Source organism: Cavia porcellus, unplaced genomic scaffold (genome assembly GCF_034190915.1).
Source record: "Cavia porcellus strain 051 isolate PalLab524CR breed Dunkin Hartley unplaced genomic scaffold, mCavPor4.1 scaffold_25, whole genome shotgun sequence".
Lineage (NCBI taxonomy): Eukaryota > Metazoa > Chordata > Mammalia > Rodentia > Caviidae > Cavia > Cavia porcellus.
The window spans coordinates 37,688,736-37,826,690 of NW_026947508.1; the positions used below are offsets into that span (position 1 = coordinate 37,688,736).

A 137,955-nucleotide genomic window follows, 5' to 3' on the forward strand; every position below is an offset into this window, starting at 1 on the left:
CAAGACTGAACATATTTGCTATGTTGCATGCTGGTATCTTCCTAATAGATGCTCAGACTACCAGCCTGCAAAGTCAATCAAACAATAGGAGCATTTAGTTGTTTTTGTACCTCGCTATCAACTCAGCCTGTCCTCTGAACCAGTCAGTTGCTTACCAGGGGTGGGGGGTGTCTTGATTCTCAGCCTGTGCACTGGTTGGCTCATGAGTTGTGGGGGAAAACTGGCTTTTCTTTTCCTGGCCCCTGCATGGTTTGCCCGGCTTAACAGAAGGGCATACTGGCTTCTGGAAGCGCTCCTCCCAGACCTAGCATGGCTTCTGCTGATTTAAGGGGTGAACTGGCTTCTCTTTTCCAGTATATATATATCCTAGAAGAGCAAATTGGCTTCTTGATACACTCCCAGACCCAGACCCAGCATGGCTTCTGCCCCGATATCTGTATTTTAATAAGCTCTTCGGGTGAATCTGATTCATATTAAATTTTGGGAACCACAAACATAATAGATCTGTTATTTTCTCAGTGTTAGACATCACCAATAACATCCCTACTGATAGCATGGTCCACCTATCAGCTGTGGATTAGGAGCATGGGCATCACCCAAGAGCTTTTAAAAATGCAGAAACTCAGGCCCTGCTCCAGACTTACCAAACCAGATTCTGCATTTAAGATCCTCAGGAACTTTACATGCACATTGAAGTTGGAGAATCCCTGTCCTACCACAATGGTTCTCAAACTTCAGCATGCGTCAGAATGCATCAGTTGAGAAAGCTGTACTTTGGCAGTCCTCCCATTTCTCCCTAACTACAGCCCTCAGGAAGGCCTGGAGGACATTCTTCATTGAGAAATCCCTGAAGAGATCTGGGGTAAGTGTTATCCACAGTCTACAGATGACGAGTGGGGATAACGCAAAGGGATTAGGTTCCTTGATCTCAAAAGGAGTAATGGGAAGAAGAGACAAAGTGGCTGTGCTTGTCAGTAGAGGTGAGGTAGGCCCTGAGACAGCCAGCCACAGGTATAAAGCAGCAACCAGAGTGTTCCAATCTATAGGGAATTGTGGCAAAGATTCCTCAAAATGAGATGGTTGGGCTACCTGTGAAGTACTGCTTGACAAATACAAATGAAAAATTCTAGGCTTCTGAATAGAAACTGGAGGGGAATTCAGGCCTTTTAATCTAATTCTCAGGCCTAAATCCTTTCATAGGCTCAGAGACCCTCAACCAGGGAAGGTCCCTGCCAGGCAGTCACAAACACATGCTGGTATCTTCCCTAGAATGATCTGTAGCCATTTTCTAGAGTAATTGTGCAGAGCACAAGGAAAACAGTAGACTTCCTGAGGTTAATAGACTCCCAACTCACCCTCCCATCAGGATAAATAGGCATGGTTATAATGGGCAGACACACAGTGAGCTCTCTTTTTTGCTGGGGTGATAGATGCCTATCACCAGAGCATCATGTCACCGCTACACAGTGAGGGCAAGGAGGACTAGCTGTAGGGCACCTTTTGGTTCTCTCTTGTTCTGAAGTCTTGGTCAGTGAAAAACCAACAGCCCTATAACGTGAAGAAACCAACAGATGCTGTAAAAGTGAAACTCTGGATCATTCTACCAGGCAAAGAAACTCATCTAACCGATGTGCTGCACTATGGTTTGGACCTGAAATGTTTCCCAAAGGCATGTGTGAAAGGCTTGGTAGCCAGCTAATGGGCTTTCAGGAAGTGTTGGATCATGTGTGTGCTAACCTTGTGAGTTCATAGCTGAACAGACTATCAGGATGTGGGACCTGGCTCAAGGGAGTAATTAGGGAGGAATGGTGTTTGCAACGTATCTTATTCATGGACCCTTCATTCTGGCTCTTTCCTTCTCTCTCTGTTTCCTGGCTACCATGAGGTAAGCTGTTTTCTCCTGCCACACTCTTCCACTGTGATGTTCTGTCTCCTCAGATGCAGAAACAATGGGGGTCTGCTAAAAATGGACTGAAACTGTGAGCTAAAATAAATCTTTTAAGGTGTTTCCCTCAGTTATCCTGTCACTGTGACAGGAAGCTGACTTTAACCTGCCAGATAAAGACAAATGGAACCTGGACTGAGTGAAAGAAGGTAATGATGCTCATTAATTTATAGTTACAGAAATGGGGGACACAAAAGCAGTGTTTTATGTTATACTATGGTTTGTGTCCTCTATTGATTTCTAGTATTAGGTAGTAAGGTACCATAAATGTAGCAGCTTAAAGTAAAGATCATTTATTAGCTCACAGTTTTGTAGGTTAGTCATCCAGGCACAGCATGCAGGTCTGGATTCTCTGCTCAAGGTCTCAAAAGGGTAAAATCAAGATGTTGAGTGAGCTACGTGGGGAGCTTACAATCTTCTTCCAACATCACATGGTTGAGGCAGAATTCTGTTCGTTATGGTTAGGGGACCGAGGCTCCCATTTCTTTGCTGGTTATGTGCTGGGGATTGCTCTCAGCTCATAGATGCCACCCACATCCCCTGCTACGTGCCCTCTCTGTCTTCAAAACCACCAATGGAGAGTTCCTCTTGTATAACACTTCAAATCTCATTCACCAGGAAGAGCCCTGTAGGAAAGACTTACCCAGGATACTCTTCTCTTTATACGGTCCTGACTTGGGACCTTACTTACACCAGCAAAATCCCGTCACAGAAGCCCCTTGATTAGTGTTTGATGGATAGTGTTTGCCCAATTCCTTATTTAAGGAGTAGGTGGTTTTACTTGGCTTTGGGTTTCTGGAGAGGTGATGCCAGATTAAGATTTCCCAATAAAATAGTTGCCTGTAGGACCTTGTGTGTTCCCTTTGATGAGGACACGAACTTTCCACCCAGCCAAAGGTTAAGAGGAGGAAGGAGAGGACTCTGCCAAATGCATTGTTCAGATCTCTTTTGTTCCCTTCTACACCAGCAGACAGATCCAGGTTGATTACGTCAATGGGTTTCCTCGACCTTTGGCTCTGTTGGGTTTATCTAGCATGGAGGGCCAGCAGGGGACAAGAGGACGGGGGAGAACAAGGTGTAAGGGGTCCTCCCTGCAGTTTTGCCTCAAGCTTCCTGTCTGTCACCTCAGGGCTTCCGGTTCTCCTAGGGAAGCTGTCTCTGTGTGGCCCTCTCCTTCCAGATTTCAATTCCCCCCTTCACCTTTTCCAGCCCCAGAGTCCTCGGCTGCAGCAGTGCCCTGTGTAAATCCTCTCACTGCTGCCCACATGGTCACGCACAGTCCCATTATTAAATCTCCTGAATTATCCTAATTTGAATGTGCCATCTGTTTTCTGTTTGGGCTCTGACTGATACAAGAACATATTAAGAGACAGACTTAGGAGTGTGACAGATGGAGACACAAATATTACTTTTATTGCCATCAAAATGGATACTGGACAATATGGCTTGGGTTTGCTAGATGAGCATGTTTGCTGCTACATGACCCCTGAGGTGAGGCCCCTAAAAACCTGTCCCTGTGAAGCCTGCCACAGCAGGGAGCAGAGCAAGGGAAGACATCACAGAGTCCAGCACCTTGGCTCCGTTTGGCTGGAGTCACCAGCAGCTGAGTCAGTTCCCAGGCTTCCCAGGCTCAGGGAAAGACTTAAGTCCTGGGGCAAGTAATCAGGACACTTATCCTGTCAAGGCTTCTTGCACAAGGGTACTTGAAGCCTGATACTGCCAACATTTTGAACACTGAAGACATTTTATGAAAGTCAAGAAATAGTCATGTATGGTGGTATGTATCTGTAATCCTGGCATTTGGGAGGCTGATGCAGGAGGATCACTTGAGCTTAGGCGTTAGGTCACTCTGGGCAATAGAAATTTTTTTTAAAAGACAGAGAAAAAAATAAAAAACAAGAAGTTAACATTCAAAAATCTTATAAAGAACACCCACAGGGCCGAAGATATTGCTCATTGGCACAGCACCTGCCTGGCAAGTGCAAGGTCCTTGATTCCCAGTCCCCAAAAAAACAAAAACACCCAAATAAACACACAACAAAACACCTAAAAATTAATTAAAACACTACAAACCTTACTGGAAAATGTACAAATGTGAGTATTTCACATAAAAGGATTTTTTTGTTGTGGTGCTGGGCCTCGCACATGCAAGGGCAAGAACTCTACACTGAGCTGTATTACTATGCTGAAAAGAAAATGTTCATAGCTAGTAGACACCTGGGAAAGTGGTAGTTAACTTCAGCAATAATCAAAGTTTTGATTTTTAAATGTTTCTTTCTTTAGCCCGGAACTTTTTAAAATACAGATACTATCTAATGATGAAGAAACAGGCACTCTGATAGGTGGTTCATGGCAATGTAATTTGGAAAGTTGAAGAACTGATTTAGCAATGACTTATAACTTTAAATATGCCTATCATTTGACCTAGCAAGTCCACATCTGGGGATCTATACTAGAGAAACATTCACGTTTGTACAGAACAAAGCATATATGGGGATGTTTATTATTTTGGAAGTAGTCTTATCCATCAATAGGAGAATTAGAAAATCTTCATATTTGGAATAAAACACAATGAAAAAGTGGAGAGGTAGATTGAGTTTATATATTTTGCACAACAAAAGACTATATATATATATATGATGGAAAAACATGTTGCAAAAGTATATATATAACATCATGTATAGTATACAAAGATGTAAAAGTAAATAAGTGAAAGATAGGATTCTATAGCCAGGGTTACTTGGAGTTTCAAAATTATAAACTTTACAAGCCTAAAAAAATTTTAGATCTGTACCCTTTAAACCACAAATACCCATGTTGTTTTACTAAATTTAAAGTGTACATGTGGATGGGTTTGCAATTGGTTAATATTCCATTAGAGTGCCCAAAGGCTTTGTTACTAAACATGCATATGTAAAAGAAAGGCGTGAGAGGGTTTCTAAGTGTGAGCCCAGTAATAGACTAGAAATTAAGGATAAAGTGCCAGTTATAGGAACCTCCTTTTAAAGAAAAAGGTGGATAAGATGGAATAGCAAATGTTATAATATTCTTCCAAGAATACAGAAGATTGCTCATGCAAGCATAAATTTTGTAAAGTGATTCAATGCCACTTGTATAATGATGTTATTATTCAGGGTACTGTATGTGAGATTATTCTATTTAAACGTGCTGACATTTTAGTCTAGCGTCCCAATGTAGATGAACCATGATACTCTCGTTTGAATGCCTGGATACCACGGCAATCCATGAAAGAAAAAATTAACCCAAGATTTAGTTTTCTTTCTGGCACTGTTACAAGCTGTCATGAATCCATGTGGTATGGGCTCTTACTGGCAAAAGAGTAAAATAGGAAAGTTAAATTCCGAAGATTTAGGCTCAATGGCTCAAAAACTACTAGCAATGGAATGACACTTGAATGTTGATATTCTTAAATCTGGGCAGCTGTAAATGAACACATGGTTGAAAGCAAACTGGTTGGGTCCCTTATAGAAGCACCAAATGCTGTATACAGTGCTCTCTGTGTTTCTTTGCCATGTCTGTCTGTGGATTAGCTTCATTTTCCTGGAAGACTGGTCCATGAGGATGGGTCCATTAGAGGGGAAAGAGGGGGACAGATGTTGTATAGGCAGCTAATAGCTTCTGTGCAGCTATTACGGTTGGTCCGTCCTGGGTCAGATGCCCACTTTCTAATCACTCACCATTGGCTTCAAAACAAGAATCATCTAAGAAGAAGGCAAAAAAGTGATGAAAACAGTCCCCTCAAACAAGTAAGTGTTTGTAGAAAAAGAAAGCGATCCAATCTATTGCTGCTAATATTCTCAACACTTAATGGCGTAAAAATAACAAATATTAGCTGGGCACGGTAGCGTAACGCCTATGAGCCCAGCACTCAGGAGGCAAGAGAATCACTGCAAGTTCAGGGTCAGTCTGCGCTGCATAGTAAGTTCAAGGCCAGCCTAAATTACTTAGCAAGACCCTGTCTCATATAACCAAGTCAAATCCCAAACAAAATAAAAAGTTCTCGAATATTTAAAAAATAACAAGTAGTTATTACCTAGGAATTTCTGTAGATCAAGAATTTCTAGCCATGCATGGTAGCACGTGCCTGTAATCCCAGCACTCAGGAGGCTGAGGCAGGTGTATTGTTGTGAGTTTGAGACCAACCTAGGCTACAAAATGAGCTCAAGGCCAGTCTGAACTGCATAGAAAGACCCTGTCTCCAAAAGACCAGAAACAAATGAATGAACAAAAAAAAACAACAAAGAATTTCTGTGGTTTAGTAGTGTGTCTTTCCTGCAAGGCTCTAACTCAGGTGTTGATTGAGGTGCAGGGGAAGAGTCATGTGTGTGTGTGTGTGTGTGTGTGTGTATACTGGGGCTTGAACCCAGAGCCATTACACTGAGCTACACCCCTACCCTGTTTTATTTTTTATTTTGAGAGACAGGATCTAAGTCACTAAGTTGTCCAGGATGGGCTTCAACTAGCAGTTCTCCTGTCTCAGCCTCCTAGTGTGCTGGGATTACAGGCATGTGTCACTATGCCTGGTTTGGGGCACAGTCATTGAAGGCTCACTTGGGGGATGATCTGCTCCTAAACTCACTTGTGACTGTGGCAGGCCTCTGGTCCTTGCCTGCTGTTGGCCAGTGTATTAGTCATCTTGACTCTTAAGTGTCTGCCAAAGGTCCATGTGCTAAAAGTTTCTCCTCAGCTCGGCAATATCGGGAAATGGCAAAACCTTTAAGAGGTGAGGCCTAGTGGGAGGTTATCATATTATTGTGGGTGTGTGATTTTAAAGGGATTTGCTGGATCTCAGTGCCTTTCTCTCCCTCTGTTTCACTCCCTGCCTACCATGGTGAGCAGTTTTGAGCCATTACGTGCTCCTGCCATGATGTGCTGCTCTGCCAAAGGCCCAAGGCAACAAGGCTGATGAATCATGGACCTAATTCAACCTCTGAAACCATGAACCGAAATAAACGTTTTCTCTTTATAAACTAGGCATCTCAGGCATTTGTTAAGAGTAATGGAATGCTGACTAAGAAGGGTTGTCATAACGAAATTCCATAGCCTGGCTGACGTTTATTTCTTACAGTTCTGGAGGCTGGGAACTCAGAGGTGTGTCAGCAGATCTGTCCCGGTGAAGATTCTCTTTCTGCTTTCAGACAGCTGCCTCCTTGCAGTGTTGCTCCACGGAGGAAACAGAGAGGAAGAGGAAGACCGGGTATCATCATCTCCTCCTCCTCCTCCACCTCCCCCTCCCCTCCCCCTCCCTCCCCTTTCCCTCCTCCCCCTCCCTCCCCTTTCCCTCCTCCCCCTCCCTCCTCCTTCCCTCCTCCTCCTCCTTCCCCTCCCCGCCTCCCCCTCCCTCCCCCTCCCCTCCTCCTCCCCTCCTCCTCCCCCTCTTCTTCTTTTTCTTCTCCTTCTCCTCCCCCCCACTGCTCCTTCCCCCTCCCCCTCCCCTCCCCCTCCTCTTCTTCTTGCACTAATTCCATAATGGGCCTGACTCTTACGGATTTCATCTAAAGTTAACTATGTCTTAAAGGCCGACATTCTAACCCTTGGAGATTAGAATTTCACCATATGAATGGCGGCGCACATTTAGTCCGTGATTACTAAAAACGTCAATTCCCCAACATGTATATTTTCTATAGGACGGTTTATAAACCAGCTCTGGTTTCCCTCAGAGCGAGCGGGTAAGAGACACAGCACTCAAGACAGAAGCCAGTCTTTTTGTAAACTAATCTCTGAGGTTCCGTTATAGCACTTTTACCCCATTTTATTTGTTCAAAGTGAGTTGCACATGCCAGGGGAGAGGAGTACTCGGCTGGAAGCATAAGTACCAAGAGGCAGAGACCACTGGGGACCATTTCTACAGGCTGCCTACTACAGATAATACAATAAAAGACCTCTATATTGAGCAGTGATAATTTAAAAATCAGTAGTTATAATCCAACTATAATGAGAATGTTAATATAAAAGGTGCTCATAGGTGGTGGTACTACATACCGAAGCTCTAAAATTTTTGTTTTTATTAAATATGAAACTGATATACACAATTGAGATCTATAAAACATACATAAACTATAAATAAGAGTGATACATACATGGCTGCACTGTCCAGTAGAAAAGAGGGGGTGCAATGACTCTCCAGGTCTCCAGTGCCACCCATTGTCTCCTTCTCAGGCGGTTACCATCATGCTGAATTTTGTGATCACTGTTCACTTTGTCTTACTGTTTTACCACAGATGCTTGTATCCCTACACAAATATTCTTTTTCCTGCCTCTGAATTCATATAAATGGAGTCACATATATATGTATGTCTCTCAGGATAATGGTCTGGCAGAGTGTGATGGTGCGTGCCTGTAATCTTAGCACGTGGGAGGCTGAGGCAGGAGGATCACCATAAATTGGAGGCTAGCCTGGGCTCCACAGTGAGTTTAAAGTCACTGGACTACATAGTTAGACACTGTCTCAAAATGAAAAACAAAACAAAACAAAAGGATTATGCTCTGAAGTTTATCCATCTGATGACTTTATACTGATGTTTTCAGTTTGAACCAAAACTCACTAAGCTCTTCATACGTTGTCCCAACATAAGAACAAACTCAAAGTTATTATTTGACACCAGCTTCCCCTTCACTTTCCTGTACAACATCGTATGACTATATGACAACTCATCTAAATGTCTTGATGAGCATCCGGGGTAGTTCTATCTTTTTGCCTCATCAATAGAGCTTCTATGACTATCACTCAGCTTGTTCCTGGCACAGTTGTGCAAAATCTTCCCAGAGTACACCTGGAAATGGAAGTGTTGGGTCAAAGTCATATCAGCCAATTTGTTTTCCAAGGTGTATGTAGCAATTTACTTTCCTACCAATACTGAGTAAAGGTTCCAGTTGTTCTAATATTCAATATTCAATATTTGATGTGAGCTGATTTTTTCATTTTTGCTAATCTGGAAGGGATTAAATGGCATTTGGAGGTTTTGATTTGTATTTTAAACATGAATTGTAATGTTTTACTATATTGGCAAGTGCTACCCAGTGATCAAGTGAGATTCTGAACTCTATATTTAAATTTTAGCTGTTGGGGTTTAGCTCAGCGGCACAAGTGCCTGCCTGGCAAGTGAAAGGTCCTGAGTTCAACCCCTGGTATCAAAAAAGAGTTTTAGCTTACATCCATGCAACTACTTACAGATTGTTGGTACCTTAACTAAACATCAAACCTGTCTGAATTTTTTGGACAAAAGTGAACTGCAAAGAATCAACATTTGCAATAATAACTTACTGCCATCTCTATATTGCAAAATGGCAGGGGTATAGACAACAAAATGACACAGAAAATAATTTTCAGGCTGCGGGTGTAGCACAGTGGTAGAGTATATGGTTTGGCATGCATAATGCCCTGGGTTCAATTCCTAGCATGGTTACACACCTACACACACACACACACACACACACACACGACTCAAGGGAAAAATAATTTTATTTTTTATAACTATCTTAACTATTTTATTATATACATATACATACACATATACATATTATTTCAGCTTCTCACACTGATACATAAGATGTGTACATATGTGTCTTATTTATTTTGCTAATGAAGATCGTCTCAAGTTGTATTTATTTGCCCATAAAAGTCTCCTTTTAAAATAATTTTAGGGCTGGGGGTTTAGCTCAGCGGCGTAAGTGCCTGCTTGGCAAATGCGAGGTTGTGAGTTCAATCCCTGGCACCAAAAAAATAAATAAAATAAAATAAAATAACTTTAATGGACACTGTACTCCTTATGTATTTAATTTAGTATATTATATAAAGGTATTATACAGGAATTAAGAGAAAAGGTTGTGCTCACATAGTTTGTATACCATCTCTGCTGCCTTAAAGGATATATTATACAAGAAAAAAGGGAGACCACTGTGGACACTTTTTGTTCCACAAGATATGGTGTTACTAATGCCCTAAAAGAGTTTGCATAGTCAGGGACTTAGATGTCACTCTGGGTTGTCAATTTTGGATTATAAACCTGCTGAAGTAGGGATTGACTAAATGCTAAACTTAGTGAGGTCACATCCTGATTGGACTTGATTCAAGAAACATTTCCAGGACAAGGCAAAGGTCCTAGTGTAAGGCCAAATGGGCAAGAAATCAGCTGATCACTATTAGTTGTTGGAAGTCTGTCCTTGGAAATAGAGCTCAAGAAATGGAACCTGCCAACCACTTGGATTAACTGCAGGATGAGGTTGGAGTAGGTATTTGAGTGGACCTGGCTTCGTTTTGTTTTGAGACAGGGTGATGCTATGTAGTTCAGGCTGGCCTTGACCTTACTGTGTAGTACAGGCTTGGCCTCGAATTTGTGGCAATCCTCCTGCCTCGGTTTGCTAAGCGATGGGATTACAGGTGTGGCCCACCATGCCAAAGTAGCTCTGATTGGGGAAGGTGAACAGTGACAGAACAAATGGTGGAAGAGAAATGCTGGGTGCATCTTGATCTTCTGTCAACATTAACTCAGAAAATAAATCAGTTTTCAACTCATGGGTCTGAGTATAAATTTACATTTTTGAAAAGCAAGTTAGCATATCCACGAAGAATTTAACACATTATTTTTCAGCCATGTAATTCTACCTGTAAAAATCTGCCTAGTTGAATTACTGTAGGTGAAATTCAAATTATCACAAGAAACATCACGAAGCTGTGTGTACAGATGTGGAAACCCAGGAAAGTGGAAACATTCCAGCCTTGGGAGGTGCACAAACCTGCCAGCAGCTGTGGGCTTGGGCAGTCCCTCAGACAGCATGTGTCATCAGCTACTGCCTCTACCCACAGCACTGTCACACTGTCCTCAGCCCTAGGTTTCCCTTACTAGCTAATCCCTGCCTATTGAGTCTACAGTCCCAGTCATCTCCTGAGAAGCCCACCTTTCAATTTCACTCTCAGCATTTCCTTGTCAGAGCTCTTGACAGGAGAATCTGATCGGTCAGGTTATTTTTCCAAACCATGCAAGTAAAAGGTCTTTGGCAAATCTATGGGTTGGCTATTCTGGATCAGATGTCCTTCCGTGGGTCAGTGAGCTAAGACTAAGAAAGGACAGCAGCCCATAGCATCTCAGTGCAGAAACCAGTGATGGGGCAGTTTCCCCTGCAAAGGGCAAACATTGTAGCCACGGAGCAGGTTGATGCACATAATGGGCTGTCCAGGTGTCTGACAAGGTGCAACACAATGACGTGGAAGACGTGAAGAACACTGGGAAGTGCCCACAAAATATTACTTAGGGAAAATGTCTATAAAACTAAACATAATATTGATGAGAATTTTCAAAAACTTTGCACGTTTATTTTATAATCTGTACGGAAAGGTTAACGGGCTAGTTGGTGGTATACAAGCTCTTTGATCAGTTTCCAATTGTTGCGTAAATATGCGATCTTTTTATGATCCCTGCCACTGCAGCGCTGGGACCTGAGCCCCAGATTCTGCATCTGCTAGGCAGACACTGCCACTGACTTACATCCACTGCGTCTTTACAACTCAGGGAAATGCTAAGTACAGCAGCCCACTTTCTTTCACTCCAACCGGCTATCCCGCTCCCCGCCAGGGCGCGCGCTGCTCCCCTCCTCCCCAGTCTTCGACCTGCCCGCCCTTTCTCCAGGGGGCGGGGGGGGGAGACGGCGGAGAAAGGCCCGTTTCAGTCACGCGCTGCTTCCCGACCCCGGAACCGGCCCCCTTTATCTGGAGGGCGGCCACGCGGTCCTGCCCCTTCCGCCACCCTGCGCTCGTGAACTCTGCCCACCTCCCGCCCGCGCCATGGCTCCGCTGCGCTTCTCGGCCAATGTGTCCTGGCTGTTCCCCGAGCTCCCGGGTCTTCCCGAGCGGCTGCGGGCTGCAGGCCGCGCGGGCTTCGAGGCCGCGGAGGTGGCCTGGCCGTACGCAGAGCCGCCCGAGGCGCTGGCGCAGGCGGCGAGGGACGCGAGGCTGCGGGTGGTGCTGATCAACACGCCGCCGGGTGCGCCAGGCCGGGCATGAGCGTGGGGGTGAGGGCGCGGGAACTGGAGCCGGGAGTGAGGCCTGTTCTCTCCGCAGGAGACCAGGAGAAGGGGGAGATGGGGCTGGGGGCCGTGCCCGGGAGACAGGCGGCCTTCCGAGAGGGGCTGGAGAAGGCGGTGCTGTACGCCAAGACTCTGGGCTGCCCCAGGTATCCTACTGCTCCCCCACAATGAACACAGTGTCCAAAGGGGGCGCCAGCCCGCTCGGAGGCGCAGGAGCCTGAGCAAACTTGCCGTCAGCCTCGCCTGTGGCTCCGGTCCTTTGGAAACTGCCTTTTGTGTTAGACCTGTTCGTATCGTTGTTTGCCCAGGATTTCATGCTGACCCCATGGAGATCAGTTTGACCAGGGCCACACTAACAAAAGCAGTCTGCGATCTACTTGCGACTAGGGAGCTGCAGGGGTGGGGCTGCGGCTTTGGGTGGCGCAGGCCCCGACCCGGATAAGAGAAAGCTGCTATAGACGCTTGGAGGAAGTAGAGTGGGTATCGGGCTGGGTGTGTGCGTGTGCAGATGCAGGGACAGCTTGGGGTATTTAGCCAAATTTCTGGATTCCTGGAAAGTCTGCTTGAGCTTGGGATGTGGCCGTGTGAGGTCAAGTGATAGGCGGACATATAAGTTTCAAAGCAAGACTGGGCAAATAAATGTCAAATCCTGCAGAGGGCAAATAGATTTGCTGAGAAGAAACTGTGACAAGGGGCTCATTACTTGCATGGTGAGTTGATGGGGGAGAAAACACAAGGGAAGAGGCCAGGAAACAGATAAAAGGTGAACGGAATGAATGCCCAAGGACAAGGGTCAAAATATGTTTAAAATGCAAGACTTAGGCATGCTTATATGCTGCGAAGGACCAAGGGAAAGGGCAGTTTATGAGTAACGGACTGAGGTCCCTGAACCAGGAGGATGGGCCAGGTCAGAAGCACATGGTGAGCCAAGGGTGAGGCCTCCAGCCTCTTCTCCCCCATAGCATTCACCTGATGGCTGGCCGTGCACCCCAGGGAGCTGATGGAGCAGCAGTCAGGGGTGAGATGGAGACAGTTTTTCTGGAAAACCTGAAGCATGCAGCTGAGGTTCTGGCTCAGGTGAGAGGTGGGCACATATGTGTGTGTGGGTGTGTACAGTGGGAAGAGATGAAGCAAAAGGCTGGGCAGGACAGGCGAGGGTGCTGGACAGTGACTAAGGAGGGACAAGCTTGGGGAGGAGCTTTACTCACAGTGTTCCACATGGGGCCAGGAGAACCTCGTGGGACTGTTGGAGCCCATTAACACTCGAATCACTGACCCCCGGTACTTCCTGGACACGCCCCAGCACGGTAGGCTCCCAGCCGCCTCCTGCCCTGTTAGTTTTTGTGTTCTTGTCTCACAACCCCTCTGGGCTTCTCCCCAGCTGCAGCCATCTTACAGAAGGTTGGAAGACCCAACCTCCAATTACAGATGGTGAGTGCAACAGAGGGGCACTTCTTAGCCCATTTTCTCCAGATCTGTGAAGAGTGGTGGGGGGCCCTGCGGGGTCTGATGTAGTATTCTCTTCCCTAGGACATATTCCACTGGCAGATCATGGATGGAAACCTGACAGGAAACATCCGGGAATTCTTGCCCATTGTTGGTGAGGGGCTCCCTTTTTTCTCTGGCCTGCTGCCCACCCTTTAAGCCTCTACTGTCCCTCGGGCCTCAGGAGCCCGGTCCCATGTCTCCCCACATCTGTCCCCAGGGCATGTGCAGATAGCTCAGGTCCCAGGCCGAGGGGAACCAGACAGCCCTGGGGAGCTGAACTTCCCCTACCTATTCCAGCTGCTGGAAGATGAAGGCTACCAAGGCTTTGTGGGCTGTGAGTATCGGCCTCAAGGTGAGCGCCAGGCATGGCCCTGGGAAAGGGTTCTAGAGGGAAAAGCATGAGGCAGGGCTATTTTTCTCCATGTGAGAGGAGATGCCACTGCTTCCCTCTCCCTGTAGGAGACACAGTGGATGGTCTGAGTTGGCTCCGCTCATACTGGGATAGTCGGGGCCACCCATGGGCCGGCCAGTGAGGTCCTGCACATCACACACCTGCCTTTCTGGGATAGTGACTGAGCACCTGCATCTCTTTTGAATTAAAGACTTGCTAAAGACTTTCATATGTGTATGTTGTAGGGTGGGGGACACACAGTGTCTAATGCTTCAGTGTCTCTGGACTGCTTTCCTGCCATTGAGAAGGAATACATAGCTCATGCTCAGTCTTCTGGTTGGTGCCAGGGTTGCTATGGAGATGGAAAATATTTGAACCTTCTTATTTACAGAGAGGAACCAAGGGTCCAGGAGTAAAAGGGCTCGACGCTGGTCACACATGCTGGGATTGGAATCAAAGTTCTTATCTCAATGGGAATGTCCAGCAGTGATGTCCAAGAGGGAACGAAAGCTGGAAGGATGAGGGGGCATGTGGCTGACAGTGACCAAACACTGGAAGTCAGAATTCAGGTTGCGCTTAAGGGGTGAGTTCCTGCCACTGGGTATAAACTCCCAGGATGTCACCAGGTAAACAGGAAGGAGTCATCCCTTTCAGGAAGGGCTGAGGAGCCTGAGCAGGGATGGGCCTCTCAGAGTTGACCCAAACCTCTGGAGCTCTGGGCTGGTCAGTGTTTGGAGGGCTGGTCAGTTCTGGCCAGGCTGTGGCAGCACATCCCCAGGCACAGTCACACTGCCTTTGGTATCAGCCACTGTTGAAGCTCACCGGGAACTACGTCAGTTCTGCCACAAGTGGACAGTTACAGATCCATGATTCAACACACCATGACAGTCAGTGGTTCTCTTCCTCAGAGGAGGCGGGTCCAGAGGGTGAAACAAGCTGTGTTGATTACGGACTCCAGGTGGTGGTAGGTGGAGACCAGCTGTGCAGGAGGGCTCTCACTATCCTGAGGCTGCACAGGAAAGGGCTCTCGGAAAACCACTGTCAGCGACTATGGGAACATGGTGAGGTACAGTAGTCAGAGAAGGCCAGGGCTGGGGACAGAGCAGGGCTCAAGAAGAGTGGGCACCCTAACCCAGTAGGCTCTCAAGTGGAGATGTGGATTACAGCCTCCCACTAACCTCACACAAAGGTTTCTATTCTTACCGTTTTTCCCAAATGAGAGTCCAAAAACACTAGCACAAAACAGTCTGTGAATTTCTGATTCAGCACCACCTGCAGTGACAAGGGAAATGGGGTGGAGAATGAGGTCTGCCCTACCGGAGGTGGCACAGACCTTCCTGCAGGGCAACTGGTAGACATGGGAGGACAAGCAAAGGCTTCTTTCCAATGAACACCCAGGTCACTGAAGGCTGTCTCCAAATCGAGCCTTAGTCTGTGTTTTTATTGGCTTGCTAGTCAGCCTGCCCAGAGCCAAGCACTGATACCAGTCAACAAAGGGAGATTCTCCACCACTGGCACAGCCCCACTCTGAGCTCCCTGAACTGGTCCCTGATTCTCCCAAAGCTTCAGTGCCTGTTCACATGGCTGTTGCCTCTCTCCTGAGCTCCCGTCCTTGACACTCCTGTATCTGAACAGTGAAGATGCCCATGGGCCTTAGAATCAATTTGTCCCAAACTGAACTCACCATTCTTCCAAACTCACCCCTGCTAGCATTCTCATAGTTCAGGAGCATCCTAACTGCCCAGGCCACTGCCACCTTGTCCTAACAGACCTCGGTTCTCTAGATGATCCTTTATATACTGGAAACAAATCTTCCCCACAAGCGCTGTGTTGCCCGGCCCCTCATCAGGCTCCAACTCTTACCTGTAGTCTTTTCTTGTGTGCCAACTCTCCTGAACAATAGCTTTCTCTGGGCCTGTCTCATCACTAATTCTCTCACACCACTGTAACTCTTTTCCTTCTGTCTATCCCTTATGGCTGTTTTTCCAACTTTACTGTGCACATGGATCACCCAAGGATACTGCCAACCTGTAGATCTATTAGTGTAGGGCAGGGCCTGAGTATCTGCATCTTAGCAAGCTCCCAAGTAATACTGCTGGTCTAAGAATCACACTTTGAATAACCACGCATAAAGCCCAGAGCTCCCTTCTGGGACTCTAACCTCTGAGACCACCCACAGATGAAGTTCCAGAGCTCAGCCCCCAGGATCTTAAGCCAAAGTATGTGTTCTCGGTGAGCCTGAGTGCAACATTCTCATGCATTCTCAGCAAATCATATGCTGGGGTGTGGTGCTTAGTGCTCTAAGGTTTCCCATGTGTCCGTACAGCTCCATTCTATTCAGGCTACACTCTAAGGCAAAGCTTGTTTGGTCAAGCTGGGGCCCTTAGAGGGGGACATCTGTCATTGCTGATGAAGATTTCTGCTTTTGCCTTTCTAGAAGAGGTTCAGGGAACTTACCAAGTATTGAGTTCCCAGGTCTGGGCTCTGGAAATGGCGGCAGCTCTGGGGAAAGCGGCTTAGGAGAACCTTGATTAGGCTCTGGTACCAGGAAACAGTCATTGACAGGAAGCAGTCCTGGGAGAAGACCACAGGGCTGAATCTGTCATGCCAGAGTTAGCTGAGACTGTCACCCAGCCCCCCGCTCCCCCCACACTGGTTATCTACGGAATTTCAGCATCTGGGCCCATACTGGAGCCCAGAGTCCCTTACCAGCTGGGGGTCAATGTCCCCAATGGATTTGGCGTGGACTGCCTCGAGGAGCTCCTCTAGCTCTGCCAGGGCCAGGCGGCCCCCTAGCCTCAATCGGTCAGGCCCCGGTGGCTCCAGCAAGAAGAGGCGTTTCCAGAGAGTGTCCCGACGGCAGTGCCCACCAGCCAGCCGGACCAGCTGAGCCAGCCGTGCCCGTGCCATGCCCACCTCTGCTGCCAGTGGTGGGAACAAGGGAGCTGGGCCAGGGGTTAGCGCAAGGCTTGAGGCCTCCCCAGGACTACCAGCCAAGCTCCCAGAAGCCTCTGGTTCAGGGGGCAGTCTGGGTGGCTTCCGGAACCTGCGCATGTCAGCAGTGAGTCTGGGGAAGAGTTCTCGTTGGCTAGTGAGCACCACGAAGAACTGCAGCCTGTGTGAGGAGTCAAGGTGTGGGGGTCACAACAGCAGACATGCAAGGTGAGGGTAGAAGGCTGAGAAATGGGTATGTTCAGGGTAGAGAATCTGCTAACCGCAGAACATGCCGCTCAGCTTCTCCTTGCTCCTCAAAGGGTGCAGCACAGTGACAGACAAGCAGAGACACATCGAAATCATCCTGATGGCGAAGTCCCTCGGAGTCCAGATAGGAACCAGAGCTGTGCAGCAGGGGTTGGGAAAATGTTAGTTCTGAGGTTCTAATGACATCAACCCCATACCTTCTGCTCAAGAAAACACGAGTCTCTGTATTGCAAGTGTGACCCCCATCTCAGCCTCACCAGTGTGTGCTGGACCCCTTCCCCACCTTACCTGTGCCATGCTGAGACCAGAGCATATTCATTGTGTTCTGGGCCCCCAGGGCGGGCCATGCGCAGTGGTTTCATGTGGTAAGAGCTGGCATGGTCGGCCACATAGTTGTATAGCTGGTGGGCAGCAATGAGTGGCGTAGGGAGCTCCAACGTCCCTAAGGGGCAAGGTAAAGGAAACAGTAGGTACTAAGTATGGAACAGTCACCATCCTGGGGGCTGGGAGTCACTAAGGTGCTGACTAATAGAGCAGCTCGGCCTTCTTGGGGAGCTCCTCAGAAGGGTACTGAGATGGGGACTCAGAGCAGAGGGCAGGGTACACATGACATAAGGCCCTAACTATATATGAAACTGACCGTGAAGAACTTAACACAGAGACAGTCACAGTAAAGAAGCACTGAAACAAGGCATGAGAGATATGAATGCTGAACAATACAAGACGACTTGCCCGGGAGATGCTCCCACCAGTCCTGGCCTGGGCACACCCTGTGGCCTGTGCTTTTCTGGTGTCATTAATTTACCCTTCAGCACCGACCTTGGTAAATGTGATTGCGGCCAAAGTGAGGTCCATCAGGGTGGTGGGCCAGGAAGTGCCGTAGGAAGGTAGTCAGGTGGTAGCCATGCCGCAGGACCAGGTGGGAGCCCAGCACGTGCTGGTGCACGAGGCGCAGATGGAAGTCGTAGCTGAAGGAGTGCACGTGCATCAGATCCCGAACCTTGTCGCACTCCTCTGTGAACAGCATGGACAGCTGGGGAGGGGCAGCAGGGGGTAGGTTCAGGTGCTGCAGCACTGGCTGCCCAGTCTACGTTTCCTTCCTTTTAGGGAAAGAAGAAACCCCATGGTTCCTCCCTGTGGCTGTGGGCCCAGTGGAAGCCTTCTGTCAGCACAACCTCTATGCAAAACACTCCTCTTACTCTACTTTTTAATGTGCTGCATGCTTGGTTTCTATGAAAAGTGGATCATTTTGAGAGACTGAGCCTTTTTTTTTGTATCCCAGACTCCACGAGAGTCTGGCCCACATTTGCCAGTGTAACAAATGTCTGCTGAATGAGTGTCTACCATGTGCTTCTAGTGACTGTTCTAGGTACTGGGGATGCAGTGGAGCAACAGAAATGAACTCGAACAAAGCTCCCCTTAGGAGCTTCCAGTTTACTCATGGAAGTTTTTGGGATAAATGAGAAAGTATAAAGTACACTAGAAGACGGTGTTGTGGTAAATCAGGCGGTGGTCAGGGGAGGTGTGCATTTACCATTAGAAACCTTCTCCTGTCTCTTGCCCTCTCTCCAGCTTTTTTCTGCCCATCAATTTACCTGCTCTTCCCAGACATGTCATCTCTTCTCTACACATTGTGCTCTGCCCCCTTGCCCGCCCCAGACCCAGCAGCTCCCACTCCTTCCTACAGTGCCTCTGGAATGCCCGGTCGGGGAGAGGTTGGTGGGTCTCCTCTGACTGACAAGCTTGCCTGAGTGAACCACTGACTGAAGAAGAAAGCAGGTGGAGACCTGCAGTGAGTGTTTCTCTTGCTGGAAATCACTATTACTGCCAATGTTAACAACTGAATGAGTGGTGTTAAAAAGGCAGAATCTATCTGGCCACCCTTGGGGTCACAGAGCTTAGGAGTCAGTAGGACAGGGAACAAATGACTGAGTCAGACTAGCTGTACAATCTTGGATTAGGTCATAATGTCTCTGTGCTTCAGTTTCCTCACCTATCATGGAGATAATGTAAAGTTCCACAGTTAAAGGCGGTGTGATGAACTACTTATTACAAGGAGGATGAGCCTTGGTGTCACAGAAACCTAGAATTCAATCCTGAGACTTCCAATAACCAGCTGTGCGTCCTGAGACAGATGACTTAAGCCTATATACATCTCATCTGTAGAGAAGTAAACTTTTCCTTGTCACTTAGTAAACCTACTAAATGCTTAATGAACAACGACAATCGTTGTACAATTTAGTAATCTGAGCTGGGTTAGATTAGATAAGCAGGGTCATGGAGGGCCCAGCTACACTGAGGTCAGGGACAAGGAGGACAGTAAGTTCAGGGGAGTAATGGGTAGGTCCCCCTTTCCAACCCTACAGGAGTGTGAAGGGCACCTGCCCACCCCTTCTCCAAGTACTCTGATCCAGGTAGTTTCCTGCACATAAAGTCACCATGCCTTTCTACGTCATCTTATCTTGTTCGTATCTCTGGTGACCAAGTGAAAGGTAACCATCTAGGCCTGGGTGTGAACTGTCTCAACAGGAAAGCTCCACACAAAGGAGTCTGCTGACTCTACTGGAGCTAAGCACAGCCTAACCTCTGAGAAAGTACCCGTGAGATAATGAGAAGGCCAGGGCATCCCTGGAAACCAGAGGAGATGAACTGGCGGAGTACAGTAAGGACCTCAGGTCCCTGACCTCCCTTAAACCTCAGTTCACTCTAAGCACTCCTGAGTGCTTGGGCTTCTTGGGGAGAGTCCCTCCCTTGAGACAGACTGACAGAAACATAAATAACAGATCAGTGCCAGGGGCACTTTGTGGATTAGAACATTGGTCTTTATTTAAGTGTTAGTGACTGTACTGACAATGCCAGGGTATCCCTTACTCTGGGTTAAGCCAGTACTGTGTGTGGCATAGATCTAAACAAATGTCACATTATCACTGTGCTCCAGTGTTCTCACTGTCCAGCTATGGATGACCATTGCATCAGCTACTGTCAGTGCCAGAAGGACCATAACGCTGGACCAGCTACTGTGTCACATTGCCTTCTGCTAGGTGCCATGGAGAATGCAGTGTTGGGAGTACCCAGGGTCAGGCAGGCAGGTGGTCCAGTCACAGCACCAGCATACAGAATGACCACTGACTTAGCCAAGCACAGTACTGGACCAACCCTGGGGCCACACTGCTCAATGCATTCTTTTTTTGCTCACTAGACAAGTCATGGAACCATGCTGTCCACAGCAGGCTGGAGCTGTGCTATATCTAAGCCCTGTGCACCTGATGTTACTCTGTCCCCACACATACCTGAGAGTTGACAGCCTGCCCCATTGGGATTCGAGAACATTCTAAGGCAAACTGTTTGACACAGAAGTAACAGCCCTGAAGGGAAAGTGAGATGAGGTCAGGAGGGCGGGAGACAGGTGGCTCTGGCTCTTCCCACTCAGCACCCGCCCCGCTCACCTGGAAAGTCAGCTCCATGAGGATGATGCCTCCAGGCAGTGCCCGCTGCAGGTGGTACGTGGTGACCAGAGAGCCAGTGCTCTGCAGAAAGCACAAAGCGGGCAGCACTGAATTAGAGGACAGAAGTCACTGGTGCCTCTGACTCTACTGGTGTTAGTTTGGGGTCAGTGACATTGGGGCTTGCAGAAACAGTTGAGTGTCCTGGGCACAGGTGACTTCACCATTACATGACAGCTAGTTACCTTGGGGCTCCCTTCAGGTTTGGCTTTAGGGCAGGAAAAGGAACCTCGACCCTCTGTTCCAAGCATCGCCATGGCCCGCAGCCGGCTGGAGCTGCAGGAAAGAGAGAGGCAAGCTAGTGATGCAGGGTTATGGTGATTTCACACAGAGTAATTTTGCAGGAGAGGAACACAGGTATGTAAGAAGGACTTGCTCGGGGGCCCACAGACAGCAAGTGGCAAGGCCAGGCCCAAAGTCTACTTCCAGACTCTAGGGCAGGGCTGTGTCCACAGTAGCTGCTATGGTATGGGCAAGGCCAATGTGCTTGGCAGGGAGGCGGAAATCAAGCTACTTTCTCCACTGTTGGGCACGGAGGGCTGGGGGGTAAGGAGTCAAGGGAGGGGAAAGGGTGGCATGTCTAAAATTTCATTACAAGCACCAGGCATGCTGGCACACATTTGTAATCTCAGCACTCTGGAGGTGAGGCAGGAGGACTGCTGTGAGTTTGAGGCCAGCCTAAGTGATAGAGTGGGTTCAAAGTTAGCCTGAACTGCATAGCAAGACCCTGTCTCCAAAAACAAACAAACAAATAAATAAAATTCATTAGGAAAATTCAAGGAGATATTTGATGTCCTGGTTAGGAACTGTCTTCTGAAATAAAGTTGCTGGTTCCCTTTTGATTGGGAAATGATAGTTTTATTGCTTCACAGGCCTACTATTCTTTATTTCTTTTTCTTTTTTTTGGTATTGGAAATTGAATTCAGGACCTTGCAGTTGCCAGGCAGGTGCTGCACAACTCCGCTATATGCCCAGCCTCTATTCTTCATTTCTTAACTCAGAGACAAGGATAGATGAGAAGACAAAGGCCGTGACCAAGAACAAAACAGAAAAGATGAGTGGGTTCCACACCAAGAAGCTATAAACTGGTGGAATGTTTGCTAGGGGTTAAAATCCCTGGCAGAAGAAATGCCCCCATTTCATTCTCAAGAAAATCTGGACAGAACTTAAGTAGTGATGGCTGACCATTAAAAACTGGTGATAAAGGAAAGCCTGACTTAAATTTTGTTCTAGAAATAGTTTTCTTATCTAGCTTATTTATTTATTTATTTATTTAACTCTAGTGTCTAAGAAATCTAAATTTTGAGGAAGAACATAACTGAATAGAAGATACAAACTATAGTCTTCCTAACTCCTACAGCTGGGCACTGGCTGTTGAGGGCAGCAATCTCATGAGGACTGTAGAGGGGCCACTTGGCCACTGAGAAATGGGGGCTGGGTGGGGAATCCCAGGAGGTGCAGGCCTGCTTCCTTTTCAGAATGTCCTGAGAAAAGGAGGAAATCTGGGAAGTAGAGAGCTGATTACTGAAGAGTACCAAGGAGTCAGAATTGGCTCCCTGGAGCGGGGTGGTATCTTGAGTAATAAAGTACATTTTACACTAAAAAAGCATCTACTTGAAAAATAGAGTTGAGAAAATGCCTTGATAAACTCACAGACCTGAAGACATGAAAGTAACTGAAATGTGAGCAGATCATTATTTCCACATAGCCACAGGGAAGCGGGTAGAAGCACTGAGGTTGGAAGACCAGATGCCAAGAGAAATATAGAGTAGGCACCTCAAAAGTGAGACTCAGATCTGACCTAGACCAGGAAAGGTGGCTGCAGAATTCCCATGGAGCACTGGGAAGATGGAAGGTGGTGAGAGAGCTGCCTTCTTTCCAAGGCTCAGAACTGGCCAGGGAGTGAGCAATCCCAAGAATAGGCCCTGGTGGCTGGGTGCAATGGTACACTTGTAATCCCAGCTCCTCAAGGCTAAGGCAGGAAAATGCCAAGTTCAAGGACAGCATAGTCCAATGACAGTGAACCTTTTAGAGCTTTTAATGATACAAACAGCCCACTGTGGCATTCATTCTGTAGCTTTACCACCACTAGGCCTTATCTTTTTTTTTTTTTTTTTTTTTTTTTTGGCTTTTTCATTTTTGTCGGTACCAGGGATTGAACTCACGACCGCCTGCTTGCAAGGCAGGTGCTTATGCCGCTGAGCTAAATCCCCAGCCCCACTAGGCCTTATCTTAAAAAGACCTTATCTTAAAAAAAAAAGCTGAGGATGTGTCTCAGCATTCCCTAGGTCTAGTCCCCAGTACTGCTAAAACAAAACAAAACTGAACACAACAGAACAGACCATGGACAGCAGGATAAGCAGGCCCAGTGAAGAGGTCCTTGGAGAGAAATGGACTGTCTGCCTATCTTGAGCCATACTAAATCTCAGGAGAAGCCAGAGGGATGCACAGAACACGAATCAGTACACGATGCACGTGTGTGGGTATATACAAGCACATAAACACATAAGCTGTGGCTGGGTGCAAGCTCTATGAGATGCACACGGTTCTGTGGAGGAACTGCCTGAGGTTTACAGAATCTGAATGAAAGTGTCCAAGTCCTCACATATGTATACTGGCCCAGTGAGATGAACATGTATAAGGCCCAGGCTGCCCAAGTGGGAGCGAAGGGAGGCCTCACCTGCAGCAGAGAAGAGGAGAGCTCACCTGCGGGCAGGCGAAGGGGGCCGCAGTGGTACAAGCACAAAGCCTATGCTCTGGAGATACTGCATGTACTGCTGTAGGAAGGCCACGCTCAACTCCTTCAGCCAAGGCTCCTCACGGGCTGCTGCAGGAGGCACATCCAAAGACTCGCAGCTTCCAGGAGTCTCTCGGCTCCCAGGCCCCGACTCAGGGCGATGGCGCCGCTGTGGGAATGGAAGTTAAGGCTGACCCACTGTCATGCACATCCCTGGCAGTGGAGAAACAGAGGCCACTGCAGTGGGGGTGGGGGTGTTAATGGAGATCTCAGAGGAGAATCTGGGAATCTTTAGCCTCACCTGTCCCTCAGGGGGCCCAGAGGTCTCTGGAGGTCCATGCAGCCAGGCAGCTGGGTCAAAGAGCAAGGCTGTGGCACAATAATGTACCAGGCGTGATGACTGTTTTAGGGTCTCCAGCTCCCCGGCCTGGGGACATGGGGTAGTAAGCACTGGAACAATGGCCAGGGAAGGGTCATAGGACCCCCTTGGAAAAGGCAGGGTTGAGTAACTCACGCTGATGGGCATGCTGGCTGGGGCAGAACGCTGCTGCCAGGTAACAAACAGGTTCTCCATTTTCATCTGGCGCTCCAGCTCTTGGGGAGGGAAGCATCAGTTGTCACTGTCTCCCTCCAGGCTGCACAGATCTCCCCTCCCATTGCCCAGCCCGGTCTTCACCTCTGCGTTCCGCCATCTTGATCTCCAGGAACTGTTGTCCGTGGTAAGTGACAGGATCGGGAGGTCTGGGCACAGGACCAAGGGTAGAGCTTGGGCGGGCAGCTGTGATGTCCCTCAGGGCCTCATCAAAGGGGAATGTATCTAGAGGATGTGGAGCCCCACTCCGAGAGGACCCACTCAGCCTGCCCTGCTCTCGGCTCAGTGGGGGGCTTGCACTCCTGATGAGAGTTTCCACTTCCATGGCCGGCAGCAGGAATGGGTTTGGCTCCTGAGAGTGACACAGTAGCAAATGAGCTCACAGTTTTTGCCCCCAGGCCCTCTCTCATACCCCAAGACACTCTTTGACTTCTCTACCACTTCTGGCCTCTGTCTCCTCTCCCTTGCTTTCTTTAACTGGTCTCTCCCACAGGGTTCTCTTTAACTGATCTTTCAGTGGGTAGAACTAGAGGGAAGCAGGCAGGAGGCACCTTTTCATCTCGAACAGGGAAGTCCAACTGGCCGTAATGATGGAAGAGCCCGAGCTTCTGGCTGAGCAGGCAGAAGATGAGATGGGCCCGTGCATTCTGCCACTGCACAAGGCGAACCAGTGCTCTGCCCAATGCTGCCCCCAAGTCTGGAGCCCAGTTATAGGTCAGCAGCTGTAGCTGGAGGTCAGGGTCAGGATCAGCGTCAGTGCGGTGACAGGACTCCCTCCGCCCACCCAGGGCCTGATCCCACATTTACCTTCTTGTCCACAACCTCTAGCAGCAACAGCCTCTGCCGAGGAGCATTTCGCCCTAAGCTCCCATCGCCTCCTGGTTCAAAGCGCTGCAAAGCTTTGGCAGCTATGGGACAGGTGAGGGCACAATAGGGGTCTGTGGGTCCTTTGATCCTACCCTGCCCCCCACGTCAGAGATCAACCATGTCTCTGGAACTTGCCCTCCCCTCAGCCAGGCCCTCACCCTGCTGGGTTGGTCTCCTCCACTGCATGAAGTTCCTTCCCAGAACCAGCAGATGACGCTCAGTTGCTGGACGGGAAGCTGGGCCCAGCTGCCCAGGGGAACAGGGACTGAAGATCTCTGGCTCTGAACCCCTCCTGGGAGGAAGGATCAGAAGAGAAAACATCTATGGGCGCATTCCCTGACTGGTTTCCCACCTCTCCCAGCTCAGCCTCCATGTGTTTGGCTTCTTATAGGTCCAGCTTTTAGGTGCCAGAGAAAAGTTCTTTTAATTCCATGAGATCTTAAACTCACAAATGCTGCTCAAAGACACGAACACTGGTGTCTCCAGCCATTGAGGTGACCAGAGTGGTGAACTCAGATAGGATGGAAGGAAGGAGGAATCGGGATACCATGTGGGTGGAGTTTCTGGACACTGAGGCACAACCTGCAAGGCAGAGATGTCACTGTGGGGCTGCAGGGTAGAGACTTGGTCAGAGGTTGAGGGATGGGGCCTTACCAATCTGAACCATAAACTCCATCCAGCGCTGAATGGTATGAGCAAACACAGGGTTCAGGGTCCCTGCCTCGCCCTCCTCTAGCTGTGTTGTACGGCGTCTAAGGGTAGAGCAAGATCAAGAATGTCACATCCATATAAGACACACGTATGTTTACATAAACCAAACAACTATCTGTGACTTGCTGTAACTCCTGACTCTAACCTCCCGGTGTGTGGCGCACATGCACACACCCCTACCTGTGCCTCTGGGCTCCAGAATCTGGGGCTGGTGCTCTTTCAGTTCCACCTGGAGTCCGAACACTTTCAGTTTTATGACGTCTCCGACTTCGATTATCTTCTGGCCGATCCAGGACAATGTCATCAGTTGTTTTGGGGGAACCCAAATCTCCTCCTTCTGCTTTACTCTGGGGGCAATGCAGCAATTAAGGAAGGGCTATTAGAAGGGGGCAGGACAGAACGGAATTCCTGGGAACAACAGGCCTGGAGGGCTTGGAGGCCTGGATCAAGCCCTGGCTTCCCTGCAGGCTGACTGAACTGCCCTGGGCAGGCTCAGCACTGTCCTGAGCCTCATTTTCTTCATGGATAAAACCTGTAGTTATTATCTTGCAGGTTGTTGTAGGGATCTAATAGGAAAAATGAAAGTGAAAGCATTTAGTAAGTTGGGGGCTTTCAATGTCAATGAGCTTCTCATGTTTTGCAAACTCCCACTAAAAGTACAGAGCAGTTTTGTCTCAAAGGAGACCTGTGGGGACTGGTATGGAATGTAGAAGAAAACATGAGACAGTAAGAAGATAGAGGTCAGCTTTACCACCTCCTTCCATTACCAGCATATCCCAGAAGCTACGCCGGCCTGCTTTGCTGGGTGGAGTCACAGGTTCCCCAGGGACAGGGGTAGGAGGAAAGATGCTAGCTTGGCCTGCAGGGCTCTTGGCTTCCAAGGACATGCTCCTGAGACCTCCTGTGGACACCAGACATTACTTAATGACTCCCACCACTGATCATTAATCCTCACTCTGGACAAGGTAGCCCCAAGATCCCTAAGAGTACCTTGTCCCTAGTCTGCCTGTGAGTGTGGGTATGCAACTGATAGTGGGCATAGTGGGCAGCAGCATGTGTCTGTGATGTGAGCCCCTGAAAGTTAAATCTCTCCCTATGTAGGAAACCATGTACCTGTGTTCATTTCTGCTAGTACTGTATTTCATTTTGATGCACAAAGCGGTAGTCAGCTATGAATGTGTACTCCTGATAGGGCCTCTGCACTTTCTTGGAACCCCACTTTTGCACCCTCAGCTGCCACACTGCCCTGCTTGGATTTGCAATGTTCTCTGAAGCTCGGTAAAATGTTGTGATCTGTATACCTGGGGGTGTGTCTTCTGTACACAGTGAAGCCGGCAGCAGCCGCAGCTCTATGATGGCATCAGCCAGGGCCTGACGAGCTGCTCCCCGGAGCTTTTCCTCCAGCTGCACAATGCTGATGTTTCCCTTTTCCCACACATCCAGTCGAAGTCGTGGAGCCCCACTCTCAGCTAGAGTGAAGAATGAAGTCACTTGAGATGCCCCTAGGTCCCACCCTACTCATACCCTTGCCTCCCAAAGTCCTGACTGGATGCCCCATCTTCTGACTAAGCTGCCCCACCTGAAGAATTATCCGGCAAAACTGGGCAGCGAATGACCTGAGTGAGTTGTTCAAATTCTTCCTCTTGTAGTAGGACTGGGGGCCCCGGAGAAGAGGGAGGCCACAAAGCGAGTGAAATTGGGGCCCCTCCTTCATCCACAAAGGCTAGAGTGATGCAGGCAACCCCTACATGGAAATGCACAAGCAAGCTCAGCTCTGGTAACTGCAGACCGTCTCCTCCAGGTCCCCCTCAGGTACATGGCTGGGAGAGGCCCTCTCAGGCACAAAATGAGAAAGGCTTCCCCATACCTCGTAGTGCCATAGGCCGTGCCCCGCACTGTACCTTTGCCTCCAGTGCCCTGTCCACCAGGCTTGTTATACAAATAGATGTCCAAGTCAGGGAAGCCACCCTGTGGAGGCAGTGGGTGCTGGCGAGAGAAGAGCCATAGAGCAGGAAGATTAAGATGGAGGCCCGCTGTGGGGAATGGGGTGTAGGTACACAAGAGCACCTGAAGACACAAGCCAGTAAGGAAGGCGTGCCGAGGCAGATTATACACAGGTCTGTGGGCAAAGGGGCATAGTGGATATGGAAAGTTACTGTCAGGGACACAGGGACAGTCTCACCTGGAAGTGGTTCCGGCTGTTGCTATCTGTGTACTTGGGAGAGTGAAGGAAGATAAGCAGGTTCTGTCGCAGGTACCAGGCCAGGGCAGGGAGCCAGGGCCTGCAGGAGGCGGGTAGGGCCAGATGCAGCACCTCTGAGGGGAGACTTCCAGGGGGCTGGATGAACTGCAGAGTGGAAAGAGAAGGTCAAAGCTGAGCCTAGAGGTTCCAGCCCAGATTGCCCCAGCACCTAAGGCTAAGTCTGGGAAGGAGGCTGGAGTGTAAGAGGAAGCCAACCTCCACATCAGCTGGTGTCAGCTTGCAGTTCCGGACCAGCATGACTGTGATGACATCTAGTGTGGCCTCATCCAAGCGTCGACGCAGGACCCGTACTAGCTCATCCGTGATCTCAGGACCTTGACAAAGCCATGGTGAGAGGTGAAGACACTGGTAGAGGACTTAATGTCTCCACACCAGCCTTTAACCCCAACTCCAACCATCCCCTGTATACTGGAGTCAGTTAGGTATGCTGTTCTGGAGGGAACAGACACCAGCTTGTTTTTCTACCAGTCTATCCACTGTGACTCTGGAAACCTGAGCACCCTTGTCTGTAAGACTGGAGTTATAACAACACCCTCATAGATATATTAAGGATTAAAAAAGAATGTAATGGCCTTAGCCTTAAATGTGGTATAAATCACTTACGACACTTCAGGCTCAACACATCCCAAAACAAACCCATCTTCACCTCAGCCAGCCCCTGTTCTCAAGCCTATGGAGCCACCGATATTCTAGTCACTCAGCTCCACTTCCCGAGTTGGGTCTCGATCAGTTGAGACTTCAGTCCCTTCACCACCACTGGAATTTGTCCTCTCCTATGTAGCTCCTGCTTGTGCAAAACCCAGAACACAGCAGGACTTGGAGGAGGGAACCAGAGCAGAGCGGGAGGGAAGCTCAGAGAGAAGTCCTAGAGAACTCTGGGACATAGCTCACCCTTCAACCCCTCGAGTCCTTACCTGCCTGCCCTACACCATGCACTAGCAGTTGGATATGTCTGTCTACTTGGCCCACTGGGCGAGCGGCATCTGAACCACGGTTGGAAGCCATGTCCAGTGGGGAACGGGGACCCTGCAGCAACAACTATAGTCAGAGCTCAGTTCTAGGGAGCAAAGCACGAGGGCAGAAAGCATATGCTGGGCAGGTGTATTTGTGTGTATGATACATGCCGAAGTCTCTTCAGAGTAGATGGGCTCTTGGCTTCGGGACAGAGCTAGAGATGGGGGCAGAGCATCCCCTTCCCATGGCCGGTCACTGCAGGATGTCTCCAGGAGCCTGGGAAAGAGTGGCACAATGTTTCAACCTGTCTGCTTTCATGCTATCCCTGATTTAAGCTTTGACACATCTCCCCAGGCTCACATACCGAAGATAGTACACAGCCTTTGTTGCTCGCTCCTGATAAACAAACATATTCTTCCTGTTCACTACAGAAAAGGCATTGAGCACAGAGCGCAGGGCCTGGATAGCTGTGGGAGCAACACAGGCTGAGGAAACTCCTGTCCCCAGATCCTCCAACTCTACCTGCCCTCCCATGCCTAAGTCACATACCCCGAGAGACCCCCATGCTGGGCCCCATTTTGAGGCGCGAGTGTACTCGGATCACAGTTCCCCATACAACATCACATGAAAAATGGCCAGGAACAAACTGCATCGTGGCTGCTAGGTATCCTCGGGGTGCACAGCTCTCATCAGCAGCATAATCTGGATGGAGCAGAGATTAGAAATGAGCTATTCAGTTCTGCTGTCTCTAGACTGTTCACCTGGGAACAACTGGCTGCCTTGCCCTTAGGAAGACAGTCAGAGCACAGAGACTTTAAGAACTATCTCATGCATGCTCAGGGATGAAGCAAAGAAGTGTGGAGAAAGATAAAACATGAGGCAATCCTGAAAACAGTGACAAAGGTTCTGGTTCTGTCACAACACATGTCAGTAACACTATAAGCCACTGTACTCTCAGGGAGTTGCAACAGTGACCTTATTTAGACAAAAAGGCTATGGTTGCTTATGTACATCAACTGCCAAGTGGGAAAGATAGCCCAGTAGTGATATGGTAGTAGCCAACGGACGGTGGCCATAGTCTAATGTCTTGTTTGATCTTTTTCAGGTTTCTAGGTTGATGAGGAACCTTCCAGTAGGCAGGTGACAGCTTGGTTTCCCAGATACACTGCTGTCAATTGTCAGTGGCACACAGGGTACCCAGGAGGCTAGAGCTCCTGTGTAGAAACTGGCACAGAATATTGGTTGCTAAGGATTTCAGTGAAAAGCACGAAGACACAAATGAGGAAAGGATATGTCTGGATTCTCACTGGTCTTATATCCCAGGCTGCTGGCAGTCATCTTCAAGTGAAAGTGCTTCTATGTCCTGGCTCTTTCTCAATTTGCAAAAACTGCCTTCAAAACTATGGGAGTTGACTAATTATGGGAATTCAACTTCAATATAGAGACCATCTCACCACGTACCCACAGACACACTCTCCTGGTGGTTAGAAAGGTCTGGCTGACAGTGTTAAAAATAGGAGTGGTCTGATTCTACTTTTAAAGCAAAAGGGAGACATGTGAAAGGAGGATAAATTTGGGTTCTTTCTCTATGGCTGAGATGAGAGAGCGTGAGAAGCCAAAGAAAGAGAGTGCTAAGACTTTAGCCACCACCTCCAGGAGATCAGCATGTCTGCTTACCAAGACCATAAATCCCAAAAGGGCCCTGTGTCAGCCTGTCTGGAAGGCCAGCCAATCAGAAAGCTGGTTCTTCTATGGGCTCTCAGTCTCCTCCCCTCTGGTTTTCTCTCACTTTGGAAGTGACATACCCTAGACTCCTCATCCCTGTCTATTCCCTTCCAGGGAAAGATGAGTATTCTGGGTAGTAAGATCTGGCGGCAGCATACTGTTACAGACAGGTCGTGGCTTGGTATCCCTTCAATGATCTCTTCTCATCTTTAAACTCTCCCTACTTTACAAGCTCTTTTCCTGTAGCACATAAACATGTTCAAGTCTCTATCTTATTTATTAATTAATTATTATTTATCTGGAGACAGGGTCTTGTCTTATAGTTCAAGCTGGCCTTGAGCTCACTACATAGCCCAGGCTGGCCTTAAACTTGCAGTGATCTTCTTGCCTCAGCCTTCCACGTGCTGGGATTACAGGTATGCACCGCCACGCCCGGTTCTACCTTATTTTAAAGTTCCTTCTTTGCCCCATCCTTGCCAGTTTCGGCCGTGTCTATTTTCTCTTCTCCCTCACTGCCAAAGCACTTCAATGAGTAGTTACTCTCTCCTCTACCTATCTTCACTTTGTTATTTCACCTGGTTTCTATTCCATCTCTCAACAGAAACTACTTTCAAAAGGATTACTGATGAATTAGCAGCAACATCCAAATCTATGGATTTTTGCTGGATTTGGCAGCACACGCTCGTAATCCCAGCAGTTGGGAAGTTGAGGCAGGAGGACTGCTTTGAGTTCAGGGCCACCCTGAACTGCATAGTGAAACCTTATCTCAAAAAACTCAAACCAAAACAAAATAAACAACAAACAAAAACCCTCAACAAATCCATGGATTCTTTTCTACACAACCTTTGCTTTTTTTCCTCTATTACGTGGCACCAGTGACAAAATATTGAGAGCCTGCTCTCAGGTTCTCACCACAATACTGTGTAAAAGCAAGGGCAGCACAACCACCTTGTGAGGGAGGCAGGGGGTGAGGCCCTACCATCGCTGGGCAGAGGTGCCCGCTGGCGGGAGTGGAAGGGTGTCTCGCTTCGCCACAGATCTTCTTCACTTTCGGCCACCAGAAGAGAGTTACAACTATGACTGTCGTGAAGGTCCTGAAGGAGCAGTCGCTGGGAGAAGGAGCAAGGTGTCAGTAAACCAAAATGTATTCTTGTCGGTGGGTGGTGGTTAGGGGTGATCAAGGCCAGAGAGAACACCCACTGTTACACCCACAGTGAGAGCTCAGGGATCGACTAGCAAACCCACTGGGGAGTACTTTTCCCTTCTTTCTTGCAGAATCTGGTCATTATTCTTCAGGCCTCGTGTTTTTAGAAGCCTTTCTCGGAATGTTAGATGGTCAGATCCCTATGATATGATTTCACAGTCTCTGCTTCTCCTTCGTAGAATTCTTCACAATTCTCATTGAAATAACTCAGGACTTTAGTTGTTCAAGGTTTACCTTCCTTGCTCTATGTAAGTTCCAACAAATACAAAATTTGCCTCTGATTTACACTAAATCCCTAATGCTAGCACACTACAAGGAAAGGGAATACTTCAGTTACTGGGAGAGAGAGAGAGACAGAGTGACCCACCACTAGCTGGGGTGGGCTGATAAGCTTGCCAGTTTGTAATAAATTGGAGGAGTAACAGTATCCCTGTAACTGGGAGGAGGGAAGGAACAAAGCATCCCATAGTTATGGTTGAGACTTAGATGGACCAACAGCCTCTAAAAGTCAAGTTCCAAAGAATGCTCTCCTTAGCCGGCCTGTGCCTCAGTGCCTGGAGGGCCCTGCCCCGGCTGTGCTCACCTGGTTGACCTCCCTGCAGATCTCCGCAACTCGCCTCACCAAAAGCTGTTGCAGGTGGCGACACTCAGTGCCGGGTCCCCCGTCCTCCCGGGCCAGGCTCCTAGGAAGGAAGAACTGCAACACAGAGCACAGAACTGACACAGAACTATAATGGGGGCAGGGATTAAATGCGGGAGGCTAGGTCATGAGGCTGAGGCCAAAGGAAATCATAAAAAGGAAGACTAGACAAAGGGACGACCTGACAGGAAATGGGGAAAGTGGAATTCTCAAAGAGCACTTCTGCTCGAGACGCTTAGGTTCTGTGTTTGCCTTACCAGCTTCCACGGGCACCACAATGAAACTTCTACCACATAGCACACCTCCTCTTTATTCTCAGATCTTGGTCAGAATGGTGGTCTTCCCTTCTCTCAAGGTGGTCTACCTCCTCCCAAGGACAGCAGTATGCCTAGCTATGAATCCCAGCTACACCAGTTACCGTGACTCTGGGCAAGATTTTCCTGTGACTCAGTGCTTCATCGATACAAGGATACTACTACACACAGCTGCTGTACACATTAAATGAGCAGATCCACATAATATGCTAGACTAGTGTCTACACACTACACTTGTTAAATTGTAGCTATTCCTTTTGTTTTTGAGACAGAGTTTCTCTATGTAATTCAGACTAGCCTTGACTCACTAGGTTGGCCTTGAACTCTCAGGGCTCTGCCTGCTTCAGCCTCCCAAGTGCTGAAATTACAGGCAGGTACCACTATGCCTGACTATTTTGTTTTTATATTTCAACTTGTAAAACTTCTCTGAACAGTAAATTTTCTTAATGCTCAGCTGGAAGCCAAAATCTCCACTGGCTTTTCAACTCCATTAAGAAAGTCAAGAGTGACATGTTTTGCTAAAAGATAGGGGAAGAGATTGGAAGTCCTAATCTTAGAGTACAAATCAGGTCCCTATCTAAGCTCAGTGCCAACTCTTATCAATGTTGGTGAATAATATGCAAACAAGGCTCCCACTTACTGCGCATGTGCATATACTTCCACACGATCCTGCAGCACACGGACAATGAGCCAAAAGTCAGGTAGGCAGGGTCCAGGGAAGCCAGAGAGTGAAGGCTTCGGAGGTGCCTGGCCAGGTGGAGTCCTCAGTGTGAAGGTGGCCTTCTCGCCAAGGGTCTCATTGGGACCCTCACTGTCTGAGCCACTGCTGCCACCATCGTAACCTGTGCCAAATGTTCTGAAGTTCAACCCCATCCTTAGCTGAGCCTGATTCATCTGAGTCTTCAAGTGCAACAGCCCTGAGAGTACCTTTCAAATGAATCCCTTTTGAAGCCCCCACTTAGACCTTTCCCTTGTACAACCCTAAGCCCAATCACCATTTCACAGTTTTCTATCCCCGTCCCCAGCTTACCCAGGTGGTCTGAGTCCACACTGCCTTGGCTGGATAGGAGGCTTAGTCCCCAGCTGGGTGGAGGCTGGCTCCCTGGGTAGAGAAGGGAGAGGCCTGGAGCTACCCTGATTCTCACTAGGGTTTCCCTCCAACAATGGAAGTGGGGTCAGAAAGCTCCAAATCCACCAGACTTTACTGTCGAAGTCCCCTCTTACCTCCCTGTGGCAGGCTGTTGAGAGGAGTGCCCTCAGAATCTTCTGGGGAACCGAGGGCTTGGGGGTTGGCTATCAGGGCCTGATGGGCAGGAAGTCAGGACTGAGTTACAGCCCTATACACCCACACCTCCCCTTCATCACCGCGTCAGACTTACCTCCCCTTCAACACCTTCAGTTTTATCCTCATGGCTGTGCCAAGCCCAGGTTGCTGAAGGGGGCTCCGCTTGGGACCCACCTAGCTGTTGGCCAACTGCCACAAAGAAGAAGCCACTGTCAGGGTCCTCAAGCAGAACATGACCAGGCAGGTGGAGGCGGCGGAACTCCTGGGGAGCAGGAGCAAGGCTGTGGTTTAGGCAGGAGCAGTCCTCCCTACACTTCCTTGTTAGATACTCCAGCTATCTGGTAAGGCAACCACCTTGCCCACCGCTGAGGTAAGAAAAGCTGCAGTGACTTGTCTGGATCCAACAGGCCTAGTGACAAAGTTGGAAGCTGGGTTTCTTTCCAATGAATTGGGCTGTTAGGCACAGGGGTGTGGAGCCAACAATACGGTAAGGAAGCAGACAGGAATTCTATGGATTCCAACTAAGACAGGGTCTTCCAATCCTGGGCCTGGGGTCCAGAAAGGGATGGGCCTAAAGAACTGAGGGCAAAAAAACAAAACTAAAAAAACTGAGGGCAGCTTACGTCCTTGAACTGTGTGAGGGAACGCTCAGGCCCAAACACAAAACTCAATGGCAGAGTCTGGCGAAGGCAGGTGGATCGTCCAGGAGAGCTATGGATGTGGGCAGCTACTCGGTGCAGGGCAGGGCTCTGGGGGATGCCCCCTCTTCGGAGTGCCCCCACCATCTCATCTTCTAACAACCAGAGGATCTACAGTTAGAGAGCACAGGAGGTGGTAAAGGAAACTTCTTTTGCCTAGTGAGGCAGCACCACACTTCCAGAGTAGAAGATAACAGAGAGAGAGGCAATCTCACTCACGTGATGGGAAAGGTATCACTTACAGCACTGGGAGCTATCACACTGGGGAGAGATGGCCCTCACCTCACTCATAGTTGTCTCAATAGCCAGTCTGTGGGGCATGGCCAAATTAGACAGTCCTGGGTGCCTAAATGAAAGGTTTAGGTATTGGTTTCCAGAAAATGAAACTGAGAAAAACAATGAGGAACTGTGAATAGGCGATAAAAATGTGCCTTTCAGCCAGGGATTTAGCTCAGTGGCATAAGCGCCTGCCTTGCAAGCACACAGTCATGAGTTCAATCCCCAGTACCAAAACAAAACAAAACCAAACCAAAAAAAACAAAAAAGTACCTTTCTTCCTCTGGGGGTGGCAGTGGGGGCCCCAGGCCATCATCTGACCTTAAAGATGATGGCTGCCCTGGGGAGCGTGGGAATGAAGCACTGCTCTCAGATGTAGACCTGAACAGGATGGGAACAAAAATCAAAGGTCAGTATTGGGCATGGTGGTGCATACTTGTAATCCCAGCACTTGAGAGACTGAGGCAGGAGGATTCAAGGCCAGCCTGGGCTACAAAGTGAGTTCAAGGCCAGCCTCAAAATACATAGTGAGACACTGTCTAAAAAACACAAATAAACAAAGGTTAGGAGAAAATTCCTAGCCCTCCTCAAGGTCTCCATAGTTTCCAGGTCCTTTAGTTCTTTTAATGGTCCTTCTGTTCCCATAAGCCTTCAAGCCTGCCACGTACCGATAGTGCTGAGGGTCTGAGGATGGAGGAAGCTCCACTTCCAAGGGCAAGGTCAGCACGAAGATGTCTAGAGTGACACTGAGGTCCCTCAGAGGAACTCGGCCTCCAATCAGAGGGCCCTCTACACTGGAAAGCACCTGGCCTGCAAAAGGTAGAAATTAACAATTCCCTGGCAAAAAAACGATGCCAAATTTTAAGTGCTAACAGGTCATACTAGTGATGCTGAATCTTTTGTAGCTTTTAATGATATCGAACAGCCAGGTGCAGCATACGTGCCATAGGTTCACCACCATTGTGCTGGGTTCTCCTCCACTCCTAGACATGCAGACAAAAGTATACTGGGACATTCTCCTGGGCCCCCGAAACTCACCCAGGCAGGTGGGCAGGCTGCACACAGGTACTGAGCTGTGTTGGCCACGGAGCCTCACCGAACACGTGAGGTGCAGGAAGAGTGGTGGCAGGTCATGCATGAGGCTCTCAGGCCCAAAGGGAGAGTCACCTCCCAAGATACTAAAGGAATCTTCATCCGGGTTAACAGTGTCTGCATCTGACAGCGAGGTAGAGTCTAGCCCAGTAGGTGCCAGGTCTGGTTCACGGCTCTCACGGTATTCCACTTCCAGCTCTGGGTCACTCTCAGTGACCACACAGCAGGCAGACGTGTCTCCTAGTGGTGTAGGCACATGGCCAATAGGCAAGGCTAGGAGCAGAAGCCCCGAAACCCTGGCTGGTAGTAGCCTCTCCCACCCCCACCCACTTGCCCACACACCTTCTTCTCCTATGAGCTCAGCCTCAGAAAACTCCAGGTCACTGACTTTTCTGTCTACTGGATCCCGGGGACCCTCATCCTGGATAAAAGCAGAGATAGCTTGGCCCTAGCAGGACAGAAGCCACATCCAGGCCTCAGGGAACTAAGATTCAGGAGCATCCAGGAAGGCCAAACAGGTCCTCTGGGACTCTGGGTTGGATGTGTGAGAGGGAGGAAGAAGGGCACTTACCTCTCGCCTGCTGGATGGAGGGCAATAGAAGAAGTAGTGGGGATTGGAGGGCACTGTGCGAAAATGGAGGCGAGTGATCTCTAGGAATTTCTCCTGTTGTGGGGTTGAAAAGGGAGCCGTGATGTCAGCCACGCCTTGAAAGGCACCATCCTCTCCACTAGCCCAGGACACATGCATTCCCTCCACCCCGGGAAAAGTACTGCCCCCTGCATAAGGAGCACTCTGCCCTTCTCTGCCCTCACGCAAGCTGCACACCTGGATGAGGCCATGAAGGGCGCTGTGTGCCTCTCCTCTGAGCTGGCAGACATCTGTCAGCGAGATCTCTGGGCCAGGGTCTGGATTGCCAGGAACACGAGTGCTCTGCAACTCAGGCTCGCTTAGGTCCTCAGTCTCTATGCTGAGTGGTCGGGTGGGAGTAGGAGATGCACCAGTATTAAGAACCACCAACTAGGGGCCAACACATACCTGTCTCTGTTTACAGGATGTCAGCACAATAGCCCAAGCAATGAAAGACACTAAAAGAACCAACCCACCGTTTTGGCTCTAACCTCTACATTTCTTAAGGGCCGGAAAGAGAGTTAAAAGTAATCCTCGTTTTCTGATTTTCATCCCTGGTGGAGGGTGGAATTGTTCACCATGAATGGGAAATACAGGTGGTGGAGCAAGAACTAGTGGGAGAAAAACACACTTGGGCTGGCACGACAAATGGGATCTAGAGCTCTAGAGAGGGTGCTCAGCGGGAGTTCTGAGCTAAGCATCCTCAGTGTTTTGCCACTCTTTAGTGACTTGTTTCCCCAGTGGCCAATACACTGCAGAAGATCTGCCTGCTTCTCTTTCCCTCCAGCACTTCTTTTAGCAGGAATCTGTCAAGTCCTAAGGTGAGCCAGGGACTCAGGAGAAAGTAAAATACAGAGTTTGGGGCTCTATGACATACAGATTACTATTGCTTAAAGGTCATGAAAACAAGTTTCTGTCTTCCCTTGCAACTGGGCAACCCCTAGCCCTAACTAACTCATCAGACCACCCCAAGGCTAGAGATGGGGTAGCACTGGGAAGACTACTTTTAGAGGCAAACAAGAGAAAGCAGATTGCATAGGAAACAGGAAGCCAAAGTTCTGCTGCTTCTGTGGAGCACAGACCGACACTGAAAGGTCCTTGTTTATGAAGACTTAATCTCTGATGTTCCCCATCTTCCTTGGTGACTCCTCTCTGATATCATTAAAGAACAATCCTAACCTGGACTCAGAAGCCAGGATAGCTCGTTCCCGAGGCTCTAGGCCCTCCTCTATGCTGCTGCTGAAGAGCCCAGGGCTGAGAGGACCAGGGCTTGGGGGTGCATGTGGCAAACCCCAAGTGTAGCCACACAGTGCAAGCAAAAAAGAGGTGATGTCTACTTCTTGTAGTAGCTCCTCACAGGCATCTACTGCTGTCAGTAAATCCTGGCAGGTCACACTCTGAGCTTGCTGCAAGGTCCGGAACAGTCCTAGCAGAACAGTTCATAAGCATCAGGTTTGAGACAGTCACTCTAGTTGTACCTCCACCGTCACGTGGCCTCCCTGCTCACCACGAACGTAGCACCGCTGCGCATGTTCCTGCAGCAAGGCACAATGGGTGCCTGCCTCTTTGTGCCTTGGCTCCATCCAGGCTGAGGATGTGGAGGGATGGTCGAGGAACGGAGTCCTAGGGGTGAGAGGGAAAACACAGCTTGGCCAATGTCCCTGTGCGAGATCTTGGACTCACTGGCCACCCAGACTCCAATGAAACGTTCCTAGATTCTGCCAAAAGTATTTATGACCTAGCAAGTTTGGATGATTTGCTGAGGGAAACCAACCAAGCAGCTGGCAGGACAAGGCCAAGAAGCCAAGGACATGGCTTAGAAGCTGAGCTTCTGCCACTGACCATAACCCTATCTGTCCATTCCCATGACTGTGCACCTGAGCCTTGGCTGGAGAGAATACAGGTCAACATTGAGGGCACTCACCGGAAGATGAGGTCTCGAGGTGCTTGAGGGGGCTGCATGCCAACCATTTGTTCCTTCAGTGCTTCTAGGGAACAGCTATACACGTAGACAGGACACCGCGTCCGGGCCCCATCTGCATTGTCTGTCTGGGGAGCCTGATGCCCAGTGTAGGGCTGTAAGTCCTGGCAGAAGGATGGGCTCGACTCTCCTTGATCCTGGATAATACCTGTGGGAAAGGTGCCCCATGGTCTGTAAGCCCTCTATTTGCTTTCTCTCCTCCTCCTGCCTACATAGCTCAGAGTCAGAAGCCTTACCATCGGCAGGAGTTACACTAAGGAGAGGGACCAAGGACTTTGGAATCTTGACCCCAGTTACTCCCACATCTTTCACGTTAGGCGTCCCACTCCAATCCCCAAACTTAGGTTTTGTTTCATCTTGAGAGGGTCCCTCCAGGTCATAGGTAGCCAGACGCTGGACATCTGAAGAGAAGACAGACATAAATCAAAGCTGTCTGGTGGCCATTTCCAGGGGTTTGTATGCAAAAGGAGGATGTCAGTGGGGTTTGTATCCTGGTGGTGGTAGTGGTTGTGGGGAATGTCAAAAGGTGATACCTGTGAAGGTAGCTGGGAGAAAAGTCAGAAACACATGCTGGGGGTTCACAAGTCTTGCATAGCAGCGCCACTGAGGGGACTGGGCAGAGATGAGAGATCTGAGGGCTTCAGGACCTACACTCTGTAAAAGAGAAAACAGGGAATCACAGGACTATTCAAGCTTTGTTCCCTTCTTCCACCTAAGCTGATTCATCTTAGATATAGTGTGAAAGGTCCAGAACAAAGAGGAAAAAGAACATGTGTCATTCGTAGAAGGCGCTCAGTGTCAGGGAAAAAGCAAGTTGGGCATGGATGTATGGTGATGGGAGGGTTCAGCCCAGCATGACAAACGTAGGGAGAAGAACCAGTGCTGACCGAGGCAGAAAGAGTTGCGTCTCCAGTGGCCTGGGTACTCCTGACTGCTTGATCTTTCAAGGTCCTATGACTTCCCACTGGTGGCACCTCTGTACCTACAGTGAAGATAGAAGAGATGGTGGAGGTGGCTGGGCCAGCAGAGGCAAGGCTCTGAGTTGAAGAGATGGGGAGGAGAGGCCAGAGCTCAAAGACAGAAATTACCCTGTTGGAATAGGGGAAAGAGCAGGGCTGGGCTGGACTGTGGCTTGGAAAAAAGCTGGGGAGCTCACCTGCATCACAGCAACTCCGCCGTAGCACCTCACTCAAGAAGGCAGCCTGGTCAGCAGCGGTCAGCGGGATCTCCCGGTCACTCAGCTCCTGCCCCAGGCAGCTGTGCAGCAGGCACAGCACCATGTCGTTGGCGGGACAGGGCCCCTCGGCGAGAGGGACACTCTCTGGCTCTGCCCGACACACACTCTGCTCAGCACCGAGAGCCTCCTGCTGCCCAGTGCCCCTGGCTTCGCCCTGACCATCACAGCCCTTCCTTCAGCCTCAAGTCTCCTCTTGCCCCAACCCTTACTTCTCCTTCACTGACTCACCGGCTCTCAATGTTCTAATATGCCCAGGTATGGTGGCCCCTCAGGTACATGGTTAGTGGGTACTGAGTTCACCCACCTCTGGAAAGCAAGAGGAAGAACATCTGCAGCTGCTGGCACTGGGGCAGCAATCCCATCAGGTCAAAATGGAAAGGGATCTCATGAACACAGGAGTCTCCTCCCTGGTCTAGTCCTAGGAGGGAGGATGACAGGATATCTAAACCATGAATTACCTGTCTGAGGCTGCCTTCTCTTGTGTGGCTCCCTGACTCCAACCAGGGGGATCCCTTCCCCACTGACCGCCTGAAACTCGAGGTTCTGAGGGCAGAGGACCCCATTCCTTGCTCTGGCACAGCTGAATAAGATATTCAAAGCTCAGCATGGAGCATATGCAGGCAGCATCCCGAGGGTGGAGCTAGGGAAGAAACATTAGAAGACAGGAGTTTACCTCTCCTAGGTCCAACCTCCAGGTCTCAAGGAAGCCCAGAGGCTATGGCTTCCAAAGGAGCTGCAATGTGGCAAGAGGCAGGGGTATAGTTTTGAGGTCACGTACTGCCTGAGGGATCTCTGAGTATGTCAAGTCCTGCAGGTGCTTCCAGCTTTCAGGGCCAGGTCCCACTCGCCCATACTGTGGCTCTACCCACACTTCAGTGACCAGGTTGAGCTCTGAGTCACCCTCCAGGGCCTCTACCTCCACATCATTGTCATCATCTGTTGAGAAGCTACAAAGAGGAAGGGTTCTGAGTCTGGGGGAGAGAATTCCAATGCACAGCCTCGTGGAAGGGAAGTGACCTTGATGGCGAACCTGGAGGCAGGCCTAAAAGACAGCCACAAGTTACACACAGCCTCCTTTTGGATTTGGGTCTGCCTGATGGCACATGGATGGATGGCACATGGATGGAGCTCGGCTCAGGCTATGGGGGCCAGACATTTAGGCAACTACAGGGAGAGGCAAGGCTCTGCAAGCAGCAGCTTCCAGAGAGGGCAGACTCACCTATCTTTGGTGGAGGTAGAGTGTGGGGGGAAGAGGATATACTGGACCACACATGTGTGCTTCTCTTCAGCTCCAGCCTTCCCTAGAGGCTCATTCTGTGGGTAAATGGGAGATACTGGCCAATTGATGGCTAGTGCAGAAATCTGGCCTGCCTTAACTCTGGCCTTAGTTCCCTCACTTTACAGTCAATGACTTTGGCCTCAGGCCTTGTTCTCTGGTCACATAACTCTTGTGAGGCAAAGTTTATAACACCTAGCTCAGAATGTCCTTGCGATTAGGACTGCTCTTGGGGAAAGGTATCATGAGGGGTGGCACACACCTGAATTGGAAGCTCCAGGACCATATTGATGATTCCTTCCCCACTGCAGGCAAAGTGGAACCCTTCAGAGAGTCGGACTCTGAAGCCCCCAAAGGCAGGGCAGGGCCAGGCCAGGATTAATGGAGGAAAGAAAAGATACTCAGTACAGTTGCCCCAATATACCCATCTCCAGATGCCAACTTGGCAGCCTTGTCCACGAGAAGCCCTGCTCAGAATGGTGGCCTTTCCAGGTTAAAGGTTCAAGTAGGTCCAGAGGCCGAAAGAAGTGAGGGTGAGGGGTAGGCACAGCACAGCTGCCTGTACTAGACACAGGCACTCGGATAAGGGAAGTGTCTAGTGTAGGCTTCCTGTAAGTATCCAAACCAAAAGCTCACATTCATTGTATCCCCACCCCAGTGGCCAGGCAGGTTCGGGTGACATACTCAGTGAGGACGGAGAGGAGCTGGGCAATGGCACTGAGAGGCAATGCAGGGGCCAGGCCTGATGGAACACTCCAGAGCCAGCGCTGATGGTAGAGGTAACGTGACAGTGATGCTAGGCTAGATGAAGCTGAGCGGCCCGACACCAAGGGCAGTGGCCCTGGGGGGTCCAGAGTCAGCAAGAAGGGTGCCCGGTAGTCCAGGGGTAGCTTCTCATACCTGGAAAATTGGGTAAATTCTAGTCAGTCTCCACTCATATTCTTCCATCATGTTCCTGGACTCCTTCCCAGCTTCTACACAAACCTGATGAGGAGCTTGTCCAGTGGCTTATGGAGCACTACAAGGCAGGGCCGGTCAGACATGACCTGCTGCGGCCCCAGCATGGGGGGTGACTTGGAGGGAGAACTGCTCCCACCAATGCCCCCTAGCCCTTTTCGTTTCACCTTGGGTGTTGGCTCCTTGCTTTGTACCCGGTGGGGGAAACGAAGGCGCAGGATTTCCTCTTGCAAGTCTGATACAATCTGTGGGAAAACCAGTCAGATCCCCTTAGCGTCATCTCCTACAGGTCCAGAAGGGGCCCACAGACAAGATGAGAGAACCCTTTACTCTAAGCCTTACTTGGCTGAGGACACCTCTCCCTACTAGATGTAGCCCTTCAGGGATTAGAGAAATGGAGCTTGTCTGCATTCAAGGTCTCCTCAGTCTGGGAGTCGCAGCCCAGCTCACCTTGTGTCGGGCCTGTGCTGGTGTGCCAATGGGAAAACCAAGGCGAAGAACCATGCACGGTGCCTTCGAAATGATGCGGACCATGTAGAAGGAGGAGGGGGGCTGGTCTGGGGCACTGGGGAGAAACAGAAGCAGTAAACAGCCTTAGGCTGAAAGTAACGAGGGTTACGAGGAAGTAAGGATGAGACCTGTGGGTAGAGGAGACGTGGAATAAGGTGACAGGGGAAGAGAGAGGCGGAGACATCACTCTGCCCACCTGGAGAGCAGCTTGACGTATGAATAGCCCTCGACCAGCACAAAGCTGCTCCAATCCCGAAGCAGAGAAGTCAGTGAAGAGTGTGAGATCCTGCACTGGATAGTGCTATAGCGTCCATTGCTGCCTGGGGTGTGCAAGTGCTTGGGGATTGGTCTAGAAAGAGGGGTGTTAAATGGGATCAGATCTCCCAGCCCCAACCCTAGGGACAGTACAGACTGCCACTATTTTTTTCTAGGTCTGCCTAAAGTTACAAAGACTGATAAACAGGAAGACTTGACAACAGTTGGTACCATTCCCATATTCCTTAATCTGACTTCCACACTTCTCCCCACTTCTGGCCCTGAGGGTACCCACGTGTCATGCTCCAAGATTAGCACCAGGCGATGCATGTGTAGCCAGCGCTGCCATGAATTGGCATCCATGGACAGCACTGGCTTCCAGTAGGCAGCAAACTGGGCATGGGATGAGTCAGAACCACTGTGCTGAAGAGAGAGTACCTGGGAACAGAAAGGACAATATTAGGATATACAATAGGCTTTCATGGAAAACCAGGGTACAGCCTATGAACAGCGAGCAGAGCTACAGCAGACTCAGTTCAGGGGGTCAGAAAAAGCAATATTTAATGCTAAAGAGTACTGCTCAGTCTAGGACACAGGCAAAAAAATGACTTCTGACATCAAGGATGTATTAAAATGACTCAGCCAGCGACAAAATGTAGTCCTTTAAAGCTGAATCAAGTATCAGTGTAGAACCTATTATCTAGATTATGGTACTGATTTAGAGGAACGTTGCTGAGGGAGGAGGGTACTTCACAAAGAGACCAGTGCACATCTGTGTAGCCATACGCCCCACAGGGCTGGACTGTCAGCGGGGAACTGAGTATGAAGATCACACAGGACAAAGGAAGCTATGGAACACAGTTCTTGGTGACCGGTGACATGTGGAAACAGATGAAGACAGTTGGGGGAGGCCGAGTGTACCACATGGAGAGAAGGTGAAGGGCCTTCAGCCTGCTAGGATATCACCACCTAGCCACCCTGTAATATGTCAGATGCCTGTGGTTGGTTAAAGACAGCCTTTCTCTTCAATCCTTCTCTTCTCCAGGGTCTTAGGAGGAGGAGGAGAGATGCTTTCAAAGATGAAGCTGAGGCTTCTGGCTTAGGTGCCTCAGACTTGGAAAAGAAACTAAGTGGGGTTCTGGGATCCAGGTACTGTGTGAATTGAGCTCAGTCTGGGGAGGCAGAAGCGGCAATGGACTACCAGTACCACTTACCGGGGTGGTGGAGCCAGGTGGGATGTAGAAGAGCGGCACACCACTCTTGGTGCTGTCCGGGAGCGTGAAATGCTCTGGCACTGAGGAGAACGACTGAAGGTGGGCTAACATCTGGTCTGTCTGGTTAATGCTGTAGAATGAAGGCCAAACCTGAACCACAACTTGGGTACAGTTGAGGGGAACCTCAGGGGACCATGGAACAGTGAACACAAGCTTGGTGCTTTTTCCAGCTTCACAAAGCTGTCCCTTCACAAACAAAAGGGACATCACTCATTGGGTGGTGACCTTACATACCTCTGCAGTGTGTTCCAAAAACGGCGGATAACATGGGTACGATATAAGGAGCGAATGGGTTGCCTCAGTGCACAAGACACATCATGCAAAATGTCATAGCCGCCTTCCATTGTAACTTCCACTCGTGTCCCTCGAGGGCCCTCAGGCTCCATGGGCCAGGGTGCCACAGCGACATATTCAATGCGCATGTTATGTTTCCACAGCAGCACCAACTTCACCTCCAGCTGGGACCCTCCTTAAGGGAAGCAGAAGGCCAGTGAGAAAAGGCAGAGGACTCCAGGCCTACGACTGCGTCTTAGCTATCCTCCATGCCCCAGCATAGAAGCTTAGGCTGTTCAGAGGCTCCAGGCATGGTTCCAGAGGTTTCAGTCCCAGAGCCTCACAACTACCTTAAACAGAAGTTGGTGGAATACTTGGAAAACCAAACCAAGTCAAGGACATCACTCCCCTCAGCAACTTCACTTAGGTAAAAGGAAATGAAAGTGGAAAACTACACTATAGAACTGAGCCCTGGAGGCAACCAAAAGCCATCAAGCTAACTCTCTTGTGATGACGCCCTTGTGCAATACACAACTGTCCTCTGTGTTCTTTATCAGGCATTCACCCACATATCTACCACTTCTCAGATATCTTTGACATGTGAGTGGGGCCTAAAGACAGTTACCTTTGGCCAATGTGACCTCTCGGATACTGTAGCCCTCTCTCAGCCGAACAGACACGGTGCTGACTAAGTCGGCTGGCACCTCCTTCTCCGTGTGCTTCTTTCGACGCAAGGCTAAGGCAGGGTTGCTGCTTGCAGAAACTAGGTGCTCATTAAACAGGCGGTGCTGAGAGCCTGGAGGACACATTTGTTTATTTATTTATTTTTTGTGTTTTGAGGCAGACTCTTGCTATGTAGTACATGCTTGAACTTGTAGTGATCCTCCTGTCTCACACTCCCAAATGCTGGAATTACAAGTGTGTACCACCATGTCTGGCAAAAGGACACATTTATAGAGGGAAAAGCCTATACTGAAATCACTGTGAGAGAACAATGCCCATGCAGTCAACCTCAGTCAGTTTTCAGTCCTTTAAGAGAGCCCAGGCTGTGTAATCTCTGGGCCCATTCTGTAAGCCCCTCCCCACACTCCCCAACCTCTCCACCCTCCCCGCTTCTCACCACAGTAATACTCAGGGTTCAGTGCTTCCCCGCTGCGCAGGAAGGAGTAGAGCAGAAAGGCCCGGTGGTAGACAGTCAAACCCACGCTGCCTGGCTCAGGCTCAGGACACGTGGACAGATAAGAGCCAAATGTCGCCATTGCGATGAACTTCATCAGTTCCACATTGGGCACGTGGCCGAAACTGCAGTCGTAAGAGTAAACTCCTCCCACCTGGAGAAATTGAGTGAGTGGAGACCCTGCTCCACCAGAGGCACAGGAGAGGAAGAACAGCAAGGAGACAGCCGGGGTGGCTGCACCCACTCCCTGAACACCATTCTCCAGGAAGAGGCCACTGCTGGGCACCTGTCCCTCCTTAAGCCTGTCTACCTGAGGTCCATCATCTTCTGCCCTTCCTCCCCAATACTGTGTATGCTTCTCTATATAAATATGTGTGGCAACAGAAGCAGCGGCTTCTTGTCATCCTAGAGACTTCAGTTTGTCTTTAACAAGGTGCTTTTCAAACTTGAGGATGCATCTATAGCCCCTGGAGTTTTGTTAAATTGTAGAGGTCTGGGGTGGAGATTGAGTCTGTATTGCAAGTGAGCTTTCTGGTGATTTCAATACTAAGACTATAGATCAGCAACTGGCAAATTACATATAACCTGGAGACCAAATCTAGCACATTGCCTAATTTTATCAATAAATTTCACTGGAACACAGCAACATCCATTCACCTTACACTGGTCTAGGGCTGCTTTTATGCTACCACACCACAGAAGAGCCAAGTGGTTGTAACAGATGAGGCCATAAAGCTTCAATACTTGCTAGCTGGCTTCTGTAGAAAATATCTATAGATGTGTTCTAGATGACTTATTTCCTAGCCACTCATTTATTTATTTGTTTTTGAGACAAGGTCTATTTAGTTCACATTGCTCTTCAATTCACAAAGATCCTCCTGCCTCAGCCTCTCAAATACTGGTATCATGGGCGTGTACCACCATGCCCAGCCCACCCAGCTCTTAACCTTTATCTCTATTCACACTAACCTACATGGTGGCCACACACTGGCTCTTAGCCTCACTTGGAAAGAATTCACTTTTGCAATCTCAAATTGCCACATTCCACAATACAGCATTAGCCCTATAGCTTCTTTCCATCTATTCTTTTATTTTTATTTATTTATTTATTTTTGCAGTAGTGGGGATTGAACTCACGACTTCGCACTTGCCAGGCAGGCACTTATGCCACTGAGCTAAATCCCCGGCCCACTCCACCTATTCTTAATGCTCCCTGTCAGGGTAGGTCTGCAAGGCCTTCAGGCTCTGCTCTCCATGTCTATCAGTACCTTTGTAACCCTTCTGAACTCAGCCTGGACCCTATACTCAAGCAACTTCACAAGCCCCACTCTTAACTTCCTGGCCTTCTTTACTTTTTCCACTCCTACTTCAAAAGCCCAACTAGAACCACAATCTCTATATATGTTCAACCAACCATAGCCAAATTGAGAAAAATATGTAGTTTGTAGGCTGATACCACATCAAAACAGGACAGCCCATCTAGCTGCTCCTCTGGCTGTCCTTTTTCCCAATGAGGACCTCCTTTCCTGATGGCATGTGCCATATGTTACTTGACAGAGGAATCAGAGCCCTTGGCACAATTTATTTACATCTTCACTTCTCCCCTCTAGGCTCAAAGAAACAACACTTAGCTGTTCTCAGAGAATCCCTCAATCTGTTTCTAGAGCTGGTGCCCTCCTGTCAATTTAGGGGCTTTTACTGCATCATACTTCTTTTCCATTCTCTTACTTTCAAACCCTTCTTCAGCATGGGCTCTCAGTATCATGCTTAAGCCTCTAGCTTGAACAACAAAACCAAACCAAACAGAACGAACACCCCTCCTTCCACACTCTACTTCCCTTTGGCCATAATTCTCCCTCTCATTCCCCACTTAACCCGAACCGCCAAATTTTTTGTGTCAACACTTATTTCTACTTCCTTCTCTTTTACCCGCTCTTCAATCCACATCAATCATTCCTTTCATCACCTAGTCATTGAAATGGCTCTGAGAGAACCTTGTGACCTCATAATCACAAAAGGCACTTTTCATTCCTTATTCTATTTGATCTTTTTGCTGTATCTGGCAATGTTAACTACTTTTTCCAAACCCTGACTTCTGACATTAAAATTTCTTAGTTTTTATGTGATTATTTCCCTTCTTGCCTTGTAGGGCCCTCTTTCGATGAAAGACCTTTAAACATTGGACCTCTGCAAGGTTCTTCAGGGACCTTTTTTCAATTACCATCTGCAGCCTGACAAACCTTAAATCTCTATCTCTCAACTACTGTTGTCTCCTGAGTATCAGGAACTGCAGATGCAAATAAAACTGCTATAAACAAGCAGACATTTATTACATAATTATACACTATGCCCTGTGCTTTAAATGTATCATCTGTATCCAGTAAGGTAGGTACTCTTATAATCTCCATTTACAATGAATCCAACCTATAGATAAAAATGTGCCCAAAATCACAGAGGCAGGATTCACCCTAGACATGATTAATCCACAGGCCTGAAGATCTTAACTGCTCTATTATGTCAAACCACAGGTACTTCAAACATAATGTGCACAAACCTGAATTCATCATCCTGTCATCCCTCTACTCCAACTGCTTCTCCTTCTGTTTGCTTAAGCCTGCCACCCACTTATCACTGATCATCCTTAACTTCTTTTTCCTTCTCATATGCTCACATGCCCTTCTGTCTTGCTGATCACAAGCCACACTTTATTTTCTTTCTCCTTCCCTATTTTTCCAGCATTTTGAAGATGGTGTATCACTATTTAGTCCTTTACCTCACTATAATAGCCTAAGTCTGCCTCAAACTCGCAGTGATTTTCCTGTCTCAGTCTCCGAAGTATTGATGCACCAACACATGAGGACATTTTCTTAATGTTTCTATGCCTAACTCCTCTGATCCTCTCATCAGGACAACTGCAATAGTTTCCGTGCCTCCACTCAGCAGTGAGAGCCATTTCTGTAACATAAACTTGAGACTTGCATCATCCATGGAATTCTGCTGAAACTCCTTAACACAGTAAAACTAGATTTTCACACTTTAGTATGGCTACCCTTCCAGGGTTGCTTCCATAGCTCTTGCCTCCTGTCCTATAGTTTATGAGTCAATTTAGCTGTAGGTCTCTAAATATGTTTTTTCTTCTCTTTGCTAATTGGAGCTGGGTTTTCTGACCCTTTCATCCAAAATGGCAACTTAAATAATGGTGTATATGAGACCAGACCTGACTCAGATTTCGAATTCCTCTGCTTCCTGTAACATATCTCTAATCCTAAGGAAAGGGAACAAAGATAAGAGGCCTCTCCCACCACTACCTGCTCTAAGCAGGACATTTTTCCTCCAGGTAATGATGTCACCAGCTTCACTTGAGATCTTGCCCACAAGAAAGTAACTGGCCATATCTGACTTTGTGAAACACTTCACTTCCTTCTTCCTGTAGAGTCCTCACCTGAACAAAGGAACAAGCTACAGTGCCACTGCGAAGCTGGTTCAGCAGTGTCTCACAGACAGCAACATCAGGAACACTGGTCACTCCATCTGTGATCACAATGACACCTGAAGTAGGAAACAAAAGACTCTGACTGAAGACACTGGCCCGGCCAAGGTTACAGGGAGAAACCAACTGAAAAGGCCTTGAACATTACAGTGCCCACCCACCAATGTGTTCTATAAGCCTCAAAACTTTTTCCTTTGCCCTCACCTTCCTATTTATTCCTTTTTATGGTACTGGGGGCTGAACCCAGAGGCTGCCACATTTCTAGTCAAACACTTTTATCGCACTATATCCCCAACATTTTTTGTTTAGCTTTTATTTTTTAAACACTTTGAGACAAGGTTTCACTAAGCTGTCTAGGCTGGCCTTGAACTTGTGATCCTCTTGCTTCAGCCTCCCAAGTAGCTGGGAGGCATGTGCCATCATGTCCAGGTTGCTTCTTCATCTTGATGCAAGATCACAGTCTCCCGAGGTGATGTCCTTGGAGCCTTACTTTTCCCCTATGGTTCCTAATGGTTAGCACAGCTGAAGGCACTTAAGATATATACTAGCCTACGGTCACATTTTGGGAAAGACTCCTTTCTCTGGGGCCCACTGTTCCCGGGGAACCTCTACTTTTGCCAATATTACGCCTTCCTGGATCTATTTCCCCATTCCCCAAAATATTTTTTCTACTGACCTGCACTAGAGTTTGAGGGCAATAACTGGAGCGCCAAGATGCCCTGACGAATCATACTGACCAGCCCAAGATCAGCTGTCACCATGGAGACTCCCACCTTCCGGCCCAGGGGCTCTCCCTCTGGGGACTGGTCTTCTGCCTGGTCCCAAATTACAGAAAACAGAATAGGAGAGATGGCATTGTTGCCCTGTCCATAGCAAAATTAGAATTTATTTTTTCTTCTCCTTGCACATGCTAGGCACATGCTCTACCTTTAAGCTATACCCCGTCCCCAAAACCAGAACATACAGCCCAGTACTGCCCAGGCCAGGTGCGCCAAGCCCTGCGAGGACCTCAACCCTCTTACTCTGTAACTAGGTTATGCTGTGCTCCAGTGAACCTTGGATGAGTAAGAAGCCAGCACCAGACAGGCATCAGGCTTTGCAAAGCCTTGAATTCCCCACTTTTTGCCAAGAAGGTCCCTTTCCCATATTTCCCATCACTGACCACAGGTCTGTAAGGAAAAGTGTACAGCAGTCCCCAGCCATTATGAAATAATTTATAATCAATCAAACTGTATACCAGTCATCAGGCACACAGAATTGTCATTTGTCTAGCCAAAATATTGGGACAGAGTATTCCAGTAGCTCTAAATGACTTTATTCCTGACTCACTACTAACTAGAGGTCAAAGCCACCCATGATCACTTTCTCAGACCCATGGGGGAAGAAGATTCAGGAGTGAAAACGAGCAAACAGCCTTCATATTTTCTCTCAGCAGGAATCTTTGGGGAAAGCATCTGAGTCACTGTACTTGGGTGGCGGGGCTGATCACGAGCATCCCCAGCATACCTGTTCTTGGCTCACTTTGTCCTGGCTCCTAGGCTTTTTCTGCCCTCCTTTTCCTCTCTAGTTGCCTATTCCTCTCTCTGTTCTCCATTCTCAGCTACTCTCTTTCTAAGTGGCTTCCATCTACTTTCTCTCTCACATACCTGGTTCTGGGGATCATACTGCTGCTGCAGCATGGTGGCCACCTTATCCTCAAAGAGGCAGAGCTGCTCGTACACCTGCTGCAGAAACACTTCCCGCTGGGAGGGGTCCAAAAGGCAGCCTTGTACCAGCACCTGAGAAAAGGAACGGAAAGGCTGCAACAGGGCGGTACCTGTCACTGCATCTCTGCTTTCTCCATGTATTTCCAGTTTCCATAGCTCCCTGTAGGTGATCCTGACTTCTGGGACTCCACAGCCAGTGCCTCCTTGATCTACTCTAATGGTCCTCAGCCCAGGTACACTGTGGTCCAGCTCAGGACCCTGGCCATTAGTCACTTTAATCCAGGGTCATAGTTTTCCTTTGCCTCTGGCCTCTGCCTTGGGCTTCCCCATCCTCCCACATGGGGGTGCTGTAAGACTTTTCAGGACCTCACCTATAAATAATTCTAACTCAGCTGACAAATCTTTGTTTTTATAACTTTTTTTTTTTGGTACTGAGGATCAAATTCATGACCTTGTGCTTACCAGTAACTCACATTTTAAAAATTATTTTTGATTTCTAAGTGTACTGCATACAGAAGCTATTGTAGATCTTTTCTATTTTTTTAAAGTTCAACAGCCTCCTCTTATTCCCCCAGTGAATGATCCCTGCTTTTCTTTACTCTTAGCAGACAAAAGTCAGGTCATTAAGAACTCCCAGTTGGCTGGGCATGGTGGCAAAAGCCTGTAATCCCAGCAGTTAGGAGGCTGAGCCAGGAGATCACTTGAGTTCAGGGCTACACAGCAGGTTCAAGCCCAGCCTGAACTATATTGTGAGGTCCCGTCTTCAAAACAAACAGACAGACTCTCAGCTTACCCTAACTGGAGGGTAGGGTATACCGGTCTCTCCACCTCTCTGAAAATCACCCTCCAGGCTCTGAAGAAAGGGTTTTCTTCTGGTATGACCATCTTTCCACCTTATCTTGAACCTTTTGTCCCTGTATCAGCATTCCCTTTCTCTCTGCACAGGCTCCTGTTCCATGCATACAGGCTTAATAATCTTATGGTAGCACTCAGAGTTTCACCCTTCTTTCTCTCTCAACATGTCCACTTTTCTCCCTGACCCCTGCCCTCCCACAGAATAATTTCTTTATTCTCTGCTGAGATACTATCCACTCTACAAGCATGAGAGAATACAAATGGAAACAGAGAAGTAGCAGAACTAGAGCCAGAATAAGATGAGAAAAATATTCATCTTATATTATTTAAAAGAATAAAATGTGGTACAACCCAACTGGCTAGAGAGTTGGCTAAATATAGCAAGATGAAATAGGATAGAATAGTACGTTGTCATTAAAAATTATGTTTTCAAAGACTATTTTGTGACATGTAATAATGCCTAATTTATTAAAAAGGATTTGAAGCCATGCAAAACTGTAATGTACTTGATGGTTCTCCTCTCTGAATGAAGGGAAAACGAGGAGGGAGAGCAACATACATTCACTAGACCACAAGGAAATTCCATGAAATGTTAACACTAGTTATTCCAGAGTATTAAATTATGCGTGTTTTGTGTTTTCTTTATTTTCTTTCTTTCTCTATTTTCTTTCTTTATTTAATTTTCATTACTAAGGGTTGAACACAAGGCCTTCACACTGGCCTACATCCCCAGACCTTTTTATTTTTATTTCAAGACAGAGTCTCATTAAGTCCCTAAATTATCTAATGGGGCTTACACTTGTGACCCTCCTGCATCAGCCTCTCAAATAACTGTGCAACAACACACCAGGCTTTTTCTCTACATTTCAATGGAGGTTTTAAGTAATACGTATTACAAATGAAATTTAATTTCTTCTTTTTTAGAGCAGTACGATACATCTTTTTTATTTTCTTAAATTTTACTAGTAATGTTTGCAGTACATATGATTACATTCCTCCTAGGGGAGTTGGCAGGACGTATTTTGAAGGAATTACAAGAAAACGTGGGGGTCAGAGCTGACAAATCACCCTGGGGGGTTAATGTAAGGAAATCTGTTCTTTCCTTACAGTTGCTGTCCTAGTTTGGGCCTCATCTATCTCCGCGGTACAATACTCGGCTTGCTCTTCCCACATCGAGACTTTGTTTTCCAACCCATCTTCCACTCTGGCCACAAATAAGTGTGATCTGCCTTGTGTACAAATCTCATCCTGTTACTGTCCACTCAAAACTTTCAGTGCTGTCCTACTACCTATGGCACACAGTTTTGTTTTGTTTTTTGTCTTTTTGAGACAGTCTCACTGTGTACTTCAGGCTGGCCTTGAGCTCATTTTGTAGCCCTAACTAGTCCTGAATTTGCAACAGTGCTCCTGTCTCAGCCTCCTGAGTGCAGGGATCATAGGCGTGTACCACCATATCCAGCTTGGCACAGAGTTTTAAAAACTAACATTTTGCATGTTTTCTAAGTGCCAGGCACTCTTCTAAGTGTTTGACAGGTATTAATTCAATCACCATTTAATACAGGTACTGTTAATAGCCAATTAAAAACAAAACAAAACAAAACAAGATCCAGGTACACAGAGTGAGGTTCAAGTAACTTGCATAAGGGCACACAGCCAGCATGCAGCATACCTGCCTAAGGGCATGCTGCCAGGAGGCAAACACAGGCAAAGATCCAGGGCTATTAACTATCATACTGAACTCCTCTATAAAATATAGGACAAACTTCTAGCATGACATTTAGCCTTTTGAAACTGCCTCCCACTTATGTCTCCAGTCTTCTGTTTACTACAGTCTTCTATATTCACACTTGACTCTTGACAAAATTGAATAGTATGCACCAGCCTAAAACACCTGTAATTAAGGCACAGGCTTTTTGCTGGTGCCTGTTTGGAGAGGTCATTTATTCATCAACGGATGGTTAACCTCAATTCTTTCTTCGTGACTCAGTTCAAATGCTGCTTCCCCTAAAAGACTACCCTGTTGCTGTCCCAGGTTTGGTTGGATGTTTCCTCTTGGTGGTCCCACAGTGTCCAAGTCAAACTCATCGGTGCTCTTGTCACATTCTACAGAAATTACCTCCTTTAATATCAGTCTTCTGCTCTAAACTCTCAACTCCTCCCATCAGGATGGGCCAACGTCTGATTCATCTGTGTCTCTGGGACCTAGCTTTGCCCTGGCACAGATCAGGCTTCAGTCAGTGTCTGTGAAGTGGGACCAAGTTTTGAGTGATTACCTAACACTCAGGCTCTCCCCAAGTTCCTCCTCAGGACCTGCAGAACCTGGCCTCTGTCTGGGGATGTGGCCCACAACCACCAGGTTAACGGCTGCATGTAGAAAAGCACATTAAACTCAGGCAGAAGGCTGGCAGGCCCTGCCCTGGCACCTGGCATGCACCAACTGTAGTGCATGTGTTTTAGACCTTCAGCTGCTATTCCTGACATCCATCTCTTGAGAAAATGGGATGGCTAAAGTGACAGTACAGCCATCCAGGACAGTTTCAGGGCAAGCCCCTACCAATGAGTAGAAGGTATTTACAAGTAAATGAGGGGAAATTGGGCCAAGGTTTATCTAAACCCAAAACAGATATTCCAGTCAGACTTGGCCATTATTCAAAAGGAGTGTCTTGTGAGAGGCCACCTGGCTGGTAGATAAGCCCTGTGATTATCTATGTAGTCAACATTCCACTCAACAGTTCATAGGACCCTCAGAGGAAAAGATCTTCCTCTGTCCTATAAAGAAATGTTTAAAAAAAAAAAAAAGAAATTATGTTTAGGTATTTGTAATATTTCAAAGTCACAAAACCATTCCAAAGGATGTGCCCCTGAGAGTTGTGCAGGAGTCAACACATCGGAGACCATCTGCTAGAACTAAAGGAGGTGGGTAGGGAAAGGAGGAAACAGATGTCTAGGAATCAGAACCAAAGAGATCCACAGGAGGGGTGGAAGGGCATTTGTTCAGTCAGAGTCGACTGACCTAGAGTGTATAGGGAGGTTCCTTAGAACTGAGGAACGGGGTCTTTCCAAGGGGAGAGTGGCTCGTGGGAACGACTAGGAAACAAATCCAAGAAGCTAGCACATCTGGGAACTCAGGTACAGAAAGAAGTGACAGGCACAGGACTGGAAGGTAGACTGTCAGAAATTTCCAGGTAGGCCCAACCTTTTGGTTGGCCTCAGCCATATAAATTTTTTTTTCGTCTGAGGCAGGGTCTCACTATACAGCCCAGACTGGACTTAAAAGGCACAGCAATCATCCTGCCTCAGCCTCCTGAGTGCTGGGATTACAGGTGTGCACCACCATGTCCAGCTGCCTCAGTCATACTGACTGAAGAGGAATTATTTTGGGCTGCATATAAAATGCATAATATAGTTACTGCAGACAAGTTAACAAAACTTCTCTATTTTTTATATTTGTTATTATAACATTAAAAAAAGAAAAAGAGGGCAAGCAGCCTGTGGGCTGTAGGCTGAACACACCTGAAAGGATACAACCTTGGAGAGAGACACTACCTGGTGGGACTGGAGGCCAATAATCGAGGAGTAGGCCTGGATAGTCACATAGATCTCAGGCTGGAAGTCGATGCAAGATCCAGGCACTCGGAAGGGCCGAAGCAGCCCACCTAGGCAGCGGGACAGCGCATGGAATACTTCATCAAACAAGATCTCCCCGGTGGAATCATCCTGAAGGCAATGTGGATAAAGAGGTTTCAAAGGTGTCTAAAGACAGTCCCCAAGCAAAGTGCCCAAACAAGCAACTTCCATGGGTCAGCATAAGTCTTGTCTTATGACTGATTACATGATCAAATACACTGCCACAAATGGAATGGGATTCTCTCTGCAAGCGCGCCATTCCTTTGAAAGCCTGTCTTCTTCCCACAGTGGGGGCTGGGATCCATTTCTACCTTCCCCAGGCCTTGCTCTTTTCTCTCTCCCCACCCCATCCTGCTACCCACAGTCACCCTCTAATCACTTACCACAATGCTAGTAGATGGACTAAGGTCTAGCTCAATGACAAATCGATACTGCCAAGCCAGGAAGGTGACCCGTGTGGAAGGTACGAGGAGGAATGGCCTTGGGACCACTGGCTCATCTGGCTGCCACCCAGGAGGCAAGACACTGAGGACTTCCAACTCTTGCTCAGACTGAAGCTGACAATTAAGACGGAGCAAAAAAGGAAAGGGTCAAGAATGAGCCATCACTTTCTTTCCTGAGTTCTCATTTGGCCACTTATTAGCTGGGAGGTTGTATAAAAGGCACTTACCTCTTTAAGCCTCAGTGCCCTCATTTGTAAAATGGAACTACTCCTAACACCAATCTAAAGTGCTGTTGCATAGATTGAGAGAAGTCATGCAGATGAAGTGCTCCCTGGCCCTGCATTCTACATCCAAAGTAACCAACCACAGGCTCCACTTCCCATAAAACTACCACACACTCTTTGTTTGCCCCATTATCTGGGAAAAGAACGAAACTAATTTCCTTGGCAAAGCATTCTGTAGGCAAAGCTGCTTGTCCTTTGGGACTTAGAGCCCATCTCTGCTCTTCCTAGGCCTCACCAGCAATTCCTGAGGTGTGGCCTGCACAGTGTGATGCAGGTGATTGAGGAACCAGGCCAGGCGAACATTTCGGGAGATTCGATAGTCCTTTTTCATCAAGAGGAACACCTGCCCAGCTTCTTCCACCTGCGTCAGAGACATTTGTACAGTACCGAGAAAAGAAAAAAAAAAGAAAAAAGGTACTGAGTTTCCAGGAGATGCAGCTCCTATGCAAGTGAGAGGCAAGCAGCAGAAGTGAAGTCTATTCTGACCACCATGCAAAGCACTCCTAGCCAGTCATTCTTAGCTTTCTGTTCTCATTCCCTTTACCCAGACTTCAACAGATACATGACCTTCCCTCATTGTTTCCACAAATGTTTATGTGAGCTTTTGCTATCAACTATCAACTTTTGTTTTTGAGACAGGGACTCCCTATGTAGTTTAGGTTAGTTTTGAACTTACTATGTAGCCCAAACTGGCCTTGAACTCCTGCTCTGGCCTCAGCATCTTAAGTACTAGGATTACAGGCATGTACAATCACACCCAGCTCAACTAGCAACTCTTCTCTTTTTTTTGTGTACCAGGGATCAAACTCGTTCGTGACCTTGTGTTTGCCAGGCAGGCACTTTATGCCATTGAGCTAAATTCTTGACCTTCAATTAGCAACTCTTAAAGGTAGGTGCTATGTTTGCTTTATTTTTGGTGCCCTTGTACTTGGCAAATGGATTCAAATATGATATCCATTATGTGATGCCCTAATACGTCACCCTGTATGCCAGACAGTAGCTTTAAAATTTTTTTTAATTTTCTATTTTTAATTAGGGACTGAACTCAGGGCCTTCACTTAGAGCTACATTCCCAGCCTGCTTCTGAGATGGAATCTCACTAAATTCTCCATGCTGGGCTCAAACTTGGAATCCTCTTGCCTCAGCCTCTCAGACTGCTGGGATTACAGGCACATGCCACCATGATTGGCTCTCCTAAGTCTTGACTATGGCAGGCACTAAAAAAACTGTCAGAGTGAATAGAAAGCCTCCTAAGTAAACACTCCAAAACCAAACCTCTGTGGGTCAGTCTCTACTCGCTAACCTCTCAGTTGTCACCACCCTAATTTCTGTCCTGTATCGCCTCATACGTTGTCCCTGCAACAATGTTCTAACAAGCATTAATCCCTTGTCTTTCCACTACACAAACTTACCAAAGCTTGACTTGGGACGAATGTGACAGGCTCTTTTGTTTATACATATAAAATATGGCAGGTATGCTCTGATAGGAAAAAACCTGACATACTGCCAGCAGTGCCAATTCTCGCAGTCCTTTACCAGTCCACTGACTTCTACCTGATCAGCAGTCTTTTCAGATCCCCACCAGAGGTTTTCCTGTCTTCCAACTCCTGTACACCCCCCGGCCCCGCAGATAAATTTGCCATTGTTCCCAGAAGAAATCATCAACTAGCCTGAGCCTCCCAATGTCTTGCTTCCTTTACTCTTGTTATTCCAGACAAATTACACATTTCTCCTACGTCCCTGACTGGTGGTGTGGAGGGGAAGGATACCAGCTAAAAGAACTGAAGAGAGAGGGTAGTAGAAGAGAAATGAATAGAAGTTAATAATTGTTGAGAAATATGATGTTGAAAAGAAGTAGAAAAAAACCTGTTTTTCTAAAGCAGGGAAATATACAGAGAAGATATTGAAAAAGGTCCCAAGAAGCAGTAAGAAAGGGTACCCGAAGAAGAGTGTGGACAGCAGAAAGGCAATGGCCCAGGATGCAGAAAAATTTTTCTTCTCCAAGATAAAAGGCAAGCATAAAATAAAACCAGAAACAGATACTAGAAAAAGACAAAGATGGCAAAAAAGAGAAACTCACATCAATAGACCATTTAAGATATATTCAACAGTACTCTGTGGAGGTGAAGTGCAAAAATATCAGACTCATAGCCTGGACTTGAATCTCAATTCCACCGCTTACTAGCTGTGAGACTGTGGAAAAGGCATATTCTTTATAAGCCGCAGTATCTTCATTTGTAAAATGGAAATGATCCAAATACCAATGTAAAGTGCTGTTACGTGGATTCAGGGAAATCATGCAGATGAAGTGCTCAGTGCAGTGCCTGGTACTTAGTAAAAGCAAATAAAAGCTAATTACTATAGACTATCATCAGGTGCTATACTAGGTCTTTAAATAGGCAAGTTTGTTCAGTCTTCATGGGAAAACATGTAGCAGAAAATTCAAGTCCAAAAAAGGCAACTAAGTACTAAGTAGTAGGTATAGGGATCAGAAATCAAACCAAAGCCTGATGAGCCTATCAAATGACAAGAAAAACTCATCTACTGCAAGTGACAAAGGGCTAAAAGTTGGAGCTTTTTTTATCCATTTCTCTTTTTTAAAAAAAAATTTTTTTTTTTTGTCTTTTTCCTTTTTATTGGTACCGGGGATCGAACTCACTACTGCCTGCTTGCAAGGCAGGTGCTTACGCCACTGAGCTAAACCTCCAGCCCCTATCCATTTCTCTCTTAAGAGCAGGAAAAAATAAAACAAGACTTGAAACAGTGACAAAAAGGTACATGGTAGGGTAAGAAGCAGAAAGGGTGCTTTGACAAAATTAGGGAGCTAAAAAAACAACTTAAATATTGGTACGATATGACTCTACACATTATTTTCTGTGGTCTCTATAATATCTAAAACCACACTTTGGGAATACTATTCTACTATCCTGTTTTATACTGTGCTAAAGTAGGCTCTGGCTAAGACTTTAGGTTTTATTTTAAGAGTAAGGTCAAAATACTGCAGGGTTTCAGCAAGACAGTAATAGTATGGTCTGCATTCTTAAAAAAAAATTATTTTTCTTTTCTGGCTAAGTGATTAGAACGGCCCTCTGAGGAGCTGGGGATTTAGCTCAGTGGCGTAAGTGCCTGCTGGCAAGTGTAAGGTCATGAATTCAACCCCAGTAAAAAGAAAGGCCCCCTGAGAACCAGAAGGGATAACAATGGTCTAGGTCAGAACTACTCAACATTGCCATTCTGTGAACTTTTTGAAACTGGTTCCCAGTTAAATGAGCAGTTGTGCTAATAGACAAAGCCACCATTGCCTTTCATTGAGAAAGTCTTCTTAGGGGGAAAAATAAAAGTGAGCTGAATTAAACAGTGAGTTTAGCTGGATTTTAAGAGGTCATCAGGATAGAAGAGACCAGAACTAGGCAAGCTCTCAAGGTTACAATGGAAAGCAAAAATACTCATTCCTAGTTCATAAAATTTACCTTATAATGGAGGACAAGTGAAATAATCACTCTAATTGGTGAATTACTACAAAATGGGTAACACTCCAAAGGATAAGAATATGTCTCTATGACAGCAAGTAACAAAGTCTGACCGAGCTTAGGAATACTGAAGACTAAGCAGGATTATTACTAAGTGAGCAAGGAAAAGCGGTAGCCCCAGGGGAAGGAGGGCAGAGACAAGCACTATGCTTTCTTCAGATAATTAGTTAGCAGGGGCTGAATTTCACTACTGTTAGAGCTTCCTTTTCAGTACCATACCTTGGTATTGTGAATGACAGACTGACTGATTTGTCCAAGGCTAAACTGATGTCCAGAACATTGTTCAGTTCTTACAGAATCTACATTTTTTTTTTTTTTTTTTTGTCTTTTTCCTTTTTATCGGTACCGGGGATCGAACTCACGACTGCCTGCTTCCAAGGCAGGCGCTTATGCCGCTGAGCTAAATCCTCAGCCCCAGAATCTACATTTTTGAATCAAGGAACATCTGCCTACCTTCCTTATAACATTTTCCCTGATATGTGATCCTTCAAAGTTGACAACTACATTTCCAAAGCCTCCTAAGTTCTCTTCGCATTCAAGATGCACTTGATGAAAGCCAGAAAACTTAATGATTTAAGTGGCTAGAATAGTGTTTTTCGAAGTAGGATAAAAAAAAAAAATAGTTGCATCAGTCACATCAGAATTACTTGGGATGTTAGTTAAAACGTGCTCTGGATTTTCTGGCACCACCACAGTCCAAATAAACGAGAGCGACAGAGCTCAGTGATCTACATTTAAACAAGCTCAAGGGATTCCTCCATATTACTGTTTAAGAACTACTGTTGAATTTGTTGTTTTCTCAGTATCCACATTCATACAGAGCTTTAAACCCCTCGAGTCTAAAATAAGTTATTCTTGGAGTACTTGAACAAAAGAAAAAGTCTGCTTTGAATCCAGAGATTCAAATCTTGCCTATTACTTTTTATCTAGATGCTTGACATTAGGTTGCTTAAATTTTCCAGGCCTCAATTTCTTCCTCGATAATATGGATAAGAGTATCTTCCAATGGATGCTACTGCAGTTAAACAGTCAAGTAGCAACAATACTACAGGAAGGCTATCATTCTTTAGAATGTTTATTGAGGCCTACCTACCATTTATACCAAGACAAATAAATCATTACCAGGCACTGTGTTGCACACCAGCAGAATCCAATAATTTGTTTTCTGGGTTTTGGATCTGCCCCTTTAAGGTCAACATTATGTTTTGAGCTTTCTCTAACCTATGTGGTTTTCTGTTAACCTATCCCCACTAAATAACAGACCCCTGCCATCTTCCTGAACTATCCTAAGTCTCCTTACCACTATACTTACACCAAAGTCCTAATCCTCTAGCCTGGCCTCAAGCTGAATCTTCTCCAGCTTTAATTTTTGCCAATCCCCTGTCACCAGTCAGGTAAGAGCATACACTCTGGTGTTAGGGCACCTAGGACCAAATGATGGTTCTGCTGCTTATTAGGTACATGACTTTGGTGCAGACTTAACCTGTGCCTTGGTTCTAACTGGTGAATAGGGATAATAGCAGTGCTTGTTTCATGAAGATTTTAAATGTCATTTCAGAGACTTCCTGAATCACACCAGCCCTCAGGCTCTGAATGAAGTAGGATAAATACCATGATTAAACACTCTTAAATATCCTATTCATTTCTTTGCAGCACTATCATAATTCAATGTTTATCACAAAGATGAGGATCATGTCTGTCTTAACACTGGTTTGTCATGGTGTTTATAGTTAGCACAGTTCTGGGTCCACAGTAGCATTCATAAAATTTCTTAAGTAACTGATGTCTACTAATTTTGTAAATCTAAGTCTACCCAACTTTTTTCTCAAGGATTTTTGGGAAGTGGTACTGGAGATTGAACCCAGGGGATCCCTATCACTAAACTACATCCCAAATCTTTTTACTTTTTATTTTGGGACAAGTCTTGCTGAGTTGCCCAGCCTGGATCTGAACTTGTAATCCGCCTGCCTCAGCCTCCTAAATAGCTGAGACTATAACAAGCATGTGCTACTACTCTCTCTTAGGATCATAACATCTGAAAGCTACTTTTCTATGTCCAGGGACAGAACTATGCTCACTTTTGTTGAGATAAAATTTTTAGAAATACAAGTCAAGAACAAGTATAGGTTACAGATGTAACTCAGTGGTAGACTGCCTGCCTAGCATGGGAAAGACCCTGGGTTTGATCCCTGGCACTGACAGAAAAAAACAAAACAGGCAAATGTTTAACTTCCAGTTGTCATTTTTTACCTTTTTTTTTGAGACAGAGTCTTGCTATGCAGCTTAGACTGGCCTTGAACTCATTTTGTAGCCCAGGCTAGTCTCAAACTCACAGCAATCCTCCTGCTTCAGCCTCCCAAATGCTGGGACTACAGGTGTGCACTGCCACACCCGGCCATTTTTCATTTCTTTACATGACCATTAAAAATGAAAATTAGCTATGTATATAACTTATGGAAGATTCATATAGGATAATATTTTATTCATTTTTGGGGGGGAATATGGAATGTTTCACAAATTTATGTGTCATCCTTGCACGGGGGCCATGCTAATCTTCTCTGAAGTGTTCCAATTTTAGTATACGTGCTGCCAAAGTACTTCATTCACTTTTTGAGACAAGGTCTCACTATGTAGTTCAGGTTGGCCTTGAACTATGTAGCCCAAGATGGCTTTAAACTGTGAATGATCTTCCTGCCTAACCTCTCAAGTGCTGGGATGACAGATACGTGCCACCATGCCCACTACAGTATTTTTTTTTTCTTTTGTACCGGGAATCAAACTCTTGACCTTGCACTTGCCAGGCAGACGCTTATGCCAGTGAGCTAAGTCCCTGGCTCTACCCACTACAGTATTATTAAGATCATTTGCCTAAAAGGTATATTGTATTTCCCCAAAATACCCTCAATGTCTTCTCATTTTAATCCATACAGAAACATAACCCAAATTGTTCATAGTTTTTCTCAATATTGATTTTTCTGAAGCACTGGCTATTCCATAATCCTTGTGAACATGTCTAATGCTTTTAAATAGGGTAGTTTTCTAAAAATGACCATATTCTATGTTGGGTGTCATTATACCAAATCCTAATGAAGTGGACATTTGTTATCTTGTGGCTACCTTATTTATATTATAAACATTATGGTTAAGAAAGTGAATTTGTCGGAGCTGGGGCAGGAGGACTGAAAGTTTGAGGCCAGCCTGGGTTACCTTATATAGTGAGTTTAAGGCCAGTCTGGGGTATATAGTGAGACTCTGGCACAAAGGACAAACAAACAAACAAACAAACAGAGCCAGACCATTTGTTTTGGATTCCTAGTCCTAACAGTTAGTATCTGTAACTTTTTGTGTGTGTGATACTAGACGGCATTCACATTGAGTTACCTTTTAAAAAAATAATTGTTATGGTGAGACAGGAGTACCATAAGTTTAAGGTCAGCCCACATTTAGTGGAACTCTTGTCTCAAAAGACCGAAAAAAAAAAAAATTCTTTTTTTTTTTTTTTTGGCAAATGGGAAGGACAACAAAAGATGGAGGGAAGCAGGAAGGAGCAAAGTAGAAGAGAACATAAAGAGAATTAAAATTTACTATGTACAGTATCAATTTTTCAAGATGAATATAATTTGAGTTGAATCCTTGGTACAAAAAAAAAAAAAGATGAATGTAATTATCCTGGCTGGATACATGTACCAATAAAGTAAAAATTTAGGGCCAGGAATATAGCTCAGTATTGCACCTGCCTGGCAAGCACAAGGTCCTGAGTTTGATTTCTGGTTCAAAAAAAAAAAATTAAAAATAAATAAATGAAACAGCTGGGCATGGTGGCTCACCCCTATTATCCTAGCACTCAGGAGGCTGAGACATGATTGTTGCAAGTTTGAGACCAATTTAGGCTCCAAAGTGAACTCAAGACCAGCCTGAACTCATAGAAAGACCCTGTCTCAAAAAAAGACAAAACAAAAGAAAAAAAATTAAAGAAAAGATATGAATTCAGGGGGCTGGGGATTTAGCTCAGTGGCATAAGCACCTGCCCTGCAAGCAGGTGGTCATGAGTTCGATCCCTGGTGCCAATAAAAAAAAAAAAAAAAAAAATATGAATTCAAAGGTTTAGTAAATGTTTCAATAAATTATAGGAATGGCTCATTTGAAGTGCTAAAATAGATAAGACACTGATCAAATCCTATTACGTGGATATTCCTTTCCCATAAAGGAAATGCTACATGAACATGGAATTTCTGGAATTATCCTTTTTCCTTTACTCTGAGATATTCACTTGCCAGGGATATAGTATACACTTAACAAACATTAGCTTTTACTATCATTATTATTCCTGAGACTGGCAGTTATTTTTAACCAAGAATTGACAGTTTGGTTGATTGATGTAGGTCTTAGTATAATTCAGATTTCTTGAGTTTAAACCTATTTCATCCATTGTTACCCATTAAGTCCTTTACTCCAAAAATCACTACTTTATTTTATTTTATTTTTTGGTACCAGGGATCAAACTCATGACCTCGCGCAGGCCCTTGTGCCGTTAAACTTAATCCCTGAACTGAAATCAGTATTTTAAATACTTATATTCCAAATAGTATACACTTGCCATTGTTGCTAATAAAATTTATTATTCTAAAATAAATAATTTCTAAAAAAATTTTTGAGATAGCTATATAATTTTCTTAAAAGCTCTCTGTGCCTGAGTGTTCTTGATTGAAAATTAGGGATAGCAACGTGTTTATCTCATAGGTTGAGAGGACTGCTATCAGTATAGTATTTAGCATGCTTTCTCGCACGCAGCAAATAGCAAACAGTAATGACCACTATTTGGATTGATTTGCATATCCCTCACCCTTTCCAACTACCGGTACTTTCACTTATAATACTGGGCATCTCTATTCAAATCTGAGTTTTTGCTCAGATCTTCTAATTCCAAAATCCTACCATTTCCCAACTCAACAGTTCATAGGTAAAAGACTTCCTTGACTTCTCAATTTTCTTCTCTGTAACTGAGAATAAATATCATCCCCTCCCTTCCACAAGTCTAAATGACACAATCTATATAACGTCCCTTGCATGGTCCTTAGCGTTTAACAGAGACTTCATATCCCTTTCTAGGTTTAACACAGGTGATCTTCACAAGATAGTATATATAGCAAGTATTTAATAAAAAAGGAAATAGGATCTGGGAAGTTAAAACATGCCCATGGTTGCACAGATAGATAAAAAATGTTAGCGCCAATGTCGGAACGAGGTCTCCCTCCGATTCAAATACTTTTTTTCATGAAACCCAAGCTACTTTTCTAAAAGCATGAGCGCCGGAACTATATTAACGCACAATTTTTATTGCATTTCAGTGTTTGAAAAAAACACAGAAACCGGCAAGGTTAGTACCCTGTCGTGCTGTGCAATGAAACTGCAACAAGTAATCAAAACACAGGTTTGTTACTACCGCTATTATTCTATTAGTAAGTCAAAGGGTCGGCGACAAAGATGAAATTTCAGTAAACACGGCGAAGAATTTCTTCTCTAGGCTCTCAATGAATTTGCGGACCGTGAGGAAATCATTTCCACGGTCTGGCCTTCGGAGTCTGCCGGTCCCTGCAAAAGCTACGCGGGAGGACGCCACACCTGCCCTTCGGATCCTCCCCCTCGTGTGTCGGGGCCCAGCACTGCGCCCGCCAGCCCCTCACCTCCGGCTCCGGGCGCTCCGAGGCCATCATACAGCCCTCCCGCGCCGGCCGAGGCCAGAAACGGGACTTGCCACTCCTGACCTCTGACCTGGTTATCTCCGCGTCCGGCAGGAAACGGAAATACGTAGGAAGTCCGAGTTCTAAGCATTCTGATTGGCGGACGAAGCCTCCTCCGCGGCGCCAGGTGACTGAGAAACCGGAAGAGGAATTTGTGGTGGTACCCTAGGTCGCTGTAATGCAGGTGAGAACTCGCATGGGCCTATTGGCAGCTAGTAGGCTTGGGTGTCGGGGCTGAGAGTGGGCTTGCTAAGACGGAGGGGTTGTGGAGCCCACAGTTGTTAAAAGGAAGGAAAATGAGAAGGAAAAGGCGAGGTAGCTAGACTGAGAGCGGTGGCGATGAGAGATAGTTGAGTCAGGCTGATGGGAAAGGAACAGACTTGGCTAAGTCGAGATGATGAAGACAGCTGACTTGCTTGAGTGTGGTAAAGGATCCGGTTGTCATCTGAGAAAGCTGAGATGCAGGCGAAGAAAACACAGCTCAATAAAGTGTTGGGCTAGCTCCGCTCAAGCAAGGCTGTTGGATGAACATGTAATTGGAGATGGGTAATTGGAGAGAAGCCGAAGAACAAAAAGAAATTGTGGACCGCAGAGACCCAAAGCTAACCTGTTTATTATCAGAGGATGTGGGTGGAACCCAGGATCAAACCCTGATGGGCACACTGTAAAGCCTGCAAGACTATTTCGTACCATGCTTTGCCAAGGGTGAAGGAATAGAGTAAAAGCAGGAGACCACAAATCATAGGACGGAAATGCTTTGCGGACGCCCAGCATTTGAAATAGTTTTGTCTAGTGCACAGAAACGCGTGCAGGTTTTCTTGGTTTTGTTTTCCGTTTGTCAGCTTCTTACGCCTGCTAACCTATCAGTAAAATATTTGCAGATCAACTGAGCTTATAAAAAGAGGCTCAGGAATTTAGAAATAAATGAATCGATTAAGTTTGCAAAAAGAAGGTTGAAGCATCAAATATTGAGGATAAATGAAAAGCTGAGGGGCTAGGTAAGGAGACTGCTGAGGTGATATTTAGAGAAAGTTTCATCTAGAGGCAGAATTTTTTTTTTGTCTTTTTCCTTTTTACCGGTACCGAGGATTGAATTTACGACTGCCTGCTTGTAACGCAGGCACTTATGCCGCTGAGCTAAATCCCCAGCCCCTATAGGCAGAATTTCAAGAGATTGTGTCTTTAATAAGAGTAGGCAGGCTATCAAAATAGATTCTAAGGCTGAGGAAGACAGTGTGCATGAGCTAGAGAGGTGTCCAGGCATTCAGTCTGGTGAAAATTTTTCATGACAGAGTAGGATGTATCTAACAGACAAAAACACACAGGAATTATGAAGTAATAAAAGAAGGAATCTGTTGACAGGAGTTGGAGTCAAGTGAGCTGGTTTAAAGTTCTAATGTTGATGCAGTCTGTAATCCAAATACCAAAGATAGAAAACAACTTAGCTTGTTAACATTCTTCTGTATGTATCCTGTTCACATCTATTTGGGTAACCAACCTGTTCCTATTGATGCAGAGGGAAGAGAAGCAGCTTGAGGCATCATTAGATGCACTGCTGAGTCAAGCAGCTGATCTGAAGAACTCACTGGGGAGTTTCATTTATAAGTTGGAGAACGAGTATGACCGGCTGACCTGGTAAGGGTGGCCAGAGCAAGGATGAGGTGGGGGGACCCAGGATCAGACCTCCTAATGTAGCTGTCCATTTCTATTGATGTTGCTGTTTATCTCTTAAACAAACATCTTTGATTTGGAAAGAGCCAGGTTGCCCAACATTTCATAGGCGAAATATGAGTTAGGACTTCCATGACGAAGAAATAGAGAAGTGCCCAGTTTCTCAACCCATGTTATTTTTAGCATTTTATTCTTACCCTTTAACTTCTCTGGCAGGGAGGTCCTACTTTACCAGACCTCTTTCCACAGATGTGGCTGAGCCTCACATCCAACATACTCTAGAATGGCACTACTGTTTTAGGCTAGGAAGGAAATGTTTAACCAGTTTCAGAGTTTTCAATTGTAACAGTCTAGTCATGATTCCTATTTTGCCATTATTTACCCCATTCGAACTGTAACTTGCCCTTTTTCACACCCATTTGTGTCAGAAACTGAAAATGTGTCCCTGTTTCCTAAGTACCATCATCCCTGTTAGCCAATATGGTTCTTGCTAGGCTAATCATAGTGTTTTAAGTCTTGGGCATCCTACCCTGCAGGATCTCTTAGAAATTAGTTTATATGAAAGGAGTGGAACATTCTGATACCTTCTTACCACCCCCAGGCCCTCTGTCCTGGATAGTTTTGCATTGCTCTCTGGACAGCTGAACACTTTGAACAAGGTCTTGAAGCATGAGAAGACGCCACTGTTCCGTAACCAGGTCATTATTCCTCTGGTGTTGTCTCCAGACCGAGATGAAGATCTCATGGTAAGAAGAGAAAAGGGTACAATTTGGGAAATAAGTCTTTAGGTGGAAGTCTAGAGTGCCATTATTGATTGGGTATTCTAGAAGTTCTAAATGTAGGGTAATGTGTGACAAGGGCTGCATTTTGGAGGCTTTGGTTTTTGTCCTTTTGGAAGTTAGGAAGCCACTCCCAAATAGTACTGTAAAAATCCTAAGGTTTTGAGTCACCAAGACAAGGTCCCTTCTCTCCCATTATCTGTCTCAAAAAGAAGTCCTTTTGTGACCTTATCTCTTCAGTTTTTTATGAAAATTTTTTTTTTTTTTGTCTTTTTCCTTTTTATCGTTACTGGGGATCGAACTCATGACTGCCTGCTTCCAAGGCAGGCCCTTACGCCGCTGAGCTAAATCTCCAGCCCTGAAATACTGAAAATGTTGTAGAGAGAGAAGAGTTTAATTTTAGGCATGTTTAAGCATGTGAAAGATAAAAATCACAGATGAGGTGAGGTGTGTTGGGTAGCTCGATGTTTTGTTTTCCCTGCAAGTAAACTGTTTGGATCTTCTTGGAGTACATAGTATGATTAAATAAAATCTGTGTTACAGCGGCAGACTGAAGGTCGAGTTCCTGTTTTCAGCCATGAGGTGGTCCCTGACCATCTGAGAACCAAACCTGACCCTGAAGTTGAAGAGCAGGAGAAGCAGCTGACAACAGATGCTGCCCGAATTGGTGCTGATGCAGCTCAGGTTGGACATAGTCACTGCCCTGTTGCCCCATCCCCATTCCATCATGAGAAGCATGACATTACTACTCCTGTGTAGTAGAGATACACAGTTGATTACATATAAGTTGCCTCTGAAGAGCAAAGGAAGAAACTCTATAATCACTTTCTGCTGAACTAATCCTGAACTAATTTGTGTGTGTTACAGAAGCAGATCCAGAGCTTGAATAAAATGTGCTCAAACCTTCTGGAGAAAATCAGCAAAGAGGAACGAGAATCAGAGAGTGGAGGTAGGAAGCAATTGGTAACAAAACAGAGGTAGAGGTGTATAAGGCCACTGGAATGGTTTATGGTGGTTTGGGTGGGTAGTAAAGTAAACATAAGAATGAACTGCCTCGGAAAGGGTTTCCATGCATACTGTTAGCCTTTTATGTTTAATGCTAGCCCTAAAACAGGTAGAGGAAATGGACAAAGTGAAAAGGAAGAAAACAGAGATGGACTTGAAGGTCTTCTGGCTCTTCCTCTGGCTCTTCCTTCCTTCCATGAGGAAGTCTGGCTGCTGCTAAAGTTAGAACTCCAAGTCCTGGCAATCATCACGGGTCCTGTAGCTGCCAGGTTCAGTCCAGGGCCAGACATATAATAAAAGGTCTCCACTTTTTCTTTAGGTCTCCGGCCAAACAAACAGACCTTTAACCCTGCAGACACCAATGCCTTGGTCGCAGCTGTTGCCTTTGGGAAGGGGCTGTCTAATTGGAGACCTTCAGGCAGCAGTGGGTCAGGCCAGCCAGGCCAACCAGGAGCTGGGACAATTCTTGCAGGAACTTCAGGACTACAGCAAGTACAGATGGCAGGAACTCCAAGCCAGCAGCAGCCAATGCTCAGTGGGGTGCAGATGGCTCCAGCAGGTCAACCAGGTAAGGTGACAGGAGTTGAAATGTAGCTGATTTTGAGCAGAGAAGTGAAAACAAGCTGGATTATCTGGGCTTCCAGCATCCCTAGACCAGGAGATTTCTCCTTTGCTTTATAGCTCTAAAAACAATTTTCAATTGTAAAGAAAAATCCCATTTGAGACTTTGTGGGCACCAGATGGGCACCAGAGAGTAAGGAAAAACTGAGTAAAAGAAACTGCTCATAGGCCAGCCATGGTGGTACATGTTTATAATCCTAGTATTCAAGAAGCTGAGGCAGGAAGATTTCTATGAGTTTGAGGACAGTCTGAGCTACATAGTAAATTCAAGGCCAGCATGAATTACAGAGTGAGACTCTATCTCAAAAATAAATAAATAAATAAAATCATAAAAAATGAAATTAAAGGGGGCTGGGGATTTAGCAGAGTGGCATAAGCACCTGCCTTGCAAGCAGGTGGTAGTGAGTTCAATCCCCGGTACTGATTAAAAAAAAAAAATGTATCAAAAAATGAAATTAAAAAACTGCTAGTCCTTTCCACTCCCATTTCAGATGTCTGTGTCAGCTGTCCTATCCCATTTGCTCTGGTTTCCGTATATGGTCAGTGTTTATGGTCAGTGTTTGTTTTTAAGTAGAGCGATCAGTGGTCAGACCATTAAACTTTTTGCTAGGTGTATCAAGAATTATTAAGCAGGGGGGAGCTTATTATTATTATGAAGGAGGGAGCTGGAAGAAGAACCAAATCTAGGAGGCCACATTTTTAATTTATTGTCAAGACTTTGCCGTGCTTCAGGTGTCCCTTCTTTGTATTCCTTTTAGGCAAAATGCCAAGTGGAATAAAAACCAACATCAAGTCAGCTTCAATGCATCCATATCAGCGGTGAGTCACGATGGCAGCCTCCCAGGTGACCTTGTCGGAGTTGGGCAGTGAAATTATCTTTTGCTCAAGGCTCATTTACCTGGGTACATTAAAAAAAGCTTGACTTTCAGCAACAGACAGATCCCAGCTCCACTGATGACTAGCTTTGTGACTTTTGGGAAGTGACCTAGTTTTTCTGAGTTTTGTGAGCCCTTTTTCTTTTTTTTCTTTTTTTTTTTTTTTTGTCTTTTTCATTTTTATCGGTACCAGGGATCGAACTCACGACTGCCTGCTTGCAAGGCAGGTGCTTATGCCGCTGAGCTAAATCCCCAGCCCCGAGCCCTTTTTCTCATTGTAAATAGTAGTAATACCTACCTCATAGGGTTGTTGTGAGCACTAATATGAGGAAATGAATGTAAAACATTTATCACAGCCCATGAAAGAACAGATATTCAATAAAAGAAGGTTTCTGTAGCTACTTCTGCACCTTGCTGTCCACAGTCCTTGATCCAGAACTTACTCTGATTGTATCCTGCTCTGTGCCTATGTGGTTAGCCAGTAGGCACAGGGTCAAATAAGTCTGTGCTTACTTTGTGCTGCTAGAAACTATAGCAGCCCATGTATCCCTGGAAACATACAGTATCTTTAGGCCCTCCTGCCCAGGTTTCATCCTGCTGTCCCTCTAAGGTGCAGGAGGAGAGGCTTGGCCAGGTTAAACCATCTACTTAGAACTGGACCTGCACTACTCTCCAACCTCTGGAAACCATTGTACACTTACTTAGGTAAAAGATCCCATCTTTTATGCCATCCTTACATATGAAGGAAAATGTCAACGGGCCTGTGATTAGGTGATTTCTCAGGCAGTGCCTCTGGCGGCAGAACTATATGAGAGAATTTTTCTGTAGCATATCTGAAAGACCCATCTTCCTCTGAGTTTATTTTTCTTAATTTTGGAAGAGAGGGGAATTGCACTTAATACTGTCTTTCACTGGGGTTTAGTCTTCATAATAGTGGCTGATTCCTCCACTCTGAAGAGGATGGCTCTCCTCCATTTCACTAAGCATGTCATTGAAACGAGTTGGATGCATGGTGGAAGGGGGCAGCCCACTCTGACAAAGTTGAAGAGCAGGGTGGTTGGACAGTGTCTGTCTCAGTATTCCATTGTGGGCATGGGCAAGGGTTGAGTCAGCAGAAGTGGACCTAAGGATTTCTTTATTAAATAAAGTTATTTAAATGAATGTTTACTGCCTCAGGGTGGTTTCACAGCAATTTATGACAGAGTTAATACAGGGATGAAAAACACTTTCAATAATGCTTCAAGGCAATTCTTACTTGTTCTCTATAAAATGCTTCCTTATTTTTAATGAGCTTTGACCTAAAACCCCTGATATTTCCTTCTTACTCATACCTTATAGCTGTATCTTTTCAGTTCTCTTCTGTTATACAATGGTATTTTGGTCTTTGCTCACTACCAGGCAGCATTCTGCCAAGCTGTGGCAGCAGAGGCTTGAAAAAGTGGTCCCAGATGTTACAATCAAGGCAAGGAATGGTGTTCCCAAAGTTCTGATTGCAGTGCATTGCAGCAGGGGCGCCCTATTACAAGCTCAGAGGCAACTCCAGATCATCCCTTGCTTAAGCATTCTGACCTAGCAGCTGTTAACCTTCTCACCTCTTCCCTACCCGACTGGAAATAACAGAGCTAACTGGAATATTGAGTAGAGCTCCAGCTCTAGATTTCTTGAACCTCTCAAGCAGCTTTTGGTGACTGCTGTTCTTTGCTGCACCCCAAGTTTCTTTGTTGTCCCAACCTGATATTGACTTCATTCCCCATATACTATTCAAGTGGACTGTTTGGCTTCATGGACCAAGAATGCCCTCCTTCCCAACAGGAATAAATCCAGGACATCACCTACATCTCATGTACTTAAGCAAACACTCCTAATTCCAGGGCTGCTTACACCTCAAAATTTGTCACTTGACACATCTTATTTCCATCCTACCTTAGAAAACCACCTCTGGGTACACAAACCTCTTGCCTCTCCCATCTTGGGATGCCTACAACCCAGTGAACACTAGAGTGAAGAGAATGTAACTCCCATCCCTAGCACTCAGTCCCTTCGAAAGAAATGTTTATGGTGTTTCCTTTGAAGAAGACGTGACCTGCTCTGATACTGGATATATAAAAGGTTATTTTTGCCCTACTCTAGTAGTATTCCTCTGTTACTAATTGCCCTATTTTGCTTGGAGGTTGAGTTTTCTTCTATGTTTGGGTCCTGAAGAAAGGGCCATTGCTCTTTTTTTTCTTTTTTTTTTTTCTGGATGGAGAAAGAAACAGCTGTGAAACCTTAAGGCCTTACTAAAGCACAGTTCATCCCACTGAAGGTGAAGTCTTATCAGATCAATTGTTAACTTAGTACCAATTGCTTAGCATTTCTTCTGTAATCTTCCCTGAGGCTGGTATTTGATCACTGCTACATATTCCTGTGCTCACTGCCCAACTCATTCTCTTCTAGTGTGTACTGCTGCCCTACTTACCTTAACTCACTCAATTGTGGTTTTTTTGGACAAAAGCTGAGATAGGTAAGATGTAGCCAAGTGCCACTTGTAGCTTCATAATGGGTCCAACCTTAGACCTGGGCTGGAGAGGAGTGATTGCTCCCCTCCTATTCTGCTGAAGGATGAGGGTGAACTCTACAGGAATGCCCCTGCCCCAGTGCAAGGCCCTTTTCCCACCCCCTTCCCACCTCCCCCAGGCAGCTGAAAACAACCTCTCCCTTTGTTTGGGTTTCTTGTACAGAATAATCCTCCTTATGGACAATGTATTCTCTGTGTCCTGTGGACACAGAAGCTGTGTGAGCTGATCCCAGCACCAGGCAGAACTGAGGCTGAATCCTTACAAACGCCCACCCTGGGTCAGCTCCTAATTACTGCCCAGAGGGACTACTATGGAGTGAATATTTTCTTCCATTTGATTCAGATTTGGGGGGAAAGCCTTTCATAGCTTCACACTGGTCAGGAGTAGAACAGGAACTATAATCTCTTTTTTGGTCAATCCTGAGGATTTACAGTGTCAATTTATGGAGACTTGGTATGACTATTTCCTGCAACTCCTGAACACACATGGGCTAGCACTTGAAAAGGGTTTGTCAGCCTGCAGACGGAGCTTCCTGACTAGAAAGAAGCTTCTGACACAACCATGGAGCTTCATCACTTCAACAGAGAAGACAAGCTTCCTTTCTTCCTCTCTTTAACAAATTCTATCCCTTATTCTTGAACTCACTGTATCACTGAGGCTGTGATCTCTCAGGGCATCACAAGTTCTCAGGTTATCAACATTATTTGGACACGGCAGCTTTCCAGAAGACAGTGTGGCAGGGCTCATCGTGACTTCATTGTACCTCAGTTTTCTTGCCTGAGTGATCCCTGTGACTGTTTTAGCTCAAAAGTCTCTGATGGTCATTCTCCAACTTGTTATACATTTTGTTTTGTTTTGTTTTGTTTCCTCACTGCAGGACCATGTCATATAGACAAGCCAATGTTTTCCTAGATTAGCCCCTAAATACAGATTATTCCTAAAATTCCCTTTGTCACAAACAACTTAACATAGCAACATCTCTCTAGACTACTTCCCTATCATTGTTCTGGCTGTCACCTCATACCCTGGTGCAGATTCAGCAAAGAGGTAGTAAATTACCAGAGAGTCATGTGGACATCAGAAGTCACCTTCCCAATCCCACACATATCTCTTCTGGGCAAGATGTATGTACAGGCAGTCCTTCACTAAATAGGCACAAATTTATACGTTTTCCATATGACAGTAACCTATCCTGATGGATCAATTATAAAGTCTCCAGCGCAGCTCTTCTTACTTTCTGCCTTTGCTTTCACCCTAACTCCCTAATTTGCAGTTACTTTGAGTCTTCATCAGATTCTGCCGCACTGCACATAATTTCTCTGGGCTACATCTATTTTCATAGCCCAAGTTAATGTTGCTTTAGTATTTCTAACATGTTAAAAAGCTTTCTTGACCCTACGTTCCTCCTCTCTGACATAGGAACATTTTGTTCGTTTGTTTGTTGTGTAAGTTTTTTGAGATAGGATCTCACCATGTAGTTGAGGCTGGCCTTGAACTCATATGTAGCTCAGACTGGCATTGAACTCATGGCAATCCTCCTGCCTCAGCACCATGCCTCACAGGAACATTTTTGAATTAAGGATCCTATAATCACCATTTCTTCTACCTCCCATTTCCTTTACAGCCCCTGTGATTAGGGGTTTCTGTCTCCACCATTGCTCTGAAACTATGTGCAAGATATTGACCTAATGGTTAAATACAGAGCTTTGAAAATTTTTCTGTTAATCTCCCCACAGCATTTAACAGTGCTGATCATTTCTTTACAGTCTTTTTTTTCCCTCCTTTGTTTTTGTGGTACATATTCTCTTGTTCTCCCACTTTTGCCCATTCATTTTCTGCAGCTTTTAGACTTGTAAATTTCTGCTTGCTACTTAAATTGTTATACTGTATATACTGTTATACTGTAGTCTAGGATTTGTCCTTAACACTCTTTTCATCTTATGCTATCTGCCGTCCGTCTCTGTGACAACCACTTTCATGGACATAAATAAGTTTTATTTTCAGCCCAGACCTCTTCGTTGAGCTGCAGATTTCTGTTGGGCATCTCTGCCTGTGTAATCCATAGATACCTCAGGTTCTAGACATCTAAATCAGTCATCCTTTCCTCTATGCCTGTTTCTTTTCCACTTTTCCTGGACATTACTTAAGCCAGGATTGTGGGAGCCATCCTAAAGTATCCCCCCTCCCAGTAGTCCCCCAAACCAATTAGATACAAAATTCTATCAATTTGTCTCCCTATTAACCATCTATCCTGCCCTTCAGTTTAGGCTCTGGGGCTTTCTCAATAAAAAATTTGTTCAGAATTCCTATTCTAGTTCTAAGGATTGTAGCCTGATAGATCTTTCTAAACTGCATATCTGACCATATTCCCTTGATTAAAATCCTTTTGATAGTTCATTTCCTCAAATTTTTTATATGGGTTCATATACTTGGCAGATTTGTAGAGGCCGTGTGCCAGGCACACCAAGAGTCACATCATAAAATCATCCCAAATGTTCATTTTATTTGAAGGCTAGCAATTTAAAACAGGGAATGCAAATTTAGCATACATGTATGTATTACTAAGAGAAAAACAGAATTGCTACTGGTCTGAATAGCCTCAAGCTAAGCCAGCAGATTCCCTAGGACCATTTATATTTACTTTTTTCTTTTTTACTATTACATTTACCTCATTGGAAAAATGCTTTAAGTAGCTCACATTTCCTGAAAAGGCAAGGTTCTATGATCTAGCCCCCATCTCTTCCTAATTTATCTTCTCTATTGTCTTGCCACCCACTTAATTCCAAAAGCCAAACTGCTTACTGTTTTGTGAATGTAACAGGCTCTTTCAAACCTTCACTCCTTTATTCCCACTGTTCCACCACTTCGCTCTATCATTATGTCTGACAAATACCTAATCATTGAAAATTCAGCTCACAAGTCTCCATTCACGGAGATTTCTAACATCTCAGTCTAAGCATAACTCAATGCCACTCCAACAGGAAAGGTCAGTTAACTTCCCCTTATTTCCACAAACTTACATTAGCTCCTGCCCCAGTATTGTCCCTCAGGTTCAAGCACCCTGAACTGTCAGTTTGAATTACAGTTCTTCTGCCTGAGAAATATAATCATTGGCAAGATAATGTGTGTATGGTCCATCACAAACTACCAATAGTAGTGCTATTATTGTTTTTATTATGATTTTACTTTGGAGAGGTAATATAAAATACTATTTTGGTTGAAAGAGCAGGTTGTAGCTCTTTCTAGCATAGTGGCACATGCCTATAATTCCAGCACTTGGGAGGCAGAGGCAGGAAGATCGCTGTGAGTTCCAGGCCAGCCTGAACTGCATAGTAAAACCCCATCTCAAAAAAACAAGACAAAAAAAAGTATGAGTAGTGCCAGATTTTCTGGGTTCAGCTCCTAGTCCCAACCACTGTGTGGCCTTGGACAAGTTAATTACTTCTGTTTCTATTTCCTGTGGATGATAATCATATGTATTTCATAGGGTTGCTTGAGTTTTAAAGTAGGTTAATATAGAGTGCCTGACCACCAGATCTCTGTACATCAGCTATTCCCAGGATAGCCGCTGGAAATTTGCTGTCAGTTATTTGAATAAGTGATTGACCAATCGCTCTTAAGATTTTGCAACCTCTCCTTCCCTGTGCAGCTCCCCTGTGCCAGTGTCACACCTTTGTGCCAGTTTCATTCCTCACAGTAATTCTCAGCAACTCATGTATACCAGGCATTGGAGCCTTTTTACCTGCCTGACATGTGAATCAATTTTGAATCTAGTTTTGTGACTTTCTCTCTTAAACTGCAGTTTAGACTTTAATTATATCATTTTGACTTAAGCCCAAAAGACAAGCTCTCTTACCTGAAATTTTCTTTTTTATCACTTCTAAATGGTAACTTCTCTCTCTCCACACTGTAGGCAGTTCCATAGTCTTCCTACAGTCTGTCCCAAAAGAGGTCCTTAAAAAAGAAAGAGTGGGGTCCTTTTTCTTCCAGTACCAAGGATTGAACTCACAACCACGCACTTGCAAAGCAGGCACTTATGCCGCTGAGCTAAATCCCCAGCCTCTGGTAGGGTCCTTTTTCACTCACAGGTTTCTCCCTGTGAAGCTATGAGGAGTCTGCCTTGCTTCTCTGTGCTTCCTAAAGTCAAGCTCAGCTCTTCATGAGTGTAATTTGTTATCAGAATCTCAGTCCTTTAGTTCTCATGCTTGCCTCCATTCCCTTCATGTTCACCACCAGTCCTTCAGATCTTGTTTCATAGCATCCCCCAGTTCTCACCACTGTACTGTACAAGCTTTCAGCGGTAGCTGTCAGGAGTGACTGCGTGGCCAGGTGCTGCCTTGTTCCTCCAGACATGCCATGCTCTGCCCATTTGGAATATCTGCCTTCTCTTGCTTTCACTCCCTTGTTCACCTGATAGAAGTTCATTCTTCCAGTTCAAGGGTCACTTAGTCCTCTAAAGTTTTTACCACCTCCTCTGCACACTCGACTGTTCTCCTTTATATATGTCTAGGATAGCACTCATAGTTCTATTATAATTTATGTTTTATAAGTTCAATACCTGGCCTGGCCATTTACCCATTGTTTAACCTTAGGCACGTTATTTTGCTTCAAAGAACATCACATTTTCTAAGGAGCTTGCCACGTCTATAAAATGGGATTGTAGTACCAACCTCAAAGGGTATCTGTAACCCAACGTATTTAAAATTAAGTTTAAACATTTGGGGCCAGCGATTAGCTCAGTGGCAGAAGTGCTAGGCAAGTGTGAGGTCATGAGTTTGATTTCTGGTACAAAAAAAAAATTGTTTAAAAAAAAAAGTTTAGGGGGCTGGGGATTTAGCTCAGTGGCATAAGTGCCTGCCTTGTAAGCAGGCAGTCGTGAGTACAATCCCCGGTACTGATAAAAAGAAAAAGACAAAAAAAAAAAAAAAAAAAGTTTAGGGGGCTGGGGATTTAGCTCAGCGGCATAAGTGCCTGCCTCAAAAGCAGGCAGTCGTGAGTTCGATCCCCGGTACTGATAAGAAGGAAAAAGACCAAAAAAAAAAAAAAACTTTAAACATTTGAGTAGTTGTCAATTTTCTGTAAGATAAAGTCCAAGCTTCCTAGAAGGGCAGGACAAGGTCTAGGGCTTCCTAAAAGAGAATATAATGTTATTCTTGTTTTCACTCTCCAGAGAAATAATTTTTATCTTTTTTTTTTTTTTTTTTTTTTGTCTTTTTGAGACAAGAGTTTCACTATGCAGTTCAGGATGACCTTGAATTCACTTTGTAGCCTAGGCTGGCCTCAAACTCACAACAATCTTTTTACCTCAGCCTCCCACATGCTGAGATTACAGGTGTGAGCCACTATGCCCAGCTTAATGATTTTATCTAATAGATTAGACTGTTTTGATTGTAACACATAATGATCCTAGCGTAAGTAAAAGAGAAACCAAGACCCAGTTGTATTTGGGTTATGTGGATGGCTTTAGATGGACTCTGACTCAAATGTCTGAGCTGCTAGTCTCTGCATTTCTCTATTCCACATCATAATAGTTCATCTCATGGAAGAACTCTGAGCCAGATGCAGTGGGACACACCTGCAAGCCTAGCTACATAAAGGCTGAAGTGGGTGAATTGTAAGTTTGGGCCATTCTGAGCAACTTTATGAGATCCTATCTCAAAACAAAAGTAAAAAAAGGGCTTGAGGTATGTAGTGCAATGGTAGAGCTCTTGCCTAGCATGCACAAAACCCTGGGTTCAATCCCCATCACCACAAAAATAAACTGAACATCCTAGAAAAACTCTGGATTATAGTATATGCCATCAGGAGCCTGGATTATGGGGAAGTAGAGAAGGATTAATGAGCCAGTGACCTAGGGAAGAATTCCTTAAAGGAAATGAAAGCAGGAGAATGGGGAAGTGTCAGAATGTAACCCAATCTAAAGCTACCATAGTATGCCATGCGAGGTTTCACCTGTATTCAAAGAATCCTTAGATTTTTTTTTCTATAGTCTGGTCTTTTCTCATGCATTTATAGTATTACTTTTCAGACTGCTGCTGAATATGCACTCTCACCTTAATTCATTATGTCTCAAACTGCATTTATTTTTTCCATTCACTCCACCTGAGTTATCCAATTTGCCAACATGGTGTCAGTTCTGGGTCCTGTCTGCTCTGTCTCCTCTTCTTTCTCCCCATCACTAGTCTAGGTTAGGCTTTGTTGCATCATACCTGTGTCTGTGAGTGGGTCTGCAGCTGGCCTCCTTTCTCTCCTCTCCTTTTGACAATATAAATATCCCTCGTTTACCAACCAAGTTAAGGTCCTGCAGCTAGGTGAACTAGTTGTTAAATGAGAAACTGCATATAGTATATACATTACAATATGCTGAACAAAGAAATGGCCAAAGAAACTCTAGCTTGATAACTTTGTTTTTACCTGTGTAATTTTTACATGTAGTACTGTAATGTATAACTACACATGGAACTATGCTATAGTACTACTATACAGTACAGTCAGCCAAAATTATAGTACTGTATAAACAAGGTATATGGTACAGAAAAAGAGAAAGGTCAGTGGGTTGTAAGTCCAAACAGTCATTAAACAGGTAAGTCATTAAATGAGAACTATCTAAATTTATTGTTGCCAGGCTTGTCTTTCAAAGCACATGGGGATTATATCAACTTCCTACTCAAAATTCTTCAGGACATGCCTATGCAAATTAAATTCTTCATAATTATTTATTTATTGGGTCTTTTTTTTTTTTTTTTTTTGGCACCAGGAATTGAACTCTCAACTTCATGCTTGCCAGCCAGGCACTTATGCCACTGAGCTAAATTCCCCATCCCTTTATTGGATCTTTTTGAAAAGATTTCACTGCTCAGTGCAGGCTGGCCTTTAACTCACTTTGTAGTCCAGGCTGGCCCTCAACTCACAGTAATCTTCTTGCCTCAGCCTCTCAAGTGCTGGGATTACAGACATGCACCACCATGCCTGGCCTTAAATTTCTCATTTTAAAAAAATGCCCCAAAAACCATCCAGGTATGATGATCCATGCCTATAATTGCAGCATTCAGGAAGCTGAGGCAGGAGGACAGGAGGATTGCTGCGAGTTTGGAGCCAGCCTGGGCTTCATAGTGAGTTCAGGGTCAGCCTAAACTACATAATGAGACGCTGTCTCAAGAAAAAAAAAACAAAAAACAAAAACAAATAGAACTGACCTTAATTCAGCCATAAGCACATATTGAAAGCAACTAGCTTCTTGCTTGCCAGAGAAAATACTGAGTAGAATAGCCTTCTCTTTTCCCTCTTGCCCATTTTACATTCTTCTATATCTTGCTAACTCTCCTTCCTTCATCCTGATAGCCTGCTTTGATTTGTTCCCTAGGAAAAGCCTCCTTTTTCTCTTTCCAGAGTTCTTTCTGAAGGTTCTAGCACACCGTCTTCCCCCTTCCTGAGTTTTGTAGTTCAGCAGACACTAAATGACAACCTATGGTATGTGGCTCTGGCCACCCAAGCATAGATCAGGTCTTGTTCCTCACTTTTCCAAATGAGTGCAACTCCACATAACAGAAGAGCACATTCATCAATCTCTCCTGGCAGCCACACATCTTGCCAGCCACAGCCCCTTCAGCCAGTTTCAGGAAGAGGACATCAGCTAGCTGGCTTAAGTCCAGAGATGGGCAGAATGATTAACTGGCAAACCTTCCACCTTATCTTTGTTCCTCTGTGCTCACGGACTCAACCTTCTTATCGTTCCTCTGTCTGGGTACAGTGTAGGAAGTACCCTTTGCCTTTAAAAGATAGAAGCAGGCAGCTTGGTACAGTCCCTGGCAGGCTGCTTCTGTCTCTCCCTACCATACCTCTTGCCCTTTACCTGAGACCCTCACTTCCTATTGCTCACAGCTAACTTCCCTGTGAGTCCCATGCTCTATTTCCTTCACTGCAGCACTCATTCATAAAAATGCAGACATACCTTTTTCCATTTCTTCCTCACTGCCTCTTCTGGTCCCACTAACATTTAATTAATTTTGGGGGGGGTGGTACTGGGGACCAAACTCACGACCTTGCGCTTGTCAGGCAGGCACTTATGCCACTGAGCTAAATCCCTGGCCCTAACATTTAATTTTTGTGTTGAATTACAGAGCCTTAGACAATCGTGGGACTTAAGTTAGTAGAGTTCCTGCAGGTAGTGGTTCCCAGTTTGGCCCTTGGAGAAAGTCGTCACTGGTTTGCCTTCTGGGGAGAGGACAGGAATCTGTGGAGAACAGTGAGTGAAGAGTGAAGCATATGGGGATCCAAGAGAAGTTATCACCTTATTTCCTATGAATCAGGAAGGGTCCATGAAGGAAGTAGAATTTTAGCTGTTGGATCAGATATTCTTTCCCCAGCCCACTGGGCCTTCATCCTTGTGAAGCCTGTGGTCTCCGTTTCTCTGGTTTGTCAGCCTGCTTTGTTTGGATTTCCTTCTACCCAGCCTTCCCTAAACTCTTACCTCCTAGGCCTTAGCTTAGCTTTCCTGTAGATCCTAAACAGTTCCACTCCTGTCATCCAGCCCCTACTTCCTATACTGTTGGGGAACATGACTCCTCCTAGTCCCAGCAGAGGGGCCATCATCTCAGCCTGCCCAATGCCTGCCAAAAAGTCACTACACCAGACTTTGACTACACACTCAGCCAATGCCTCACTGTCTTACTAAAGGGAAGTTCTCACTCTTTAGAGCTCACCATGTAGCCCAGGTTGGCCTCAAATGCATGGTGACCCTCCTGCCTTGGTCTTCCAAGTGCTGGGAGCATGTCACTATTTTAAAATCTCCCCAACTTCTGGGCCTGGTGACATACATGTACCTGTAATCCTAGCTACTTGGGAGGTTAAAGCAGGAGGATTTCAAGTTGCAGGCCAGCCCAGGCAATTCAATGTGACCCCATCACAAAATAAAAAGATAGAAAGGGGTTGGGAGGTAGCATAATAGTAGAGTACTTGCTCTGAGTTTAACTCCCAGTAACACACACACACACCTGAGCTGCCCGAATGGTTCTAGTGTATACCCAGAGCTGAAAAGTATAAACAGAATAAAACCCAAACTTCTGACATGGCTACAAGGCTCTTTATAAGCTGACTCCTTCCTACCTTTCCGGTCTTTACGCATCTGCCCCTTGAGCTGGAACCATCCATACCAACTTGCCACATTCTTTGCTTTTGTGTCTTCATATATATATGCTCCTGTCCTCTGCCAAGACACAGAGCCTCAATCACCAGAGTAGAACTAGCTGGGTTCATACGGGTAAATTGCCTTCTAGAGAGTGTTTGTACACCCCTGCCTTCTAGAAAGTGTCTTTTATTGCTCAACTTAGGTGCCATTTCTGTGACACCATTGAGAATGAACTCTCTTGGGCTGGGCATGGTGATAATGCTTATAATACCAGCACTTGGGAGGCCAAGGCAGGAGGATTGCCACAAAGTCGAGACCAGCCTAGATTAGCAATACTGTGTCTCAAAACAACAACAAAAGCCAAAGAATTAATCCTCTCCCTGGGTTAAGGGAGCTTTCTAGCTCCCAGTACTTTCATAACTTTCTAGATTTATCTTGAGGAGTATTTACCATATGTTACTATAAATGTTCATTTATTTGTCTTTTTCACTACACTGTGTTTTAGAGGAACTCCAGGGCAATGGAGATAACATGTGGTATGATTTAGCTCCGTATCAGATATTGGAAGATGCTTTATTTTAGTACCAGGACAAGAACTAAACAAAATATCTTTGTACATATTCATGTGTTTAATTAGTTAAACAAATGAGGGCTTGTTGTAGTCATTTACCAATGTGGTCCAGGGGAATAAATGTATAGTTTCTTGTTACTACTATGTTTGGTTTCTGAGGTAGTTTCATCATCTGCAGTAGTCTTTTTAGTGGAATATATGCTTTGCACACAGTGTGTAGCAGACAGCTGTTATAGTCATATCCATACAAGTAGGTACCTTAATGTATTAGGTGGATTCCCCACCTTGTCTGTTAAATGCTGTGACCGACACAATGCTAAGTGCTTTACTTGGTTTATTCCTTTAGTTGTCACATAATTCTATAGAACAGATACTATTATTGTTCCCATTTTATAGAGATTCCACAAGTTATATAAGGTCACACACCTATTCATTAGAATATTTAAACTCAGGACTTTGGAGTCAAGTATGACCTCGAGAACACTATAATATACCTGGAAGACATTAAGTCTTCAATAAATATTGTTTGACTCAATGAATACTGTTCAAAAGGGAAGTGAAATGATTTTCAAACTTTGTCTTGCCTCTGGGCCCCTTGATCTCTCTTTTCTTCCTCACATTGTTTCATTCACTCTAACATCTACTCAGTGCACTATGGAAGGTCACTAATTGTCAGATATAGAGACACAGAAAAGACTAAAATATGGCCCTTGCTGGGAAGCTTATAGTTGGGAGAAGTGGTTTACTGCCTGAGAGCCCTGACTGTGCCTCATGTTGAACCAGGGTAAAGACTGAGGGTTGGAGGATAACAAAAGATGCTGACATTCTTTGGTGATGCTTCATGTTCAGGCTATTGCTCAGGACACTGAAATAGGATAATAGGAACTAGATCAGGTAGGGTCTTAGTGTACAATGTTAAAAAGAGCTTTTGAGTCAGATTTGGGGGGGGGGTACTGGGGATCAAACTCACTACCTCGAACTTTCCAGGCAGACACTTATGCTACTGAGTTAAATCCCTGGCCTTTGAGTTGGATTCTTTTGCCATTTCTTTTCAGGGGCACGTATTGTACTGATGGATTGGATCAGAGCTATATTTTGGCTTTGACCACTTGAGCTCTAGAATGAAATGATGTCCCACCATTAATTCACATATTATTCCTCCCAGCCACCACCTTTTCTGACTTCCTTAATTCCATCTACATTTACACCATCCCAGCCAGCAGCGCTGTATGCAAAGCACTGTTTCAAGAACTGCTGGTGGTAGAGATTTCATTTCACTGAAACCTGGTCCTTGCCCTCAAAGTTCAGTCTAGTTGGTGGATATGTGAAGAGAGGTGCCAGGCAATCTAGAATTGACAACTAAATGTATAGAGAAATAGTAAACCTAGAGGAAATCTCCATATCACCTATGTCAGTATTATCAGTTTCCTCCCCATCTCTGGCTGTTGTCTCTCTCCTATCTTCCTGTAGTAACCTCATCACCTAAGGTCTGAGTGCTGGGAAGTTTCCACCAGAGTTTAATACAGTCTTAGATAGTGATCAGTGAATGGGAGATGAATGATACAAGCCTGGTTACAGCCTCCTTTAAAATCTTCAGTTTCCCCTCTGCTTCTAGAATAAAAATCAGACTGCCCCATTTGGCTTTCAAGACTTGCTACAATCAGCCACAATTAACCAACTTCAATTCCCCCCCCCCCTTTCATTACTTTGAAGACAAGGTTAGCCAATGATTCACTGTTCTTGCCCAGGCCATTGCTATTCTCCCACCTCCTCCTTGGAAGGATATCCTCTCCCGGAGGCAGCTCTTAAATGCTGAGGCACTGCCAATTTTATAGGCTGAGAGCGGAGGCAACGGTAACCAGCTGCTCTCTTCCGCTAAGTTCTCCCAGCCACCCCAGGCAGCTGGCCCCCTTTTCCCTTCGCCTGGTCTCACTCGCCTCGCGGGAGAGGGGGCTCTTTGAGGGGAGGTCTCGACCCTGGAACGTCCCCCGAGGCCTAAGTTGGGCTGCCGCTGACAATCCTGTTGGTGGACAGGTCATAGGGAGGAGAGGAGTTCAACGAGTGCTGGACGGCAGGAAGAAGCTGGGCGCTCCCCAGGCAGGCCAGGCCGCAACCACCCGGCCTTGCAGCCCGAGAGATGCGAGGGAAGGGGTGGGGAACCGGGGCTGGGCTGCTTCCTGCCCCAGGATCGCGCGGCCCGCCCCTGCCCCGCCCCGCGGCCGTGCCGGCGCTGGACGGCCCCTCTGCCTCGGCCGGCCGCCCAATCAGCAGGCGCCCCCCACGCCGTCCCGCCCCCTCCCCCCGCTGACAGAAAGTCGGCCCAGCAGATGAGGAAGTGGCAGGCAGGCTGGCCCCGGGGACTTATCTGGCCCTACTCCTCCGAGCCCTCCGCAGCTGCCCGCCTAGTCCCCGCTGGTGAGTCCGGCTCTTCCAAGGCTCCCCACGTGCCGGCGCCCCCGCCTAGCTGGCCTGGCCGGCCCGGCCCTCCCTGCCCTACCCTGCCTTGCCTTGCCCTGCCCTGCCCAGGCAGTGGGCGAGGCTGTTCCCAGGGTGACTGCGTGGGAGGTCCCAGTTCAGGGGCCCGGCCTCCCACCCCTGTCGCCCCCATTTGCTCTCTCACCTAGGCCTTCCTCCACCACCCCCTGGTCATGCCCCTGTCCATCCTCTCCTCTCTCCTCCCTTCCTCTTCCCTTTCCTTTGCCGGTGTCCTTTTTCCTTTCCATCCATTTTAAAAAGGAAGGAACCGGCTGACACACCCAGACTTCCTCAACCTTGGGGAGCAGTCCTTCCCCCAAGTCTTGAGTCCCTCCTAACTTCCAGGGTGCCTGTGTGTCTGGGGTGAACTTGGGGTTAGTGGTTGAGAGAGATAAGCTCTCACGTGTGGCAGGGGAACTGTGTGAGAGCACACGCCTAAACGCTAGGCCTTACCATAGTTTAGGTCACCAACTCTGACTGCCAAGAAGAAATAAGAAGTCATCTGCCAATAGAGATCTGTGTGTGACTGAGGGAGATGCGTGCCTGCTTATGGTATGAGTGGTCAGCTCTTGGTGGCTTACACGTGTAACTAGATGTGTAACTTCAGCAGGTGTGGGCCTGAGCCTATGGGGGTTATGCATTTGCACAGGGTGCCATAGGAGCTATGTGAGTGCAGTTCCATGCCCTTCATAAGTCCTGGGAAGCATGCATGTCATAGTCCGTGGAGGTCAGTTTGAGTGGTGTGTCAGCTGGGCAAACCTGCATAAGTATGTGGGCCGTGTATGGATGTGTGCTAGCTAGCCCTTGGTGTGATGCATGTGTTGTTGGCATGGTCAAGAGCTGTGTGACAGGCAGATGTGTGCAAATGTGCTGGTATGTGTGTCTGTGGCAGGGTTTGGGACCTTGCTGAGGTCCATCTGAAGACGGATGGGATGATGAGGTGTGAGGGAGCCCTTGAGATATTAGTGTCAAAGGGCCATGTGCAGCCTATGCTGGAAGTGTCAGAAGGTGTATTTCTTCACGGAGAACTGCACAGGTTGTTTCCTGATTGGAAAGGACTGAGAGCACCTGTTGTCCCTGCTGCAGGGCAATTGCCTGGTCTCTCTTGGACAGTGTCAGAGTCCCAAGTGCCTCTGGCTCTAGGCAGATGTTATTGTGTCCCTGTGAACCCTTCCCTGCCCCTCCTGCTGACTGTGGAGGAGAAGGTAGCCCATTAGGAAATTCCTAAGACCTCTCCCACTCCCCACCTCTTCACTTGCCACTAGCTTCCTTGTCCCTCCCTAAGAAGAAAAGGTGCTTCTATCTATTTTGAAATAGGATGAACTGAGAATTTGTGGCTGCTCAGGAATGGATGCTGGGTGTGAATTTTTGTCATTTCCTTGGACTGTGTCTGGAACCAGTCTGGGGAAGTTTACTGGAGAATCTAGGATCTTAGTTCATATAGCTGATCCAGGGTTGTGCGTGGTATGTCTGGGGCTTTACTGGGCTTTCCTGATCTTGGTGGGTCCTGCTTCTCCAGGCACTGACCTGTGGCCTGGACCCACCCTCCACCCCATGCCCAATACAGAGTGGGTAGGGGCGGGGAAGAGGGCGGGGCTGCTGCCGATCTAGTCAAACAGGTGGAGCCACTAGGGCAGGAGTCTCTAAGAGCCAAGCTTCTGGAGTGGAAGGACTCTTCCAGACGAGAGGAGTCTGGAGGTGAGAGTCTTGGAAGGCACCTTGGGACTTAAGTGTTTGGCAGGAGAGGGGAAGAACTCTGCACCGGTGAGTTCCAGAAGGGATCAGGCAAATGAGAGTCCTGGGAGGGGAGGATGGATTGAAGGGAGGACTCCCGGGAGAGAAGAACTGTCCTGACCTGGAGAGTAGAGATAAGACTTGGCGAGGAAGGGTGTGGAGCTTCATTCTGGAAATGAGTTCCATGCTGGTGAGGTGGGAAGGCTCTGGAAAGAAACCAGGAATTGAGAGTTTTGTCATAGAGTAACAAGGGAAGACAGGAAGTAAAACTCTGGTGAGAAGACTAGAGAAGAGAAGAAAGTGAGGTGTGAGAGTAAGGGTGGTACAGGAGGCAAGTTGCTTGGGGAGTAGATCTTCCCACCAAATTGCCTCCTTCCCTGATTCCAGTAGTTCCTTCCTGTCTTTGTGCTTCTGCCCTTTCTCAGTGTGGCTTCAGAGTTGTCTGGTTGTGTGTCTTGTTCCTGGAGTCAGGCGTTGGATGGGGCTGTGCAGTGCTCCTTATCTCATGTCCACCCTCCGTGCTCCACAGAGTCCTTAGCCAGGATGGAGGCTGTTGTGAACTTGTACCAGGAGGTGATGAAGTATGCAGGTAAGATGCTGTCCACCAGCCCTTCCTTTCCTTCTTTCGTGGGATCCCAGGATCTAGGGCTAGGTCCGATGGGTAGAGCCCCTATGAACCCCTCATATCTGTAGACCTGGTAGGCCCTGGGTTATCTTTCTTGACTCCTTTAACACTTATTCACAGATCCCCGGGTCCAGAGCTACCCTCTGATGGGGTCCCCCCTGCTAATGACCTCCATCCTCCTAACCTACGTGTACTTCGTCCTCTCCCTTGGACCTCGCATCATGGCTAATCGGAAGCCCTTCCAACTCAGAGGCTTCATGATTGTTTACAACTTCTCCTTGGTGGCACTGTCTCTCTACATTGTCTATGAGGTGGGCCATGATCCCTAGGCTGTAATTCCTGCTAGCACGATAAGGGTGGTAGGATTGGGCCAGAGCCTGGCATTCTTTCCTTTCTGGAGAGGTTCATATCCATTTGTTCCATTTCTTTGGCTAGAGAAGGGGAGGGATGCTTTGAGAGGGGAACTCTGGTGGTCTGATTCATACACTGTTTCCTAGTTCCTGATGTCTGGCTGGCTGAGTACCTATACCTGGCGCTGTGACCCTGTGGACTATTCCAACAGCCCAGAGGCACTTAGGGTAAGTAGGGGATGGGGTGAGGTCTTAGGCAACCTGTGGGATGGGAGAAGTTTGGGTAAGATCTTTATTTATGGCCCAGTTTAGGGAGGCTCTTGGAGCAGTGTGTGGGGTCCTAAGGCTGCCCTGGCTTCTTACAGATGGTTCGAGTGGCCTGGCTCTTCCTCTTTTCCAAATTCATTGAGCTGATGGACACGGTGAGTAGTTATAGGAGACGTGAGAGCTTGAAAGTGAAGGAAAGGTCTTGCTTCTAAACCCTTCCTCACTCTTCTCTCAGGTGATCTTTATTCTCCGAAAAAAAGATGGGCAGGTGACTTTCCTCCATGTCTTCCATCACTCCGTGCTTCCCTGGAGCTGGTGGTGGGGTATAACTGTTGCCCCAGGTGAGTGCTAAAGGCCATTGGGGAATACTAGTAAGTGACTCTCAGTTCTCCTGACCCTGTATTACTGTCCCCTCACAGGAGGAATGGGCTCTTTCCATGCCATGGTAAACTCCTCAGTGCATGTTGTCATGTACCTGTACTATGGATTGTCTGCCCTTGGTCCTGTGGCGCAGCCCTATCTCTGGTGGAAAAAGCACATGACAGCCATTCAGCTGGTGAGGCCCGCTTGCCTATGCCCATCCCTATCCAACACTCCTAGTTGGAGTTCTCTGTCCAACTGTCTCACCTTTGACCCCATCTCCCCCCAATCAGTGTTTGTCTCGCTGTCTCTTCCCTCTCTCCAATTCCCCCCCCCCCAAGTCCTTATCTTTTCTGATCTGGCTGTTCTTTATCCTAGATCCAGTTTGTCTTGGTCTCACTGCACATCAGCCAGTACTACTTCATGCCCAGCTGTGGCTACCAATACCCAATTATCATCCACCTCATCTGGATGTATGGTACCATCTTCTTTGTGCTGTTCTCCAATTTCTGGTATCAGTCTTATACCAAAGGCAAGCGGTTGCCCCGTGTACTTCAGCAAAATGGAGTTCCAGATATTGCCAAGGTCAAGGCCAACTGAGAAACATGGCCTAGATAGGCGCCCACCTAAGTGCCTCAGGACTGCACCTCGGGCAGCATCCATCAAAGTCCTCTCCACTGCACCTGTGACGAGGGCTTCTGTGGTCAGGACTGAGCAGGGGACTCACCCTCCTCACAGCTGGTCTACAGGGACCACTGCTTCCGTTGTTCCACTTCTGCCAGCCAGCTCTGGGGGTGGCCACATTGCCCTCTGCCACTCCAGAACTGGAGGCTAAAAGGGCTGGACACTTACGTTCCCCTCCCTGCCTGAAACTTGGGAAAGAAACACTCAGGGCTGGTCCCCACCAGGGTCTCGTGGCCTTTTTCCTCACACTGACGAGGTCAGCAATAATCTGTCACTATGGACCAAGGCTCCCTCTCCCTCCTCCACTCCACAAGAAGCAGAGAAGCTTCTGGGCCAAAGATCAAGGGTGGGTGGCCTGGGAATGCAAGCTGGAGAGGCTGCATACTCATTCACTTGTATCTTAATTAAAGTGACAGAGGAAACTACTGAGACTGTATGTACATGTGTGAATGGTCAGGGGACACAGATACACAGCCTGTTTTATTCCTGTCTATCAACAGGAGGATTGGTAAAGTCTCCTGTAACATATTTTTATGAAATTCTCTGACCTGGGCATAGTGGTGCACACTTGTAATCCCAGCATTTGGGAGGCTGAGATAGGAGGATCACCTCAAATTCGAGGCCAGCCTGGACTACATAGCAAGATCCTGTGTCAAAAAAAAACAACAAAACAACAAAAAAGAAGTTTTCTGATCACAGTAGAGAGGAGCCTCTGAGAAGGCTGCTGGGACACAGGCCATGCAAAGGAGAAGAAAGGGAGACATGACTTTATTAGAAAAATAAAAAACAGAGGTGATTGGTTTGTCTTCAACGAATGCCTTGGTGGATAAGGCTGCTTTTAGCTGCACTGGCCTTCTCCCGCTCCCGCCGCCGCGCAGGGTCCAATTCAAAGCAGCGCCATAGCCGCAGCGTCTCATCTGCTGCTGCTGAAGCCACTGTGGCCCCATCTGGACTCATGGTCAAATTCAAGACCCGAGCTGTGTGACCTGGGAAAAGTGAGAGCAGTACATACGAATGTAGACACACTTATGGTCCTCCAACTTTAATTGAAATATTAATACACCATAAAATTAATTCCTTGGGCCAGGGATTTAGCTCAGCGGCTCAAGTGCTTGCCTGGTAAGCGTGAGGTCGTGAGTTTGATCCCCAATACCAAAAAAATAAAAAATAAAATTAATTCCTTTTAAAAGTACAATTTTATTTAGGTCTGAAAAAAACTTTATTTTGGCTGTTTCTGAAGGATATTTTTGCTGGGGAAAAGTATAGTTTAATGGTTTTCAGTGTATGTGTGAAGTTGTGCAACCATAATAACTAATCCTGAAACATTTTTTTATCACTTCTCATTACCCTCTGCCCTCAGCCCCTGAGAAATACTAATTTATTTTTGTCTCCCTGTATTTATTCTGAACATTTCATATACATGGAATTATGTAACATATGGCCTTTCACTTGGCTTCTTTCATTTAGCTACCTACCTTTCAGCTCAGCCACCTTGGCCATAGTTGGGTATTTCCAAATAACCAGCTGATTCTGGGCGAAGCCATGGCCTGAGATGAGCTCCTTGTAGTGTGGAGACCAGAGGATGGAGCACACCTGTGGGGAGAGGCTGGCATGGGCATGACATGCATTCAGGGATGCTCCAGCCAGAACTGAGTCCATGCTAGTGTTAGGCATTGGGCTCAGGCTTAAGTGTTAAAATGCTTTTAAGGAGGGCTGGGGATTTAGCTCAGCGGCATAAGCACCTGCCTTGCAAGCAGGCGGTCCTGAGTTTGATCCCTGGTATCGATAGAAAAAAAAAAAAAAAAGAAAAGAAAATGCTTATAAGGAAAAAAAATGCTTACAAGAGATCTTTGAGGAACCCTTTTATTCTTTTTACAGATTAACCAGAAAAAGTTCAATAAATTGCCTAAACTACATGCAAATTAGTAGGTGACAGAGTCAGAATTTGGAGGGGAAGCATCTGGCCCTAGAGTGAAGGCTTCACGTGGGGGAAATTGAAGGAGAGGAAGATGGAATGACTGGATGTAGGCTCACCAACAAGCGCCTCAACAATCTTTCTAATGGATTTAAATTATACACTGTAGGTAATGAGAAACCATTAAAGGTTTAAGAGGCACAGTACTAATCACTCGCACCAGAGAATACAGGACAGATTGGAGATGACACAAAATGCTTGAAGATCAGTCAGGAGGTCACTGTTTTGGGCCTTCATTAGAAAGATGAGGCAAAGGTGATGGCATAGATGTGAATGATACTTTAAGGTAGATCAGATAGATCCTGGTGGGAAAGATAAGATTCTAGGAGGCTTTTTAGATTTCCTAGCAGGAGCTGGGCATAGTGGTGCATACCTGTAATCCCAGCTTTGGGAGGCCAAGGCAGGAGGACTGCCACAAGGTTTGAGGCCAGCCTGGGATACATGTGGAATTCAGGGGCAGCCTAAATTATATAGCAAGACTCTGTCTCAGAAAAAAAAAGAAAAAAAAAAATTTCCTAGCAGTTTCTGCCATTCTGAAGCAAGAAAGGTAGAGGAGGAAAAGGGAGAGAAATTTCAGGGAGGCAGGGGAAGTGACAAGTTTAATATAAGACATGGAGGGGCAGTGGCTAGAGATCATAAGAGAGGATATAAACCTACACAGACACAGAAATAGAGCTCCGGACTGAGGGCTAAGCCAATTGTTGGGGAGGTAGTAAAGACACTGGTATGGACATGGTTGCCACAAACAGTACCACGTGTGGAGTGAGGCTGAAATACATAAAAGACTACCTGGGAATGTGCATCCACAGCACTCAGGCAGGCCCCAGAGCAGACATTCCAGATGCGAATGTGTCGGTCACTGGTGCCTCCCCCTGTTGCCAGGATATTGGACTGCCAAGGACACCATGCTACAGCCTAGGTGGGATAAAGGCAGGGTCAACAGATCCTTGAGCTACAAATTCTAATCTCACTATCCCTTTTTCCCCAGTAGTTCCCAAGTTATAATAGAGGTCATTTGCAAAGACCTCAACCCAAGTACTCTCTTACCTTGACAGCGCCCTGATGCTGGGTAAATGTTTGCAGAGGAACCCAGCCACCCTCTCCAGGAGAACTAGGCCAAACATTGACCAAGTTATCGTTGCCACCACTGGCCAAATGTCGTCCATCTGGGGCCCAGCGCAGCCCACACACTTCTTGGCTGTGGCCGCTCAGTGTGGCCACGTGGTGATCTGCTACCCGGACATCATGGTGGTGGATATGGCCGGAGCGTGAGCCACTGGAGGAGGGAAGAAAAGATTTCCTTCTGTGGCAGCACCAAATATTTAAGCAAGTCAGAGCTGCTTCACTTTAGGGATGTATACTCAGGGACAGAGGTATACAGAAATTAGACTCATCTCACTGACCTGGACAGGATATAGCTGTTCCAACTTAGAGAGCTCACTCTTGCAGAGTGACTGGTCATGTTTCGGAGCCGTTTCTGCTGTTGAACATCCCATAGCTGGAGAGAGATCCCTAGCATTAGAGATTGGGCCTTCGCATTAACATCCTCAAGCCAGGCAATACCCCTGGGTCTGGTGTCAGTAGAATTGCAGTCTGGGGCCAGCCTTACCTGCACCTCTGCACTGCTGGTGCCCACAGCCAAGTAGTTGCCCTCTTTGATCCAGGCCACAGAGGATACATAGTCTCCAGGCTGCTCCATTTGCAACAGTTGCAGGATGTCACCAGAACTTGCACTCCACAAGTACACACTGTTGTCTAGGGCCACAGCTAGTACATTCCCAGAGCTCCAATCCACAAGGTTCAGGTCTGTGCAGAAAGAGAAAAGCATGAGCTTTTTTGTTTGCCTGGTCCTGAGCCCCTCTTTCACCAACCATGGGCAAGGATAAAACAGCACTTACAGTAGTCATTTCGGATTTCAGGGGCATCCAGGATCCGATCTGGTAGGGAAGGAATGTAACGGCAGGTCTTGCGACTGGAGCCAGGTGTGGCCTTCTGGCTGTAGAGTACTTTCAGTCTGTTCTGGTAGCCTGCAAAGTGGAATGGGTCTAGATCCTAGCAAAATTGACACCTCTTTTGCCCTCAGTCTCGAGTGGGAAGAACAGACAGGCATCTCCCTCAGCCCCTGAAGATGGACTGACACAAAACTCCAATAACTAGGTCTTACCTTCTGGGGCATTCTGTGGTTTTCCGCTGAGTCGAAGGATCTTGGCTTCCTCCACATCAAAACCATTCAGGTTCAAAGCCCAGGCTTTCTGATGCTCCTGTCATACACAGATTATAGTGAGCAAGCTGATACTCAAACACACACGGGTCTCACCAGAGGGGCTTTTTGCCCCTCTGGTGAACGTACCTTTTTGGTGGGTGTCTGGCTGTTTTCGGGCTGATTCTCCTTGCTCAGGAGGAAGCTGGCCACCTCCATCTGGGAAGCACTGCGATGGGGGATATATCGGTCACCTCCAGGTTTGCTAGGGGTGGTTTGAACCTTGGAATTAGATTTGCCTGGGGCAAGGAGAGAAAAGAAAGTCTGAGCAAATTACCGAGGGAGGAGGCACGAAGGCTACTCTCGTCTTACCCTTTCCCCCGTTCCGCCTCCCTTCACTCACCCGGAGTTCGGCCTGGGGTCCTGCCCGCGCTGTGGGACCTGTTGGCGGCCCGCATAGGGGAGGGTCCTGGCCCCGGAGCCTCCTTGGCTTTGCGCTGCCAGCGCGCGATGGGTGCATTGGGGATGGGCGCATCCAGCTGAAGGAGGGAATGCAGGTCACTCTCAAACACGAACTGCGCCATGAAAACGTCTGGAGGGAAGACGAGGTCCTTGGAGTTGCTGCCCCCTGAGCCCTAGAAGGATGACCACCGTGCTCGGGGAGGGCACAGAGCTCTTTCGAGAATGGGCTCAAAATCAAGAGGCCCCTCGGCTGCAGCACCCAAGCCCCCGAAGGACCTCCGGGCTCAGCACAGCTGTTCCTCAATTTAGGATCCCAAGCAAGTTTCAATCACGACCGGCTTCAGCATGACAAGCCTGGAACTTAAACTGTCCGCTCTGAGCTCTCATTGGTTCCTTCAAAACCCAACCGTCGCAACGGTAGCCCTCGCTGATTGGCCTTATGCCGCAGAGGGGGCGGGTCTTCCGGGGCAAGTCACGGATCTCACGAGAGCGCCGCGCAGGGTGGTGAGTAGAAATCCATTCGGCAGTTGGAATGTGGAAGCTCTAGGGGTGGGGCCTGCGCTGTGTGTGTGACTCCCGGGGGTCGCTAACCTTGCTGTGACTCATCTTCCGCGAGCTCGCTGAGTCGGGCGCCGGCTGTTAATCCTGGGTAATAGAAACGCGCAGAACTCACTGACTCAAAGTATTTGAACCGGACAGAGAAGGGGCGGGCGGCGGGCTGCAGTGGGAGACGGACGTGCGGATACACTGAACAGCTGGGAGAGGCCGCAGCGGTCTAAGCGGGTCCGCTGGTCAGAGCTCTGCTGGGAAGGAAGTAACACGTGTGTTTGTTTTGCTTCTCGCTGTTTCCCAAACTGGAAAAATATAGGTTGGTGGGGCTCCTTTCAGGTTTAGAAAAAGAATGAGGATTCAGATTTGCCTCTATGGGGAGATAAGGTTGGAATGCCCTATAGGAAACACAGTGGTTTACTCTCTTGGGGCTTGTGTGTGTGTGTGTGTGTGTGTGTGTGTTTTAGATAGTGTCTGGCTTGAACTCACCATGTAGCCCAGGCTGGCCTTGAACTCTGGTGATCTTCCTGCTTCAGCCTCCCAATTACTGGGATTACAGGTGTGTGCCACTATGCCTGGCTATATCCTTATTATACTGTATACAAAAAGTGGGTCAGGATGAGGTTAGAAACTTAAACAAAAGCATAATACAGCCAATAACAAGTAGTGGAGCCATTATTTAAATATCTGACTATCTTTTGTGACGCCAATAATATGCAATACTGTTTAGGAGACAATTTGGGAAAAGCTGACGTTCAGTCAGCCTCATGTCGACGCTGAGGATGACAGAAAAATCTGTCCCTGTAAATCCAAACTTAGTATCGGTTTTTGTGATTCTTGAGCTTTCATGCCTGTGTCTACAGTTACCTTGGAAAACAAGTGTTATGATTTATGTTAGATGTTAAAAGCCTCGTGCACTCATGGGTGGGGCTCTTGCGAGGTGATTGGATTATGGGCGTGTGGTGCTCATCAGTGGATTAGTGTACTGATGCATTTATAGCTCAATGAGATGTTGGCAGGTGAAGTCTGGTCAGAGGAGGTGGGTTACTGAGGGTACTGAGGGTGACCTGGAAGGATCTCTTTTTCCTTGATCCCTCTCTGCTTTCTGATTCCCTTGCCATGTGTACCCTCATTTGCAATGCCCTTCTGCCTTGCCACCCTGCCTTGGAGCCAGCCAACTATGGACTGAAACCTCTACAAAGTGTGAGCCAAAATAAACCTTTCGTCCTTTAATTTGCAGCTGTCAGGTATTGTGTCTCCGCAACAAGTAAAGTAACTAAGACAAGGGGCTTGGGGTCCAAGTGTTATAACTGGGGAACTTCTAAGCTCTAGAAGGCTTAGAAAAAGTTGTCTAGTATCAGTCTTAAATGTTTACCTAAGGATTTTGTATTTTTTTTTCTTTTTTGTATGAAAGGTTAAACCTAGAGGGTACTCTACCATATCTATCTACCTGTCTGTCTTTTATTTATCATCTACTTATCTTCTATGTGTCTATTTTAAGATAGGTTCTTGCCAATTTGCTTTAGGCTGGCCTTGAATTTGAGATTCTACCTCAGCCTCCCAAATAGTTGAAATTACAGGTGTGTACCACCCATGCCTGGTTTGAGAGTTTGGATTATCTGCCAGGTGTTGTAGGACCATTGGGGAGGTTCTGTGTAGGGAAGAGCCAAACAAAACATCAGAGGAGGCAGTGTGACCAGCACTTTGCTACTTCAGGACTAAAAGTAACTGTAGAGGAGAAGGATATAGGTACAACCTCAGGGCATCTGTACATTATAAAAGTAAAGGAATGAAGGAAGTCAATGGAGATCATACAGACATGGACCTTAAAAATAACTGTAATATGGTATAGAATGGTCAAGTGGAAAGATGACAGAAAAGGTCAGATTTGGCCCCTGGGAAACAATTCTTGGTGACTTTGGAGACAGCAGGATCAGGAAAGCAGGTGCTAATAATCCATTTAAAAAGGGCTACAGAAAGAGTAGTTTAGAGAGAATGGGATGTCCACAAGCATAAACTACTTGTGTAAACTTGCCTCTGATCACCTGTAGTAGTTTGTGAGGCCTACTATAACAAAATACCACGAAGCGAATGGCTTAAATGACAAAAATGTATTGTCTTACAATTCTGGAGGCAAGAAGTGCAGGGTTGGTTTCTTCTTAGGGTGAGAGAAAAATCTGTTCCATGCCTCTCCTCTGGCTTCTGCTAGTTTGTTGGCAATCTTTGGTGTTCCTTGGTGTATAGATGTATTGCCCTGATTTGTACCTTTACCTTCACTTGACCTTCTTGCAACCTTCTCTTTCTCCTAGATTTTCCTTTTTCCTTTTTTTTTTTTGGGGGGGGGGGAGGGTCTCTATGTAGTCCAGGTTGGCCTTGACTTTGTAGCAACCTTCCTGCCTCAGTCTCCTGAGTGTTGAGATTACATGTATATGTCAGCATGCCCAGTTTACAAATTTCCTTTTTTGTAAGAATATCAATCATATTGGATTAGGGCTCATGACCTCATCTTAACTAAATATGCAGTGACCCTGTTTCCAAATAAGGATACATTTGAGATACAAGAGGTTAAGACTTCAATGTCTGAATTTTGGGGGTGTTACACAATTGAGCCCATAATATCCTTCCATTGGTGGAACCTAAAGAGAAACCAGAGCCCAGGGAAATTACTGATATAGGCCATCTGAATCACCCTTGCAGAATACAGAGAAGGCAGAAGATGAACAGGGCAAATGGATGACATACAACATCCATACTCCCCATTTCCCTCGTCACATGAAAAGCTCTGACTTTTCTCTTAGGTACCAAAAGCTAGGATGGGAGAATAAGCTTGAGCTGTTTATTTCTGTGTTCTCTGCTACTACCCGAAGTTAGCTGCATCTCCCTACTGAAGACCACAATTCCTGCGAGGCAGCTCTCATTTTGTTTTGTTCTGTTTTTTTTTGTTTTGTTTTGTTTTTTTGTTGTTGTTTTGTCTTGCTTTGTTTGAGACAGTCTCACTGTGTAGCTCAGGCTGGCCTCAAACCCAGTGATTCTCCAGCCTTAGCCTCCCAAGTGCTGGGATTACAGGCATGTGCCACCAAGCCTGGATGGCAGCTTTCTCTTATAGGATTTTCTCCCCTGATTCCCTCTTTAGCCTGTTGATATCTAGGATTGGTGCCAGCTCCTTAGTGGTGTTAGTGTTGGGGTACTGCATTGTTCCTTGATGGTTTTCCCAAATTTTGCCCTCACCTTTGTTAATATGTTCTTTATTAAAGTCTCACCAAATTACCCAGTTTGAGTGTCATGTATTTTTGCTCAGACTTTAATATAATGGGTATATTTGGAGCAAGCAAAAATCAAAAGTATTTGCCTAAAAATTTGAATGGGTGAGGAGAATTAATAACTAGAGTGATTTAAGCACATCTGTTGCTGCACATGAATGGCTTAGAGGATGAAGGAAGTTAGCAGGGGGTTAAAGTAATATTTTCCAGAAAGACTTCATTCATTTATTAGAGGCCTGCTATCATACACCAAACAATGTTCTAGGTCAGTGGTGGTGAACCTATGGCATGCATGTCACAGCAGGTTGTTTGTATTATTGAAAGCTCTGAAAATTTCACCATCATTATTCTAAGTGCTAGAAAAAAAGGACAAATAAGTCATGACCCTTTCCCTCAAGGAGCTCACAATCTAGTAGCAGGAGGCAGACATGTAAAACGTTACTTGCATAAAACATCATAGGTGCTGTAGTCAAGTCTGAGCTGCAGTTAAGAATTTTGGATTGGCCAACATATAGTAAAGACAAGGAGAAAAGATGGGGTTGGAGATGGAAATGCAGTTATTTGCAAGGATAAAAGACAGGAATTGAACCCAAAACTGACTCCACATTCTTTTAACTTCCAGTATATTCAGACAGGTGTAGAACTAGGAAAGAAGTTGACACTGTGGAAGCCAAAGTGGAAGAGAATTTAAAAGAGAAATGAGGAATCAACCACAACAAAAGCCACAGAGAGATCAAATAAACTGATGATTAACGCGACCTTAATGAAACTTGCCTTGAGAGGATTTGAAAGGAAATTTGCCTGGGCAGCTTCATTAGCAAAGTGGAAATAGTGGAACGAACTGAAGTCTAAAGAATCAGTAGGAAAGCAGGGACTTCTTTTCATGAGAGTTTGGCTTTGAAGAGGAGAGAGAGAGGGGTAAAGTCAGAGGGCCTTAGTTAAAGGGCCAGAGTCCTGGGCTGGTCAACAGCAGTATGGAAAGATCTGTGCTGAGAAGCCCAACCAGGCTGGAAGATGGGGGTTGGAGGTGAAGGCTGAGGTGTCAGTGTTGGGATAGGTTAAGGGCAGTTTATGGAGAAGTCTAGGTGTATCCAGGTCCTGGGAGGAGAGACTTGTCTTCAGGGCTGCTGCCAACAACTTAATGGTAGGTATGAATGGTTGGCAATGTGTGTAGTATGGCAGGACCCTGGCTCAGCCACTGGTGGGCATACAGACAGGGGCGAGGCCCCTTGGAAGGAAGGCTGCAGTCCTCGATAGTCTGTCTGGGCCTGGGAAGGACACAGTGGCAAGGGAATCCTCTCGGAGTGTTTAGGGAGGATCTCCAGGAAGCTGGGTTCCACTTCGTCATAGGTATCTGTGACTGTGGCCTTAGGCTGGGGAGATGGTGAAAGGAGCTGGATTAGATCTGACTGTGTAGTAAAGAAAGTTGGGCTGGGGGCAGTGACTGGGGATGGTGCAGTACTAAGCCATGACCTTGAACAAGCTGCACTGGGGGAAACAAAGCATTGGTGACAGAGCACGGAGAGAGACAGCCCACTCACCATACTCAGGTCTGCAGTATCTCTAAGGTACTGGTCAAGGACCCGGTGCAGGTCTGGAAGTGAAGGCCACAAGGCATGCCTCAGCCTCCTAGGGGACAAGCATGAGAAAAAGACTGAGTCATAGGCATGAGCCCGGAGAGAGAGATGACTGCAGTGGGGCTGTGCTGGAGGCAGGCTGAGGAGTGAGTCTTGAGGGATGGAGCATAGTTCAGGCTGCAAAGTAAGGTAGAGGTGAGAAGAAAACCTTGGGGAAGAGGAAAGTCAGTGGTGGGTAGCTTCTCAAAGGGCAGTGCAGAACTTCCTCAAACATTCCTATATCAGGGCCTTTACATTTGTTGTTCTTTCTGCATGGAACGGAGTTCATTCGCTCACTCCATTTAGGGCTCTGCTCAATTTTTTTTTTTTTTTTTTTTTTTCTTTTTGAGACAGGGTCTCGCTATGTAGTTCAGGCTGGCCTTGAGCTCACTTTGCAGCCTAGGCTGGTTTCGAACTTGCCATAATCCTCCTGCTTCAGCCTCCCGAGTGCTGGGATTACCACAGAAGCTCACCTGGCTTCTGCTCAAATGTTAAGCTGACAGAGTCACCTTTTCTGATTATGATGCCTAAAATCATAACATCACCCTTTCCATTGTGTTATTAGCACTTGACTTACTGTATATTTATTGTTACATATACTTGTTTTTGTCTGCCTCTCCCCACTAGAGTGTAAGCTCCTTGAGAGCAGTTTGTATACCTTTTCACCCCTATATCTCCAGTGTCTAGCCTGTCTTAGGTGTTCAAAAAGAAAGCCAGAAAAGCTTATACTGGCTTTCTAGAGATGGTTTCCATCCTTTTCCACAACTTCACTCTTGCCCTCTCTAAGGGCAGAAGAGGGACTTACCTGGCTGGGGAAAATGAATAAATTATGCCTGGTTCAAGAGCACCTCCTCCCTCTTCTCTTAACTTTTCTGTCAGATCCACTTTGCTCTTACACATAGGCAGATTAAAAGTTAAGAGAACAGCATGGTCAAAGAGAAATAGCCCACAAGAGGGGCACCTGACCCAGTCTAAGGCCATCAAAAAGTCAGTGTCCAGAGAAGCTGCCTTCTGAGGTGAGTCTTCAAGAATCAGCAGATATTACCAACTAAATAACTGAGGCGGCATGTTTATAACTCATGTTTATAACTCTCAGTGACATTTCTCCTCAGCCCCCACATACATGAGTCATTCATTACTAACATTTATTTAAGGTCCTGCTACTTGGCAGGCACTGTGCTAAGAACTTAAAAGTGACCAAGTAAGGTATAATGAGAAGACAGAAGAACTAAATGCAGGACTGGGGATGTAGTTCAGTGGTAGAGGGAGTGCTTAGTATGCACAGCGTCCTAGATTCAGTCCCCAGAACCTGAATAAACAAATAAATACATAAAATGCAGCAAAACACTATGGTACTGTACTAGGACACAGAAAAGCAGCCAGTGAGGGAAGGTCAGGAAAGATTTCCTAAGAGTTGGTGAAAAAAGTTATTTAAAGATGAACAGGTATTAGCCAACCAAGTATACTCCAGGCAGAGGAGATATTATGTTCAAAGGCACTGAGAAGTGAAACAGGTGTGACTTGTGGAGGAAATCAAGTGTGGCAAGGCTAATGCACAGGGTAGAGAAGGTGAAAGTTTGGACTGAATTCCTGGGAGTTGCTGAAGGGATTTAAGGAGGGGGAAGATGTACTTATGTATACATTTTAGGAAGATTGTTCTGGTGGCTGCGTGAGGTTAGGTTGGAGGGAGAAGAGCCTCTTTCTCAGAGAATCGGGTAGTGTTTGTAGGACTAGGACCCTAGGTTTAGGAGGAGGGATGACCAGACCTAAGGGCCCCCGTGGTGGAGGGGAGGGAGGTGCTAATACCGAGGAGGTGGGGCTGTTTAAGGAGCCCTTTATGCTGGGGGGCAAGTTAGAGTGTAAGTAGACAGTACCACTCCGACAGACATGCAGAAAGCTGAGGCCACAGGCGTAGACTTGTGGTCTTTAGAGATATCCAGCCCTCTGACTCTGCCTTGTCTCCCTCCTGGTTAGGGCGGTACCTGTAGTGCGCAGGAAACTGCCATCTCAGCAGCAGCAGGCCAAGAAGGGCACTGAGGCCCAGCACCAGGAGCAGAATGGTCACCAAGGAGATCCAGGCTAAGGGACAAAAACCTTCAGACCTCAGTTGACCCTCAGCCCCGCCCGCAAATGCGCCGGACCATGCCCTGGCCCCGCCCCTTACCACATAGCCCAGCTCTGTACACCCCGGCCCCGCCCCTTGCCACTTGGGCGGCGCGCCTCGGCTCCTAAGGTGCCCACAGCGTCCGCACACTCGCTCAGCCGCAGACCCGCCCCTCGCCGGAGCCCCGCCCCTCGTGCCGCTGTGGCCCCTTCTAGTCCCGGCTGAGCCGCTCCTCACCTGGCTCCGAAGCAGTCTCTACGCTCACGGGCTCTGACCAAGCGCTCCAGGGGCCTTGGTAGGTGGGGCCGTTGAGCCTGGCGCGCAGCTGTAAGCGGTAGCGAGATCGGGGGCGCAGCTCCAGGCTCCCTCCCCGGGCCCCAAGAGGCGGTTCCAGCACCTGTGCAGAAGAAAGGTATGCGGAGAGCTCTCCAGAGTCGCACGGCACCGCGAACTGGGCTGCGGGAACAGGCCTGGGCCTTCCCGCTTTACTTAGAGCCTCTCCCTGACCTAGTCTCGCCCTGCCTATAAGACGCACCGGGGGACAAACCCTGGCACGCAGACTCACCTTCACAGACCCCTTGACTAAGATCCCGGTACTCGGACACACTGACTAAGACATGCAGGATGCTATCACCACCACTCCTGAGTTACCCTCAGAGCTCAAGCTGCACAGACGGTGCCACAAGCGCTACTCTTGAGCACAGAAGGGCAGATTTTTGCTAGGCGCTAGGGGTGTGAACATAATATGCGCATGCAGGGTGTGTTAATCATTTAGCAGACATTTATGATTACTGGAGATATGCCAAACATTAGGCTAAGTACCAGAGAAAAAGATGAATAAAACACAGTGTCTCACATGTTTAATGAGGGAGAGAGACATTCAAAGCGGTCAAGAATCACAATTAACTTGTACACAGCACAAAGAAATATTTAAGGCTGCCAGAGCTATTTCATGGGGGTTACAGCATACTTTAGTATACTAAAAGTATGTATGGGAAGGTTGGATGGTCAAAAAGAAGGGTAAGCAGCCCTAGTAGGGATTTGAAGAGTGTTGGTACACTCTTCAGATTGCTTGTTTATAAATAGGGGAAAGGATAAAGAAAAGACATAGATAATGGGTTAAATGTAGTGTCATTAGCAGAAAGAGGAAAAAGTAAGCTTGAAGAATAAATGCCATGTGGTTCTATTTTATTAAGTTTAACTGTAGTCGAACCAATTGTAATGTCAGGATAGTGATTACCTTCCGGGTGAACTATAAGGGTCACAAGGAACTTCTGGGATGTTGGAAATTTCTTACATCTTGATCTTGATAATGATTCCATTGGTATATCCACATATACAATTAGTTGTATAAGATTTGTACACTTTATGTAAGTTTTACCTCAGTAAAAACAAAATACATTCCATTAGAAAGATGAGTTTAAGCCGGGCATGGTGGCTCACGCCTTTAATCCCAGCACTTGGGATGCTGAGGCCGGAGGATCATTGCAAGTTCGAGACCAGCCTGGGCTACAAAGTGAGCTCAAGGCCATCGTGAACTGCATAGCGAGACCCTGTCTCAAAAAGACCAAAAAAAAAAAAAAAAAAAAAGAAAGAAAGAAAGATGAGTTTAGTTTTAGTTTTGGATACTCTGAGTTCGAACTGTCTGGGAATGAGGAGGTTTAGGTAGAACTGCCTGCCTGGTATCTATGTTAAAGAGAAACAGACAAAGAAGCTGATATTCAACTAGTGTATATTGAGTACCTTCTATGTACCAAGTGCTATGCTATGTTTTTATTCCTGGAAAACATTCATATGTCAGATTTATTTACAAGTTCAACAAAATGAGTCTTATACAACTTTAACCAAATATACCGTGTATATTGCTTCACGCTTCCTAGCAGTTGTCTCTACAGCACCACTGCTTTTCCTCCTGCTTCTGGACATCCTGGGCTCTGATTGAGCACTGTACTGCTGTACACTAATGCACTGTACAGTAAGCACACAGCAGCACAACTGTGACAATGCCTGGCAGACCCCTGGGCTACTGTAGCAATTTGGTCATATCTATGAATGTCCATAATGCAAGGTCTGTTCTTATCTGTGAAAGTTCACAATTTGAATATTTATGTTTATAAGTCGGGGACTTATTGTATTTGATTTTTACTCTATAAGATAGACAGCTTTATTCCTGTTTCACCAGTGAGAAATCAGATACTTCAAAATTTTAGTTATGATGGGCATGGTGGCAAATGCCTGTATCCCAGCACTGGGAAGGCTGAGGCAGGAGGATTGTTGTGAGTTCAAGGCCAGCCTGGGCTACAAAGTGAGCTGAAGGCCAGTCTGAACTACATAGTAAGACCTTGTCTCAAAAAGACAAAATTTTTTAAAGGTAATCTGCCTGCATTTCTTAAATTCCTAACGTATGGAGGAGTGGTAAAATTGGGGTTGTGGAAAAGAGTCTAAGATAACACTGTAGGAATTACAACATCTTATGGAAGAGTGGAAAAGGAGGAGTGGCAGGAAGAATATCAGGGAAGACTGATATTCCAAAAGCAAATGGAAGAGAAAAATCTTATGTGGTAGTAGCTAGCAGTGTGAGATCCTCAAGAGAGAGGAAGATACCCATGGAATCAGGTAAACCTAGGTATATAACCCAGACTTGGTGGTGCAGACGTGTAATCCTGGCAGCCTAGGAGACTGAGGCAGAAGGGTCACAAATTAGGGCCTGGCCTCATCAGCATAGCCACTTGGTCCAACCCTGTCCAAGAAAAAAATGAAAACAAAAACAAAAAACAAAACGAAAATGGCTGGGTATGTAGTTTAGTGCAAAGGCTCTGGGTAGGAGCCCCAGTACTGGGGAAAAGAAACCCAGATACATAGATACATTAGTCCTGGTATGGTAATATGAACACAGTTTCTCTGGCACAAAAAGGAATATACCCTGAGGCTATTTGTTGCTTGACCATACCTTCCAGTCCTGATGGCCTTCTCCAATGTAGCGGAGTTGATAGCAGGTCTCTTGGGCTGCCCAAGATGATGAGTGCTGCCACTCCAATGCCAGCTGCCCGCTGGAGAACTCCTTCCAGTGCAGGTTCGGGGTGGGAATGAGCACTACAGGGATTTCAGCAGGGGCTGGTTTCAGCCTTATGTGCATGAGGCATACCACCAAGACCATAGATTAGAGGTGTCAGAGTTGGGGATTATGGGTATAGATTGGGTCAGAAGATTTGTTGGGCATAGGAACATTATGGGAAGAATGGGGAAGAAAGTTCTTACCAGCCTGGTGCATCCAGAAAGGGGAGCCCAGGTAACTGTGAATAACACCCTGGGCTGTGGTCACTTCTACAAGGGTATGAATAACACTATCATTTCGTGACTTGAAATGGCAGCGGGAGAGCTGAGGGAGCTGTAATTCTAGATTTGTTTTCTTCTTCTCTTCACACTTCTCCCAGATGAGGTCCCTAAAAATCATAAAGTCGTCAGATCAGACCTGTCTCAAGACTAATTCCTATCCTCTCAGTGGCACACCAGCTATTACTGGCCCGTGTCTAACCCTCCCCTTGCATGTAATTCCAAGAGTCTCCCTCTGTGTTTGTGCCATGAGGTCCAGTTTCTTCTCCTTGAGGAAAGAGGTAGGATGATATGTGAAAATAGCATGACCTGTAGAGTTCAGATTCTGGCCTACAAATATATAATTTAAGCGATTTTTAAAATCTCTGCTCTAGTTTGTAAAATGGGTTGATAGCTACCTCAAAGAATTGCTTCAAAGATTAAAGAGACTTCATCTTTCTGGAGGGAAACATCTTTATGTGTTTTAATCTGTTCTGGTACAGAACTCCCTCCCCATATCTAAAGATTATATCATTGTCATCTGGCCTTCAATTGGTCCTTCCCACAGTTACTAGAATTGCTTCTAAAAATATTGATCTGTTAATGTTCAGAGTACATCACAAGTGTATTTATTTTTATCTTTACTGCCCTATAAGGTGAAACCAGCCTTATCTGTTGCCTGAATTAAGGCAAATTTCTAGCTTGAGATCTTGTTTTTCTGATTTCACAGAGAAATACACCTTTTACAAATGTAATTCTTGCCACTCTTCTGTGTAAAAAATCCTTCAACTGCTCTAAGCTCCACACCAGTCCATACAGGACTTTATGTGATCTGGTTCCTGTTTACTTTGCCATTCTTATCTCTTGTGATTTGCGTGCCAGTTAATCACCCTTTATCCATATGGTCCTTATTTCTGTGCCACAAATACGCTACCTGTGTGGTGTTTGTATTTTGCCTTTGCCGTGAGAAGCTCTGACCCGAGGTCTTAACATGACTCATTCCTTCTTGTTGTTTAGATCTCAGCTCAACTGTTACTCCCTGGTAAGACTTTTCCTGGGCGCCCAGTCTGTTAGCAGTTCCCGCTTCCAGTTTTATCATGTAATCTTGTTCCTTTGTTTCTTTACTTGTTTCTCCTCTCACCCTCATTAAATGTAAGCCTCAACAATGAGGATCCTTCCCCTCTTTTCCTTGCAGTACTGGAATTGACTCAAGGTCTTTCACATGCTAGGTAAGCACTCCACCATTGAGCTACAGTTTGAGCTCTAGAATATTTTCTACTTTGTCATTCTAGCCCCAGTGCCCCAGTGACCTAAATACTAGTTCTTTTTTTTTTTTTTTTTTTTTTGTCTTTTTGAGACAGGGTCTCGCTATGCAGTTCAGGCTGGCCTTGAGCTCACTGTGCTGCCCAGGCTGGTCCCGAACTCGCAGCGATCCTCCTACCTCAGCCTCCCAAGTGCTGGGATTACAGGGGTGAGCCACCACACACGGCTAAATACTAGTTCTTTCTCCTTCCAGATTATAATTCTCAAGCAACTTACCATTACTAAAATTACTTATCACATTATGTACATATATATTTACTCACTTATTTCACAACTGATACTCATGTGTTGGGGATTGTACTAGGCCTTTTGAGAATATAGAGGAATAATCTTTAAGGAATTCTCAATTCAACAGGAGAGACAGGAAAACAGATGTTATTTGTTCTGTGATGTGCTCAGCCTAGCTTGGGAGGACCAGGGAGGAGTCATCTAGCACAGACTGGGAGGGTCAGGGAGTGCTTCCTGGCTAGGGCAGTGTTTAGACTGAGGCTTTACTATAAATAGCCTACCCAGAGAGAACAATTGGGCATTCCAGGCACATGTTTGTGCACAGATAAGCGCATGTGGTGCTTTGGGGGAACTTCTAAGTGTGCAGAATGGTTCTAGGATAGAAGGCTGTTGGTAAATGGTGAATGTGAGATGGCAGACTCCATTATGGATGGCTTTATGGCCTTTTTAAAGAGTTTGAACTATTGGGGCAATTATGGAGACTACAGAGATTGGGAAGTGTCATTGTTACCTTTGTACTTGTGGAAGATCACTCTAACTGCAGTTTGTAGAGAGAATTTGTGAGGAGAGAGTCAAAGCAGAGGAACCCACTAGGACACCATTATAGTTTTTCACATGCAAGGTCTGAAAATAGAGGGTGGCAGTGGAGACAGAGGGAAGAGATGATTATGAGGGGGCTGGGGATTTAGCTCAGTGGCATAAGCGCCTGCCTTGTAAGCAAGCAGTCGTGAGTTCGATCCCTGGGACCGATAAAAAAAGGAAAAAGACAAAAAAAAATATTAAAAAAAAAAAAAAAGAGATGATTATGGGCTATTATGAGGTGGAAGAGACAAGACTAATTTTTATCAGAATGGGAGAACCCGAGGGCAATTTATGTTTCAGTTATGCAAAACAGTTCTTGGTTAAGATGGAAAAGAATCAAGAAGAAGTAGTTTTGGTAGAGGAAATGATGATTTTAGCTTTTTTTACCCTTTACTCCCTGCATGCCACTTCTATACTATGCAGAACTGTGTAATTATTAAAAGGAAATGAATTACTTTTTTTTTGTAGTGAGCTCCAAGATATTTATTTTAAAGGATAAGTTAAACCATAGAGGGCTAGAAGGCTCAGCAGATGCTTTCCTAACATGTGAGGGTTTGATCTCTAGTACTACAAAAATAAATACAAAAAACCCCCAAACCCATTTATATGTAATATCAACTCATATTTTAAAATTAAGAATTATATGTAGACATATGCAAATATGTAAGAAGAAATAAAAATACATTAAAACTGTTAAAAGTAGCTTTTTAAAATTACTTATTCATTTTTTTTCAATACTAGGGATAGACCTCCAGGAAATTCTACTACTGATCTACAAGCTGTATCCTTTTTTATTTTTGTTTTGAGACAGGGTCTCACTAAGTTGCAAAGGCTAGCCTCAAACTGGCAGTCCTCCTGCTTAGCTTCCCAAGTAGCTGGGGTTATAAATATGAGCCACCAATTCTGGGTCATTAAGCGTTTTTTGTTTTGTTTTATTTTTTTTAACTCAGCATTAACTGTGTTCCAGGGACCATCACAGGGGGAATATATTGATGAATAAAAAACAATATTGATTTTTGCCTTCATGGGTTGTATATATAGTTATGATTAATATTTCTCTACTAGAGTTCCAAAGAGAATTTTTTTTTCTTTTTTGGTACTGGGGATTGAACCTTTGTATTGAACTATAACGTCAGCACTTTATAAATTAAAAAAAATTTTTTAGGCTGGTCCGAAGGTAGTGAGTTACCTCAATTGATTGTTCACAGTCAGTACAGATTGAACTCCTTGTTCTACTCTTTCCTCCCTTCTCACTACTGCACTTGACTAGTCTTAAAAAAAAAAAAAATTTTAGGGGCTGGGGATTTAGCTCAGCGGCATAAGCGCCTGCCTTGCAAGCAGGCAGTCGTGAGTTTGATCCCCGGTACCGATAAAAAGGAAAAAGACAAAAAATAAATAAATAAATAAAATAAAAAAAAATATTTTTAAATTTTATTTTGAGACACAGTCTTGCTAAGTTAATAAGTTGTCCATGCTGGGCTTGAAGAACTCCTGGAAATAATCATATAAAGCATTAATTTAATTTAATTTATTTATTTATTTATTTTGAGACAAGCTCTTGCCACATAGTTCAGGTTGGCCACAAACTATGTAGCCCAGGCTGACTTCATACGAACCAGTCCTCCTGCCTCAACTTTCTGAGTGCTGGGCTTACAGGTGTATGCCACTATTCCTTGCCTTAATGTCTAAATGTTAAATGTAATTGTGATAAATACTTGAGGAAAAGTACATGGTACAATTACTACAGACAGCTAAATTAGATAAAGATTAAAATAACAGTCAGAGAAGGATCAGGCCCTCAAGGAAATCAACACAAAAACATAAAGAAATCAGAATTGTAGCTAGAGGCACATATGAATGAGAACAGATCTCAAAATGCAGTAACTAGGCTTGAATGCTTTTCTAAGGATAAATAGCAACTTGAGATTATACTGTAATTAGCACCACCAATCCAATAAGTCCAAATGAGCATCACACTTCTAGGTAAGTGACCAGAGCATCTTCCCCCAAATGCTCTTGCTCTTTCTGTGTTAGAAGTTATAGATAAGTTAAAGTTAATGATGTTAGGCATATATCTTTGCTACATATGATGCTTTCCTAATGGCTCAATATTAGCTAAGCAACTATATTTGTAATCTTATTGGTTGGGTGTAGTTTGACCCAAATCATATCATTATTGTGCTTTTTTTTTTTTAACTCCTGACAAAGGCCCTGAATGGGCACCCTTTTGGAAATCCAGGAGCTATTCTTCTTCCCCTTATTTCCAATAAAATATCTCCTAACTTCCTCCTTTGGTTGCGACTTCATTCTTCAGCACTGTCAGATCATGAACTTGGCACATCTGACATCTAGCAGGTTGGGAGTTATATTTTTCCTGTAGCATGACAAAAAGGTCTAATTACACTAATGGATCTAATGAAGAGTTTCCTGAGCTCTGAAGGATAAGTAGATGTTAAGTAAGCTGGAATAAATAGTAAGTTGGATAAATAGCACATGCCAAGACCCAAAGCAGGAGGAAATATGGAAGATACAAGGCAGTCACAGAAGGCCAGTGCTGAAACCAAAAGATCAAGGGGAAGCATAATAGGAGCACTAAAGGTGAAAGCATAGGTAGCTGGAAACTGTATTAGGTCATGATATACTTTTTCTTCTTTTCTTTTCTTTTTTTTTTTTGAGAAAAGGGTCTTACTATGTAAGTATAGACTGGCCTTGAACGTGCTTATGTAGCCCAGGCTGGCCTCAAACTCACAGCAATCCTCCTGCCTCACCCTCCTGAGTACTGAGACTACAGGCATGCGCCACCATGCCTGGCCTAAACTTCTTTTCTTTTTAGTACAGGCGATCAAACTCACAACCTCGTGCTTGCTAGGCAGGCACTTATACCACTGAACTAAATCTTTGGCCCTAGACTTCTTTTCTTTTTCTAAGGCCACTGGGAAACCGTAAAAGATTTAAAAACAGGAAGTATATTTATTCATACATTTTAGAAAGATCTTGCCATCTTCTATTCAGGAGAATATTTTAGAGGTGATCAGTTAATCTTTTCAGTTGTCTAAGTGAAAGATGTCAATGAGATATATCACAGTAGAGGCAGTGATAGATAAACAGATTCTGGAGATTTAATAAATAGAATAACATAACTGGGTAATAGATTGGTTTCAGAGAGGATGAAGTTTCAGTGAGGTGTTTGTCCTTCAGTGGAAGTTCTTGAAGGCCAGGCCAAATTTTATGAATTTAATAGATTGTAGGTCATCAGGAAGAGAAGGCCATACAATGTTAGTTTCATAAAGATCATGTGATGTATGAGTTTAACAAAGATCACCTGGGGTTCTCAACATGTTTAAATGAGACTGCAAGCTGTTCCCCTGATGCAGGAGACAAGGTAAGGGACCAAGGTGTTCCCAGTAAGAATGGAGAGAGATTGAGAAGATAAGAGTCATTGGAGGATGTGAGAGTAAGTAACAGAACCTAGAGGCTGTTTGGTTTTGGAATAAGGAAGAGTGAAGAGGACTAAGAGCAATCTTTCCGTTCTTTCTACAGGTTTATGCCTCTCTCCCTGACATCAAACCCAATCAAAAGTTAAATGCTTACCTGTCTCCAGGGCAGCACTGAGCCTTGTTGTGGTAGAAGAAGCCTTGGGATTGAGTATGGTTCTGTTGCTGCCACTGACAGGTAACATTCATCAGGTCCAAGGTAAAGCATTGCAGGCCAATTGCCACTAAGGTAAAGAAGTCAGTCCCATCAGGGCCATTTGTTCCCACACTACAGAGAATCCACAACACTTTTATACACACAACAAAACATTTACAATTCTTCTTTCTTCCCTTCCTGAACATAGTTTATACCACTTAATGGCAACTTGGAGATGATCAAGAAGCAACTTGGAGATGATCAGGAAGCAACTTGGAGATGATCAGGAAGCACCATGGTTCCCAAAGCCTCCACTTCCAGCCTAAGCCCGATTAGACATCTTTTAAAATCTCTTCTCTACTTCTCCAGTCCCTTCATTGACTCACCTGCATCCCTAGGCAGGGCTACAGTTACAGGGAGGGACCAGGGCCCCCAGGAACCACTGAAAGAGATTCCATCAGGTTGGCTGCGCAGCTGGAGCCAGTAAGAATTGCCAGGCAGGAGTCCGGAAATGAGGCAGCTTCCACCCATCACAGGCAGAGATGGAACCTTGGGGAAAAAAGTCCCAGCATTGGAATCTAGACCACCTTCTAGCCAAGACAACCTCTACCTCTTTATAGTTGGAGTCTTATAGCACCTCTGTGCAAAGGTCAGTTCCTTACTTAATACACACACAGATTGAGGACTAGGTCAGTGTGTATTAAGTGGTGTTCAGGGATTTTTAGGAAGGTCTCCATCTATTTGGAGGCCTGAAGCCCTCAATTTTTTTTTGTACCAGGAATTAATCTCAAGACCTTGCGCTTGCTAGGCAGGTGTGTAAGCCCTCGATTTTGTCAGTGCAAATGACCCAAAGTGAGAGACCGTTAAACAGAGATGGCTCCTGAGGGCAGGCTCCAAGGCTGTCCTAATTCTGTAAGGACCAATCCCACCTGGAATCTCCAAAGTACAGAAAAAAATTGAGGGTAAGGAATAGGAGGTAGAGCAGAACAATGTTAGAATACTTCTCTGGTTGGGGAAGTCTGCCTTGGCCCGTGCTGTTGGGGTGCTGTGGGTTGAACACATGGAGGCTGGTCCAAAGCAGGAGCTGGGTTTGGCCTCCTTAGAGTGGGGCAGCAGGTCTCTGTGGGGAGCAGCCGCATGACTCTGGGGTCGGTGGTGTTCTTGGGATCCACAGGGCCATAGCGGAGTTCATGCCTCAGGAAGTCACTAATTTCAGGAGCCGGAGCCTCCCAACGTAGCTGAAGTTCCCCTGGCTGGCTCCCACCCGTGGCCCTGATGACACTGGGGGGAGCTGGCAGGCCTGAGGGCAAGACAAGGCACATCAAAACTCAGACTGCTTGATTCGACCTGTAGATTACTGAGGATGCTGGAGACTGAACTGGGGCAGAGTGGAGGTGGGGCAGAGTAGGAAGGCTTTGTATCCTGTTCTTTCCTCATGAGAACAGTGACAATGGTTTGTTAGATTCTGTGCTCTTAAAAGCAGGGATGTCAAGGGGATTTAGCTCAGTGGCATAAGTGCCTGCCTGGCAAGTGTGAGGTCTTGAATCCCCGATACCAAAAAGTAAAAAAAAAGACAAACAGGGACTTCTTTTCATTTCTTTATTCTCGTCACCTGTCATAGTGCCTGGCACACAGTAGGTAATTTGTAACTGTGTAATAGATGAGTAAAAGAATATGGTAATAATGGGAAGACTAGGATGTCCCTTGTGTGAAATGATTTGTGGGATAATTCTAGCTTTGGATGGGAGTCTGGGAGAGATGATAAAGGGGGTCTTGAGATGCCTCCCGGGGGGTCTAATAATGAGGACACTCATGTTTTCTTGAAAGACTGCAGACAAGTCTCATTCCACAAACTGGACAGCAGACCTCAAATGGAGGGAGTAGGGTGACAGAGATGTCCTTACCCACAGTATCCACAGACAGTACCCACTCAGTCAGAGTCCGGTTCAGGAACACATCCTTCACCCAAAAGTGCAGCTTAGAGAAAAGGCGCACTTCATCCTGGGCTGGAAACTGGCACATGTATCGGGTTCCAGAGGGGGGCACGCTCTGGGAACTCAGAGGACAGGCACGAGGCTTCTCTCTGTTGATACAGGAGACATTCTGCCTACACAGATACCATATTCAACTCTGAAGACCCTGGATTTAGCCTGTCCCCAACTTCTGTTTCCATTCCCTCTATTCTTTGGAGAGAATGTGTTTTATATAAAGGCTTGGGGTTGGCTGTTCATAAAGCAACTATTTAGGGCGTAGACTTGAAATAACCCTCTGATAGGGCCAAAGACAGGGAATCTAACAGAGTTGGACTCAGCTGAATGAAGTGCAGGGACAGATATACAGGGAGTGTGGCGCAGCCCAGCACCTACCCTGAGTAGGCATACAGCAGCTGATATGTCCCACTGGGTGCTGCCTCTTCCTCATCCCAGAAGCAAGTGAGGTCCTCAAATGTTTGGGAGAAACAGTTCAGGGGCTTTGAATCCGAGGTCAGCAAGGAAACATCTGAGGAACAGCTGGTGAGTTGGGTTCTGGGTCCTTCCAGGTATGTTTATGGGCAAGTGTAGGGGAGCATGGAAGTCTGCTACCCTGCATCCCCTCCCAGGGACCTGCATCCCTTCCAAAAGCTCCCTCTTCCTGGGCATAGGTGATCTCCACCCTCTATACACCTCACCTTGGCTGGTGACTTGTGCCAGGTTTTGGGGGGCCAGAAGGAGGCAGGAGGGGACCACAAAGAGGGCCCAAGAGGGCATCTTCTCCGGCACTGTGCCTGCCCTAGCCCATCCTCCCTTCAGGAAGCCGGGCCCCAATCCCCTCCCGGGCCAGCCCCTCAGGTTCCTGTCAGATACAACCCCACGTCCTGTCCCTGTCCCTGCCCCTCTGGGGCCCATCCGACCACACTGGGGCCAGGCCCCAGGGGAGGGGGAGTGGGCTGGAGGGTACGAGAAATTTGAAAGAGAAGACATCAACCCTTTGGTGGGAGGGAGATGGGAGAATATATATTTGTGCACTAGAAGAAAAAAAGTGAGTGTGTGTCTGTGTTAACTATTATAGCTGTCACTAAGAAAGGCAACATTTACTGAGCTACCATGTATTAAATAAACACTCTGTACCTATGACTCATTCCTCAAAATAGCCTTATTATTTCCATTATAAAAATGCAAAAACACCTAAAAAATATGCAAAAACTGAGGTGCAGAGAAGTTAAAGATTTGCCCAAGATCACATACCTCTTAAAGGGAAAGCTCTGGAGGTCAACCTTCAAACTCAAGTACTTAACGGGCTTACTATGCTCCTAGAAGGTGTAATCTGCCAAGAAACGACTGCCTCACAACCATGGCCAGTAGTGGGCATTGCTACTGTCAGATGTTCTTGGACTTTGTGCATAAGCACATGCCCGGCCATTGTGGGTGGCCTCCACAGTGGCCCCTAGTTGATCCTGTAAAAGTGTCTGTAGACAGCAGCAACAGAGAACAGTGAAATGCCGAATTCCAGCTGGCTGTGGTGCCAGGTCTGTATTCCCTGCATTTAAGAGGTTGAGCCAGGAGGCTCAAGAGTACAAGTCCAGCCTGGACTACATAGTGAGACTCTGTCTTAAAGCACCAAAAAAAAAAAAAAAAAAAAAAAAAAAAAAAAAAAAAAAAAAATAGCAAACAAATGAAAGAAAGCAAGTAAGGGAGCTGTTAGGCGGGCAGAATCCTAGTCCCTACCCCAGGCCTAATTAAACAGTCCAGATGATTCCACGACACATTCAACTTTGGAATGCACTTTTCCTCGGTACTTCCGCCTGCCTTGCTCAGGACCAGGAATATCTGGCTGCGGCTCTTCTGCATGTTCCTGTCCTCTCATGTTAGTGTAGAACAGAGGGTATGGGCTTTTCATGGAAACTCAGGTCTCTTTCCAGGTGTGTGAACCACAGGTGGCTTCTGTACCAGTTCTGACTTTTGTGGGTGCAGGGAGGATGGGGTGAAGAGCATGAACAGCCACATTAACTCCACAGTTAGCCCCACAGCATTGGTGGGGCAGGGGGCTGTTATTGCTGGTGCCATAGAGTAAGTGTCTTCAATAATGTTCTTTTTCTCTTCCTCTTTCTGAATTAGGTTTACTAACAATTTTAGAAAGTGAAGGGTGGGTAGAGGGAAGTCCTTTAGCCTTCTGTGAAGTCTTAGTTTCTCTGGCATCATTTCTTTTTTTGTCTTTTTCCGTTTTATCGGTACCGGGGATCGAACTCACAATTGCCTGCTTGCAAGGCAGGTGCTTATGCCGCTGAGCTAAATCCCCAGCCCCATCTGGCATCATTTCTCTATAAGTTGTTTCTGGGCCAGGTTTGTCCTCTGCGCCACTGGCTCTCAAGTTTATAAAGGCCAACAGTACAGCTTTGGAAGCCCTCCCTCCAATCCCCAGTCAGGGGCTACCGACTCTGTCACATGTATGGAAGGGAAGCACACTTAACACTCATGCAGCCTATGGCTTTGGGTGCTACGTGAATGCTGATGACATAAAAATATCTCTAGCTGTGACTCCTGTCCTGGGCTCCAGATTTGGATAGCCAACTGGCTACTTGGCATTTCTACTTATATTTAGTATGATTTTTTTTTTTTTTTTGAAACAGAGTCTCTCTGTGTAGTCCAAAATGGCCTTGAACTCACAATGACCCTTCTGTCTCAGCCACCCAAGTGCTGGGATTATGGGTAGGCACCACCACACCCAGCCCAAACTGGGTGAGATGACATATAACTGTAGTCCTGGCTATTTGTATGGTAATCCCAAATACTGTGTACAGTCATCCAAGTATTGTAATCCTCTTTCTAGTTTTCCTCACAATGCAAAAGGTTATATTTGTAATCCCATTGAGATGTTATTAGAATCCCAGCAAGTTAATTTTAGTCTAACACCACCAATGCAACCCACAGTGAGAGTAATGACACCAAGATGTGTTCCAAGTTAAGGGCAGCCAAGGAGTCCTAAGTCCAATCCTCGTGAGGACATTCAGACAAGGGCGTTGTTCCTAGGCCTCTCCCAGAATTTATTATCTTGTGAAGAAGGGGGATGGCTCAGGGATGAGTGACAGTGAGGATGGGGGAATTATGTAAGCAACTGGAGTTGGCCAGCCAGGTGCAAGAATGGCGTCTCTGTAAATTGCAGGGATAAAAATATGCAGAAGGATCAATTCACATAATCTAATTAAGGTAGCAACTGAATTATTTTAGGTTTCTGATATGTGAACTCTTGTGCCCTGGGGAGTCATAGCCTCTTTACTTTGAACTCCTACCCAGTTGACATTCCTGGAGCTATTAGCTCTAACATCCCGCTGTGCTCATATCTTTTACAAGGAGAAAACTATGTGAGGAAACAGGACTGTCATTGGCTTCAGAGATTACATACCAACACCTGGCTAGCCTTATTTGCAGTGCTTAGAGCTAATTGAAGAGAGAAGGAAATACTATAGCTAGCTCTCTACATATCAGTATAGTGAAATAAGTCTCCAAATAATCAGGTACAGTAATTGTTTTGCATTCAAGAGGAGTCACTGGAGTTGTCTCCTGCAACTTGAAAAGGTGGGAAGGGAGGATCATTTGAGGCCATAAGGTCAGAGCCTGAGCAATAAATAATAGTGAGACCTGAGCAATAAATAATGGTAAAATCCTAACTGAAGAAAAAAGGAAGGGAGAAAGGAAGACAGGGATACAAATCCTTTTTTTTTTTTTTGAGAGGTGGTCTTACTATGTTGCCCAGGCTGGTCTTAAACTTTTCATCTCCCTATCTCTGCCTCCTCAGTAGCTAGGATTACTGCTGTGCACCACTATGCCCTGCCAAAAGAAAACTCTTGATTCTGGTTCCTACTCTTTTTTTTAATTTTATTTTTTTTGTCTTTTTCATTTTTATCGGTACCGGGGATCGAACTCATGACTGCCTGCTTGCAAGGCAGGCACTTATGCCACTGAGCTAAATCCCCAGCCCCCTGGTTCCTACTCTTAAGCCTGTGTTTTGTTTTCCTACTCTTGACTACCTCTGTAAATGGCACTTCCACCTACTCAGTTGCTCAAACTCTAAACTTCAGTACCCCTCTATTCCTACTTCTCACCCAGTGTCCAATTAATTAGTAAGCCCTGTCAGAACATCCCTCAAAAATATCAAAAGTATACCCTGAATCTGAGAGTTTTTTTACCCCTCCACTCCTACCATCTTAGTCCCGGACTGGTTACTGCAATAGCTTCCCTGACTGGTGTCTCTCTTGTGTCATCCCACGGTAACTTTGTGGTACCCTTGTCTTCACTCTCTGGGAGAAGAAAGTTGAGGCTTAGAAGGAGCAAGCAAACTGCCAAAGCCATTCTGAGGGTTAGAACTGCGATCTGAATTTAGGTCTGTTTGATGCCAAAGACTGTTCTGTCTTGTTTTCTTTGTTTTGTTGTTTGTTCAGGTTTTTTCTTTTTCTTTTTTCTAACTCTGTTTTATTTGAACATAAAAAGAAAGAGAAGAAGAAGAAGAGGAGGAGGAAAACCACAACATTTCAAAGCATGTCAATCAAAAAGAAAAAAACAAAGCATGTCAATCGTTGTTTGTTTTTGAAATGGGGTCTTTTTTTGTTCCCCAACCTGGTGTCGAACTCCTGGACTTGTGTGATCCTCCTGCCTCAGTTTCCCAAATATTAGGACTATAAGTATATACCACCATGCCCAGCTAAAGCCTCTCTTTAAAATTTCTGTTGCTGAGCATGGTGGTGCACGTCTGTAATCCTAGCATTCAGGAGGCTGAGGCAGGAAGATCACTGAGAGTTCAAGACCAGGCTGGGCTACAAAGTGAGTTCAAGGCCAGCTTGAACTGTATGGCGAGACCCTGTCTCAAAAAGACATAAATTAAATAAATAAATAAACAAACAAACAAACATCTCTGCATGGACACTTCTGACTAGGACCACTTTTTAGCTATTTCTACTGTCTTGTTCATTCATTTAACATTTGTATCTAGGAGAGGGCCTGGTATGAGTCTCTCCTAAGTGTGAGGCCAAGTCCAAAACAGATCAGGAGGGGTGTAGTGCCAAGTGAATGAGGAAAAGACCAGTAGTTGCCAGCATTAGTCCTAATGGAGAGAGCTGCAGAGGCCCAATCCAGTTAGCCACCTGCCACCTGCCCCTTGTCTTGTACCTTCTGTGAGATGTCCTGGCCCTGAGCAGCCCAAACTTGGATTACTATATTTTCTTATAGTCCTGAATCTAAGCAGTCCAAGCAATCCTGGCCTGCTGCTGAAAGAGGAGGGCCAGCTCCACCACAGCCAGCTTCTGTTTTGTCCCAGGGTGGACCTGAGGTGAGATAAGAAGATGGACAGCCCCTGGGAGGAGCCTGAGCTGCCCAGAGGGCCCTGCAGGAAATCACCCCTTCCAAGGGGTTGGGAGGGGAGCAAATGACTCAGGGCTGCCTGGCAGGAGTTCCTTTTCCGATGCCAATAGGGCTGAGGTGAGGCCCCCTGGATGAAGAGCCCAACCAGGTTTGCCTTTCCCAGCTGCCCGCCTCATGAGGGTTTCCTTGTCTTTCCCCATCACTTCTCTGGAAACAAGTTTGTGCTGCTGGGCTGGTCTCTTGCTCCAACACTGCCCAACCCAGGCCTTCTCCTGTGAGAAAAGAGTGAAGCAGTGTGAACTGAAGCTCGAATGGGGTGGGGCAGACCAGGCTGGCAATTTATGACTGCTCCAAGCCTGTGGGTACACTCCTGGGTCCTTAGAGTGCCACAGGGGGAATGTGTTGGGGGAGGGTACCTTTGAGGTGTCACCTTAACTCATATGTAGTATGTGGTCAGTGTTACTGGCATTGAATTTGGAAGTGTGCAAATCTAGCCCTTTCTCACAAGCAGCACACTACTGTGCCCGAGAGAAACTCGAGCCAGCATATGAAGGTTTGAATACCAGCCTCACCACTTAGTAGCTGTCAGACTTTGGTTAAGTTACTTAGCCCCTTTGTGCCTTCCTCTTTCGTAAAACAAAAATAATACCTACTTAACACAGTTGTTGAAGATTGAATTAATACATGCAAAGTGCTTGTGAGAGTGCCTGGCATTTAAGCACCAGGTACATATTAGTTGTTTTTATTCTTTAGTAACTGGCATCAATCCAGTTATATAAACAGGCGCTTGGCAGTAACCCTGGGCTCCACTCCCATGGCTAACACCTGCCCATTCTTCTTTCCTGAGTTTTTTTCCAGATCACCTCATTTGCCTCACCATTACATCTCTTGCACTCCCAGAGGAGATTTATATACTCTCAGAGCAGTCTTGCACTGATATCTTTTACCTCTACTTGTTTTTTTGAAAACAGCTTTACTGAGATATAAGTCACATAACATACAATTCTCCCATTTAAGGTACATGATTCAGTGATTTTTAATCTATTCACAGACATGTATGACCACAGTCAATTTTAGATCTTTTTAAAAAAAATCACCTCAAAAAGAAATCCTGCACCTGTTACAATTCAGCCTGTTGTCCCCACAACTTCCTCCCAGCCTTAGTTAGGCAACCACTAATCTACTATCCCTATACAGACTGTAGTCCTATTACTCAACTTTCATATAAATGAAACACAAATACATGTATTTTTTTTAACTGATACTGTTTTTTTCCCCCTTGGTACCAGGGATTGAACTCACGACCTCTTGCTTGCAAGGCAGGCACTTATGCCACTTAGCTAAGTCCCAGCCCCTTGTAGCTTTTTATGACTGGCTTCTTTCATTTGGTATGACATTTTTAGGGTCAACCACAGTATAGCATAATGGTATGAATACATGAATCTATGAAGTAATGGCTGAATAATATTCCATTGTATGAAGATACGGTATTTATGTATTCATCTCTGTTGGACATTTGGATTGTTTCTTCTTTTTTATTTTGAATGATACTGCTATAAATATCTGTGTACAAGTTTTTGTGTGGACTTACATTTTCACTTCTCTTGGTGTACACTTAGGAGTGGAATTGTTGGATCTTACAGAAGCTCCATGTCCTCATCTTAGTAGTGTACAAGAGTTCCAAACTCTCCTTCCCAACATTTAATCCTTTTTAAAAATCATGGCTATCTTTCAGGATGAGTGTGAAGTAGTATCTCACTGTAGTTTTGATTTGTATTTCCTGATGTACATATTTGGAGACATGTCCATTTAGGTCTTTTCTCATTTTTAATAATTGGATTAGCTACCATTTTATCATTGAGTGATAACACTTCTTTATATATTTTAGATACAAATCTATTTTATGGTATATGATTTGTATTTTCTCCCATTCAGTTGTTGTCTTTTTACCTTCTTAATAGTGTCATTTAACACTGTATGCAAAAAAGTTTTCAATTTTGATGGGTGAGTTTGTCTGTTTTTAATTTTATTTACTTGAACATTTACTCTCAATGATATGCACTCTTCCTTCCTTCCTTCCTTCCTTTCTTCTTTCTTTTTATTTTTTGAGACAGACCCTTGCTATATAGTTCAGGCTGGCCTTGACCTCACTGTGTAGCCTAGTTTAAGCCCAGCTTAAACTTGTGGTTGTTCAGCTTTCATCTCCCAAGTGCTCGGATTATTGGTGTGTATTATATGCCTGACACCCCTATGTTTATAGTTTTGGTTCTTGTATTTTGATCTTTGTTCCTTTTTGAGTTAATTTTTATATTGGTAGTCATTTGATTCTTTTGCATGTGGCTATCTGCTTGGTACCATTTGTTGAAGAGACTGTCTTTCTTCATTGAGTGGCTTCATTAAAATTCAGCTGACCAATGACATGAGATTTAGGTAAGAACTTTTAGTTCTACTCAGTGAACTGTCTTGATTTTCATTGCTTTGAAAAAGAATTGTGAAATCTGCAAATGTGAGCCTTCTTTGTTCTTCTTTTCCAAGATTGTTTTGGCTGTGTTGGGTTTCTGGTGATTTCATATGGATTTAATTTAATTAATTAATTTATTTTTGATTTTTGTTTTTCTAAGACAGGGACTCACTATGTAGTCCAGGCTGTCCTTGAACTCCCTTTGTACCTCAGGCTAGCCTTGAACTCCTGGTGATCCTCCTGCCTCAACCTCCTGAGTGCTGGGATTATAGGCATATGCCCCTACACCTGGCCTTCTATATCTATCTCCTTAATAGTGCCTCTAAGGCCCAGCACAGCCTGGCACATCTGGCTTTATGACTCTCATACAGCTATATTCACCTTTTGCTGCAATCATGTGCAACCATTAGCAGCTCCTGGACAACCAAATTATGATATTTCCTGTGCTACAATCTCTTCCACTGGTGAATTTCTGCTCCCTTTCTATGGCCCAGGTTAAAATATCACTTTGGGTCCCCTCTCTTGCTTATAGCACACACCATTATTTTGTTGTCTTCCATTCCACAGAATGGTTTTTAAACCCTCACATCTGAGACTATGCCTCTGCTGTGAATATGTCTCTGATTTTGTTCCAGCAAATTCCATGTTCTCCATTGCACATAACCTTCCCTTTATTCAAATTAATTTCTGACTCTTGACTTTATCCCTATGTTCCACTCATCCCATTCTGTCCAAAAAAGATCTAACACTTGACAAACATCCCACATCTGTATATAATATTGTCAGATGATACTTACTGAGCACGTACTAGCTACCAAACCCAATGCTGTGGAAAATGTGCCTGTGAGATCTCATTTGTTTATTGTCATTTTTCATAGGACAAAGTGGAATCTCAGAGAGGTTAAGTGACTTGACTAAGGCTACACAGATAATAAGCGGTATAGAAGGGACTTCAACACAGGTTTGTATGATTCTAGGATCTGTGCTTTTAAAGGTAGGGTTTTTTTGTTTTTTTTTTTTTTTTGATCGGTACCGGGGATTGAACTCATGACTGCCTGCTTGCAAGGCAGGTGCTTATGTCACTGAGCTAAATCCCCAGCCCCTAGGATCTGTGTTTTTAATTTGTTGTGCCTTCTGATTCACTGAAAAAAAATATGTGAAATACAATTAGTCTTGTTTCTCAAAGACCAGTGAGAGGGAAATCAGAGGCCAGGCTTGAAAAATCCAGAGTTAGCGAGTAAGACCACTGTGGAATGGTGTGGAACTAACTTTCAAGATAGAAAGCAAGAGGGGCTGGGGATTTAGCTCAGTGGCATAAGTGCCTGCCTTGTAAGCAGGCAGTCATGAGTTCGATCCCCAGTACCGATAAAAATGAAAAAGACAAAAAAAAAAAAAAAAAAACAAGATAGAGAGCAAGAGCCCAGGAGAGGATCACCTCCAAGAATACTGAGACCCAGAAGAAGCAAATGGACACAACTCACTAAAGTTGAGAGTAGCCTCTGCTTTCCTTTTTTTGGGAAATAAAGCTACCAAGCCAGGAAAGATTGCCTAGAGACATAAGGACAATGACAAAGGCAAGAGGAACTCAATGTAGGCCAGAATCTGCCTAGTATGTCCATTTAAGCAGAGACTGGGTGCTAGCCAATAGTGGCTTGGAAAGTGTTTGGACAGAGTAAAGACTCCTAGGCTGGAGCTACTCAGAGACAGGAGAAACATGAGGATGCTAGAGACCAAGGAGAGGACTGGGGAAAACTGGTCTTGTGATTGACACAGAGGTGAAGGCTAGCAGCGTACGTGTCAGATGGGTTCTCCAGAACACCACCATGATGGGATAGGCAACCTTCACTGAGGGCTTGGGCAGTGTGTCTGTACCTGGGAAGTTTAGATTCCCTTTTACATTGAACTGTTTTCCTAGGTGGACCAATGTTAAAAGACAGACACTGGATGCAGCTTCTTAGAGCATTCATTTATTCATTCATTCGTTCATTCATTTATTCATTCACAAGGCAAGCAACTGAACAGGACATGTTAGTGGTGTGCACGTGGAAGAACTGAAGTAGGGGTTTGCATGTGGATCCCGGTCCCCCTATTCCTGGATCCCCTTTTCCCCCTTAAATTAAAAAAAAAATCCTTGAGACAGTGTGGGTCAGAGGCTAGAGGGATCCAAAGTCAAGACTGGAAACCATGGGGCTAGGGATTTAGCTCAGGGGCCTAAGCGCCTGCCTGGCAAGCGCGAGGTCATGAGTTCGATCCCCAGTACCAAGAAAAACAAAGATTGGAAACCAGAGTTTGCTCCGGCCAGCAGAGCCAGGTTCTTGTGAGATGGTGACTCAGGCCTCTTCAGCTGTGGCATCAATGCCCGCGTAGGTGAAGTTCTCAAACAGCGACATGTTTACGTAGGCCTGGGGACAGAGTAGTCTTAATGGGAGGCAGAGTGGTTCTTACCAGTTCAGCAGGGCACTGTGGGTATCAGACCATATTCTGAGGCCCTAGACACAGTTGTTAGGTGCGGATTTTTCATGCACTCATAAATTGCTTGCTCATTCATCCATTCATTCACTTATTCATCCATTCATAAGACTTTTTTTGAGACAGGATCTCATTATGCAGTTCAAGCTGGCTTTGAACTTATTTTGTAACCCAAGTTGGCTTCAAACTTGCAGTGATCCTCCTGCCTCAGCCTCCTGAGTGCTGGGATTACAGGTCTGTGCCACCACACCTGGCCAAAAGGCTATTGTTGACGATTCACTCACTTACATGTTTATTAGATCATTCCATACAATAGTTAATCATTAATTCATATGAAAAACTGTTTTTATATTTCCTGATTGTGATATGTTTTTTCATATGTATTTATATGGTAATTCATTTGTTCCCATGGTTATTAGATTCAGTTATTGAATCATGTATTTACTCATATTATTGTATTAGCCATTCAACGATTCTACTCATTCGCTCAAGACTTTTCCTGTATCATCACTTGCCATCCATCCTTGGCTAGTGACTATTCATGTATTCTGCTCTTGTTCTGTGCCAAGTAAGGCTAAGTGTCTCAATGAGAAAGGGCTGATGCTGTCCACTGAGGAGAAGCAAGCAGCTTGGGACTGCAATCTGGGCTGGGGAAGGGGTCTACCGTTGGGACAAAGTAGCAGCCATCCTCTAAGAGTGCGATGGGACCTGGGACTAACCCAGCTGAGACTGCAGAGTGGGGCTAGGCCCAGGATGAACTGTGGTGATCATCCCAATTGGGGAGTATGGTTGGGCAGGGGGGTGGGGCCAGCAGACACAGAAGCTGTGGCCTGCAGCTTCCAATAGTCACTGTCCCCCAGCCACCTCACCTTTCTGGCTTCCAGCATGCGGCCCAGCTGCAGTGCGATCTGGGCAAAGGGGGGCCGCTCGTAGGGACGGTCCCGCCAGCACTGACGCATCAGCTCATACCTGTAAGACAGACAGACAGGGACAGCTGGGGTGCTGGAGTCACAGGGCTTGCAGTGGGGGTCACCCATCACAGGAATGAAATGCCAAGCTAGAGGTGAGGTGACTTACACTTCATCATCACAGTTTCGAGGCTGCTCCATGCGGTAGCCCTGAGGCAGCTTCTCATAGAGCTCAGCGCAGGTCATGCCACAATAGGGTGTGCCTCCTGCAGGAGACCACATGGCTCCCTCAGTCCAGTGCCCCACTGGTGGGTGGGAGTGCTCTGGGGAGGGGAATGGGGACTCACCAAGGCTCACTATCTCCCAGAGGAGGACCCCAAAAGACCAGCTGAAACAAGAAGGACGCACTTGGTTACCCTCTAGTGCATCCCAGCCCAGTGGTTTAGCCCCCACCAATCCAGGATGTGCGGCCCTTCCCGGGCCCTGCATGTGGCTGCTCTGCAAAGGTGTGGCCAGCTGCTGTCTTGGCTCCACTGAAGTTCCATTGTAGGTCCTGAACTAACATTTTTATTGCACACTTGCTATGGTCTAGGCACTGTTAGTTCATTTAACTGTCACACGGACCCTTTGAAACAGGTTTATCATTATCTCATTTTATAGATAAAGACACCGAGGCCCCAAGAGGTTAACTAGTTTGCTCTAAGTCACATAGAAATAAGAGGCAGAACAGGGATTCAAACCCAGATATTCTCCCTTCAGAGCCCTTGTTCTCAGCTGTATCTCACACTGTAACCTCTGTACAGGTATGCATCAGGACTAAAACCTAGGTAGAGGGTTTGAGCTGGGGAGAGCATTTAGGGAATCTTGGGGCAGAAGCAGGAGCTTAAGTATGTGGTCCTCGGAGGGGCAGTCAGTGTGGTGGACAGTGAGCAGAGAAGACACAACAAAGGGCTCATGGCCAGGGCAGGACAGGACAGGAGACAAGTCTGATAGACTGAGTAGATTAAATTCAGACTGATATGGACAGTGCTGAGGAGAGAGGAACAGGAGTGATAAGATGGTCATTTTGGTAGGGTTGGGCACAGTGGTGCACACCTGTAATCCCAGCCTTCGGGAGGCTGAGGCAGGAGGATCACTAAGAGTTCAAGGTTAGCCTGGGCTACATAGTAAGTTCAAAGCCAGTCTGAACTACATAGTGAAACCCTATCTCACAAAAACAAAGCAAATAAAAAGATGATTGTCTTGGGTTGGCGAGCACACAGGAGGAGTCTGGGAAGTCAGGGGGCCATGACCCTACCCTTGAGAGAGGAAGATGAGAGCACTCCTGAGTGTTCTGTGCAACTACCCCAGAGATTACCCACAGCACTGCCAAACTCTCCAAAGTACCTCTCTGTGTCTGCCCTACCTAATCCTATCCCTGAAACACCTACAAACACAAAACTTTATTCCAGCACCACCCCATCTTCCCTCTAAAATGCTGGATGATACCAAGGTACACTCAGGACCCCCCCCCCAAGTCACACTGGATCACATTCAGTGATGCTCAAGTTGTACCTGTGTCAACCCAAGATGTTTCTGAGCTGTGCTTAGCTTATGTCTTGTGTGATCTTTGTGGACTGAATCCCTACCCCTTCCCACCACTGCACTCACACATCACTCTTGGTAGTGTAGACGCTGTAGTTCAGAGACTCAATGGCCATCCAGCGTACAGGGAGACGCCCCTAGGAGAAAATGGGTTTGGAGGATGGGGTGTGAAGAAAGGGCTTGTGTGGGTTCTGGGTGAGGGCAGGGCCAAGCAAGGCCCTGACCAGGAGGCTTCAATGAGACTTGCCATTGTCTTCTTCACATACACCTCTTCCCCCCTTGAAAGGCCAAAGTCTGCAATCTTGGAGGCCAGGTTCTCTCCGACAAGCACGTTTCGGGCAGCCAGGTCCCTGTGGATGAACTGCAAGCAGGGCAAGAAGTCAGGGAAGAGGAGGATGAGGGCACCCAGTAAAGGGTCTGGCCCCAGTTCTAGTCTACATGGGCACCCTGGATGCTTTCAGGAACCCTTTCTTCTTTTTCTAACCCACTGATGCCTGAATCTTGCCTCTGTTGAGGTCTGTGTGAGAAAAATTAGTGTTGAATCTCATGCGCTCCTTCCTGTGCCTGGGCTATGGCCAAGTCCAGGCTGTGTCCCTCTCCCTGGACCACAAGAGCCACACTGCACTTCCCACTTTCTGTGCTCTCTACCCCTTTTTCTCTCCCTCTCCTTCTCCCTTGACTGCTGAAGACCAAAATGACCTCTCCCCTGAGCTACAGTTCTCCTCCACCCCGCTCCTTTCTCAGAGACCTCTCTTCATTAGTCCTTCCCTCTGCACTGGTCCCTGCCCCATTGCTTTCAAAAGATCTTAAAACCTGACGACCTGTCAAATGTCTTCTCTCAGTCTTGTGCTCTCCTCTGAGAGCTGCCCTTTCCCTCCTTGAATTAGGAGGTTCCCAGACAGTTTCAGGACTTGCCCTCCCTGCGTGGATCTCCTTAGCCTTAACGTTTGACAGCTCACACATTGATAATCCCAGAGAAGATGATAATAATCCCCTCCTTCTATCACATTTTATTCCCAATGATTACCTTTAACCTCTCCCACAGATCTCACCCACTCCTTCACCATTAGAGTCACCATCTTGTGGTGACAACTTCCACAGTGCTGTCTTGGGCCCAGGCCTTTCTCCTGGAGAGTACAGTGTCCACGCAGCACCTCCACCAGAATGACCCTCAGCTACTTCAAATACAGCCTCTTTGGTCCTGCCTCTCTCTCATCGTCTGCTCCTGTCGTACTATATGTGCACACCCCCACCGCAGCCGGGACCTTGGGGTCACGTCCTCTCTTCTCACCATTCCTTGATCCCTACACCTGGTCAGAGTCTGCTATTTATCGTGCAATGGAGCCCAATCACTGCTGCATTCACACACACCTGCTTCTCACTCAGGTACTGCATGCCATTGGCTGCATCACTGGCAAAGCGCAGCAGCTGTCGGGAGCTGAGGGTGGAGGCCGTTCCATGCTCTCGGGCAAATGCTGGGTCAGTCTCCAATACCCGGCTCTTCCGCAGAAAGTCCAGCAGGTTCCCATAGGGGGCATATTCGATTGCAATATACAAGTAACCTGGGAGGTGAGGGTGATACAGGGTCATGATTTAGACACTGGCTGTCAGAGGTAGGAATAGATGCCTAATGGTAAGAAATGGCAGGCCTAAAGCATGGAGGAGAACTGTGGCTCCCCAAAAGCCACTAAAGTGGTGGTAATGATGGTTGATGATGGGGATCTAGAAGAGGTAAGTGACAAGGTGAATGCTCACCGCGGTTCTCACAGGCCCCCAAGAGGTTGATGATGTTTGGGTGATGCCCCAGTTTGCATAAAACTTCCAGCTCTCCAGCAAAGTCACGATGATCATTTTCAGAAGCATACTCTGTGTAAAGAATTGCATGTCACTATTTCCAGAAATAACTCTGGAGAGAAGGTATGGACTGGTAAGGGCTGAGTTTAGACACTGGTAGGAGCCTGGTGGGGCCTGGGCTCTGGGACAAAGGAGAGCGTTGCCTTGGGTCAGTGTCACTTCCAGAGACCTTTAAGCATCTTGATGGCTGCATTCATCTTGAGTCCATCCTTCTTGATCATGGCCCGGATGACTTGGCCGAAATTCCCCTCCCCAATGAGGTCTTCAAAGGTGATGTCTTCCCACTCCAGTACTGGGTAATTCAGGGGCTCAGGCTGTGGTTTTGGCCGTCGGGTCAGTGTCAAGGTCCCGGAGCTGAACTGTAGGATGGTCTCCTCACCCTTCATGGGATGGGACAAGTGGGCAGACCAGTCCACACAAGATATGGGGGCAGAAGAAGACACAGACAGGCATACAAAGCAAAGGTTCAGCAATTAGAGAAATGGGCCTAAGGCACCCTAGCAGTGAGCTGGGGACAGACCAATGGACAAGAGTTTATACTGAGACAGAATCATAGGCAGCAGAGCCACAGGTGGGTCAATAGGTGGACAAATGTCCAAGAAGAGAAATAGCATGTCAGCCTAGCGTGTGGGGTTCTAGAAGACAGAACAGGCCTTGTAGGTAAGTTGCTAAATGTCACGATATGGTATAATGGAAAGGTGATATTATAACAGCAAAACAGAAGGGGGCTGGAATGACCAATGATAAGAAGCAATGAGCTTCCCATTGTCATGCTAATCCCTGGGACTGCTACCTTAGATTGCTGGGAGCGAGTGGAGTTTTCTTCCCCACTGCAGAAGGAGCAGGGGTCATCCCTGTCCACCCACTTGGTGTCTAATCATCATTCTTAGACCAGGCCAAGTTTAAACTCAGCAAGATCCTAAGAGAGAGGAATGCCCTGTTCCCTGTGATGTGTCAGATGTGGTCCTCCTAGGAAGGACTGGTAGCAGGAAAAGGAAAGAGTTGAACAGGACCAATATAACTGAAGATGGACTCTGCTAGGTCTTTCTAAGAGAACTGGTGCCCAATTGATGGGCAAGGGCCGAAGACACAGGTCACATGGATTCACATGAAGCATGGATAGGTGAAGGTATACTTTAGAATGTACATGTGTGTTCTGTGGCTGCACATATATACATGTATCCACATGCACTTGACAGCCCAGAAGTGCCAAGACACAGGAACACACATGCATTGAGAGCACATACATAGATACACCCCATATATACACCTGGGCAGCACATGTGCATGCATGCCCACACACTTGTATAGACATAAATCTGTGTGCAGACACACCTGGCCGGGATATATCTTTTTTGTTTCTTTTTTACTGCTGAGGATGGAATCCAGGGCTTCATGCATGCTATGCAAGCACTCTACCACTAAGTTATGTCCCGAGACCCTGGGGACATGACTTGTGCGAGGGTAATGTGTGTATTACAGGCTGCTTTCTCATGGCCTTCCCTCAGCATTTGTCCCTATTGCCCTCCCCCACCATGGCAGTGGTGGCTTTCTGTGTGCACTGACCTCATAGGGAAGGACAACACAGCCAAACAAAGAAGTCAATTGAGTCTCTGGATAGATTTTTTTTTTAAAGGCACAGCAGAGACAGCCTTGGGTACTGACTGGGCTTTCTATCACAAAGGTCAGTCCTTGAGAGAAAAGAGGTTTTTTTCTTTTTCTTTTCTTTTCTTTTCTTTTTTTTTTTTTTTTTTAATGCCAAAGCATGGCTCTAAATATCAAGAGCCCAGGTGTGGAAACCCAAGGTAGAGTTCCTATCCTTTTTTTTTTTGTCTTTTTATCAGTACCGGGATCGAACTCACGACTGCCTGCTTACAAGGCAGGCGCTTTTGCCGCTGAGCTAAATCCCCAGCCCCTTAGAGTTCCTATCTTAAGTGACAACAGTGGGGAAGATTTCAGAAGAAGCAGGACTAATGGGACAGTCAGATGTGACAAGATGAGGTAACAAGGATCCCCACCTCTACCTCTGAGAGTGTGCACTACGGGGGAACAATAACCCCAAATGGGTTGGCAGGGAAGCCTAGAAGAGTGGAGACAGGTGCTGCTGTGGAGGTACTAGCCTGGTACAGTTCTAGAGGGGTAGAGCCGGCTGTACCCTGGCTGTGGCCACAAAATACACTGTCCTCCACAGGTTACAGGAAGCACAGGGCTTAGAGTCTCCCAGAGGGAGCTCTAGGATTTGCAAGGGTGGAGGCTGGAATGAGGTGCTCACTCTCTTCACCATGTCATCCCCTTCACCATAGTCCTCAGCTAAGAACATCCTGGAGGAGACAGGGAAGAGGGGCAAGGGAATCCCAAACTGACTGTACCTGAGCCTGAAATTGCCCCTGCTAAAATACAGACAAAACTGAGCCCTGTTCAACTAGAAATAGTAAATATTCTACCAGTAATATAAATGGGCTCACAAGTGAAGTTTAGTTCTAGAGAGATAAAATCATATTTTGAACCACTGAATGTGGAGTATAGTTTTATAGCATAAACATGTGTGTACACACATAGTGTGCTTGTGCATGTCTAGGTGAGAACATAGTACTTGTGCATGTCTAGGTGAGAACACACACACACAGGGCCTTGCACATGCACCCCAGGGGTCCACATCACTGACCGACCCCGACTGGTAGGTGAAGGTGCGTCTCCGATGCAGACAGCTCCTGCGGATGCACACTAGGGCCAAGAGGGCAGCCAGGATGGTGAGGCAGGTGGCAGAGATGGAGCCCACGACGGCCAGGACCAGCTGCTGATCCAGGCCTTCTTCAGCTGCCCGGCTCTCTTGGACTGGGCCCTCGCTCTGCAGCCCTGGACACAAAAGGGTGGGGATGCCTACGTCAGGGAACCCAGGGGTTACAGTGTGGTCCCAGAGAAAGAATGGAGATATAGGAAGATCACTTTGTCTGCACGATGGAAGGAGCCAGGAAAGAAGCAATTCTCAGGACTAGCATTCTGAGATGGGAAAGGTGAGGGCTATGGCATTTGTTGGTAGGGGCCTGAGATACCTTAGCTCCAGGTAGTGGGTGAGGAGAAGGAAGCACATGCTGTGACTCGTCCCCAAGCCCAGGCCAACCTCTTACCATTGCCCAGGGTGGCCTCTTCTACTGTGTTGCTCCAGTCGCCCAGGCCCTGAACGCTGGCCCGCACACGGAAGAGGTAGCGTGTGCTGGCATTGAGGCCACTGACAATAGTGTTGGTCTCTTCGGGCCTGTCCACATCCATCCACAGTGGGTCTCCTGAGCCCCCGGCCACCTGTACCTCCACAATGTACTTGGATATAGGCCCAGATGGAGCTTCTGGACGTTGCCATGTCAGCTGGATCTCAGAGTCTGAGAGGGCATGGGCTTGGAGGTGTCGTGGTGCTGGAGGCCCTGGGGAGAGGGAAATGGGAAGGTAGAGCTCAGATTAGACCAGGCTGTGTAGCTGTGGGATCACATAACTCTGCTCTGTAGGCCCCAGAATGGCAGCCAGTGTGTCACCTTCCTCTTTCCATACACCCTGCCACTGACCTCTTCTTCAGTCCCAGGCCACTTTCACCCTAAACCTCTGGATCTCTTTATTCACCTTGTATCCTAAGTGTTCCCTAGGTCCTCCATATTATGTGTTCCCCAAGCCCTAGGTCCCCACCATTATCCTTGTTTCTCCACATAAACCAGGACCTAGTGATGGCATCCCCCACCCCACGTGTTCCTAGTGACCTTTGTCTTTCAGGTATCCCCTATGTTTCCTGTGTCCCATGTCCTTTGTGATGCCCATTGTACGTCCTGTCTATGTCTACCCAGTCTCCTGAAGCCTCCTATGTCTCCTGTGTCCTTGTGTACCCATCCCTCCTCCTCCCCAGCCTGTCAACCTGCCCTGTGCCTACCGCTGGCAGGCAGAAGCACGTGTGCAGGGGGTGAGGCAGGGCCCAGGAGAGTGCAGTGATAGAGCCGAACATCCAGATGGTAGTGGGTGCCAGGTGTAAGTCCAGTCAGGACAGTGGAGCGGGCCTGGGGGGATGAGACATTCTCCCGCCGCTCCTGTCCTCGTGCCCCGTTCCATAGACGCAGCAGGAAACCATCACCCACCAGTGGCCCGGGCCCCGAGGGTAAGGACCAGCTCACTCGCAGCCGATCAGGGCCCTCCACGTGCCAGCCCTCCAGCCATGGCTGCAACAAGGGCTCTGGGGCCAGAGGTCAGGGGTCAGAGAAGTCCACTGGGTCCTCGGAGCTGAACAGAATGGTGATCCCTAGTGGCCAGGATGGGACAACCTCCAAAGGGAGAGGCAGGAGCCCAGGGGTGGTGGTGATAGTAGATAAGACATAAAAACCCTGAGTGGACAGGACAGTAATCCCCAGGGGAAAGGAAGGGCTGACTCGGCCTCTCACCAGGACAGTCTGTGGTCATGAGGGTGGGAGGCCCCCAGGCCCCTTCTCCCCCTTCTCCTGGCCGGCTCAGTTGCACACGGACGCTGTATCCTGTCTTTGGCTTCAGATTCATTAACGTCACATTCTCGCTGGGGTCCACTAGGGTCGGGGAAAGCACACACATCACTCAGTCCCAGCCGCGTCTGCTGCCACCCTCCTCTCTTCAGCCCCTACCTCCATTCTCACCTTATCCCTTCACCATACACTCACTACTGTCCTCCTCCAGCTCTTTCCTCCATTCTTACTTTATCCCTCACTGTACCTACACCCCTGCCATCCCTAGTTGTCTTCCACTTACCCATAATGGCAGACCAGCCCACGGTGCTGTCCTGGGGCCGATAGTGCAGGCGAACAGAGGAGATGGGTCCATCCCCAGAGAACGAGACCAGTGGAGAGACCACAAGCTGGCGGCTCTGCTTGGCCAAGAGCCGAGGTGCAGCCAGAGGCACTGGGGGCACTGCCAGAAGACTCAGGGTAAGGCATTGCCCATAGGTCTATCCTGAACTCAGAAAAAGAGGAACACTTTGTGCTTTGGGCGTCTTTGTTTAGATATGGGACCTTCCGGATAAGGGTGTACTAAATGGAGTGGTCAGGGTTCAGGGAGGAGAATTTTTGTCCTGGAGAAGCCTTGGGCACAGAATTGGCAGTATTAGATGAGGGAGGAAATGATAAGGCCAACAGGGGTTGGTGAGAGCACTCAGTCCATGAAGTAGGGGACAGGTAGAAAGGCTAGAACCCAAGGCAGGGAGACATCCTGGATGTCACCTGCTTGCTGCCCTTACCCCATCATTCACCACTTTCTGTCCCTGCTCTGCCCCTGGTGCTTCATAAGAATGACTTCTAATTCTTTCAACTGATTTTAAGCTGGGGCTCATCCTTAGGGTATAAATAAAGAAACTGAAGCTCAGAGACTTTGAATAACTTGCCTAAGAATACACAATTCGGAGAGTTTGAATTCTGGTCACCTCAAATTAAATGATTCTGCCTCAGTTTCTGCCCCTGACTTAACTCCATGGTCACTGTCCCTATTCTGGCCTCAGATTTTTCTCTCCAATGCATGAATGCTTTCACAGGTTCCCTTGCCTCTTCCAAATACTTACCAGACTGACTTTCTAGGAAGGAAAGAAGGAATGAATCAAGGAAAAAAGAAAGGTCATCTGTCTGGTTATGGTAGATGCAGAGCTGTGAGCTGAAGGAACACCCAGCAGCAATGAATATGCCAAGAGGAGGTACAGATCTCAAAGGAGGCGAAGGTACAGTTTGGATTCTGAAGAGCCCCTTGTGACTTTGCTTCACATAGAGGCTCTGGCTTTAGGAGGTAGCTTTATAAAAACACACCTCTGAATCACACACGGTTAACTTCCATACCGGCTCCAGTACCAGACTCCACAGAATGCCTGCTTCTTGGAGGCCTTGGTTCAGGGTGGTACTGGGGGCAAGAGGCTTCTGGCTGAAGATCACATGCAGGAGAAGGGCGTGACATCTTGGGATGAGATGCCATGTTACATACTAAGAGTATTCACTGGTGCACACTGAACAGTGTACTGTGCCAGATCCCAGACCCCGTGCCGACAGTTTACCACATCTCCTGCTCTAGCCCTCACACCAGCCCTATGTAGTAAGTGCTACTATTCCCATTTTATAGAGAAAAGAGCTTCCAGAGCTTCGGTAATTTACTTAAGGAGCCAGGGATGTAGCTCAGCAGCACAGTGCCTGCCTGGCAAGCATGAGGTCCTGGGTTTGATTCCCAGGACCAAAACAAAACAAAACAAACAAGCACCAAGTAAATCTTCCGAAAGTCATGGAGCCAGGAATTTTAGAAACAGGGTTTGAAACCCCTTGTCTGGATTCAAAGCGTGAGTTGGGACGTAAGGAAAAGCTGAAAGTAGAGGGGCTAGTAGGGTGGGGTGGTGAGGAACCCAGAAACTGAATGTAACAATAAAAGAGAGGACAGTGACAGGTAACGTTTGCATGGAGGAGATAGATCAGAAGCAGAGGAAATGGGACCCCAGGTGGCAGGAGGTAAACTGCTCAGGTTTGAGGTGCTGAGAAGGTAAAAGGATACTTGGTCCAGGGAGGAAGTGTTAGCTCTGAGCACTTCCTTCCTTATTCACCTGGCAGACTCCTATGCATGTGTCACCTCTGCATAGTGAGCAGGTCACCCTTGAACTTCACACCCCTGTGGACACCTGTTCTTGCTCTGGTTAACTCGAAAGCAGGAAAAAGCATACCAGAGGCAGAGTTAAAGGCATATTGTACCTGTGGTGGGAGACTAGATGAAGTTAGAGTGTGACCCCAATTTCTGGGTCTTGGGATGTTCTTTTTAGGTGGGACTGAGCTATGTTCTAGCCTTCATACTGCCTAGCTTCAACTTCTGATTGACCACAAGTCCTCTTTGCCTGGAGCTGGGCTGTAACCTGAGATGCCTTTGCCATTCCTGCTTGGACTGGACTCTGAGAAGCATCAGAGATAATGCCTTCTCCACTCATTATCCAGCCTCCAAGAGCCTAAGGCATCACTGACCTTTGACATTGACCTTGAAGCGCTGGCTATCTTGGCCTCCAGAGGTGGACACTCGGCACTCCCAGAACCCGCTGTCCCCAAGAGCCAAGCGGGGTACCTCGAACTCAGCTGTGGTTTTGTCTGGCTCCACAATGGCCTTGGTGGACTAAGAGAGACGAGGAGAGGGGATAGAAAACAAAATGTGTCACCCTGAGGCAGATACAGGCATCCATGTAGAATGCTGGAGGGACAGAGGCCCAAAGGCAGCCATCATCAACCAGCCTCATGCCATTTAAGCCATGACCAGGTCAGTGAATAGAGTCTGCATAAAGTTCTGAGGGGTAAAGGTCTGAGCAATTGTAAAGCTGGAGGAATAGGGGAAGGGACTTAGCAGTCATTGCAGCTGACCTGAAGCACGGTGCCATCTGGCTTGCGTAGCTCCATGCTGCCCCGTACTGGGAATGGGTTCCCTGCAGCGGCACAGTGGATCCGGGGCATTGTCTCTAAGTTGAACTCCAGTTCTGAGGCGACATTAAGGATCTGGGGGATTCGGTCTAGGGAGAGACAGGACACTCATTCTGGAGCTTACATGGGGCACACACATGACCGTAACCTCCACTGTGCCCCTTGTCCCATGTGCTGCCTTTTAGTGGAGGCACCACCATATTTCCAGTCACACAAGCTTGAGCATCAGAAAAGTCCTGTATGCATCCTCCATCAGCTGGCCCACCTGCCACACCTCCTCAAACACACTTTCTAATACCCTGTAATGCTAGAAAGCAGGCCCCTTTCTATTCTCACAGCCAGAACACTGCTGAGGCTTCATTTGTTTCTGATGCTCAGCCACAGATGTTTGCTTCTGTGCTCTGTCCAGCAGTGAGAGGTCTGACCACCTTGTAGTCCTTCAACAGTTCCCTCTTGTCCCTATCTTGCTAAGTTAGACCCCCTGGTCTGTTATAATTTAACCTTTTCTGACCATTCCCCCAGTTCAATCCCCCTTCTCTTTCGCTGCCCTGCTACCTAAGCCAGAGACTCAACTCCTGGGCTTCCCCTATAGTCTCTGTCAGTGTTTTCTCTATTGTCCTCCATATCCAATTGCAGATCTCATCTCCTTCCAGAAGCCTTTCCTGACTCTCTCTCACATGGTCAGGGGCTTCCCCCTGGGCACTCTTGCACTCGGGCTGTCACCCTCAAAGCTATGGAGCACTCGTGCTCTGTATTCCTTGAGAGTAGGACATGGGCCACAACAGGGAAAGGAGGGTAAGACGCCTCCAAACCAAGGAGATTCATTTGGTGGAGGCTGACTTCTCTTTTTCTCTTTTGTATTTTTACCGGTACTAGGGATCGAACTCACGACCACACGCTTGCAAGGCAGGCACTTATGCTGCTGAGCTAAATCCCTAGCCCTGGGGCTGACTTCTCTTGAGAGGTCACAGAGTCCTGGATGCTTTTACCTGACTTCTCGCAGTGCACACCATGCCACCCAGAAGGGCAGACACAGCCGCTAAATCGATCACAAGTGCCACCATTTTGACACTGGCACTGGAGGTGGCAATCAGCTCCAAAATGGCCAGGGGCACAGGCTGGGAAGAGAAGAGGCGTGGTTAGAAGGGGTAGGTCGGGCGCATAAAGGCGTGGGTGGGGCATGCCTTGTACAACAAGCTGAGCTTAGTGGGGCACTGGTCAGGTGACTGTAGAGGGCTTGGTGTGTAAGTCAGTGGAGTGAAGGTTCTGGGCCAAGCTTGTGGCATGGAGGGAGGTTGATTCATACCTTCCTGGCATTGGCTTCCTCTCCAGCCAGACCCACAAGAACAGCCATAAGGGTCTGGGAGGCAGAAGGTGAGGCCCCGACATCCTGATGTACCTGGACACTGCTCCTGGCAGCTCTGTCCAAAACGGCCCTCTCTGCAAGCTGAAGGGAGGGTGTGTGGATGAGCCTGTTGATTGCTAGGGTCTAGGACACAGCCCATACCCTCATACCCAAGCTCCATCCCTAATGTCCTAGGATCTTTACCCCGGCAGGCAGCCTTTTATGCCTGGGTCTCACTTTCCATCCCCCTTACCCTGTTCACAGCGGCTACCAGTGAATCCAGGGGGGCACACGCACTCGCCATCATAGTCATGGCAGACACCACCGTGCAAGCAGCCTGGGCATTCCTTGACACAGCCTGGTCCCCAGCGCCCAGCCCCACAACCTGGAGGAAAGTGTCTTTAGCAGCACAGCTTCCCCGACCTGTCCATGGCTGCTGAAGATTGGGGTAGCTCTGGGACCCTGGGAATCCTGGGGCCTATAGGAAGTGCCCATAGAACTCTCAGCTTTCTATACTACCCCAACCTCTGCCTTTGTCTCTGACCCCGCACGATGAGCCGAAAGAAGGCGCTTCCCAGGGGGCTGGCTTCCAGGTAGGTGGCACTGTAGATGCCGCTAGATGATGGCTGTGCATCTGGGACCAGAAGCAGGAACCGCCCATTCTTGGCCTCCTGCCAGTCCTGGTTATGGAAGTAGGATCCTGGGTGGGGGTACAAATAGGTCAGGGGCCTCAGTGTCACAAGAGAACTGATATCACCTCCCTTGGCCCAAGTCACATGGATATGCCCCATGTATAGTGATCAGACCTATGAAAGATAGGAGATGCTAGTACTCAATCAGAAAATTGAGAAAAATACTCTTTCTGCTCCACAAACCATTCAGGAAGCCCTACGTCCATTTGTTCCACCTCATCCTCTTTCTAAAGCTGCCCACTTTTCCCATATCCAGTGCCACCATCCTTGCCCCAGTCCTCTATGGCCCCTTTCCCGGGCACTTTACCTCCACCTTGGTCTCACATTTGGCACCAAGAGAGATTCTTTTTTTTTTTGTTTTGTTTTTTTGTACCAGGAATTGAACTCAGGACTTTGCACTTGCCAGGTATACGCTTATACTGCTGAGCTATATCTCTGGCCAACAAGAGAGATTCTTATACATAGATACCTTAGTATTTCCCCTGATTAACCTCTTACAGCTCTCTTTGTGCTCAGGGCAAAATTCATCTCCTCAGCATGTTGTTTTCATCAGGTAGATCCCTGCTGAGCTCCCAAACCCCATAGTTCTCCACACCCTCTCTGATTCTTCGTAACATTCCTGAATTCCTGAATTGCTTGTTTCTCTTCTATCAGCATCTGGTATTTCAGCCCTCCTGCCTTTTCTTGTCAGTTTCCTCTCCTGGAATGCCCTTCTTTCTTTGTTTGGCTCCTGTGTCTTCCCAGTTCCCCTTTGGGCATAGTTCAGGTGGCTCTTTCTAGTGTTCTGGCTGCACAGAAACTAGTAACACAGCCCTTCCTGCCTCCTTCCACATTTCCCATCAGTTCAGGTGGCCTGTAGCCTGGAAGAAAACTTTTGGGTGTCAGGTAAGGGTCTTCTCTTAGGATCCCATAGAAGCAAACCAGCAAAAGTGGGTCATGAGGCAAGAACCACATGGGCAGGCGCAGACAGGGTCAGGGTGAAGGCAGGCATGGGATGGAGATCCAGGGGTCTGCCCTAGGCTTCACCACATCTGCTCTGGTATCAAGGATCTGTGCTGGGCAGGACTCCTGGGCCTATCGTGGGCATTTTGCTACTGGTTCTCTTCTTCCCCTTAGAGACTATGTTTCTCTTCCCAAGTAGGTTATATCCTGCTAGCTCCGAAGGGAAGAGTCAAAGATGACTCTTAACATAGTACTTAAGGAGGTATCTGACTAAGGCTTCTGGTCTTCTGAGTACAGATCCAGATATGAAATGAATCCAAGTGCATCCCCTGGTCCTGGCCCAGGAAACAGAAGAGGTCCTAGAGGTTGGCAGGAAGGTTACTTGTGTGAATCAGGGTAATGAGGTCAGAGGTGGCCATGGAAATGCTAGGTCCACCGTCCAACCAAATGCCCCTCTTACCATTGTTCTTCCAGATCACATCTGTCTGCTTCTCCTTATGCACACGCGCAGAAAGCACAGCGGTGTCACCTTTGTTCACTGTGTGAGTGACCTTGTCTGGAAGCAGGTGGGCTGTGGGTGTAGGGTGGGGGTTAGTGGCCAGAGCATTGTCAGCCTGCGACCCCCTTCCTGCAGCCAGACTCACCCCCGGGGCTGTTGTGAACGTAGACCACTCGAGAGCGCCGCAGCCCGGTGCCACCCACGCAGGAAAACACACCCACCAGGTCTGAGGGCTTGGAGAAGCCTCGAAGCGTGACCTGGTGTGAGCCGTTATGTGCCAGGCGCAGGGGCTGCCCAGACGAGAGGGTACGCACTATGCTGTTGTCCTTTTC

The 137,955-nt window shown here is 46.5% G+C and overlaps 6 protein-coding genes, 1 long non-coding RNA gene and 1 other non-coding gene across 23 annotated transcripts in view; 3 read left to right on the forward strand and 5 right to left on the reverse strand.

Moving 5' to 3' along the window:
• Positions 1-11,328: 11,328 nt before the first annotated feature.
• On the forward strand, positions 11,329-14,092 carry Hyi (hydroxypyruvate isomerase (putative)). 4 transcript variants are annotated; one of them, XM_063236339.1, is made up of 8 exons: positions 11,329-11,946; positions 12,024-12,135; positions 12,952-13,066; positions 13,218-13,270; positions 13,371-13,420; positions 13,520-13,589; positions 13,695-13,811; positions 13,937-14,092. In XM_063236339.1, exons 1-7 carry the CDS (start codon positions 11,748-11,750, stop codon positions 13,786-13,788), a joined length of 693 nt encoding a protein of 230 aa, XP_063092409.1. In that variant the 5' UTR covers positions 11,329-11,747; the 3' UTR covers positions 13,789-13,811; positions 13,937-14,092. The 4 variants fall into 4 exon arrangements, with proteins under 4 accessions (XP_063092409.1, XP_063092408.1, XP_005000275.3 ...); XM_063236338.1 differs by having other exon boundaries at positions 11,341-11,946; positions 13,695-13,829; XM_005000218.4 differs by having other exon boundaries at positions 11,347-11,946; positions 13,218-13,296.
• A 113-nt stretch (positions 14,093-14,205) lies between these two features.
• On the reverse strand, positions 14,206-65,214 carry Szt2 (SZT2 subunit of KICSTOR complex). 3 transcript variants are annotated; one of them, XM_005000219.4, is made up of 72 exons: positions 65,118-65,214; positions 56,139-56,264; positions 55,560-55,733; positions 55,096-55,266; positions 50,635-50,766; positions 49,665-49,803; positions 48,941-49,047; positions 45,442-45,652; positions 44,947-45,117; positions 44,283-44,517; positions 43,989-44,118; positions 43,070-43,212; positions 42,716-42,868; positions 42,460-42,574; positions 42,037-42,254; positions 41,737-41,952; positions 41,315-41,393; positions 40,996-41,090; positions 40,555-40,723; positions 40,302-40,416; positions 40,081-40,194; positions 39,696-39,866; positions 39,427-39,521; positions 39,073-39,193; positions 38,776-38,940; positions 38,483-38,687; positions 38,066-38,181; positions 37,738-37,984; positions 36,757-36,898; positions 36,502-36,594; positions 36,273-36,351; positions 35,877-36,170; positions 35,507-35,648; positions 35,112-35,219; positions 34,845-34,908; positions 34,488-34,673; positions 33,959-34,126; positions 33,804-33,882; positions 33,610-33,681; positions 33,220-33,421; positions 32,209-32,308; positions 31,401-31,530; positions 29,246-29,398; positions 29,061-29,163; positions 28,867-28,972; positions 28,657-28,768; positions 27,938-28,056; positions 27,662-27,826; positions 27,381-27,465; positions 27,059-27,223; positions 26,781-26,948; positions 26,247-26,380; positions 25,660-25,826; positions 25,423-25,520; positions 25,218-25,350; positions 24,927-25,060; positions 24,709-24,809; positions 24,453-24,629; positions 23,986-24,253; positions 23,824-23,903; positions 23,611-23,736; positions 23,279-23,478; positions 20,758-20,848; positions 20,516-20,596; positions 20,360-20,434; positions 17,889-18,102; positions 17,358-17,511; positions 17,084-17,206; positions 16,578-16,983; positions 16,326-16,442; positions 15,072-15,140; positions 14,206-14,916 (listed from the first exon to the last, which is right to left on the reverse strand). In XM_005000219.4, the coding sequence occupies exons 1-72, from the start codon at positions 65,145-65,147 to the stop codon at positions 14,773-14,775; spliced, it is 10,290 nt and encodes a 3,429-aa protein (XP_005000276.2). In that variant the 5' UTR covers positions 65,148-65,214; the 3' UTR covers positions 14,206-14,772. The 3 variants fall into 3 exon arrangements, with proteins under 3 accessions (XP_005000276.2, XP_063092399.1, XP_063092400.1); XM_063236329.1 differs by lacking the exon at positions 56,139-56,264 and having other exon boundaries at positions 65,118-65,182; XM_063236330.1 differs by lacking the exons at positions 55,096-55,266; positions 55,560-55,733; positions 56,139-56,264 and having other exon boundaries at positions 65,118-65,159.
• Positions 61,929-62,031, reverse strand: LOC111754751 (U6 spliceosomal RNA). Its single transcript, XR_002789419.1, has one exon. It is a non-coding gene; the product is annotated as a U6 spliceosomal RNA (small nuclear RNA).
• Positions 65,215-65,251: 37 nt separating the features above from the next.
• Positions 65,252-89,301, forward strand: Elovl1 (ELOVL fatty acid elongase 1). Of its 8 annotated transcripts, XM_063236334.1 has the most exons (14): positions 65,252-65,358; positions 66,691-66,809; positions 67,447-67,591; positions 68,168-68,308; positions 68,492-68,573; positions 68,949-69,197; positions 70,009-70,069; positions 87,016-87,179; positions 87,336-87,526; positions 87,713-87,793; positions 87,931-87,987; positions 88,068-88,173; positions 88,252-88,388; positions 88,571-89,301. In XM_063236334.1, the coding sequence occupies exons 1-14, from the start codon at positions 65,353-65,355 to the stop codon at positions 88,790-88,792; spliced, it is 1,761 nt and encodes a 586-aa protein (XP_063092404.1). In that variant the 5' UTR covers positions 65,252-65,352; the 3' UTR covers positions 88,793-89,301. The 8 variants fall into 8 exon arrangements, with proteins under 8 accessions (XP_063092404.1, XP_063092405.1, XP_003462570.3 ...); XM_063236335.1 differs by lacking the exons at positions 65,252-65,358; positions 66,691-66,809; positions 67,447-67,591; positions 68,168-68,308; positions 68,492-68,573 and having other exon boundaries at positions 69,102-69,197; positions 87,120-87,179; XM_003462522.5 differs by lacking the exons at positions 65,252-65,358; positions 66,691-66,809; positions 67,447-67,591; ... (2 more) ...; positions 68,949-69,197; positions 70,009-70,069 and adding an exon at positions 84,648-84,796 and having other exon boundaries at positions 87,120-87,179.
• Positions 89,302-89,627: 326 nt separating this feature from the next.
• On the reverse strand, positions 89,628-93,836 carry Cdc20 (cell division cycle 20). Its single transcript, XM_003462521.5, has 10 exons — positions 93,455-93,836; positions 93,202-93,350; positions 93,016-93,112; positions 92,750-92,878; positions 92,461-92,657; positions 92,255-92,349; positions 91,899-92,127; positions 91,641-91,766; positions 90,352-90,469; positions 89,628-89,862 (listed from the first exon to the last, which is right to left on the reverse strand). Exons 1-10 carry the CDS (start codon positions 93,633-93,635, stop codon positions 89,684-89,686), a joined length of 1,500 nt encoding a protein of 499 aa, XP_003462569.1. The 5' UTR covers positions 93,636-93,836; the 3' UTR covers positions 89,628-89,683.
• A 207-nt stretch (positions 93,837-94,043) lies between these two features.
• Positions 94,044-112,918, reverse strand: Mpl (MPL proto-oncogene, thrombopoietin receptor). 3 transcript variants are annotated; one of them, XM_063236333.1, is made up of 12 exons: positions 112,786-112,918; positions 112,484-112,616; positions 112,022-112,200; positions 111,119-111,417; positions 110,504-110,666; positions 110,079-110,205; positions 104,301-104,485; positions 103,993-104,135; positions 101,280-101,439; positions 100,921-101,017; positions 98,864-98,951; positions 94,044-94,158 (listed from the first exon to the last, which is right to left on the reverse strand). In XM_063236333.1, the coding sequence occupies exons 1-12, from the start codon at positions 112,862-112,864 to the stop codon at positions 94,153-94,155; spliced, it is 1,659 nt and encodes a 552-aa protein (XP_063092403.1). In that variant the 5' UTR covers positions 112,865-112,918; the 3' UTR covers positions 94,044-94,152. The 3 variants fall into 3 exon arrangements, with proteins under 3 accessions (XP_063092403.1, XP_063092402.1, XP_003462568.3); XM_063236332.1 differs by lacking the exon at positions 94,044-94,158 and adding an exon at positions 94,175-94,313; XM_003462520.4 differs by lacking the exon at positions 94,044-94,158 and adding an exon at positions 97,523-98,695.
• Positions 101,296-113,230, forward strand: LOC106025880 (uncharacterized). Its single transcript, XR_001199469.2, has 3 exons — positions 101,296-101,454; positions 110,028-110,210; positions 110,326-113,230. It is a non-coding gene; the product is annotated as an uncharacterized LOC106025880 (long non-coding RNA).
• An 8,630-nt stretch (positions 113,231-121,860) lies between these two features.
• Positions 121,861-137,955, reverse strand: part of Tie1 (tyrosine kinase with immunoglobulin like and EGF like domains 1) — a 19,168-nt gene continuing 3,073 nt past the window's right edge. The window contains exons 2-23 of one of the 2 annotated variants that reach the window (XM_003462519.5): positions 137,769-137,955; positions 137,585-137,695; positions 136,035-136,190; positions 135,744-135,875; positions 135,452-135,592; positions 135,135-135,263; positions 134,089-134,234; positions 133,702-133,846; positions 131,477-131,635; positions 131,140-131,277; positions 130,638-130,934; positions 129,853-130,143; positions 129,390-129,580; positions 126,894-127,104; positions 126,626-126,736; positions 126,242-126,432; positions 125,118-125,231; positions 124,937-125,007; positions 123,634-123,674; positions 123,456-123,552; positions 123,248-123,347; positions 121,861-122,311 (exon numbers count right to left, since the gene is read on the reverse strand). The exon at positions 137,769-137,955 is cut by the window's right edge and continues 131 nt beyond it. In XM_003462519.5, the coding sequence (XP_003462567.2) occupies positions 122,240-122,311; positions 123,248-123,347; positions 123,456-123,552; positions 123,634-123,674; positions 124,937-125,007; positions 125,118-125,231; positions 126,242-126,432; positions 126,626-126,736; positions 126,894-127,104; positions 129,390-129,580; positions 129,853-130,143; positions 130,638-130,934; positions 131,140-131,277; positions 131,477-131,635; positions 133,702-133,846; positions 134,089-134,234; positions 135,135-135,263; positions 135,452-135,592; positions 135,744-135,875; positions 136,035-136,190; positions 137,585-137,695; positions 137,769-137,955 (3,231 nt within the window). In that variant the 3' untranslated portion in view covers positions 121,861-122,239. The remainder of the gene's footprint in view (positions 122,312-123,247; positions 123,348-123,455; positions 123,553-123,633; positions 123,675-124,936; positions 125,008-125,117; positions 125,232-126,241; positions 126,433-126,625; positions 126,737-126,893; positions 127,105-129,389; positions 129,581-129,852; positions 130,144-130,637; positions 130,935-131,139; positions 131,278-131,476; positions 131,636-133,701; positions 133,847-134,088; positions 134,235-135,134; positions 135,264-135,451; positions 135,593-135,743; positions 135,876-136,034; positions 136,191-137,584; positions 137,696-137,768) is intronic. The other variant, XM_063236331.1, reaches the window with a different exon arrangement.

Excerpts from the sequence above, each read along its gene's own strand:
- Hyi (XM_003462526.5), top strand. The coding sequence starts at position 11,748 with ATGGCTCCGCTGCGCTTCTCGGCCAATGTGTCCTGGCTGTTCCCCGAG. Across the intron at positions 11,947-12,023 it reads GCTGATCAACACGCCGCCGG|GAGACCAGGAGAAGGGGGAG; the intron begins GTGCGCCAGGCC and ends TTCTCTCCGCAG. Across the intron at positions 13,830-13,936 it reads CTGTGAGTATCGGCCTCAAG|GAGACACAGTGGATGGTCTG; the intron begins GTGAGCGCCAGG and ends CTCTCCCTGTAG.
- Szt2 (XM_005000219.4), bottom strand. The coding sequence starts at position 65,147 with ATGATGGCCTCGGAGCGCCCGGAGCCGGAG. Across the intron at positions 38,688-38,775 it reads TAGTGTAACTCCTGCCGATG|GTATTATCCAGGATCAAGGA; the intron begins GTAAGGCTTCTG and ends CCTTTCCCACAG. Across the intron at positions 35,220-35,506 it reads TCAGACCCTCAGCACTATCG|GTCTACATCTGAGAGCAGTG; the intron begins GTACGTGGCAGG and ends CATCCTGTTCAG.
- Elovl1 (XM_063236334.1), top strand. Across the intron at positions 68,574-68,948 it reads ACGAGAATCAGAGAGTGGAG|GTCTCCGGCCAAACAAACAG; the intron begins GTAGGAAGCAAT and ends CTTTTTCTTTAG. Across the intron at positions 87,988-88,067 it reads TCATTGAGCTGATGGACACG|GTGATCTTTATTCTCCGAAA; the intron begins GTGAGTAGTTAT and ends CTCTTCTCTCAG.
- Cdc20 (XM_003462521.5), bottom strand. The coding sequence starts at position 93,635 with ATGGCGCAGTTCGTGTTTGAGAGTGACCTGCATTCCCTCCTTCAGCTG. Across the intron at positions 93,351-93,454 it reads GACCCCAGGCCGAACTCCGG|GCAAATCTAATTCCAAGGTT; the intron begins GTGAGTGAAGGG and ends TCCTTGCCCCAG. Across the intron at positions 92,658-92,749 it reads TGAAATCCGAAATGACTACT|ACCTGAACCTTGTGGATTGG; the intron begins GTAAGTGCTGTT and ends CTTTCTGCACAG.
- Mpl (XM_003462520.4), bottom strand. The coding sequence starts at position 112,864 with ATGCCCTCTTGGGCCCTCTTTGTGGTCCCCTCCTGCCTCCTTCTGGCC. Across the intron at positions 110,667-111,118 it reads AGACTTCCCCAACCAGAGAA|GTTCCATCTCTGCCTGTGAT; the intron begins GTATTCTAACAT and ends TTTTTCCCCAAG. Across the intron at positions 98,696-98,863 it reads ATACTGCAGACCTGAGTATG|CCTAAGGCCACAGTCACAGA; the intron begins GTGAGTGGGCTG and ends CCATCTCCCCAG.